This window comes from Stylophora pistillata, chromosome 13 (genome assembly GCF_964205215.1).
Source record: "Stylophora pistillata chromosome 13, jaStyPist1.2, whole genome shotgun sequence".
In the NCBI taxonomy this organism is placed as follows: Eukaryota; Metazoa; Cnidaria; class Anthozoa; order Scleractinia; family Pocilloporidae; genus Stylophora; species Stylophora pistillata.
In genome coordinates, this window is record NC_142531.1 from 21,004,667 (window position 1) to 21,126,562 (window position 121,896).

The window sequence follows — 121,896 nt, forward strand, 5'->3', positions numbered from 1 at the left end:
AGAAGTCAGGTTTGAAAACAAGGAATTTAGTTACGACGGCTGTGATGAAGGCTGTTGAGTTTCTAATATTTGTTAAGAAAGTTTCAGATGCAACATATATCCACGTCTTTCGCATCTCGTAGAAAACGTCAAGCATGACTTCGCGTTTACTTTACATCAAGTAATATAAGTATTAAGGTGGACTTTTCCTTATTATGTCGCTGTTACGCCAGTCGCAAAGTTCTAAATGTTGGCTCGCTGACCCAAGCCTGAGGTGTGGGGTCCTTTGTACCCTGGGATAGACTTTTCTTTTTGGATCTTGACAGAGAACCTGGAAAAAGCTTGACCTGTCCAAGACAGACGGATGACCAAAATGTTGCCCTAACAAGAACCAAGAACAACCTGCCTCTGCCTACTTTATAGAATTTCGTGTGTGTCTCCCTCTGTCCACTTGGGAATTCAATGGTTCGCTCGCCGTCCACATTAACTTTCTGTATAGTGCCGACACTAAATACTCATTCCTCGGCTCCATTTGGGTACAGATACTTTATGGTTTGGTCAGGGAAGATGATCTCTTTGGTCCCATCAAGATAATGTTTCTCGATTTGTTTGCTAGGAAGACAAAAGCGAAAGTGATTCTGAATCAGAAATAGTGAACAATTGAATAGAGTATAAAACGATACACAACAAGATCTTTGCAATAGCGCTGAATATTTTCTGGCAAATAAAGTATAGAACCTTTTCCTTCCATGTTAGCTCATGTTATTAGAGAATACCTGTTCAGGACACTCGTCAAGCCACCTACACTGTTATCAACAAAAAATCCGTTAGACTTTGAGTAGTCCTTTCTTTAAAACCAGTGATGTTAGCGCGTCGCGCGGAACTGTAAGGACATTAAAGTTTTTTGACTGATTTTTTATTAGACTTGTGCGACGGATTTTGTCGAAAGGAGGAGGGACTACTCTTATTTTATGGTGAAATGATCAGAAAAATGGAAACCTGAAACAGATCGTCCCCGAAGAGCAGGAGATGAAAACATTGTCATTTGGACTTGTTTTCAGCCCAGATATGGAAGATCTAAGTAGACTAATTTTCATTTGACCGCCCCCCGGTTAGCTCAATTTGTAAGAGCGCCGGATGGTGTTGTGCGGAAGGTCGAGGGTTCGAGCCTCGGCCGGACCAATATTCATGGTCTTAAAATAACTGAGGCGAATTCGCTACCTTTCTATAATATTAAGAAATAGATAGATATTCTAGTATTCTTGGATAAGGACGAATAAACCGTAGGCCCCGTCTCCTGCAGGGTTAGGGGTAGGAGACGTTTATTTCCCATGCACGAGATTACTGTGTGGCGGGTGTCCTCCCCTAAGGTGGGATGGGTGGGTGTTGTCTTACGTTTCATACATGAGCCTCTGGCTCGGGCAATTGTGTAACCATGCCTCACGTAAAGACAATAAACTTGATTGAATTGAAGGTTGAATCTAAGATTGGACAGGTCTTTTTCTTTTTAACACCCTCTATGACTGGTCCAGAAAACCGGTACCACTCTTGGCCTTTCAACCATTCAGATGTTAAAACCAGTGGTGACTTGGCCGCTCGCGTTTTCCCGCGCTTGAGGCGGAGCCACGGTTCCACCCTTGGCCTCGCAACCAATCAAATGCAAGGTTAAAATCAATGGTGACTTGGCTGCTCACACTTTCCCGCGCTTTTGGCTTTAAAAAACTTCAGAGGGGAAATATGTTAACTGCATTCGGCAAACCTGGGAAACTGCAAAACCTCTAGCCCGTCTAGATAAGTGGTATGCGTTGTTTGAATGTCAGAATAATAGTACATCCGATAAAAGAAATAGAAAATGAAAGGTAAAGAAATTTTCATCATGAGTAATCAAAATTAACATCAAGAAGCTTTCTCATCCTCGTCAAACCCACCATATGGTTACATTTTTGTTGAGAGCTGGAGCTCACCGGAGAGAAAAATCGAGCGTTCCTTTGCTCTTGAGAAAGTTTAAGGACTGGTGCAACGCGAGCCAGCGAGAAGTCTGGCACTAACAACTAATGCTCGACCTCCCCAAGCAGAGCAGAGAAGCATTTTGTTTGCGCATGCGCGAGTGGAATTGGCTTGTCGCTTTCGGCGCCTTTTGTAAAGTTTTCAATGCGTTTCTGCGAGGTTTCAACTGGACGATCGACACCTTTTTGTAATACTTTTTAAAGATGGATGAAGGAGTATGACAAGTTCACCAACATTTCTAACTCTGTGTGGATACTCATGATGTTTGCGCTCTCTTCGATTAAGGCTATTTTAATAATCAAAGTGCGAACAAAACGCGAAGAAAGCCCGAAAACTTGAAGTTTGAGATTTGATTTACGTAACATCAAAATGTGCTCATGAGACAACAAACCTTGAAGGTTAGTAGTAAGATGTTGATGTTTTATTTTTGTCAATCACAAAGTTGTATGTGAAGACGATAGTGTATTTGATCTGAGGAAACTGAGATGGAAATTTAGATTTTGATCTTATTTTACTTAAAGTTCGAAGTAAAATTGCGTTAAGTTTAGGGTGGCCCCCAAGCATCAAATCACTTTAAATAACATCGTCTTTTCGTACTCTTTACAGTCATATAGGACACAAGGCTTTAAAAAATTTCCCAGCTTCAGGATTAAGTTGCTCTTACTACAACCCTCGGCGAATTATTTTTCGGGAGGTTTTGGTAGATTTTCCAAGTCGTGACCCAAAACCGCCTCTGGCCTTAATCAACTACGGTTTGGGCTTACTTTTTTACTGTGTTCATGTGGTAATTTTTATTATTGCCTTTTCGAGCTTCATGTGCTAACTAGACGAAAAACTTCGGTAAAACTTATTAATTGGCCCCCAAATCCCTCACTACTGCCAGTTAATTGTTTATCTATCTAACTTTCAGTCTAACTAGTCCATTTACCTTAAAAAAAAGCGTGGGCTTTGTCTCATGAGTAAAACTGGTGCCGTTTTCTTCATGTTCATGTGTTATTCGAAACGAATGGCGTCAGCTGTATTCTGTCCTGTTCATTTCAGTAGAATACTTTGCCTTGCCAAATAAATTTTGAGTCGAAGTGCGCTATGAATTTCAAACCAGTATAGTTATATTCCACTTTGCTGTATGTGTCATGATCTTGAATTTCTTATTTCTTGAGATTAATGAAGGGAATTAGTTGTCATGTTCTCTTCTGTTTAGGGTTACCGTAATGTGAAGTGAACCAATAATTGGTACAGTTGAAATGGTAAATTGGCCACCGTAACGGTGGCCAATTTACCATTTCAACTTTTTTGATATATTCAAATTATTTCGTTACCCCCACCGACGCAGCCCCAAACGTATTCTTTAGAAACTATCAGCCTTTATTCAATAATTGGTACTATAGACAGAATGGATGGCTGTGACATTTACTGTGGCTACCTGTTATCCAAGAGATTTTCATTATTCTCAGAGGCTTACTTCTTGTTTAGATTATTCTTATTCAAGTATTGTAAATTTTGCAACAATAGAACCATGCGCCCGATAGTAAATAAGCAATTACGTTTTAAAGCTTTGTTGATTACATAGTTGATTACATCCTCGCTCACATCCTTGATTACATCTGGGATTACCAAGTGAGAACGGTAGAGGTCATGTCAGTTGTTGGCGTCACTTAAAATAAAAGTTAGCGTGGAACCAAAAGATTGTCTCGTACTTGACGTCCGTAAAAACTCGCTTGAAGAAGTCGCCTGTACTAGCCAGGGAATCGTGACGAGTTCCCGTTCTCGCTGCCGAGCCGCTCCACAAAGCTAGTTCTTTTGTGCCGTTCCCGAAAGTTAAATTTCGGGGCGCGAAAACCTATCGTCACAGGAAAGAATTCGTCACTTTGTCCGAAAAACAGGGTGGATTGCCACATGATCTCAGTGTCATGAGAAGACAGACGGGGCTTGCACTGAAAGGCCTGGTTCAGACGCCGAACTTTTCATGAGCCGAACTCAATTCGAATTTGGACTGACCCAATTTAACAAAAGTACGCCTATTCATTCAGACGTCGTGTGTTTTTGGCCGTTCCAAATACAACTCCAGTAAAACCAGTCAACCTGCTTGCAAAATACATTATAACAATTTGGGATCAGCACATGAAAAATACGGTGTCTGAATTAAAGCCGTTCCAAAGGCGTTCCAAAGGCGAAATTCTCGGCCAAGCCAGGCGGGAAGAACGGGTGAGCCGTTCCAAATTGAAATAACCGTTTCAAATTGATTCAGACGCCGATCTTTTTCATGTACTCAATTCAAGGAATTAGGTTCATGAAAAGATCGACGTCTGAACCGAGCCTAAGTATCTCGGAGAGCTCCATATAATTCCTTATAATAAAATTATAAGGAATTGTATAAAGCTCTTTGGGATACTTGCAGTGCAAGCCCTGTATGTACATGTCTTCTCATGGAGTTGCGTCAGAGAGTGCTTGCTGTGCATGCAATGCATATGCGTTATGAAACTTGCGTGAGGTCAAGATGGCTGGATACTGGCTGAGTTTTCTTTTTGCGTTTTTATAAACTACGCTTAAGAATATGTCGAGGTCCATAAAAACGTAAAAAAAAGAACGAGGCTAATATGTGTCCAGCCATCTTAACAAAACAAGCTTGGTCAATAAAGAATTCATTATATGGTTGGGTTTCAGGTGACGTCACAAGCTTTGCTGAAGTTAGTGTCCGCCATGTTGGTGTCCCTCGGATGTCAAATTTATGAATAATTAGTCGATTTCTGTAGTGAAGCCCTCTCTCTTATCGCCGTATTATTTCGCCAACTACATGAATATCCAGGAAGAAAAAAGCGATAAAAGTATCTGGTAATGCCGAAAGCTTAGAGAGTTGGAAGGAAAGATGTTTGCAAAAGATCTCGGTCATTGGGGTTGACCCTGCAAGCACACCAGCCGAGAAGTTCAGTCCAAAATGCTTGCCTCCAGTGGAAGCGTCGGACTTGCTGAGTTACCTCGTTCTTGAGACTAGCTTCTACACCAAGAAGCAGTTCAAGGCGTTCAAGAGTCTAGAGGCGTTTAATCAAATGGTGTCGGGATTTGTAACCTCAGTTGTAGGCAAAGTAATCGCCGGCAAGTATGCCGTGAGAGCACGAGTTTGGCATTCACAGCATATGAATGATCCTTTAGTGAACATTTGGGTCATTTCCGAAAACGATGGGACTATTTTGTCAGCCCATTGCTTGGGATGCAAAGCTGGACTGGCTGAGTCATGCTCACATATCGCGAGTGTTTTATTTATGTTAGAGGCAACTACTAGAATTCATGGCAAGGTCGCTGGGTGTCACGAAAACTCAGACACCGAAAACTCAGGGCCCTCGAAGTGTTCTCCAAGCTTCCGAAGTGCTCCATAATTCGATAGTGCATAGCATAAAGCATGAACCAATTTTTTTATAATATAACCGGTGGAATAATGCAACAAATCCGACGCGAAAGATGAACAACAATATCAAGAGTGATTCTTCAGTGAGGCGAATCGTGACGGCGCTGATGCCGGGTCTTCTTTCGCGTTGTTTTTCTCTTTCTGCCTCATTTAAGAACTCTAGCCCAAGGGTCGCAAAATTGTCTTCGTTTTGGGACTGGTGGGCCGAGTCTCTGTTTGTATCCATTATTATCGCGAAATATTTAAGAATTTTAACAGAGCGACAACAAGGATCTGTGCGACGAAGTACAAAAAGGTAAACAAACGTCCCTTTCGGCTCGTCAAAATCACGCCACATTTTAATACTTTGGTGTTGGAGCGAGCGCATTTGATCCCGTTAATAACTGTGAATGAAAAGTTCAAAATTAACGGGAAAAATGGAGGAAATCTAAGCTAAATGAAGTCTTGTGTCACTCTAAAATGTTTTAATACTCAACCATCGGACGATTTTGCGAAACGTGCAACTTGCGGCCTTGCTTTTGCTGCTTCAGTTGGATGAAGACCCAAAAGGTCAAAATACACGAGGGATTACCAGGAGTGATCATGAGTCGAGTTTATCTCTTGAATTTTCGAGGAGTCTGAGTTTTCGGGGTGTGAGTTTTCGTGACACCCCAAGCTTACTTGCACTCAGGTAAAATGCTCATGGATTTTGCCGACATAGGTCAGTGAAGTGCCGTATGCAAGGGCTAAAGACATCGATTTCTCATCGGCTAAGAAGCTCAAAGAAAAGCTCGACCAAAAAATCGAGGATCTGCAACAGCCGCAAGCCTCGAACAATACAACAACTTCTAGTTCCTCCTGTTCTTCCCCTTGATTTGTGATGATCTTAGGTATAGCGCATTAGATCATATATATATAATGAATTTTGCGCTATAGAAATAATAAATTATTAAATTATTATACGAAAAACTCCTTAGTCTTTATGCTTTCCACTTTTGCTCGAACAGCCAACAATAATGCATAAAACCATCCCTTCTTTCTCACATGAACTCTTCGTTAGATACGGTTTGTTTACGCTCGAGGGACACCAAGATGGCGGATAGTAACCGTTGCTAAGGTATTGGTCACGTGGGTGAAACCCAAGGATTGCAGAAAGAGTTCGATAAATATATCTTATTAACCAAGCGCGAGGGCCGTACTCGGAGAATATCGGCTCGAGGTCTCGACAGTACGGACCGAGCGCAGCGAGGTCCGTACAAAAAAGACCGAGGGGCGATATTCTTCCAGTACGGTCCCGAGCAAGCTTGGTTAATAAGAGATTTATTATACGACTGAAGTTCAAAGGGACACAAGTGCGGTATCATTCGGGACCTTTCGGGACAGTACCCGGTCCAATACTGAGAGAATATTGACCGGCAATAGAACATTTTGATTGGTTGATTTTAGTTATTGGCCCTCTGACTGCCCGAGTCGTGTAATAAAATAGGAATCAAGAATACCTTGTTTATTACGAGAGCCGGGAAAGAGAGCCAACTGGTAGCACCACAAACCAACGAGAGTCGTTTATGTTTTCATTTATTTTACAATCTTCTGCCACTTTTTGCAAGTCCGTAGCCGACTCTATCCAAAAACTACGAGCTTTGTTGGTCCGATCCACACAATTTTAATCATGCGCGGGATACATGCAATCACGAAAATCGCCAAATTAATGACCTACACAATTAATTATTAATAAAGTATGTAATTTACTTTTGATTGTTTACACTGATCGCCCTAAGGTTGGTCTTTATTATCGAACAAATGCTTCTCCGTATTTGTTTGCTGAGAAGACAAAAGTGAAACTGAACGTAGCGGAAATTGCGACCAAGAAAGGAATCTGTGTTGCCCCCCCACACTTAACGCCTGTTACATATATCGAGGAGGGCACGCTCATGCAAGGTAAATTCGCAAGGAAAATTTGTAGAGGAATCTTGTGAAGCCAGCCCACGCTTGCTTGAGATTTTCGACATGATTAAAAAAAAAAAACTTTGATTCGCTTCGCCCTCAGATTGGTCTGCAACAATTCGATCACCTCAAGTCACTCGACCAGTCAGATGCAAAGCTAAAACCAAAAATGACATCAGATTTTTAGTAGCAACCTTTGAACAGTATATGTTCACCAGCCAGAAGGTAATATAACGTCATGAGAACGAAGCGTGATCAAAACGATGAATTTTAGTACACTGTGAGAGCTCATGGACTTCTGCGAATTTCAGTTGACATCCTGCTTGCGAGTATTGTGTCACGCTCCTCAGGCATGGTCACACAAGACAACTGACATTTCCATGAAGAGAACAATGATATTCACTGGGAAGATTTTTGAATCTTTCAAAAAAATTGAGGCAATTACCGTTAACGGATAATTTTTATTCAGACAGAGCGACTACAGTGACTCCAGTTCGTTGTAGGGGGCGCAAAATGACTCTACAGGAACGTGAATTAGTAATATATCCTAGATTATGCAAAGGCGGCCCAAGGTTTTTGTGTGTGATTTGGGGGTCTAAAGTTAAGGTCATGGTATTAACAAGAATACACAGTATATCAACACTGAATTTTAATCGTAAGCACGTGCCGTAAAAAAAGAATAGAAAAATGCTAAGTCGATGTTATAGGGTGCACAAGCTCGCAAAATTTGTCCACGTAAAACACAGATAAATTGTTGGAATTGCTTGACATTCTAAACAAACACCTAATATTCTTAAGAAGTTTGAGAGAACCTTTCAATAAGAACTCGGTGAAAACTTCCGACTTCCGGGCGTTTAGTCTATTTGAGACCGGTACCCGGCTGCCGGGCATTTAGCCATAGCCTAAGTCCAGAACCTCCATCAAGACCTTGACCCAACGACGGAACTGGTCTACATCATGCATATGATATTTATTCTGTAATACATGGCTATTTTAAGAAGCAAACAGCAAACAAAAATTGAATTGTATATGTGCACGATCCTTCGCAGTGAAGCACTATTTAAGCAATAGTGAAAATCAGACCTGAAAAAAATTCAGGCCTGTACGGGATTCGAACCACTGACCTCTGCGATACTAGTGCAGCGCTCTACCAGGTCTGATTTTCACTATTGCTTAAATAGTGCTTTACTGCGAAGGATCGTGCACATATACGTTTCATAACCGCAGTTCATATATATGTATTTCATATGTTTGTTGTTTGATTTATCATCTACGGGTTTATGTCGAATTAATTTGATGGCCTGCTCCCAGTTGGCTTGTTAGCTCAATTGGTAGAGTGCTGCACTAGTATCGCAGAGGTCAGTGGTTCGAATCCCATACAGGCCTGAATTTTTTTCAGGTCTGATTTTCACTATTGCTTAAATAGTGCTTTACTGCGAAGGATCGTGCACATATACGTTTCATAACTGCAGTTCATACATATGTATTTCATATGTTTGTTGTTTAAAAATTGAATTAAATGGCTGGCTGTGGGAAGCACCGCCTCAACAACTGTTTCATGTAGGTATTCTGCGTATTCTTCGCTGAGTGAGACCTGTTAGTGACAGTTATACTAAGCACCTCAAATTCTACAGTTAGTAAGTAATGGCTTGATTTCTCTGTACCCCCTTGGGCCATCTAACTTATAAGCACGAGTTTCTTCCAAATAATTCATGTACAAAAGGGAGGCAGGCCGCAGTTGTTGTTGGCATCAGTCCATCATCTCATGTATGGCTATCTGAGAGTAAATATCCGTGTTATCTGACACAAAGGCAAATGCTGCAGGAATGTTAGCTGAAACGAAGACCATCGAAACGAATCGAAAAGTAGGAAAGAAACTTTCTTAGGAGTAAAGCTGCGCAGGCTGTAGCCTTTGTTCATTTTGACTTCTGTGTGTTTTTACTATAAATTTCTTAATAAGTTAACTATAGATATTTTATCTACTACTGTATTTAGTTTGTATATTCTCCCCTAATTGGTGTCCCCAAATTAGTAAGGGATTCGTTCCCTGGCTAGACGGTTCTTTTGACACTTTAATAAAGTTTCTACTTCTACTACTACTACTAAAAGCCTCAAAACATTTATTCTTATCAACACTCCAATACATAGCTTTATTGAATAGCAAATCTGAACTATTTGAATCTGTACTGAGTGCGTGAAGCTACAGAAGCACTATTTAACAACTGTTCTGTTCACGTCAGTATCGCACAAATCATTCAAACAAATTCAAACCTAAGATTGGCGTCTGTTTAAACAGTGCATTAACCGATAACCTGAAAGCTATATGGAAAGACAATGCCGTGTTCCGTTCCCGTTACAAATAAGCTGTCTGGCAAGAACAAACGACGTATTTCTTACTCCTAGGGGAGACTGGTTTGAAGTGCAAGCCGTCTCAGAATCCTATCCTCATGCCCACTCCGTTGAGCAGGCCATAGGAACATTAGCAACGATAGTAGGTGGTAAAGCGAAAATTATCTTGTACTCGTTTGATTTCGTTATTCTTTCTTGAACTGCAAAAGAAATTCGCACGTTGGGCGTTCACTAATGGTCACGCATTGATAAAATTTCGTAAAAACATTGCTAAAGTATGCATACCCCTCCTTCTGAAGAGGTACCTTGGCGACGACCTACTTAGTCCCAGGGGAGACTGGTTTGAGTAGGCTGATTTACCCCACAAAATGGCCTTAGAATCTATCTGAAAATTCCCTCCAAAAGAACAGATTACTTTCTTAAATTCTGTAGAAAGTCACGAGAACTCCACATGTTGATTCTCTTGGATTAGTTAGAGCAATTAGCTATTTTAAACCACACATCCAGGGACAACCCCCAATAGACTCGCCTTGGGTGATCGTGCGTCACACAACAATCGACGTGATCTCAAAACCGGAAGTTGACCAGCTCAATTTCTTGGAAATCAAGCCCTTACAATATTAGCTAATCGCATTTGACCTATTCTCCTGACAAACACCAAACGTGTTACGTCGCTTTGTAAAGAAATCTTTTTAGTATCTTCGGTCTTGTCATTTCTACAAGGAAAGGAGCATTTCACAAAGAAAAACCCCCAAACTTAACTGTTCACGAATCCAAATCCAATATTGCACACTCCGTCGTCGACGAAACGTTTTTCAAGGTAAGCTCTGCAATGATTTATAAGACTCGTGTTCCATTTGTAATAGGGCTATCTTTTTTACTTTATAACAAAAGCTTACTACATGGTAAAAAAAAAAGATTAGCCTGTACAAACCCTTTGGTCTAGCTTGGTCTCATAGAGGTCTTTCAGCATGTCGGCGGTAAACAACACGCGTACGTCAACCACCATCTCAGACAAAGAAAACAAGTTTCGACTATGTTATCAAATGAATCTACGGCACTGTTTCTTGCTTTCGTCTGTTTATTATAATAATGTAAGGCCAGAACCGAGAAATTGTTGTGAAGTAATTCGAAACCTTTCTTCTTTCTGATTTTGGATAAAAATTACTGGCAACGCGATAAAAACTGCTCCCAATGTCGAAATGGAAAGAGAAATCAGTTCTCACATACACCTGCTTCCGGCAGATGTTGTGAACCGCTCTATGCTCGTTTAAGGATGTAGAGATTGGCGGGTATTTTCAGTCGGAGAAAAATTTACGGCGAAGCATCAAAATACGAATTCTTTAGCACATCATATTAGACTTCTTTTAAGAAAAATATAGGTTGAAAGTCAACTACGTAATTGAATATTTACAAGGACACCAGTGGAAAATGAAAATAAACTGAAATCCATATCGCTTTGAAAAATTGGAATAAATTATCGTCTACACTGCTTTTTATTTGGTCTACACAAATTCACGGGTAAATTACATGCCGCTAGTTCACGTTCGTCGTGACTTGAGTTTTAAATATGAGATTGTCCAAATTGCATTTGCTTGTTCCATAGAAAATCACGAGTGTACCTGGTGCCCTATCGTGTTTTTCGTGGCAAACGCTTTGGGTGGCAACAGGCGAATATGTTTATTTATTCATTTCTCTTTTCAAATCGCCCTTGCATTTTAGAGATTTCCCGTTTTAAGGATTCTCGCTTTTAAAGATTCCACATTTTAAAGATTTCTCATTCCCCATTCCCCAATCTCTATTCCCTATTCTTCCCGTTCTCTATTTTAAAGATAGCCCTCGCCTTGCCAAGTATACTGGCTACACATTTCAAAAGAGATGTTTCGTGTCATTCGTTCGTTCGAAAGAAGTATCGTTAGTTTGGTCTGGTGTCTGCATCCAGTGTCATCTGTCTATTTATAGTAATTTCCAATTATATCGAAAACATTTGTTTCGCCTTTCTTCGCTCTGTCTCCAGTCCATTCATTATTTTGTTACTTTGAGCTCTCCTTGTCTCTTGGAGGTATTTTCCTTTCTTTTAAATGGCCGTCGTTATAACTTTATTTTTGTTTCTACGACACTCGATCTTCAAAGAGGGTCGCAATGGGGTTAACTGTCAACCGTCAAATGGCCAAAATATTATCCGTCAACCGTCAAGAACGCAATATTTTTACCGCCAGTCGTCAAATAAGCAAGCCAATGTTAGCCGTCAAATGCCTCAGATATCCTTGATTAAGAACCAAACGATTACTTTAATTTGGGTCAAGTTCCTTTGTTTAGGAATAAGTTTTGATATGTCGCAAAAAATATATTTAAGTAACTCCTTTCACTTCTAATCGCGAGTAAAACTGTTTAGCGACAGAACTGACTTCCGGTGTGGAAACACTTCCGGTGTCGTAAAACGTTAGTTATTTATTTATAAAATGTGTTAGTATAAGTTCAGAGCTGAGCAAAGACTTTCCAGCAATCTGATTGGTCGAGCGGTTCCTTATATGACGCTATATAAACCGCTCCACGCGGTTTATATAAAATGTTAAAATAAACTGTTAATAAATGTTACTAAAATGTTATGATTTTAGAAATTTCTCTGTTGTTCAGCTCTGAAATTACACTAAAACAATTATTCGCCTCAGGTTCGGTAAATATTGTCGAATAATCCCCTCGATTATTCACCTCGCCTTCAGCGAATAATTGTTAATTATGAATTAACAGTTCTTTACAAACGCGTAATTATGAAAAATTACAGCCAATTAGTTCACTTTTAAGAACGAAGTTCCAAAACATTAACCGTCAACCGCCAAATGACCTAAATTTAACCGTCAACAGTCAAAAGGGCTTACTTTAACCGTCAACCGTCAACGTGACCTCCCCCCCCATCTTTTTTATTGGGACCCTCCGAAAAGCTCTCTATGACCAATTACCTGTTTGACTCCCAGCAGTGATTAACTGTAACTTCTCCCTATACATTATCAGTAAACAGGTAGTGAGAATACTCAAACTTATCAGGTGGTAGGTGTTACCTTGATTGAACATCAAATTCTCGTTACTATTTTACAAGGAAATGTGTAGCAGCTAGAGGGGAGAATTAACAGTAGTCAGATCTTGGAGAGTTTGAGGGTTAAGTCTTCCTTTCTAGGCCTCTAAAGACTAATCAACGAATGATCAAGAGATGTGTTCACTAGTTGAACATTTTTATTATTAACTCGACCTAAGTGCGAATAACAAATTTCAGTTCAGCACAAAATGACCGATCTCGAACGAACTAGTCTTGAACGACCTCGAATAAATTCGACCATGACTTCGAAGAAACCTGAACGACTTACACTAAAAACAAAAAAACAATTTACAATTATTTTGTAGACGAAACGAAAACAAACCTTCAAATTATCCTAAGACGTTACGCAATAACCAAAACCTACAATACGACGAAGAAGATTACGTAACGTTAAATGAGCACGATTCATAAATTAAATGTTCTATCGTGCAATATGTTTTAGAGTTCCAGAGAAATTAATTAACCGATTCTCAGCTTTCCTTTTCAGAATGGCCGAAGGAGGTAACGAACGCTATCTCACCTCTGATTCTGACTCTGATTTTTCCATACTTGACTCAGAAAATAGCGAAGATGAAGACGACGATGGTGAGGAACTTTGTAAGAAAACTTAATTTAGGTCAAAGTGCTGAAAAATTTGTAAAAATTATTGGTTGTAGAGTCTGGTACCGTTCATACCCCTGAAAACCGTTATCAAAATTATTATTTTTTCAGTCACAAAACACAGATAATATTTTAAGTCTGTATCATTAGGAGTGAAGTAAATCCGTAAATTGTACCAAATAGAAATATTTGCAGTTCGAAGAAGGCGGCCATTTTGAAATATGATGATACACGATCCGACATCGTGAAGTATTTGGAAAGAGCCCGCAGTTTTTCCGAGAATTTCCAATCCGTGGTGTAGCCGAGATTAGGGTGGTTTAATTCCAATGGAAACAGCAATAGGTACTCAATGACTCGAACAGTTATTACTTTTTCTTCTTCTTTTGATAGCGGATCGAGAAGACGCCGAGATTCAACTCGAAGGTGAAGACGAAGAGAGTGATGAAGAGGACGAGGAACTGAAAAATGAAGAAGCTTCATTATTAAATGAGAGTTAGTGCTACCTCGTTATTAAACTGGGTCCCAAGGGCCATAAAAATCAGAGACAAAAATGCAGAACTAAAATGTGGGGCTTGCCTGAGTTTTTTTAAATTGAGCCGTAACGCCATATAACTCTCTATGGCCCTAGACTGGCAGAATTGCTTCTTACACATTATAGGACTAGGTACAAAATAAGCGGAGAATATTAACGAGTTTCAGCATTAGAGGCATACGTAGCTAACATTTTTCAAAGTGGAAAGAGAATCACACCGTATCACATCCAGGGTACCTGTCTGATTGTTCTGCGGGCACTCATACCGTTTTCTAATAAAAGTGACATTTAAGACTTTCATACTAAAAAAAACTCACCGAGGGGAGTGGAGTCACCGACAGCCCCCTTCCCCTCCAGCTATTCAGCTACTCCCGCTAACAATACAGGCTCTGCAACATCTTTGATGAATTTAGTCAATATAGGAAAGGTCACTGAATAGATTTTTATTGGTATATTTGCAGCCCTAGAACAGCCAACGGCGGAAGAAAACAACAAAGATCAAAATGATCCCAAACCGCGAGTTAACGTGAACAGGATTATTGACCTTGTCAGTAATTATTTTTACGGTCACAGAGTTAGGCCACAGTAAGTATGGGACAGGTAGTTCCTTAATTTTTGTCTCAACAATTTTTGTTGATTAACTCTAACCTAGGCGTCACAGCTTGCGAGTGATACTTGACCGAATCAGTGACTTTCCTTGAACATATTCGACATTATTATAATGAGGTAGAAATGAAAGATTTTTTCAAAACGTATTTGGTGCTTGAGACGAGGAACCTTAAATTTACGTGTATAGATCATGTGCTCTGTCATATTAAGATTGATAATTTGCCACTTCTATGTGAAGCGAGGGCAAGGAGTCAAAGAGATAAGATATTTTGTTCGTCAAAAAATATGAACGTCATTTTTCCGGAAACGAAAGTCTGAATCACAGTTGTTCTTTTTTTATATTTTCCTCACTTAACAGATACATCAACATCCTGACAGATTTTGTTGATGCAGAGATTTTTCTTATTGATGGGGACTCTTTGCTGTTGGAGCTTCTTTGCGAGAATAGTTTAGACTGGCAACATGGCGGACAGTTTCTCCATCTCACCTATCTCCTGGAACGCTTTCTTCAGTACTTTACCGATAAAGGTCAGCGCAGATTAATAGTACATTAATAAAAACAGTTACAACTTGAGCCACGGTACGTTAAGCAACCTCGTCCTTAGGGCCTTTTTCCTTACTTGGGGGTGGGAAAAATTTAGCGCAAAAGGTCCTGGGAACGAGGTTGAATGATAAGCTGAATCCAAGACGAATTTTGATTGGTCCTCAATTATTATCTAGTAAATAACAGACACGTAGATGACGTCACCATCAACAACATTTTGCTGTTTTCTCGTATAAAACAAATAGATGCTACTTTACCATTGGTCTGTATAGTTAACGATCACAGGAGACGTCATAATGTGGTAAGAACATCAGAGACTCATCAAGCTGCGCCTTAAGTGCCACTTTTTTGTTATAACCACATTTTGATTTCATCTGTGATCTATTACCAAACAGACCCACAACAACACGGAATTTAATTATGAATAGCATAATAGATAAACATCAACGAAATGTTAACCACTCGTCAACGCGACATAAAGAGAGATGGTACCCAGGTTGTAATTGGATGAGTGTAAAAGGTCTCTGAAATGGTAAAAGTGAGCCAATGACAATGTCTCCAAGTATACTATCGGAAGTATGACATGCACCAGGGATATTTGGATGCATGAACGTTATCTAAATTCAGCAGCCATGGGAAAGAGACTAAAAAGCATAAAGTGAAGCTGCAATGCAGGTTTCTCTTCTGTTATTTGTCACACATACTGTGAAGGACCACCGCAAAAAGTTGATTTTATTTGAGTTCGTTTCGAGATACCTGTAAAATTACTAATCCAGTAATACAATCGTTCTCAGGCTCTCTCTACTAATTTGTATTGAAATCACCTAACCACCCGTTTCTTGCACACCTAGGTGGTGTTTTCCGTATTATCTTTTTCCAAGATTTGGAGATCATTTGGAGAAGTCGACCATCCATGTTGCTGGCACGACAAGCTCTAATTCTTCATATTCAAAACAATACACGCTTCACTGTTGTCACATCAATAGCAAATTTTTGGCAAGAGGGCTGGTTAAACTACATTGATAACACTACGCCCGCATTTCTGATGCTAACTGACGCAGAAAACATTCCGTGGAAAGAGACCAGAGAGACCAAAAAGCTGGACGTGGCAGTAGAGTATTTCTTCCGCTGCCTTCTGTTACATTCTCTTGGACAAAGATTGAATTGTGTTTTCATGTCAGGCATTGAGATGACTGCGACAAAAGTTATGGGATACTTCGTCGAGTCTACGTCAATACATAGGCCATACGTCATGCAGGTAATTGTCCACACATTCTTTCTATAAATTATTACGTGAGTATCATCAGCCATATCTGGAGAAAAACTGGAATAAAATGTCGCTGAAGTCCTTCTTCTGCCCCCGGTTCTTAAAAAAAAAATAGAAATATAAGATTATAATTCTACAAGGAAGCTGAAAGATGAGTAAATTTCATGGTTTGAAATATGTCACAACGTTAAATTCGCCTACGTTAAATTCGCCTACGTTAAATTCGCCTAGTTAAATTCGCCTACGTTAAATTCGCCTACGTTAAATTCGCCTACGTCAAATTCGCCTACGTTAAATTCGGCTGCGTTAAATTCGCCTACGTTAAATTCGCCTACGTTAAATTCGCCTACGTTAAATAAACCGCCTCCCGGTTAGCTCAATGGATAGAGCGCTGGACTGATGTGCGGGAAGTCGAGGGTTCGAGCCCCGGCCGGACCAACACTCAAGGTTTTAAAATAATTGAGAAGAATATGCTGCCTTTCTATAGCATCAAGAAATGGTTTAGATATTCTAGTCTTCTCGGATAGGGACGAATAAATGGAGGTCCCGTCTCCTGCAGGGCTAGGGGTAAGAGACGTTCATTTCCCACGCACGAGATTACTGTGTGATGGATGTCCTCCCCTGGAGTGGGATGGGTGGGTTGTTGTCTTGCGTTTCATTCATGAGCCTCTGGCTCGGGCAATATGGGTAACCATGCCCCACATAAAGACATTAAGCTATGATTACTATTTACTGATTACTATTATAAATTCATAAAAACGCATGAATGTCACCGAACTGAAAATCACCCTCAGGTGCATATGTTTTTGTTTTCAGCTAGGAGGGCCATTGTTTGAAACATGGCAAATTTTGATGACACATTGCAATCGTCAGTTCACTCAGGAAAATCTCAGTTGTCCGGTATCGTTTCAAGAGAGTCAGGTATGTGTGATTGTAAAGAGAACTTTATTTGAAGTTTGGCCCGATGTGATCTGTTCTGTGAAACATTTCGATTGATTGGTGCATTACAGATTGATGTTAAATCAGAAATTAGGGCCGCTCTTCAATCTCCACCACAAGGCGGCTGCCGAGAGCTTGCCACAGTCCTTACTTGTGCGCAAGTCCTCCGTAAACTCCTTAACGACGACAACACTTGTGAGGTTGGTACCCTTCTTCTCACTAAAAACGTAAAAAATTTCCAAGTAATGTGGAAAGAGTAACCGAGTTGGTGAAGTGTTTTTCTATTTACACTAACATACAGGAAACTGTAAAGATTGCCCAAGACAGAGTAAAACTTTTCCTCCTTCATGTTGCACTCCTAAGGAAACTTCCCTTGAAATACAGAGCACATAGTATAAAAAGCACCTTGCTAAATGAATTCTGCGAGGAGAATGATGGCAAAGTTTTCCCCTTCGACGAGGTTAGTAAAAATTTACCTTTTACAAGTACGAATTGTTAGTCGTTGCGTACTTTTAAACTGGTCTAACAGTTTGAATAAGCAGTTCTAGCCCTTGTTATATCAGAAATTCGTCCATGACTGACCAGAATAGACATTGAATTTTGCAAAATATATTGAGGAAGTTATTTCACCCTACAGTATTAATATAAATCCAAGAAACCCTCTACCAACTTATTCTTTCCGCTATAAAGAATGTAAAGTACACCAGAACTGAACCTTGGGCGAAGGGCTTTCAAAACGGTTTACTCCGAAAGACTCAAAGAAGGAAACCCCACAAAGTAAATTCCTTTCGCCTGCTATTTTTATTGCAACTTTTGAAACCCCCTTCATGAATGAAAACAGAACAGCTTTACGGGCCCGTTAAGTTACCGGGCCCTACGAGTAACGGGCCCCTGCTGGTAACGTAACGGGTCAGATGCTATATTCTAAAAAACAAACAGACTCTAAAGAATAGAGAACTATCTAGGCTCTGGTTACCTGGCCAGTCCACTTTCTTGCTTCAGCTGATAGTTTCATTGTCAATTTTCCAAACGGTTAAACACCTCATCTTGAAAGAAAGCAAAACAGCTTTACGGGCCTGTCAAGTTACCAGAACCTTCGAGAAACGGTCCTGGGGCTTTTAGGGTGGGCATAATGTGTGAGAATTCTTAAAAGCAATTCGTTCCTATGATACGCCTCAGATTCACACAGGTTTATGGCAGATTTTAAAGCTGATGCAACTCGCTTTGGAAGACGCACACCGAGACGAGAGTGTGGAAATTCCATTGGATATGTCCTCAGTAGCAGACTTAGTGGACGGACGCTTGGTTCATGTTCTCTCCTTTCGTCTTGCGAAACAAAGGTCCAAAGAATCCGACGGTTTGTAGAAAACGTTTACTCAACTATTTAGACTAAGAAAAGTAAAAAAAAGGGCTTATGGAAACCCTGAATCTTTTTATTTCTTTTCCCTTTTTATGTATTTGTTTTCATTCTGTTTATTTTTTTCTTTTTTGCTTTATTGTTAGTTGTATATATATGATCTGTATATCTGAAAATTAATTAAAATAAGTAACTGCCAATTCAAAGTACTTCTTGCTCGTTCAATGTCTGGCACCACCTGTTTACTGTTTCAGATGGTTTATAAAAGGAGGAATCGTTTGCACCTTTTAACTGCGTTAAAAGCCATGTATTACGGACTAATTTAAACTCCTATTTCAAAGAAGACAAACACTTTGTTACGTCTGGTTAAGCCTCCAGTTAATACCAGGTGACAAAGCTATCTTGGAGTCAAGGGGTGTGGCTAAACAGTTAACTCCACTCAAGAATTTATTAGAGAATCCCTGCAGGATATAACAGTGTATTTACTAAGTGTTTTGCAAAATTTTCGGTCTTTGCATATGTATGAATTTTTCTTTGTTTTGTTAATATTTCCCCAAATGTTTTAGAACTAGGTCTGCCCGAGGATGTGATAGGAGAAGCAGAGTGTGCGTGGAGGAAAGTTGTTTCGCTTGCAAATGGATCACGTCATTCAAATTTGCTCGAATCTCAGTTTTTCCCTATGTTTGACGGGATTGCTACTGGCCTTCACCACGTAGAAGGTTAGTGACAATCTGTCAAAATATGCCACGGCAGCACTGCAACCACATACAAATGTTTTTTTATTTTTTTTAATTCAGTTACCTTTAGACGACATTGCTAAAATCTTTGCCAATTTATTTTGTTGATATACTTTTTCGGCAACAGGAAACTAATTGTAAAAAATAAGAATGGAGGAATATAATTAAGCTCATCATGAGTTTATTCGGCTGTTAACATAATTTTTAGGCAACAGGAAAGCTCACAGTATAGCAAGTGAAAAGCGGTTGAAAATAATTGAGCTTATCATGAATTCATTCGGCTGAAGGACGGGTATTGGAATTCGTTAATTAAATCTTTGCTTGGTTTATTAGAAACTACCTCGATCGGCAGCCATGTTAGCCGTTAAATCTCAACCTTGTTTGTTTCAGAGGGCAATTCAGACCATGATGCTTGCTTACAGCTCAGGAAGCTCCTTGAAGTGGACAGTGTTCTTGTAAATGAGTATGCTGGGGATATCAGATCAAGAATTAACGCTATGGCTGGGTAAAATGTGCAGCGACGTTAAGATCTTTCAAAATAGCATATTTGCTGTAATGTAACGAAAAATACTCTCTACATGGTGGTTTGTTTATTTTTCTTATCTTAGAGATGAAGCTGTAAATGAAATATTCAACAGCGGAAAGGAATTTGACGAACGCTACCACTGGCATGCTCTTAAGCCACTTACCGATGATTTTGAAAGGACGAAACAACAGTTTAAAGGTAAAACATGGAATCTATCATGATTATAGTTTCATGAATAGATTGGTTAATAAACCTATAGCTAAATGCCTCTACACCCTACTTTACTCAGACAAGCCTCCGACCGATCCAAGAGAGAGAAAACGGTATTATAAAGAAAAGATGAAGCATGTTCGCTATCATAGACTTTATGGCAACTCACTCGTTGGTGGTGTCGATAATGCAAAAATTATTACCGTCACCGAAGATGGATCAAGGAAAAAAAAAGGAAAAAACAAGGATTTAAAGATGGTACGTTAGAATGAGTCCACTGCTAATGACAACAACAACAAAAACAACAACAACAACAACAACAACAACAATCTTTTGTTGCACTTTTCTGATGAATGATGCACAATTTTTTCTCGGCCCGCGGGTGGCCAATGCTAATCTACTACACTTTTCTCCCAACATGTGGTAGATAAACAGAATGCTAATAAGATATATTTTTTAGGGGAAAAGGAAGAAACAGATCATTGAAGAAAATGAACGAAGGATTGAAGGTTTGTCTTTAACTCACCGAAGCTATGTTCCTAAGTAGAGGTTAATGTTCGTAAAAAGAATTTTTTATTCTACGTTGGGGCCTCCTCCTCACTCGAAAATGACGTAAACGAAAACTTTTCTCAGAATAGCAAAGATTCTGGTGAAGCTCTCCGTCCTCTTCCATTGTTTCGAAGCTGTTCCGAAACAAAAGACGAGAAATTTCGAGTACTCTGCTATAAGTTGCTTTGAATTTCCACAGGGCAGTTGAAAGAGAAAGATGAAAAAAAGTGGCAACATTTTCAAAAAGAGATTGTTAGGAATCTGAAGAAAGAGAACCACGACACTGTTCTTCAGTCGGTGGATAAGTACCTCGCAGATTGCAAATATCCACACCTTCGTCTTCATGCACTGATGGAAAAAGCAAAGACTTGCATGGCAGCCTGGCAACATACAAGTAAGTAAAAAACAAGAGGGACAAGTAGAGTTCTTTCATTATTGATTGCCATTCCTCTCCGAAACATGTCACGTAGTTAAGGGATGACTAAACAAGTTTAAAAAAGAGACTTGCATTTAAAATTGGAATTACTACAGAAATTCTCAAAGTTTATGATGACGGCGTATTTTTGTTAAGGAACTCTTGATCCTGAATCTAATGACATGAAATATCCTGTCCTTCTGATGGAAAGTGTTCAGAAAATAGCATATGGCTACCAAGACCTTCTCACCGTTGAGGACAAAAAGACACTATCTGGATTTATGCAGAAGCTAGGATTTAGTGATATCGCATCCATGTTCTACGATCGAGCTGAAGGACGTGAGAGCAAGGTCAGATGAATGGTTGGGGAACTTGGTTCCTCCTGTTGTCCCCATTCGCTGTGCATTCTACAATATTTTAATATTAACAAATAGTCTCTCTTAGGCAAAGCAGTCAGTGAGAAAGGAGGAATACTATTTTTCCCATTCTTGATTCTGACTGATCCAGACTAATTACGTGGTATGCTTTCCTCCTTTCTGATTTGCTGCTCCGTCCAAAGAGACTATTGTTACTTATTAGCCAGGAGAAACTTTCATCTAATTGTGACAGCTATGAAATGATCAAGAGCCATCCGTTTCGCGAATTTTCTTGACTTAAGATAGAAATTCGTGAAAGTGTTTGACTTGAGGTGCAGTTTTCTACTATTTAACGCACTAGACCTACTTCTACATGATACAAAAGGCCATCGTTTGTCTCAGACCGTAAATTTGCTTCCAAGAAAGTTTCGTTTCATAAAAAATGGAAGCGTAGGTGAATAAATATCAATGTTTCGATATCTACAGCATCACAGTGCGGTGCAGTAGATTTTTTATGAACTCTCTTCCTATGAGGTATTCTTAGTTAATTTGTAACACTTTGCGGGGGACTCTGGGGAACTTTGGGCCTAAGGTGTATCGTCCTATACTCGTCTTTTAACTTAACGTTGCTTTGGCTTGCATACGACTTCGTATTTCAGACTAAAGGGCTATGTGTTCACACCTCAAGCGTAAGATTCCAACTCGAGCACATGGGCCATTTGCTGAAAAGGTACGAAAGAACTGACTCCGACCCCAGGGTGGACCATTTTATTCCAGATACATGGCAGGTATTTTGACATTTCATTGTACACGAATATGTACATAGAACTATGCGAAGTCAGAGGCGGAAGAGAGAAGGGGATGAAAACCTATCATAAAAGACAATTAAAAACTAATTAGTTGAAAAATCGATGTTCTTGTTCCGAGATACAGGAACCATATTTTCCTGATCAAGCACCCCCTTCGATTACCTCAAACTTAGATAGGTGAACCCAACGCTAACATAAGACAGGGATAGGAAAAAGATCGTCAGTTCCGAGCTCAAAAATCCCCCTCCAAACTAGATACGGGTAACCCTCATAGCACTGTGCATAATAGTGCCCCCCCCCTCCCCCACGATAAAGAGTTTACCCATTTGGAATAAGCCTTATGATGTAGCTCCCTCTTTATTCTGCCAATGCGTTTGTTCTAAATGCTCCTTAGCGTGAACTTCTTAACGCCGTGGATAAAAACGAGTCAGCAATAGTAGTGGCGCCCACCTCGTCAGGAAAGACTTACGCCTCATACTACTGCATGGAGAAAGTGTTGAGGCAAGACAACGATGGTGTTGTGGTCTATGTGTCCCCAACGAAGGTAACGGTACCAGCTAAGCCTGTGTTAGTTTTCAGGACCTCCATAATGAATTCGGCCTGGTTCGATGACCTCGTCTAATTAGATTGTCCTCACCGGTAGCCTAGGCCATCATAAATTTGCAAATAAGTTCATATTACACGATGGGCGAAATTTTAGGAATGGTATAGGAATAAAAAATTGTATTTTAAACTAAAATTCGGACGTTGGAGTTTTCCTTCCTCTGTATCTTGCGGCTATTACTGGGCTGATTTAGACCCTTCGGGAAAGGAGGTCAAAGCAGTGGAATTAAATTTTGGCTAAACGTCCCTAACCTGGAGTAAGTCCTAGAAAAGTCTGATGTTAATCAGTTTTCTTTTGTTAATATCTGCAGTTGATGCTTTAATTGCTCTTTCAGGCCTTGGTGAATCAAGTTGTTGCTACAGTTTACGCTCGCTTTCACCGTAAACAACTTCCAGAGGGAAGAGCAGTGTATGGTGTTTTCACCAGGGATTATCGATTCAATACGTTGAACTCTCAGGTAAGCTGAGTAATTTGGTATATATGTTTTTCTGAGGCACTTTGATTGCGTTTAAGTCCTAACTCAGAATTATTTGTTTCTCTTTTTCCCGACAGATTCTTGTTACAGTTCCTCAGTGTTTGGAGATACTTTTTCTCTCGCCCCGTCGACAGGATTGGACAAAGAACGTTAGATACGTGATCTTCGACGAGGTTAAGTGAAGAGATTGCTCGAAGCTGTTTTCAAAAGTGAATCATAAAATGGCGAGCGGAAAAATATAAGAGTGCGAAACCCAAACATTTTGAGTATTTTTTTTCGTCGCTAAAGTACTCATACTTTGTTTAATCACTTTCACCAGAGTGGGGTGAGGGTCGCACAACAGAGCGAGGCTCCAAACTAAGTGCGCCCAATATCCCACCCATCACACCCCAGGGGAGGACATCCATCACACAGTAATCTCGTGTGTGGGAAATTAACGTCTCCTACCCCAACCCTGCAGGAGACGGGACCTCCATTTATTCGTCCCTGACCGAGAAGACTAGAATATCTAACCATTTCTTGGCGTTATAGAAAGGTAGCAAATTCTTCTTAATTATTTTAAGACCCTAAGTGTTGGTCCGGCCGGGGCTCGAACCCTCGACCTCCCGCACAACAGTCCAGCGCTCTATCCATTGAGCTAACCGGGAGGCGGTTAGCTCAATGAATTCTTCCAATGGAATTCTTTCAAGGAATTCTTCCAATATTTTAATACACACTTAGTATTTTATCTTTTCTTCATAATGACATCGAGCAAACGGTGAAACGTCGTCGTTTTCACAACATTTTAAGACATTTTAAACATTTCGAACCTAGATGGTTTAAAACTTTTCACTCTTTTCGCAGTGCTTAATTGCCAGTGAAATCTAGTCATCTTTAGCATGAAACTGAAATCTTGAGTTGAGTATGCTTCTTGTTTCATAATAGAATTTCTCCTTTATCTTGTAATTGCAGGTTCACTGTCTTGGTCAAGAGATTGGTGCTGAAGTTTGGGAGCATCTCCTTTTACTTATTCGTTGTCCCTTCCTGGCACTCTCAGCAACCATTGGAAATCCAGATGATCTCATGCAGTAAGAAATGATTGTGCAATTAAGCGTTTACTGAGTCCTGTGGGATTTTCTCTGCGTGCCAAGTTAGGTTCAAGATGTGACATATTCACTCTTAACTGGTTTTTAAATCAAATCATGCAAACAATCCTGATTTTTGTTTTATTACAGGTGGTTACAAGCTGCCCAAGACTTTCGTGAACAGCAAGACAAGCGAGAAAGTGTCAAGCTCAGGACGTCTTATAAAATAAGGCTGGGTAAAGTGATAAAAAAAAAAAGAACCAGTTCAGATGTGTTGGCTTTTCATGAGCTTAAACAAATATTATTAATTAAGTAATTGAAAAAATCGGCCTCTTAGTCAGTTGAATGAGGCAATTTCAAATTGCAACAGCTTAGTTGTTTATTCGTCCTGGTTTGAAGCCAGACGCCGAACTTTTTTTTTGTAGCAGAACCACATGCATGAATTGTGCTGACGTATATTGTCAAATCGTGGATACATCCGGCCAGAACTGAGTGGGAACTCGGACTTATCCTTAGAAGAATTTGGTTCTTATTAAATAGCAATTTCTCGTATCACAAATTATATTTCATCATTTGATTTTGTTTTTCAATATCCATGTACGCTCTAAGGAAAATCTCTTGTTATTTTCAATCGGTCGGCTCTTACTCCTAATTAAGGTTAATGTCTCTATCAACAGGCCCACTTTTATTGATTTGGCTCAATACAAAATTTGATTTGGGATCGCTCATGAGAAGTTTATTGTCTGAAAACGGACGTTAATGTTATTACCTTCTCTTTTCTACAACCGACCATTACCTGTCAACACATTTTCGCTCTCCCTTTTTAAGAATTTCTGGTTTCTCACTGATCACACCTGTTCTCAGACCTGGTGTCATTATTTATGACTGACAGGTGGCCATATTTGCAAACTTAGAACCTCTTTTTTGCTGCTTATTACGGGACTGCTATTTACTAGGGGGGAGGGCTGGTGCAAATGGGGGAAGAATCATAATATTTCATGTAAACAAGAAATTGAAGCTTAGGGTGGGGAGGGTCATAAATCATTTGGATCCCACGAGAGGGGTGGATTATAGTCTTTTTCTGAAAAAAAAATCTGGGAAGGGTATAAAAAAAACTACACCTGTTAAAAAAGTAGCGGGAAACAATACCCACTCTTACAAATGACAGGTTCGTTAGTAATATTCAAATTATTTGACATTTCCTCAAGTTACTTGTCCTGAGAGGTACTCAGATCTAGAAAAGAGCATATACCTTCCAAGTCCCAGTAATGGTGGATTTTCAAGTGAGTCAGGAGAATATGAAGGTACTTACGATCTCAAGGGCATGGAAGAGTTTGTCAGACTTCACCCATGTGCACAGCTCGGATTCAAACAGGTGTGGAAATAACAGCAACAGCATCATTCCGTGATAGGGCAGAAAGAACACTATATATTTTTAAGCGTGGATTTATTGAAGTATTTATAGCCTTTTTCGTGATTTTGAACATTCAACAATATAGTTAGTCTTCATACGAGCAATATGCCGCGAGGTTAAGTTAAATGGAGACTGGGACTAATGACGTCATCCTTGGAATTCGACTGTGTCGCGTATCGTATCTTAGTAGACGTTTTGTTGTATAGTATCGCTAAGTGTTTTTACGAGTTGTGCCATATTTTCACTCGCCCTACGGGCTCGTCAAAATGCAAACGACGAGTAAAAATACTCAGCGATACTACACTACAAAACGTCTAATAAGAGATTTATTATTCAATGCGCCAAATTGTTATTTTATTGCAGGCGAATTCCGAGGATATTTCTGGAGTACAAATATTGAGTGATATTTGTACTCGTCTATGGCGTTATTTGTATTCTATGGAGTGTAGTTGGATAATAATACATAGTATCGTAACGGAGGAAAAATTTTGACGAACACAAAGTTGATTCCTAGCAAAAAACGAATTGTCGCAGATGGATTAAATGTGATCGAAAGAAGTTAAAGGGTCTATCGCCATATGAGTTATTATCAAAGATGACCGAAATGAGTAAACTAGGCAAATACCAGATCGTCCATTTGTCCCGAGGTTGGTATCTGTGTAGGTTTATCAACCAGTTGCTCGTTTTTCCAAAACTAGCTGCGAGAAAATTCTTTGCCTGGTGATATGGTTCTCACTCCACAAGAAACTCTGCAGCTGTTTGACGTCATGGTTCAGCAGTGGCCTGAAAAGGAATCATTACAGGTCAGGAGATAACTCAATTATGCAATAGACCGCACACTTCCCATAGATTTTACCGGCGAAATAACCCACGCAGGATGTTTGGAGAAAACGAGAAAAGTTTGTATTCAAATCACGAGCTAGAGGCGAGTGATTTACAAACTTTTCGACCCCTTTCAACCCTTTTTCCATTGCTTTTTCAAATAACATAAAACAAGAGATTCTTTTTCGCACTAAACATGATCCTATTTTTTTCTATTTTCTTTGGGTTAAGCGGTGCAATAAACTATAGGTTCTTTTACCAATCAGGGCTCTCTTAGTATCAGTCATTATGATTAATTTTTTTAAAAGGAAGTAAATCACATTCTCGAAAAAAGGGACCTACGCTGTATCTCATTCTGCACAGCATTAAACATGTACCAAGAGCCCAATCATCCACTTCCTTATTCAATGTGGACGAGTAATTTGACTTCAGATGGTACATGAATACCATTCAAGACAGTATTCTCATCCAGTCAAGTGATCAAAAGATCACCTTTAACAACAAGCTTGATAAAATAGCAGAGGTATCATTAAAAATAGTAACAATTGCTATGGAAAAGAATGAAACTGCAATTTGTCCACCTCCAATGCCACTAACTTTGCTTTATATTCCTGCCTTTGGGCACTGATGAAGATTGTATTTCTCCGGGAAACAAAATTCTCTCTCGATGAAAGAAACAACATTGAAAAGTGTTCTTTACACCATGAACTTTTAACCCAAACTATAGTGATACTCCAAAAGGGTTATTCATTGTGTCATTGATTTAAATTTTTCATGCAGAAACTTGTTCCAGAGAAATATTTTTTGAGAACTGAGTTTATCCAAAAGGACCATGTTCGGCGATACGAGGGTGAGGTAAAGGTAGAGTTCAAGTCCTGGGCGGATGAAGGGCAGGTGGAAAAGGTAAGGAAGTATTATGAAGATTTCTGTATGACCATGCATTTAAATGCAGCCTGCGTTTGTTTCTTAGGATTGGCAGACAGTTTCAGATAAAGACTGCCATTTCTTTTATCGACGTTCCCTAGGCTCTTTTCCAGTTTAAAGGCATTTGAAGAATCTAATTTAGAATTTCCGAATCGTAAAATAACAAACGCTTATGATCATAGGAATCGCTTTGCTCTGCCATTTACTAGATTTCAAGTTTTACTACCGATTAGACAGAGAAAAAGCGATAGAGAGGGGGGGGGGGAGAGAGAGGCAGACAGGGACAGAAATTTATTAAAATCTTGAAATGAGATAATATACAGCTATTTTCAAGCATGCATTTTTTCCGATTTTCAAATGGAATATTCTGAACAAAGTAGACGTTGTTTGAGTTTTTAAACCTTTTTTTTACCCTAGTATAAACATCGCTTCGCAAGCAAAGTGACAAAATCTAAAGAGTGTTACGAAAGAGCTTATGCTAAAATATATGTGGAAAGATGATTGGATTGTAGTCTTTCTTAGTGTCAAAAAGGTTGTAATTTTAGGGTCATATGTCTTCCTCTAGGTGAAATCCGTCATTCGGTCGTTAAACAACGAGTGCATACAAAAGCAGTTCTCAACCGAGGAGGAATGGAACAAGCAGGAAATGCCTTCATCTGGTACAGATTTCATTCGGAATAATTTTACAAAGCTCGTTGATCAGCTGAGAGCTCAAAATAAGTTGCCAGCCCTGGTTTTCAGGTACGAACATGATTTCTGCTTGCATGCAGTTATAAAAATACCAGGGGCGAGGGACGATGAAAATAAAAGAAAAAGAAGGGAGGGGGAAGACCGAAATATTGTATAACCTCAATCGGTAGCAACAACTCGTTAACAGTCAACCTGTGGTGGTTCATAACCAAAAAAAAAAAGACATAAAACTAAACATTGCTGAAGAAAGGAGGAGGCCAAGTCCCTCACATCTCTCGATATGCCCAGAGTGGGGCTCATTGCATTTCAAGCTAAGTGCATAGTCCACCTCAAACATGCCAAAGTATCCTCTATGTACTTTGTTGGCACAAGCAAACAGTGATCACTGATAGTAATCAGTGACAGTGATTAGTGTGTCTGCAATCAATTTGTGCCATGCATAAATATGCAGTTGTATAGACGATCTTACGTTATTTTGCTGAGCACGATGGTGTTGATTTAAAACTGCAACACGAGAACTAATGTTTTCAACCGCTGTCAGTCTTTGTGAGTGCGATCGATAAAATCCACACCGAATGGCCACCCATGCTAATTTTCAGGAGGGGAGTAGCGCTCCCCCTAGCCCTTGCCCCAATTACACCACCCATGAAACTTGTTGTACCATAAATCGCTAAAAAAATTTAAGTTCTACCGGACACTCACGTCTTCTTTAATAGTTTTGATCGTCAGCTGTGCGAAGTTCTGGCGGAAGATCTCACTGTTGAACTTGAAGAACGAGAATTAGATCTGAAAGCACGAGCTGGCTTGAGAAGAGCAAAATGTTTGGAAAAGAAGCAAGCTAAAGCTGAAAAGAGAGCTAAAAGGGGAAGAGATTCAGCTGAGAAGCGCAAAGGAAAAAGGTGGAGTATTCACTAACCATTACTTTAGCTTTATTTGATTACAGTTGAAATGCCTTTCATAACATAAACCTAACAGTCTAAAATCTTGGCTTTGCATTTACATCCTGATGTCATAGCTATACATTTTTTTAGTTTTTATTTTCACTTGAAAATCCAATTTTCCCTCTGTGGATTCAGTGGCCATACAGAGGAGCAAGATGAGACGGACTTTTCAGTGTTGAACAGACCTCCACGAGATCTCCACGAGACCGAGCTGGCCGATAAACATGGAATTATTCACGAGGTAACCAAGGGGGTTTGTCATCGATTACAGACGTTCACTTAGAGAGAAATTTTCAATTGAGTATTAACATAATCCGGAGACTGCATTAGTTTGCTTTACTTCTCTGTGCGACTGGTCCCGAAAACGTTGACCTCTCTCTCAACCAATCAGATGCAAAGGTAAAACCAATTGCCACTTGTTCCATTACGTTTTCACTCACTTCTGGTTGTGAGCTTGTTTTTTCTCTTTTTGGGGGTTCTCTCTGTTTCTTTTTGACATCTTCCTTCGCTCAGATTGGCTGTTGTGTTTATCTTGGTTTCGGATTTACCACACTAAATCCACATGTGCTCCATAAAGCTTCCTGCGAGAAGCGAAATTAAGCTTACTTCACCTAAGTCTTTGAGAGGCCTTCCTCTATTTGGGGATAATTATTCAGTTGCCATGAAGTAACTAGATTTGATCAGTGATTTTTGTTCCGTAGGATTTGAACAAAATCATGAGTCGCATTCAAAAGCACGCAGAGAAGAGTCAAGGGGAAGCTGACAAGAAAAACAGCAAAAGGTATCTTGTTTGAGTCTCAATTTTTAGTCTGAAAGACATTACTGTGTTTTTTTTCTCCGGTGTTTTCATTGTGATGAAGCAGTCTAAATTTCCGAATAGATTGATGAATGAAGGAGAAGATGAAAATGAAAAGAATCTGGATAACCCTTTACCTGAATGTACACTCGGCTTTACACACGGAATTGGAAATGAGGTATGTTTGGTATCAAAAGGGAGCTTATTGTTAAAGAAGGATTTGTTTAAATACCACTCATTTCCCCGCCCTTTTGTGGTTTTGCCGCTGAAGACCGCGGGCCTCGGTACTCTTTTCTAACTGCAGCAGCCATCTTGGGTTTGTTATGTTTTGAACTCGAGATAAATTATCCTCTCAGACGACTTATTCCTGTTTATTCAACTGTTCTGGTATCGAGAACACTTATGTTGGCAATTAATTGCTTTTATCTTTCTTTAACCTTTTATTTGTAATTCTATTTATTTATTTATTTACTTCTTTTAATTCTATCATTAGGAACTCAACAAGATAATGAGTCGTATATGGTTTATGCACAGCAGAGATCCATTCAAACGCGGCTTGAAACGAGGAATCAGCTACCATCATGCTGGATTAAACAACAAAATGCGAAGCGTCGTGGAAATGCTCTTTAGGGAGAGGTATCTTCAGGTAAGCTTTCTTTAATGGGACAAAAACTGACTTAAAAAGGTATTATAACTAAGTTCCCAAACGATAAGGAGGAGATCTGCTAGTCAAATTCGTCGAATTTCCTCCATTTAAAATAAAAGCAATCGTGTGAGTTTTATGAGTAAACAAAAACTTGAGGCCCTAAACTCAAGCGATGACGTTCCCTTTTACTTGCAAGATACCTTGACGTTGACGTAATAAGGATCTACTGTCCATATTTAGGTTGTCACGGCAACAGGAACCCTGGCTCTTGGTATTCATATGCCTTGTAAGACAGTAGTATTTGCTGGAGACTCTCCATTCCTTAACTCGCTACAGTACAGACAGGTATTTGGACAATATTAAAGATTATTCAGTGGTACTACAGTGGTATCCATCTTATCCAGGCGTCCACTTATCACAAATAAAGGAGAGTGGGTGTATTTGACGTTAGATACTTTACAGACTAGTTAGCTTTTTAGCAATGAGACATGCCTAACATAGAACTAGTTAATCACGAACATTATGGATCTTATCTAAATATTTCTTGTCAAAGGTACTTAAAAGTTTCCAGGTTAAATATTGATGGATGGGTCGACTCAACGGTATACAGCTGTTGTTTGTATTTTTCGTTAAAAAATAAATGAATAAATAAATAAGGCGTTATTTTGATTCAAAGTGGAGAGAAAATTGTAGTTGCTACTGCATCTCCCTCAGATGTCTGGAAGAGCGGGTCGAAGAGGCTTTGATCCCGTGGGAAATGTTGTGTTTTTCGGACTCCCTTACCGTAAAGTCCAACGCCTCATCACCGCAAACGTTCCAAACCTTGTGGGAAACTTTCCCATCAATGTATCACTGGTACTGCGCCTGCTCCTAATGACATCAAAAGGAGACGATCCACAAGATGCGTTAACTAAGGTTGGTGCGACTTTAAGATGAATTTAGTTACGTGGAAACTTCTCCTTTTAGAACCTAATTTTCTCCATTTTTCTAAACTTTTTTACAACATGGTCGTTATTCTTGATTTGCGCTTTCCTCCCCAAGGGGTAAAAATGATTCTTCATTGAGGAGTTGTACTCAAATGTAACAGTTCTTAATTTAATGTAGCATAGAAAATATCTGTCTGTTTAACCGTGGACCTTGGTTATTTCATATGTACTATTGTTCATAGGCCAAATCGAATGATGATAATAGTTCTCAGAACGAATTTCGCAAGTCTCAATAAATTACAACTTTAGAAATAGTCGATTCAAACCATCTGGAAATATACAGACCAAATAAATAAAGAGCAGTGATTAAGAAGCCTAACTGGCTGGAGGCAGACCAGTTGGCTATATACAAAGAGCGGCCGAGAAGTTGAACTCGGGGCGACCGGGAACATATCCAGTGAGGAGCAAGGTGACTCTAGGGTGAAGGACTTGAACCCAGGACCAAGGACCAATCCAAAGTTTCCACGTCCCCTAATAAATGACTAATTGGTATGACAAACTCCACACCTGTCCAATTTTCACTACAAGTGTTGAAAAATAAGATTTTTGTATTGAAGTTGGCTCTGTTGTCCCCAGGCTCTGACCCTGCTGTCTCACCCTTTCATCTGCCGAAAACACCCTGAGATGGAAAGCCAAATCAAGAAACATTTCCTATTCAGTGTTGAACTTCTTACCAGATTGGTGAGTAGAAATTGTGCGTACAAAATATTAATTATAATTGTACCTAAAGTAACGTACAGTGAAACATAATATGTGTAAGCAACGTTTTCATGGGAACTGTATGTAACTTTTCCGACATCAGAACCATTATCACTTGATCAGCAGGGATTTGCTAAAGCAAAGGCATAGAAAAAACCAGGAAAGATTTATTACTCGACGTTTCGGGGTCATCATGACTCCATTATCAAGAGACTAGTTTAAAAACATGCAAATAAGGAAAGGTACAAGAATAGCATAAATTAGACTGAACGGCTTAAACAAACACCTTGGCGCGGATGGAATCCGTTTGCACGTTCAGTGTTGGCTTACGCATGCGAATATACAACATTTCATTAACAAGGCAATCAAATTTGCCGTTACATTTCGTGATGACGTTGAATTGCCGTTCAGTCTAATTTATGCTATTCTTGTACCTTTCCTTATTTGCATGTTTTTAAACTAGTCTCTTGATAATGGAGTCATGATGACCCCGAAACGTCGAGTAATAAATCTTTCCTGGTTTTTTCTAGAACCATTATCTGTATCTAAAATGAACTTTAAATCATTTCGCCGAGTATTGAATACAGTTAATACAACACTCTCATAGAAAATTTACCCATGCCATGAAAGCAATGGTCGTTCCTCAGGATGCAATGTTGTGTTAGTTCTTAGCAGGGATAAACAGTTATTGCAACGAGTCACTACATAAACAAAGAAGAACTGAACAAAACGCAATTTAAAGGTGCAATGTGACGAAGATACCAGTCATTCAACAGCAGACAAAGTCATATAGGAGACCTTGCATAAACAGATGACTGGGCTTCTTGAATCTCTACTTTTTCTTGTCCTTATCCTGCCAGGGTCTTGTAAAAGTAGAAAACGGAGCTCCGCAAGAGATGGCAGGATTAGCGGCCCATCTTCACTACCATGAACCTTCCAACTATATTCTGGTCAGTTTTCTAAGACGTGGTCTCTTTCACAAGTTTTGTGAGCCAGGGACAAATGGTAAGGACGCCATTCTAAACCGATAAAACATAATCTTAGCGATTTTCATACTCGTAGAATGTTTCGCTTACAGATCGATTGAAAAGAGAAAGACAAATGCAAAGCGGTTAATTATAAATTCAATCTACTCGATCAGCCGATTTGAGGTTACTTTGGCTAGTTGAGAGACTAATTGCAAACAGCTGATCTGTTCTTGTTGACAATGTATAGAACTCAATCTTGATGTAACGATCTAATCTTGTAACGTGCATTAGATTTTATGGTATTTTCTTCTCCCTCTAACAGATGAATTTTCTCAGGATGTAATGAGAAAGATGGTGCTTGTTATAAGCCACTTGATTGGAAGAAGATTTGTCCACCCCTCTCTGAAGCGAAGAATTTCAAAGTGCTCTGCTTCAAAAGTACGTCTGCATTAGTCCTCTAAGACGTTTTTCTTTTCGTGATATCAAACTTTAGTTAGGGTACATCTTGAAACGTGCTGCAAGAGAGAAAGATGTTCTGCGTTTTGTCAGAGGCGTGGGACAAAGAAAAAACGTTGAGTTCACGCCTACCACGAGATTTTTCAACGATAAGGCCATTTATTAGGTTTAAACCTGACAAGTGCCCTACATACTGCGAATTAACAAGAATTATCCGAAGCACAGTGTGTTTAGGTAAACTTAGAAAGATGTTGAATACGGAGCTGGGCTGTGAGAAATCTTTGCATCTTAGACATAGAAATGTCTCTGAATCTATTGTCCATCTTTGTTCACATTTCAATTTTTTGTCAGAATTAATTAATGTGCCAATGAACCGCATCTTATTTCTGATTTAGCTTCATGAGTTGGCCTTGAAATAGGCCATTTCGTAATTTAACAAGTCTCTGTCGGTAACATCACGGAATTAACTCTGGATCTGTTGGTATTAAAAAAAAAAAAGGCTCAGCAGCTAATGTTTCAGTGTTTTGTGATCATATTTTTTTGTGGCCCATATCTATTGCAGGTGATATTGGAGCCTCTTCCAAAGGATTTTGCTGAAGCTCTGAGCGACTACAATCGTCAGGTCACAAATATTTTCAGCCAGTACCTCGCAACAGTTGCTAAGGACCTTGAAAAGGAAAGCGGGGAGGAAATCAAACTTCCCTTGTCGGGTATAGGTAATTAAACTGACAACAAAGCTTTTATTGACCATTTTTGGAGAAAACAATAAAAATCAACTTAGATCCCATGCATGTTGTGAGTTGTTGTAATGCGTGAGAGGTATTTTATTATTTAAATGGATGAAACAGTCGCATCGGATAGTGAATGAATCTGCACTCTTTCACCGGCGTTTCAAGTAAAAGTTTTATTTGATGAATCACAGTAAACTATAACTGTTGCAGAATTTCCAGGAAAAGTGAGCATTGCTGAAGAAGACCTTGACAAGTACCATGCATTGAAAATTCTCGCAAACACCTCTATTCCGTACTCGGCCTGTTCTTCCTTCGCCGCACTGTCAGGAAATACAGACGAACAGCTACATTCTTCCAAATCTGCATCAGCTGAAACCCAGGAGTCAGAAGACGACGAGGAAGAACCAATAGAACATTTACTCAAGGTGAATATAACAACAACAAGTGTATCCATAACGCAGCTTTCAACTGAGTGCCGAAAAACCTAAACCAAATTTATCACTACGAGCAACAGAAAACAGGTTTACACTGTCACGGGCCAATGAGAACTCAAAGTGAAAACAAGCAAACTGCTTGAAGCGCGGGAAAACGCGAGTGACCAAGACGCGAATTGTTTTAAGTATTACATCTGATTGGTTGAAGGAATGGCGCGAGTTTTTTGTACCAATCACAGAGCAAAGCTAAGTAAAACCAACACATTACTGAATTTCTTTTGACAAAATTGAAAATTGCTCTACGATGAACTTTAGGTGACAAACAATTGGTTAACATTACTATGTGGGTCAGTATAACTATTTGTGTCTGGGAATTTGTAACGAAATAGGTCCACGCCATGTTGAGTAGGTGCAACAGTAGGCTTGATGGCTGTTTACGTTTTTGTAGGAAAGAACAGTTTTCTTTTCTGGTCGTAATTATCTACAACAATTGGCTGAGGTATTCGAAGCTTGCATTTTGTGGGCAAAGCAGTCACCAGGTTCGGCGGTAATTTTCTCTTCCAGATTGTTCGTCAAGATGTCTACACAGACGTGAATGTCGTGCCTACTCTTTCAGTCAGGGGTTCTCGACGCTTGAATGCGTATGCATTGGACTTTTTCAAACATGGATCCTCTAAAGTTATTGAGAGAGACAATGGGTTAGTATTATTGGAATGACAAAAAGTGTTCCCAATGGCTTGCATGTAGTCCTTAATTGCAATAATGCATGCGGATCAACGTTAAAATCGTTTCAAAGAGAATGACTCAGTCTAGTAAAAAAGACAAAGTTTAATACCCAGTCTCGACAAGGTAGATTATTACTTATATCTCATTCTTAATTAATTAATTTGTTGTATTTCCCTAATAGAACTGAAAATGTAACGAAAAAAGTATGTTCTGTTATATTTAGCCTCCGTTTTCCGTAAAAGCGCTAAGCTTTCTGCTGAAAGTTCTTATCAATATTGACTTTTCTCGTTTTAGTATCAAATCTGGCGAGGTTTTCACTGCTCTGAAGGATTTTTATCTGACCATTAAATCAATCAGGTAAGCCATGTTTATAAACAGCGATTGAGAAAAATGAAAGTTATAAAGTGCGCTGGCAGACTACTTTTCAGCCTTAAAAAAAAACACTTTTCGCATTCATTCACAGCACACAACTACTTTTAGTCGAAATGCTTATCATACTGGTGCCATTGTTGCTTTTTGTTTATTCAGTAATTGCACATGAAATAATATATTAATGAATTATGAAGTCAGAGTTGTCACACGATCACTGTGCTCGAGCTGCCTTATCAAAGCCGAAACAGGTTCGGCCGTTTTTGAATTTTCAGGCGAGAGACTAAAGCGAAGCGAAAGCGAGGTGGGAGTCTTGCGTGTGTGGTAAAGCTCCAAAAAAAGACTTCTCCACTCGCCTTTTTCTCCTTGCGCCACTTGTGGTTATTCCTTCGCGCGAGTCACGTCCCTTGCACTTCCCTCCACCAAAGTAGTTATGCCTGTTCTAAAAGCTTGGTTATCAATTATTTTTACGAATAATTACGGTTTTTTTATTGAATTTTTTGTGATGTCCTGTGATAGCGTCCTTGAAAAACGGAAAAGCGATTATTAGATGTTAAGAGATCAGACACAACGCACTCATTTCGTTTTGGTTTTTAATGTTGTTGTCGAACTTGTTTCCACGAATTTGGCCCTTAGTTTGTGTCAGTGCCCCGGCAACTTGTCAGGGAAATAACTTATAACTTTTTTTTTTTTTTCTGTACCCCACAGCACTTCATTGGAAGAGATGGGTCCTGAAAGCGACAATGTAGTACGGGCGTTTAAACAACTGGCCCGGGAGTACGGAGAAAAATTCAATAAACGGTTCAATTCGGACATATGAGACAGTTTGGACGGAAGACCTAGGTAGTCTATGGGTTTCTGCACTTAATTCATGTTGCAGAGGCCTCTGCCCACTCCGGCCAACTCTGTCATGCTGAACGAGCGTAGACAGTCTCTAAATTTGACTCTTAACCCTTTCAATCTCTTATAATTAAAGCGATAAGCACTTCATTTCTCCCGACAGAATCACCCCAGAATCAAACAGCAAGGTCATGAGGATAAAAGGAACTATCAGGCACGTGAACTCACGATGCTCACGACTGTTCCACAAATCCTCTTTAGGAGATGTATAGAGTACAGTATGGAGAGCTTGCATACTAATGTTAGGGTTTTAATGGATAATGAGATGATTGTTCAAGTTGTTAGTAACACATTTTCCACAGGATGCAGAAGCATTATGAATTATTTAAAATAAGGCATCGATCGATTCGAAGTTGCAACATGCCCCCCCGGGCATTTGAACTTTTAGAATGTTGGGTAGTTCACATCCCCTCCCAGCCAAAATTGCGTTCAAATGCCCCAATTAATTCCTTACCCAACTCGGGCAAGGTTCAAATTCCCCATTCCCGTCCGGGCATGGACGACAGTCCAGGTAGCCCGTGGGGGAAAAGGGATGTTGAAGCTTCGAATTGATCGGCAGATAAATTTGGCGTGAAACCTTGGCCCACCATTTAAAACTAATTTAACAAATATTGACAACAAATTTTCAACAATGTTCAAAACTAATGGATGGCAATAAACTCTGTTACCTGGAATTTTTTTCATCGCCCGCTTAGTTTTGATTTTCGTGCCCCTTGCTTCAGCATCGGCAAGTATTGCGTCGAGGTTGTCTTCTTTCAACCTTGCGAACTGAGATCTAGATTTCTTTTTCTGAAGATTCCCCCCCCCCCCCCATTTTTCTTCCGCCTCGACAACTCTTCTTCAAAACTTTTCTCTCAGTATACTGATCTTAAAATTCCGAAATTTATCACTGTCTATATTTCAGAAATTTACCGTTGTGAGGATTGCTGAACGTTGTGTTACATTACATCATTTTATCCTCTATAACCATATTGACAAATAGTTCTCGACCAATGAACGCGCGAGAATTTCTACAATCATGGTAAAAAAAACAGTTTAAATTCTAATTAAAATTGCGAGTTAAACATCTGAATGATAACATTGGGTATTGTCAATCTTACTTGCATACTTCGTTGCTGTGTTGAGTAGTCGTAAAATGTTAATCACCGGAAATAAGAAAAGTCACTTCATAACTGGTATGTTCATGTCCTTTTTGTTTCCTTTCCTTGTTTTGTGGTAACACATAGAGAATAAGGAGTGAAAAAGACGCAGGAAAGACTTGTTTACTCGCAAAAGCAGATAATTTACAATACTAACTACAAGCTTTTCCTTTGTCTTCTTGTCAAGATTCTGTAACAAAATAATTATGTATCACTTTTACAAGCACCCAGTTGTGTGCTAACGAGCCCGTTTTGTTCAAAAGGGGTTGGGTACTAAAATAAGTTAGAAATTGTCATTTATCGATGTAAAGCCTCCAAAGATAATTTTCCTACATGCGCTTGATTAATCTCTCCAACGTCACAGCATCTGTTATCTATCCTGGTGGGAAGAATCGACGAGGACACGTACCTCCCGATCTTTTGACCTACATCCGTCCCGAAGAATAACGGGTCTCTGTGCGACCATCGGGATACACCGTCTTGACTGTCCCGTCGGGATATTCTCTTTTCTATACAAAAGTCGAAGAAAAAAAGTCAGTTATCGATGCCGTGCTTACAGAAATTGGAAGTTCTCATACAAGGACAACTTAAGGATGTAAAAAAAAAACGATTTAGTGACTGTAGCTTGCTGCTAAAGGAGAAGTGTAACGAGTTTGCATAGAAGTCAGGTTTGAAAACAAGGAATTTAGTTACGACGGCTGTGATGGAGGCTGCTGAGCTTCAAAAATTTGTTAAGAAAGTTTCAGATGCAACATATATCCACGTCTTTCGCATCTCGTAGAAAACGTCAAGCATGACTACGCGTTTACATCACGTAATATAGGTATTAAGGTCGACTTTTCCTTGATATGTCACTGTTACGCCAGTCGCAAAGTTCTAAATGTTGGCTCGCTGACCCAAGCCTGAGGTGTGGGGTCCTTTTCCCACGAAGGGAAGAAGATCTCATTTCTCAGTCCCCTTCTCTACTCAGCAATAGAAAAAGGGGCGTTGATTAGCTGTCAGAAAAACTGGCGAAGCACTGAGGAGTACCCTGTGATAGACTTTTCTTTTCGGATCTTGACTCAAAACCTGGAAAAAGTTTGACCTGTCCAAGACAGACGGATGACCAAAACGTTGCCCTAACAAGAACTAACAACAACCTGCCTCTGCTTACTTTATAGAATTTCGTTTGTGTCTCCCCATGTCCACTTGGGAATTCAATGGTTCGCTCGCCATCCACCTTAACTTTCTGTATAGTGCCGTCACTAAATGCACATTTCTCGGCTCCATTTGGGTACAGATACTTAATGGTTTGGTCAGGGAAGATGATCTCTTTGGTCCCATCAAGATAATGTTTCTCGATTTGTTTGCTAGGAAGACAAAAGCAAAAGTGATTCTGAATCAGAGATAGTGAACAATTGAATAGAGTATAAAACGATACACAACAAGCTCTTTGCAATAGCGCTGAATATTTTCTGGCAAATAAAGTATAGAACCTTTTCCTTCCATGTTAGCTCATGTTATTAGAGAAGACCTGTTCAGGACACTCGTCAAGCCATCTACACTGTTATCAACAAGAAATCCGTTAGTGTATTTGCGGTGGAATTTACAGTTAAAAGAACAAATTGGTAAAGTTAGACTTTGAGTAGTCCTTTCTTTAAAACCAGTGATGTTAGCGCGTCGCGCGGAACTGTAAGGGAAGTAACATCAGTTTTTTGACTGATTTTTTATTAGACTTGTGCGACGGATTTTGTCGAAAGGAGGAGGGACTACTTTTAGTTTAAGGTGAAATGATCAGAAAAATGGAAACCTGAAACAGATCGTCCCCGAAGAGCAGGAGGTGAAAACATTGTCATTTGGACTTGTTTTCAGCCCAGATATGGAAGATCTAAGTAGACTAATTTTCATTTGACCGCCCCCCGGTTAGCTCAATTTGTAAGAGCGCCGGGTGGTGTTGTGCGCGACGTCGAGGATTCGAGCCCCGGCCGGACCAATACTCATGGTCTTAAAATAACTGAGAAGAATTTGCTACCTTTCTATAATATTAAGAAATAGATAGATATTCTAGTATTCTTGGATAAGGACGAATAAACCGTCTCCTGCAGGGCCCGTCTCCTGCAGGGTTAGGGGTAGGAGACTTTTATTTCCCATGCACGAGATTACTGTGTAATGGATGTCCTCCCCTAAGGTGGGATGGGTGGTTGTTGTCTTACTTTTCATACATGAGCCTCTGGCTCGGGCAATTGGGTAACCATGCCTCACGTAAAGACAATAAACTTGATTGAATTGAAAGTTGATTGAATTGAAGGTGGTCTAAGATTGGACAGGTCTTTTTCTTTTTAACACCCTCTATGACTGTTCCAGAAAACCGATTTTTGGCTTTTCAACCAATCAGATGTTAAAACTAGTGGTGACTTGGCCGCTCGCGTTTTCTCGCGCTTGAGGCGGTACCACGGTACCACCCTTGGCCTTTCAACCAATCAAATGCAAAGTTAAAATCAATGGTGACTTTGCTGCTAATATTTTCCGCGCTTTAGGCTTTAAAAAACTTCAGAGGGGAAACATGTTAACTGCATTCGGCAAACTGGGAAACTGCAAAACCTCTAGCCCATCTGGATAAGTGGTATGTGTTGTTTGAACGTCATGAACGGTATGTGTTGTTTGAACGTCATGAACGGTATGTGTTGTTTGAACGTACATCCGATAAATGAAATAAAAAATGAAAGGTAAAGAAATTTCCATTATGAGTAATCAAAATTAACATCAAGAAGCTTTCTCATCCTCGTCAAACCCACCATATGGTTACATTTTTGTTGAGAGCTGGAGCTCACCGGAGAGAAACATCTAACGTTCCTTTGCCCGTGAGAAAGTTTGAGGACTGGTGCAACTCGAGCCAACGAGAAGTCTGGCACTAACAACTAATGCTCGACCTCCTCAAGCAAAGCAGAGAGGCATTTTGTTTGCGCATGCGCGAGTGGAATTGGCTCGTCGCTTTCGGCGCCTTTTGTAAAGTTTTCGATGCGTTTCTGCGAGGTTTCAACTGGACGATCGATACCTTTTTGTATTACTTTTTAAAGATAGATGAAGGAGCGAGTATGACAAGTTCACCAACATTTCTCACTCTGTGGATACTCATGGTGTTTGCTGGCTCTTCGGTTGAGGACATTTCAATGATCAAAATGCCAACAAAACGCGAAAAAAAGCCCGAGAACTTGAAGTTTGAGATTTGATTTACTGAACATCAAAATGTGCACACGAGACAACAAACCTTGAAGGTTAGTAGTAAGATGCTGATGTTTTATTTTTGTCAATCACAAAGTTGTATGTGAAGACGATAGTGTATTTGATCTGAGGAACGATGGAAATTTTGATTTTGATTTTATTTTACTTCAACTTCGAAGTAAAATTGCGTTAAGTTTAGGGTGGCCCCCAAGCATCACGTCACTTTAAATAACATCGTCTTTTCGTTCTCTTTACAGTCATATAGGACACAAGGGTTTAAAAAATGTCCCAGCTTCAGGATTAAGTTGCTCTTACTACAACCCTCGCCGAATTATTTTTCGGGAGGTTTTGGTGGATTTTCCAAGTCATGACCCAAAACACTCTCTGGCCTCAATCAGCTACGGTTTTGGCTTATTTTTTTACTGTGTTTATGTGGTAATTTTTATTATTGCCTTTTCGAGCTTCATGTGTTAACTAGAGGAAAAACTTCGGTAAAACTTATCAGTGAGCCCCCAAATCCCATACTATTACCAGTTAATTAATTGTCTATCTAGCTTTCAGTCTAACTAGTCCATTTACCTAAAAAAAAATGCGTGGGCTTTGTCTCATGAGTAAAACTGGAGCCGTTTTCTTCATGTTCATGTGTTATTCGAAACGAATGGCGACAGCTGTATTCTGTCCTGTTCATTTCAGTAGAATGCTTTGCCTTGCCAAATAAATTTTGAGTCGAAGTGCACTATGAACTTCAAACCAGTGTAGTAATATTTCACTTTGCTGTATGCGTCATGATCTTGAAGTTCTTATTTCTTGAGATTAATGATGGAAATTAATTGTTATGTTCTCTTCTGTTTAGGGTTACCGTGATGTGAAGTGACCCAATAATTGGTATTATTACACGACTCGGGTAGTCAGAGGGCCAATAACTAAAATCAACCAATCAAAATGCTCTATTGCCGGTCCAATATTCTCTAAGTATTGGACCGTGCACTTTCCCGAATGGTCCCGAATCATGATACCGTGTCCCTTTGAACTTCAGTTGTATAATAAATCTCTTATTAACCAAGTTTGCTCGGGATCGTATTAGAAGAATATCGGTCCTCAGTCTTTTTTTTGCGCTCGGTCCGTACTGTCAAGACCTCGGGCCAATATTCTCCCAGTACGGCCCTCGCGCTTGGTTAATAAGATATATCTATAGACAGAATGGATGGCTGAGACATTTACTGTGGCTAGCTGTTATTCAAGAGTTTGCCATTATTCCCAGAGGCTTACATCTTGTTTAGATTATCAGTCTTTTGTTCTCTGTAGACAACTTGCCAAGACTAATATGTTATATGGGAGTTATGTCTACTCTATTTGTAACAGTAAAATTGCTAATATGACGTTTTCAGAAGTTTTGTCCGGATTTCATTGAAAATAAATGTGAGGAATGATCAGTTATATTCCTCAAGAGTGTTTAAGCTTCCAGGATGAGAGCTAATAAATTTCTTGAGTGATTCATACATGATTTGTCTCCTGTAAAATTGACACGGCCAAACCCCCTGGCAAATGTCTATAATTTCTTTAAATAGCGGTCAGATTGGTGCCTATTACCACTTAATGTGCAATATCAAAGTCTCCTTTTGACTTCAGTCTTATTTCTCTAAGCTCTAATATGTGTAAATCATCCATTTTCAGAAAGAGGTCAACAAAACTCTCCTCATTGTTTTAACCTGACTTCATTCAGTCTTGTTCCCAGGGAAATAACTTGGTTTTTGTCCTCACTGATACTATCAGCTGTATAGGTTCTCATCAAATTGTCAGACAACTCTTGCAATTGAACAGGTCAAAAAGTAAGGTTGCAAAGACAGTAAGAAGGATAAATAAGTCAAATATAATTTTTATTGGGAAAATAGTTGATTTATTTAACTATTATTATTACAACTGGAAGCTCAAGATGTCATTTGATTTTATGCACATTTAGGCAACAGACTGGTCTTTCTTTTTTTGCACACACGTCTCCAGTTATAATATAATTCTCATCTGTTGAGGGTTAGGGGTAGTTTGACCAAAATAAAGTGATCAGATTTTGGTAAAAATTTTCAGGTTATAAACCACATGTGATGATATCTTCGAGACTGATGAAATTTTTGAGACTGATAATTGAAAAGAACTTTTTTTTCTCTGATAAAATCCATAATTATTCTACCATTTCCCCCAAGTTATGATGACCATATCTCTAGTGCTAACATTATCCTACTTTTCTTAACTCCGCTGGCTGTGATTCGTGAAAAAACCTTTTCAAACAAAACCTGAACTTCTGTGAACTTTTACTTTTTGCTTAAATTGCAAATACATTGCACTGAAAGTTGAAACTCTAAAAACACTCAAAAGATAGTAAGCACTACAAATGTACTCAATTTTTTTGAGAAAGCAATGACACGATTAAATTACTATCCAACACGTCTGTGCTCTTCGACAGGCCTCCTGTATCATTCACAAAAAAGATCATCTACATCGATCGCACCAAAATTATTAAAGAGGACTCGAATTGAACTCGATTGTACACCCTTTTGCTTTTGCAAAATCAATCGATTGTGACTTCCTTTCGCACACCACACAAGGCTAGGACGCTTCCATCTAAGTTACAGAGGGAAAAATGACGAGAAAAGTTGTCTCAAGAGCTCGTTCCACTATTGTTTTCCGACCCTGTCCTCCTTCACTTCTTTCGCGGGAAACCCAAACCGTCGCTTAGCAGCGGTTATTTGCTTCAAACAAAAATTTATTGAACGTGCGCAGACAAATTGCCTCTCTCCTGCCCAAGAACACAACATCCGGCCAGATCTCGAGCCCAGACCTCTATAACCGGAGTCTAGAGCACTGACCATTAAGTAACTGAGTTTCCCACAACCACATGTGCGGACACCACATTTAATTAGCTGACCTTAAAATTGAGATGAACCACGCTTATACAAACAGAAGTAATATATTACGATTCAAAGTTAGGAGTACAAATGTTGTAAGTACTGTTAGGGTCTCAGTATATTGTGTTGTGAATTACACAGTGCTGATATTTCATCGGAAAAAAAGCAAGACCAACAAGAAAAAAAGATTAAAAGGGAAAGATAAATTTTTTCAGAGTAATTTCAGTCCAACTTCCATTATCCGGACCTCGATTATCCAGGTTTCTTGGTTATCCAGACTTTTTCTCTGGTCCCAGTTTCGTCATGAATATTTATTAGTCATGATCAACATCCATGGCCGTTTTCTTTTTAAAACTACAGCGTTGAAAAGTGAAGTAAAGACGAGTTTGCTTCGCTCTCAAAAGGCAAAAGCAACACTCATACGCATCGTAACTAATGAAAATCATTTGAATGAGGTCTGATTGGCTCAGAGTTGCTTTCTTGCTAAGTGATATTTAACGCTCTCTTGGCTCGTTCGGCGTGGTGTGCAATATAAACAAGCTACACAGCGTCACGAATCTTTACTCACGATTATCATGTCCTTGAAGCGTATGGGAGCCGTTTTTTCCATAAAAGATAAACAGTATATAATTTTGCAATAAGAGAAATGAGGAAAAAGAACCACTTTGTCGCTTTCTTGGTTTAATCATTTTTGGTCCTCATTAGAATTCATATTCTCGATTATCCAAAACCGTCGATTATCCGGACTATTTCGTTTAGACCCAACGAGTCCGGATAATTAAGGTTTGACTGCATTTGAAATATTACGTTATATCTTCATGTTTAGTCTACCAGTAGCTCGATAGAAGGCCGAAACATTATGTTTCAGCCGACGATCATTTTTTAAAAGAAATAGACCGCATCTTCATTCTACATTCCTGTAAATAAGCTACCGAGCAAACTAAGTTGAAAACCATTTGCATCCTTTAAAACCACTTCAGAAAAAAAAAAAAAGATTCCTATCAATTTTCTTACAAAGGTTCTCAACACGGTAATCTGCACTAGAGTCCTCACTGAAATGGCTGTCATTTTCGCTATTACTGAAGTCATCCACAGGAACATCGGAGTTCGAATCGGTTGTTGGATAATCAGCTTCGCCTCCCTCGGCCATCCTGCATAGAAAGCAAATGTTAAGGTTATTCCACTCAACATTTTGGAACTCAGCAAATGTCAGAAGGGTACGTTTTACTTGCCTTTCTTTCTCTGAAAAGCAAACTTTGAAGCCTCGGGGCGAGGGACCGGATACTTGGGTAAATGTTTTCTGGGTAAATGTTTTCTGGGTATTTGTTTTCTGGGTATGTGCTTGCCCGTAGGTTGCTTCCGTTGCTGAGGAAGTTTTCTATAAAGTGATTATTAAAACACCATCTCCCGCAATGATTCATTTCTTAAAAGATACTCGAGTTCTGCTTGCATGAGCAGTAATATAACTGTTTTGAAAATACAGACCCATCATAGCCAGCCCAGTTGTGAAACTCAGCAACCCCCGTCCAGTGGCACATCCCTGTTGGTTTATATTAGCCTCCCCACCAAGGCCAGGGCCTAAAAGCTCACACAAAAGCCACACATCGACCTTACGTCTTCAATTTACGACTGTCGTGTTACATTGAAATGAATACCCTAAGTCTTGGCCCGCAATCGATAACACACATGAAACTGCCTTGTCTGTCATGATTTGCGTGAGGTTTTTTGAGTATCGAAAGGCAAAAAGTATCAGTGTTTTCTTGGACGGAGGTTGTCGGTAAAACGAGCAACGGCGTAACGAGCAACGGCGTAATGAGCAACGGCGTAACGAGCAACGGCGTAACGAGTAACGGCGTAACGAGTAACTGCGTAACGAGTAACGGCGTAAGAGAAACCGCGTAACAGGATTTTTTTTGTTATTATTTTGTTATTTTTTGTTATTTTGTTATTATTCTTTTTAAATTTATCACTATTTTTTTTAAATGAGAAAAATTATTATTCGTGAATGGCGGGGTTTTTCAGTTTCCTTTCTTGCTCCTCAATCTTTTCAGTCACAATTTGTTTAGCGTAGTCGTAGGGTTCAGTAATTGAGTAGTTTTTCGAGTGGAACTTTGTATAATTAAGTTAACGTGAGTCTAGGCTCGCAACAAGATTAATGCGGACTGAAATGGATCCAATTGCAATTTATTAGTTAGTTAATCAAAGGACACGTCCACCATTTTTTTTTTTCAAAAGCAAGAAGTTAAAATAAATATGCGTTTGCACTGCTAAGTTTGCAGCCTTTAGATAACGTATAGACCATTTTAGGATGTTAAATGAAAACGTGTATTTAGTTTAAAAAAGTTTAATAAAGAAGATTTTGTTGCCTTTTTTTATCAAAGTTTTAATGGATGTGCAAGCTCTGGTTGGTTCTTTAGAAGAGAATTTCCATCAAGGTTCAATTTGTTACCTCCTCCATGACCGACCTCATGGAAGCCTGAGAATGTGCGCCTGCACTCTCCAGTGTCTCCGGAAATGCGGTAACTTTGGCCAAAGGGCGGGAAAAACCCCGCCAAACAGGAATGATTATATTCACATTTAATAAAAAAGAATGAAATTTAAAAAAATAATAAAACAAAAAAAAAAATTACAAAAAGAAAAATAACAATAAAAAAACGCCATTACGCGGTTTCTCGTTACGCCGTTACTCGTTACGCCGTTACGCGTTTTACTAACACCCTTGGAAAAATTCGAAATATTTTGATTTACCCAACTGTTTGCTTCGAGCAAAGATGAAAATTCCTGACAGACTCTAAAGAAAACCGCCGCTTTTATTGTAGGTGGCAAGTCATAATAATTATAATGTATAATAACGAGTGTTTTCCAACCATACATTACCGACAGTTTTTTCGCTTCCTGTTCACAGAAAGTGACAATGAGACGGACAGGTGGATTTCATGTGACTCTTTCAGAATCTGTTTATGTCGATATCGTTTCTGTTTTCCATCCAATTTGAAAATATCTAAGACGAGCCAAGTATGATGAGCTATCTTTCTGCTACGTCTTTGTTAACCCTGGTTCACATATGATCGCAGACGATCGCAGGCAATCGCACTCGATCGCCAGCGATCGTCTGCGATTATATGTGAACAGCTCTGCGATCGAGTACGATTGCGGTCGCAGGCGATCGCAGGAATGGAACCATGTTCTATTCGTGCGATCGGTTGCGATCGTCTGCGATCGTGTGAGATCATATGTGAACAAAGTTCTGCGACATGCAATTCGAATGTGTCCAATAATGCTATGCGAGCGGCATGATACCATGACAACCAGTTGTCTACCAACTTTTAAAAAGGCGTGTGTTTTGACAATATGGAAGGTGAAATTGACACGAAACAGTTTATTGACCTGAAGAAATTAGAAAATACGACTGTTTCTTCAATCGCTTTAGCAAAGAATTCTCTCCTTCTTAAGACTTTCTGCACTAAGAAGCGACGTGTCTTCTTTGATCTTGCAGCGATTCTCCGTTTAAGTAAAGACAACAGAAGCAGATTGTTAACACCGCTTCTGTTAGCGCTATGTTTCTGTTAGCGCTTCTGTTAGCGCAATTGTTGTTAGCGCTATGTTGCGCTAACTCGCCGAAAACGCTTCAAAATGGCCTGAGACGCTCGGAATCAACAGAGAAAACAACAAGGCAATAAGGTGAGCCCATTTTATTTCAAAACAAGACATTTTTTTCTCTCTTTTAAGGCAAACCGATAACATCCCATACAAACCTTTATAAATATAAAACGTCACGCAACACGGTAAGAGTCACGTCCGCTTTTCTCGTAGTGAGCTTGGGCTGCCTGTGCTCTGATAATACGGGAAAGATTGGTGTGGCAGCCGAGGAAACTGGGCTGACTATTGATCAAGTAAAGGTAAGATATTTATTAGTTGGACTGAAACACTACCATGTTTGATGTATGCGGAATACCCCGCCACTTATTTACATCTCGTTGAATAATAATAGCGATCATTGTGGTAACTGCTGCTTTCTTCAAAGCGCACCGACATATGTAAATGATGTAGTGGTATATTGTCCTTCAGAATTATACTTCCCTTACTCTATGTACTGCACCAACTTATCTTTTCAAGGATTGAATCTTAAACAAAATTTTGCCCGTCATACACCAAGGTCAAGGAAGTTCACTGTACGATTGTACTATTCATAATGAGGCGTTGTGGTAATTGTTTGCCTCGTTAATTAAAGGAAGCTCCCATGTTTTCTTTTAAATAATTGTTTTGTACCGTTTTATGCTCGAAAATACGCTTGCAGTCTGCAGTATAATCAATGATCAAGAATATACCGGTAAAAGAAGATAGGCGTTTACTCATTCGTTATTATAAATTATAAAGAATAATTATTTTGTGTTACCCTATTGAGAGCTAACGTAAGCAATCTTAGTGAAACGTAGGCCAAACGTTGCCCTGTTGGCCAACAGAAGAGCTAGTTAGGCTAACCTGAGTGCTCTGAGGCTAACCGGAGCACAAGTTTGGCTAATTGGAGCTGACAAGTAGGCTAACCTAAAAGTGTTAATAGTAGGTAACCTGTTAGCTAACGATCGAATCCTGGCTCGAAGTTTAGGTCACATCCTCAATCTATCCTCAATCTAGAGTGGTTGAATGTTACATTTATCATCCATTCGACATCCATGTACATGCCAAGAAGATCTACCTTTATGAATTTGTTGCCAGCCAATGATTCTGTTCTGGATCGAATACAATCTATTGATCAAGTAAAGTATACAAGCTCAGAGTTTCTGCGTGCAGCTTGCATGGGTATTAATAGGGTCAGGTCCTGCCAGGGGGTTCCCTGTGTTGCTTGTCTGAATTTAAAAGGTACGGTGTCATTATTTTGTCTATATTTCTCCACCTTGTTGTTGTTGTCGGAATTTTGGTGAACAAGATCTTAATTTTTTCAGACTTTCATATATTATGCTATCACTACTTTTTTGGCCATGCATGTCCCTTGTAGGAATTCACCCTGGCTGGGCCTCTATAGGGCCAGCAAGGGAAAGAGGGCGAAAAGGGAAGGGTTGCTATTGTAGCTTAAGGCATTTTGAAATACTTTATTTTAATGTGATACATTTATATAGAAATGGATTGGAAATGCTAGACAAAAGGAAAAGATAAGTTCTGGAGTACAAGCAGCTCCAAAGCCAATTAAGATTCCAACGGGTTCACGTGGCTCACACTCCTACAACATGTTCTGTTCAGAGTATTTCAAGTCAGGTGAGAGGCCTGATAATGTTTTCAAACACTAAGAACAAATTATTTACATGCATTGTAACTATTATAGACCATTGCTAAAATAATTATAGGGTTACATTAGAGGCATTACAATCCTAGGGGATGGGTTTGCAAATCCCCCCCCCCCTCCCCCATTTAAAAGAATTTTTCAGCATTTGTCAGGCAAAATGCTTAGAATTCAGGCAACATTAGAATCAATTTTAAGGCAGTTCTGCATCAGTTTAATGCTAACACATTAGGAAATTGTGTAATTTTTTCAGGCATGGAGGTCACAGTCCCCCCCTCCAAGTCCAAGGGTGCCTGTACGTCTATGGGTATCATTAATAAACCTCTACCAGTGAATTATTTCTAAGAAATGAATATTGTAGCTTTCTCTCCTAACTTTGTCTGCTGGATGTTAGTTTTATTTTGGTGCCAGAATACCAGATTTAAATCAATAATGGACTGTGGTTTTGTTAAATGTTTCTAAACCCCAGGAGGGGTACTTGCAAGGGTGAGGGTCCGACAGAGCTCTATATTGTAACCCAAAAGGGTTTTCATCCTCAGCTTCTTTTAACCTTTGACAACATAATAGAGTGGTTGATTAATTTATTTTCAATTTTAGTTAGATCTTTGATTGCTGAGGAAACTGAAAATCATGCAGTGACACTATAATAATCAAACTAATTCAATTGATATTCTGTGGAAATGAAAACTTTAATTTTTTTTTTTGCTAGATGAGTGCAAGAAATTGTCTTTGCCTCAAAAGAACAAAGAAGCTGCCAAGAAGTGGCATGACATGACATCTGCAGAAAAAGATGAGTTCAAAGGAAAAGCAGAAAGTTTAAAGGCCCCAGATGTTTCAGAGCTTAGTGAGGCTCAAAAATCTAAGTTGATATCGGCTAACAGGAAAAATCTTCTAAATGAGGTAAAGATTTCAATCACTTTAAGAAATAATCTCTAAGTCAAATTCCAATTAGGCAGCATAAACCATGAAAATTCAGAATAATTTAAAACTTTATTAAAAGTGGATGAATAATTTCTAATTGTTGTTAGTATAATTTCAGAGCTGAGCAAAGAGTTTCCAACAATCTGATTGGTCGAGCGGTTCCTTATATGACGCTATATAAACTGCTCTGCATGGTTTATATAAAATGTTAAAATAAAATGTTAGTAAATGTTACTAAAATGTTATGATTTTAGAAATTTCTCTGTTGTTCAGCTCTGAAATTATACTAAAACAATTATTCACCTCAGGTTCGGTGAATATTGTGGAATAATCCCCTCTACTTCGTCTCGGGAATTATTTGATGATATTCACCTCTCCTTCGGCGAATAATTGTTAATTATACTCTGTGGTAATTAATGGAACATGCAGATGTTTGTGTCCTTTTGAGTAATTATCCTCGTGCCACATTTTACTTTTTCATCTACTTCAACAGATCATGTTTCTGGAAGACTTAGGCTGTGAATCTTCTCTGATTTTTCAAGACACTTCAGGCCAAGTGTACAACTTTGGATCAAGTGCAGGGTACTCTTTTTTATGCCTGAATCCTGACATCAACATCAAATTCCGAGACCACTTTGGTATTATATTATTACTTTGAATTAGTAATATTATAAACATCTTTGAAAGTGTTCTGTTGATTTTTTAGCATGCAACTGTATTTAGCAGAAGCTTATATCAGTAGCTTATACTATTCAGTGTGTCATCCAATTGACAAGATTATTCATGATTGTAAATAAGGTGAATATGTTATCAAAATAGACCAGAAACTACATAGTACCTCTCTCTTTATTTATTTAGCTTGCACCAATGAGAGGTTCACATACAAAGATGTACAACAGCTATTCAATTCCAAATACAGTAAGTTTAAAAATATACATATTATTTACTTTATAGTACAGATATTAACATGTAATTGTTGTCATCATCATCATCATCATCATCATTGTCATCATTATTATTATTAGCTGATTGGTTGTGAATGGCTTATTCGATATATACCTTAATAGCAGCATGGGCTGAATTGCTAAGGTTTACAATGTTATTAAGGTTGAGATCAGACGTCATCAGGCGCCTCTGCCAGCCACTTCAGTCCATGTAACGACCTCACCTTTCCCCCCACACATCCCACCCCAGTGGAGGACATCCATCACACAGTAATCTCGTGTGTGGGAAATTCACATTTCCTACCTCTAACCCTGCAGGAGACGGGGCCTACAGTTTATTCGTCCTTATCCAAGAAGACTAGAATATCTATCCATTTCTTGATATTATCGAAAGGTAGAAAATTCTCCTCAGGTATTTTAAGGCCATGAGTATTGATCCGACTGGGCCTTGAGCCCGCACAACACAATCTGGCGCTCTAAGCAATTGAACTAACTAGGAGGCGGTAACAACAAAGATGATGATGATGTCTATAACAAAATCCTCAAACCTGATTGATTCTGAACAGCGATTATTTGATCCTTAATCTGAATACTGTAATAAGCAAACTGTCCAATTTGGCCTGTGTGATAATCATTACAGCTGCTGGTAATTGGACAGGTCAAATCTGACAGTAATATGCAGCCAATGAAAATCCAGTGGAAAATGGCACTAGCCAATGAAATTGAATTACTTATTCCTACCTTGTGTCTCACATTTTAGCAAAGAAAGTGTATGATGGGACATGTGGAAATGGTCAATATGACTTACTGTCATACATTTCAGGGGTACTCAGGCTCGTTACTTCCCCAATTACTTCCTACATTTTACTCCACTCAGTGCTATTATCATTACCAATCAATGTTTCTCTTTCTTTTGCACTGTAGGTGAAGCAATAAAGAAACCAGGCAGCAGGGTGCCATATCTACGTGGGGGTTTTACAGTAGAAAATCTCCCAGATGGCATTTTCTTTAAGAAACCCTTCCATTATGGCACTAAGCAACTCCAGGCCATAATGGAGAAAAAAAGCGAAATTAAATTTGTGATTACCGATAATTTAGATATCAACTTGCAAAGCAACAGGAATGTTATTCCCTCTCTAACTCAGCCTGAAACAGTTGTCACTCTTCTGTCCAGGATAGTGGACAGACAATGTGCAGAAAGGGTAGTTAGACTGTCTGAGAAGATTAAAGAACAAGATGTGGAGGTTGTGGAGGTTGTGGAGTTCAGACTTGACCAGGAAGAGAGACTAAGATTAAATGAATATAGTTTTTATTTTGAAGATGATGCATGGCTTGCTGTCGGTGCTAATATTCAACACTCCACAGAAGCACAAGGGCTTATTGTCCCAGTGTTTACTGAGTCAGAAGATGAGAAATTCTGGCTTTTCTACAGTATCCAGAATCCATCAAAACTAGTTAAAGCATCATTTACTTTCAAGCTAAAAGGGTATTGGCTTGACTTACAAGGCCAATCCAACTACAAATTACTCAACAATCATCAGGATTGTGTTACTATTGCCAACTTGATCAAAAATGGACCCTATGGGCCATTATATTTTTTGCAGAGGATAGAAATTTCAGATGACCAGTATTTTAATATACCTGAAGTATTTAACAATGCAATATATGCTGCCTTAAGAAGTAGCACTATTATTTGAAATTTAACAATATTTATGTACTTTAATTCAGTGTGGGCACAAGACTATAAAGGCATAAAATCATAAGTCACATGAAGAACATTGAGAAGTTTTTAGTGCCACATATGAGCACATCTTTGAATGGCTATTTAGACAAAACTTCAAGATCCATGAAACAAAAAAGGAACATTCCATCCAACAATGTAAAATATCAAAACTCAAAGCTCATGAATTCATTTTCCACTCAAATCACTGAAATCATTATCAATAACCATCATATAATTTTATAGACTATGCTACTAATGACTTCCCCCAAATTATTTGTAACTACTGCTGTATATGTAGACAGAAAACAGGAACTCAAACTGGTAGCATTTTTTTTTGTTTTTCAAACATAAACTTTAATTTAACATCCTTTTTCGAAGAACCTGTCAGAAAGCCAATTTTCAATGATAGCCAGCTGACAAACAGAGAATCCTAATCGTGGTTCTTAAATTGTTACTATTATCAAACTATAGATAATGATTAGCCTAGAAGTTTTTTGCTCATTTGTTGATCATTTTCAGTGGTCAACCCAAGTGGTATGTGACTCTATAAATAAATAGAAAATGTGGTATAAAGTACTTTTAATTTATTACCTATATGTTGTATATTATAACAATACGTTACATGCATTTCATACTTTGTAACAAAGTCCACTTGTACAAAAAAAAAAAAGTTAACATAAAATTAAAACTCAGCATCGTTTGTGTACTAGTGACAAGTACTTTTCAGAATCTTTGCAGATATTGTGTACTTTTGGTAGGTGGTAATCGAAGTGTCGTCCAACCCAGGTACATCCCCATAGTGGACAACATCTCATGCGCCTCGTGGTTTTGCTGAAAATATAGGGAAAATGCAATGTGTCAAAATGAGCATGAATTGAAAAAGGTTAAGAATGCTGTTTACAGTAGAGAAAACACTAATCTATGTAACTACAATGAACACAATCCTCTTGAAAGCAGAACTCAGAACAATAAGAAATTTAATAAATTACCTATTTTCCTGATTTCCTTTGCCCTTTTCCTGATTCTTTTCCCTATTTAGCCCCTCAACTTCACTCTTACTCAGCTTATGTGCATGCTTCAAATGGTTTGAAAGATTATTGTATTCCTTCTGGCAAATCTGGAAATAAAATTATAGCAAAATAGATATGTGAATATTTCATTTTGAATCATCGTGACTGCTTAGCTTTTAATTGCAAAATGACAGGTAGCTGAGATCATCATTAGATCCAGATAGGCCAAGCATCAACATATCACCTGCAAATATCTCTCTGCAAAGAGTGATCTATTCGTATGTAACATTGTTTTGTGCAAATAAAATTCCAGATTCCCATACACTGCTGTGCAAATAAAATAATAATCCAGCAATGTTGCAGATTGTTTCCCAAAGTATTTTCTTATGATAGGAAGGGATGGGCCCAAATCAACATCTTAAAGGTATAATTCTAGATGTCATTCTCACACCACTGTACAGACTCCACCACCTCTGTGGTTTAAATCCTTTTGAGTACCAAGATGAGTGTCTTGTTTACAGTTATACATCATAGTGCTACATATGTACCTTTTAACATAAAGCCCAAGGAGAAGGGGGTTGCTAGGCTAGCCATGGAAATTTGACTGTGAGGGCAGTCCCCAAGGTAGGTGTTTTGATTTTCTGTCATTCATGTCCCTTGGGTGCATGATGAATTTTGGCAATCGTTATAAACGACCACACTCACTTGCCCTAAGGTAGGGATTTAGACACTTTTTTCACCAATTTCGGTGTCCTGACAGGGGTGGCAAATATGACAATTTTTGGACAGAAAATATCAAAATCCCCAAACCTTGCTTGACCCCTCCTCCTGACCTCGTCTCGTCCGTTACATTGAAAACTACAAGTCATACTCACACTGCAGGGGTATTTATAAATTTTTTTCCTCAGTCGTTTCCTCCGCTGTGGCAACTTTGACAGGTTATGATCATTCAAGTGACTTAAAATGCTTTCGGCCTCGTTGGACATCTTCATCTTTATCAATTCCATAATTGACATTCCTGTACGAATGGAGGTTGTCGACTCCACGTTTCGGATCTCATGGAAATGGCAAACAAGATTTTCCATTAAACCGAGAAAGTGGCTTCTTTGCGTTAATCCAATATCCTTTGCCACTTTCTTTTCTAGGCGAAATTGAACAACAAGATCAATAGGGTCGTATCCATTTTCGAAATGGAAATACATTTCAATTGAAGGGTGCAAAGAGCAGCGTAAGTTCGTGACCTCCCTCCCTGTGGCTTGTCTGGGGGTCTGCTTCCCAGTCATTGAGGTTAGAGGTAGACAGCTGTAACATTACTCAGCCTTCGATCCGAGTCTTTCAGTTCAAAGATGTAGTTTGAAGATATGCCACGCACAACACGTTTTCTCTCTCTTTTTTTTTTTTTTTTTTTTTTTTTTTTTTCAGCAGCAATCGATTGAAAAAAGAAAAATGAATCGCGGTGTGCCAGTGCGTCACCGTTCCGTCTCTTTTTCCTCGCCTTCCCCTTCTCCCTCCTCCCACGCCTCACACCTTAACTCCCCCCCCCCTTCCCAACTTTACCTAGATGAAATGATTCTTCCACGTTTGTTACTTTGATTGCCGGAAAAACATGGCTTCTCGATGTAGTGGAGAAGTATCACATTGTCATGGTCATCATGGCGCAAGGACACCAGCGCACGTGCTAATCTCGTTAAAAGAATTTAGAAAAACTTCACATGGTTAGCCAACCCACAGTAAATAGCTGTTATGATATCTTCTTGCAGAAACATGAATTCACCGTCAAAAATAATCTTTAAACACATACGTCCGTACACACAATTGTGAACACTGGAGAGGAATACGGTAGTTATATGCTATAACGAAATCATGTGCTAAACCCGACTACTGGACTATCTAAGAAAGGACAAAAAAAAAACCTTTAGAACAATTTTATGAAGAAATCAGTCGATAAAAACTATTACTGAACATTACCTTCGCCAGGAAAATGATATTTTAAGAAATAGTCTAGTATCATGGAGGTTGGAGGACGATCGACGTCGTGTGTGACTTGTGGTTGATTTGCTACTTGTTGTACAATAACACGACAACATAACGAATAAGGCGAAGATCCAGAGTTAGCAATTGATCGCGTTAAACCTCTGCGCAATTTGCAGAACACTTTTACAGAGTAGCGCTGACTGCCTGTTTACCATTTTAACAACATAATCCGTTAAGTCGCCTGAAATAATTACAACTTATAACTTTTCCTCAGTAATTCCGGCACGTGCTAATTTCGTTACGGGTGTGTCAATTTCGTTATGGCCTCACAAAGGACATATACTAATATATTCTACTTGATATCATACATAACAGAACTTGGAAATTATGTGGCACATATTGACTATTTCATGGATGTCACCCAGATATGTTTTGCCTAAACACTGTATAGCAAGGTTACATAATGAGATCCATTGCCATCTAAGAATGATAGGAGGTGCATGGGTATATCTACATACATACATACACTTTATTTGGTATAGCAGTTGAATTAAGGCAGCTAAAAATAGCTGATGTGGACCAGCTGTTATCGAAACAATTTACATTAACAATATAAAAATTAATAAATAGATAAAACCGCATGAATTCTATGGATAAGATCAACGATACAAATGAAACGTATGATGCACGTATTCTATCTCGATACAAATGAAGTTTGAAATTAAAAACTAAAAAGTTTTGTTGGACGGGTGATGGTTACGTAAACTATGCAACGCTCAAAATGCGTCATTTCAGTTCAGTAAGGATGGTCTGAATTGACAATGTACTAAAGGACGACGACCGAGTTCAGTATTTGGCTCATCAACTAGGGTATTCAAACCTAAGTTATATAAAGCGATAATTAAAATACAGAGTTTATGTAGATATTCGAGGCACCCACCCCACACTTGCTAATCTCTGTCTATCTATCATTCCCTTTGGTACAGATCGACAAAGATGACTAATGTTTCTGTTCGACAATGGTGGACCTCTCAAAATTGCATGACAACGGTGACTCATGGTCCGACATCTTTTCCACGCCTACAATTGTACCTCCAGTGAACTCCAATCCATACAAACATGATTTTCAATCATATCAGAGCCTAACAGAGTCTGTATGGGAGTCTAATAAAACGGGGTTTTGACTAGGTGGCTACGTAGAGCTGTCCACTTACGAGTGTCCGTTAGTTAAGGGAGCTTCGGCACCGATTAGCGTATGAAATATGCCCTCTACACATGTTATGTATAGTCCTAATAACGTAAAACTGCAACGAATCACCACCAAGATGAAATTTGCCAACGGTGAGAATTTATTAAAACATATTGGATGATTAGCTAGTCATTACAATCCTACACGATGTATAGCCGCCCAGTTGGCCCAATGGATAGAGCGCATGACTGTTGTGCGGGAGGTCGAGGGTTCGAGCCCCGGCCGGGCCAACATGCAAGGTCTTCAAATAATTGAGAAGAATTTGCTACCTTTCTATAAATTCAAGGAATGGTTAGATATTCTAGTCTTCTCGGATAGGGACGAATAAATGGAGGTCCCGTCTCCTGCAGGGTTGGGGGTAGGAGACGTTAATTTCCCACGCACGAGATTACTGTGTCAGTGGATGTCCTCCCCTGGGGTGGGATGGGTGGGTTTACTGGGCCCGCAGTAATTGGCGCAAGCTGTTGTGATGTCCCAGGCGGTTGGCGAAGCTAATAAAATAAATTGATATTTATTGGGTTTTCCGAGAAGTTTACCCACTATTAGCGCTCGCACATAAACAAAACAACGGCTGTTTCTGTATGGTTTTGGCAAGCACCAGAGACAAAATGAGCTTTATTCATCATCCGATAATTCGCTGTCTGATGATGAATAAACTATCTGATGATAGTTCTAACACAAAGGCCTCATCGTCCACATCTTCCTCCATCATCAATTCGTTTGATTTCTCGTCATCTGGAAGATAGTCGATACCACTCAAATGAGCATAGGTTCTTGCTTCCTCAGCATGATCAATACGTTGAGGGGAATCCAAGATACCACCCCACAAAAGCAGCAGCGAGGAAATGTGATTACAGTGAATCATCTGTTTTTTTTTTTAAGGCAAGCTATCATTCCTGTATGAAGAGGGTCATCAGTGAGAGGCAGAAGCGCTTCCACTGATTCGTCTATAAGCCTGATTTCGTTTTGGAAAAAAGAGACGAGGCGATTCATTTCCTCTTTTAACAGCTCAAGCTCTTCCTGACACCTGTTGTGTAAGCAGAAAAGGTCAATTATCTGCCTCCTAACAAGAGCAGGAACGGTGTCCCCTTCCTCTTGGACTTCAGAGTAAATGCTGCTCCTTGGATCTTTAGCATCGTCATAAAGAATTTGGGGTACATCATTTAGAAGATACCCATTTACTTCAGACAAAGTTTTGTGGATGGACTTCACGACTTTGTCGATCTGCTTTGCGAGCTTTATGGCAATTGCTTGGCCATCTGAAAATTAAAAAGTTCACAATAACTAAAGACGCAATGCAGTGGCAGTTTTATGGATAAGACGGAAAAATGTAAATGTGTAAGACTTGGAAACTGGGAAAAGTTAGCCCTCATACCCCTTCTCAAATAATCGCAGTACAATGCCTAGCCTCGCAGTTAAATACAACTGGCATACGCAATAACATAACGACGGAATTACTGCAGACCATGATCACCAAAATACACATGCTACTGAATATTTTACATAGCAATTTCTTCAGTTTATTACCAGCATATTTTCGCTTCAATTCCACCAAGAAACATCTTTCGGATGCCATACAATGTAACTTCAACAAGAGTTCGCTCTTTCTCTTCTCGTAGAGGCGTGACTTTACGGTTACAAACACACGGGACAAATCGGACCATCTTTCTTTGATGTGATGCTTCTTTTCCATGGCTACTATGGCCTTCTCGTTCCTATGTACATGATAAATGCAAGTTAGAGAGAATTATTATCTGTCTTTAATTTGGCACCCCTAATTCCCTCTCTGCAGAACCTGATTATTGCAGTCGTTGCTGCAAGGAAGAAATTTGCATCTTTATGACTTACCGCTTGATTTTCTTTTCAACATCTTTTACCTTCCCTTCATCTTCATCTTGTACATAGTTCAATTCATTTCTGAAAAAAAAAAAATTAAGTGGGTGGAGATAAGTACAAGATATGTTCAGTTTAAAACTGAGTAATTATATCAGCTAAGGTGGAAAGAAAGGGAAGTACGAATACATTTGTTATATTATTGTGAAAACGGGTTTTTGCCTTCACAACTAAACGGACGGATGGGGGACAACTCGATAAACTTCTTCTGGGAAAAGGTTTTTCCTGGGGGCACTCGCTGGCTGCAGGAAGGCCGAGATCTACTTACGGCTGTTGACTATCCTCGCAGCAATGACTAACAACAACAAAGTTGGCTCCAAAGTAGATTTATTAAGTACCACTGAGCTGACTAGTTTTTTACCTGACTTGACCAGACTGGGTTTGACTGAAGAAAGCTATACAAAACATCTCTATTCAAGCCGAAGTCACAAAGGATTATAGCTAATGCCATGAATCAACTAAAAGATTAGTTTCACGTAGTCTACCACAACGATTGGTTAGGTAGGAATTGCGCCTTTTACAACATTAATCACTTTCGAAAAGCTCAGGTACTCGCTATAATGTAACTCATGAATTTGGTAGGTGGTACTTCCACACTATTTACCTGAGTTTTTTAGACATAAGGAGCAAGCTGACATATGATTCGTCCCACTGCAGTGTTAATCCTGTGACAGATTAATAATGTATTAGTGAATACAAAAAAAACTGTTTTCCCTACTGATTTGTAATAAATGCTGAGGAATAAAACTACCGTGTTCTTTTGGTTTCAGCGCTTCCACTTCTTCCTTTTGCCACTCTTGTATCACATCATCATCACAACCTAGTACAGGTAAAATATTACAAATTGTATTGCAATAATCGGCCAGAAACGCATGCATGTAAGTCATTGTGCTGTTTTTCAATGCAATGAGTAAAAAAAAAAAGTTTAAAATGTATACCTGGAAGTTTTTCAGTGAGTTCCTCAAGCTTTGCACTTACATCATGTAGAAGAGTTTCTGCCCTAGCAAACTTTGCTTTTAGAGTAACACCTGTGAACATTGAAAGGAATCAGTTTAATGTGTGCTTATGAAAGTTAATCAACCACGACTTACATCTTAACACACTTCCTTATTGAAAACATGAAGAATTGCAACTTATACGACAGAAAACACAGGGTAGATAAAGCTGTCCAGCTAAAGGTCTGGTCAATAGTTGATATATCTTCTACTTTTCAGCAAAACCTACAGAAACGTGAAAGTTATGTGTTCAATAAAATTAACCATACCAAATTTGTGATACAAATGTTGGGCATAGTGAAGAGGCCCATCAGTCAAAACATCTGTCCTCTTGTGAGCACTCATTTCTTTAGTGACAGAGGAAAACCTGCGCAGAAAGGACCATAACCTTTCCACCCCTTCACCATCTGTCAATCCAGTTCCCTTGATCCTTCTTGGACTGTATTGGATCTACAGACAATCACATTGAAGATAAACCTAAGAATCAATATGGCATGGACCTTGCATGAGATAGTCCGCCAATACATGTACTAGCCTGCAGTGCAGGCAGATTTTAGCAGTGTGAATGATATTTCCAAATCGAGTCTTCAAAGCACCATCTTGAATTAGGAAAACAGTGGAGAGTTAGAGCAAAAATATGTTTACCAAGCCAGTAGGCGTGAGACCTCCTCCCGCATTGCATACTCGCCCCAACTTTCCAGTAAAACAAACACTCAAAAGATAACAACCACTAAAACCACCTACACTGCATGCTATATACTCAAAAATTATAATTTTCAATTTAGGTAAAATAAACCTCGAGTAAAGGTTCACTGGCCGGTGTTTCCAAAGCTGATAGGTTTATGTAGGGTGGCCACTCTTTTAAAAGGAACATGTACATGTGCTTAAATATTTTACCTCGCTTGCTAAGCTGACCCTTGGAGATCATTTGCTTTTGATTTTGGAAACTGCTGTCAGATTTCTGATCCCACACTGCTCACCCATTGGTAAGCATGGGATGTTTATTATAATTACAACTGTATTTAACCAATGTCGTGGTATTGCCACACATTTCTTCACATTGTCACCAGGCTATTTACTGTCAAACTGATATATAATTACTAACCTGGCATGATGCCTTGTGCCCATAGCAATGGAATATGGGTATGGCAACATCAACACCTTCCAAGAGGCTTTCCTGAGATGAACACTGTAATGATTAATGTGTAATAGTTAACCATGATTGTGTAACTTCCGTTGGGTTATGAGATGCAAATAGCTCAGCAGATCAGTTTTCTTAATCGAGCGACGAGATAACACGTGGGAATATAGTAGCGTTGATTACTCGAAAGAAACCTAAAGAAAAGAGTTAAGATTGGAGAAAGAGGTATGATTTGTAGTTGTAATTTGTATTAATCTATTTAGTTATAGTATTTCTCTTATATTATTGCTCGTGATTAGTGTTATTTTGTGAATTTCTAGTACCGTGATACGCCCCCTTTTGCGTTGCTATTGCACAATCGATGTTCTGTGCGAATTATAGTAATAGGTTTTTGTTGTAATTATCCTTTCAGTTTTTACGTAATCAAGTAAATCAAGAAATTAAAGAGCTTTGATCGATACGAGTGGCTTACTTGGTTTCAGTATAAAGTCCTATCTAAATATCGCGTTCGGAGCAATGATGGAATGTCTCTAGATCCCTCCGTCCGCTACAAACACTAACAAACATAATCATGTAAATGAAAATTGTGTAAGAAGTAACAAACTATTCTGAAGTTAAGATGTGATCCTCACAGATATTCATGCAATTTAAATGTAAGCAATAATGGGAATTTAACCAAACACAACGAGGAAACGAATCTGGCCCCATTGGGATTTCAGCCCATCACATTGTCATTACAATGCTCTATCCACTGAGCTATGAACTGCCATCTGTTGGGAGCCAGCCAGTACCCACGAGAAGAAGTGATGAAACAGGCAATGGACTAACGTGAGCTGCAAAAATGAAGTTTTATTTGATTGAGCCAACTGCTCAAAATTCATTTCATAACTCTGTCGATTACATCTTCATTTAATTCGCACAGTTCACATAATTCCAGACTGTTCCAATAAATATATCTTATTAACCAAGCGCGAGGGCCGTATTGGGAGAATATCAGCCTGAGGTCTTGACGGTACAGACCGAGCGCAGTGAGGCCTGTACAAAAAAGAACGAGGGCCGATATTCTTTCAGTACGGTCCCGAGCAAGCTTGGTTAATAAGAGATTTATTATACGACTGAAGTTCAAAGGGACGCAAGTGCCTGGTCCAATACTGAGAGAATATTGACCGGCAATAGACTTCCCGAGTCGTGTAATAAATTATTTTATTTCATCCCAAATTTAATAGAAAATACTTTGGACAGTTCTACAAAATTAAATACCACTTTAGAAATACCATTTGGCCTCCTGCACAGTCATGTTCAAAAAATTTACTTACCTTCAAATGGTGTGCTAATAGACAAGCGATGTCATACATGATTACTCTGCTTCTGGTGCTCTCATTAAGACTTCTAAGTCTCTTAAGCTCATAAACAGAGTATGATATTCTGTAGAGAGAAAAGATTATTGAAAAGGTGAATCAATAACCAATTTTTTCTTTTAAATCTTTTTACATAAAATCTAAGACAAATTTTTTATTTTTCCTATAATATGACATTCAAATTTAAAACAAAGTTATACAATGATGATGCTATTAGTGTAAAAAATCATAGGATGCTCCTGTATATACAAGTGTGCTAATTGTCAGCTTGACAAATTCATAATAATCATGGCTCTATCATGTAATTCTAAGAGACAATACATGTAGGATTGAGCACAACATTAGGTAAAATGTATTTACATAATTATACTCCATACCTTTCACCATGCTTTATGTTAAGGAATCCTTCAGGAAAGTCATGTCTGCATACTCGCCCAAAGACACCTTTCTCGTCAAAGAGTTTGTTTTTGCCTTTTGATCTTAAATCTGAAAGAACCTCTCCAGCATGGAAATTACTGCAGTTCTGTGATAAACAAGGGACAAAAACAGAAAATCTTGAATTCAAAGGGCCAAAAGGAAAATCATACAGTTCTCAAATTAACATCTGAGCATTGCATCACCTTATATACAGACCTGTTCTATGTCTGCTCCAGCTTTGCCATAACTGTTGACAAAATTGTCAACATCATCCTGGTCTGCAAATAGGAGTGTTCCATGTTTGGGTGTTCCTAAATCATGCCCTTTGTCCTTTTTTCTACACAATCCAAAGCACCCATCCATGCTTTCAATGAGTACACCATCATCCTATTCAAAAGAGAGGGGAAAAGAGAAAAATAGATATAAAACAGAACAGCAACAACAACTTAAAATGAATACTGCAGAACTACAGCACTAGTCTAAAGATGAGTGCGTTTTGTGTGCCCCAAAATGAATGCCATAATAATATTCCTCAAGTGCAAGCTACTCTTCAGAACAAATTACAATGTATAGTTACCCTTGGACATATAGGACACCAAGCTCCATTGTACAAATTTGCATTGTAGTTTGTACAATGCTTGTACTGATGCATGAAATACATTCACGTGAAAACAACAAAATGTCAATTAGGACTAATTCTTTTCTTACAGCAAGTCAGTAGATGTACATGTACAGCAAGAAATATGTCTTGTAAATTAATGTAAATGGAATATTCACCTTAAAACAAACAGTCAATGTATCTTTGAATCATATGAACACAAAAGCGACAAAAGCAAAGCATGAGTTTGACAGCTATATATTTAAGCTGGGCAACTAGATAATAAATAAAGAAATAAAATAATTATATAAAGAAGCACTTGTAAATCATATTGTGACTGCCTTTACTATTACTATTACTACTACTACTACTACTACTACTACTAATAATAATAATAATATTAATTAATAATAATAACAATAATATAACAAGAACAACAACAATAATAATAGTAGTAATAATTTTATTACTTCTAATATCAATAACACCTTAGTAGACCTTGTACGTCCACAAATTAGCAGCTTTGATACTCTCAACCTATAACCACACATACCTGAATTCTTCAAAGCATTCTGAATTAAGGATACTGTAAATTGAGCTCACCTAAAAAAAACATACCGTCCAACCAAAATCAATCAATTAAAAAAAGTCTGGTCATATGTCTGAAAAAGACTCTTTGCAAGCGAACCTACATGTGTTGGTTGTAGCTGAGGATTGAGTTCTGTGATCACTTCTGTGATGTTTAGCAGGGACACTTGACAATGAAGAAAGACCTTCTCCACAAACTCCATGAGTTTGAAGCTGAAACCTGTGGTGGGATTTGCTGGTGACCCTGGCCAGAACTGACATTTCAAGAGTGTGACAGCATGCGGCTCACAATCACACACTTGTACATATTTGAGGTGATGATTTCCTGACATTCAGTAAAAAAATAAATGAACAACTTATGAAGTTAAGTAAACAAAACAAACAAACAAAGAAAAAACATTACATACAGCTTTACATACCTCTTACTTTGTTGAGGGCCATGTAGACACCTTAACCAACCGCGAGGGCCATACTAGGAGAATATTGGCCCGAGGTCTTGAAAGTACAAACCAAGTGCAGTGAGGTCTGTACATAAAAGTCCAAGGGCCAATATTCTCCCAGCACGACAGAAAAGGCTCTTACAGATAGATGCAAGCCAAGTTTATTGTTTTTCTTTGGACTTAATGGCAAGCCATATCATTACAAAACTTAATTGCATGTGGAATCATTCAGGACATTACCCGGTCCAATACTTAGAAATTATTGGACAGACAATTATGGGCCCTGACATATTGAGAGAATTTAAATATCGTATCATTATCATCAACGTTCTTGATTTTAGGCAAGCGGCAGGAAAATGTGACAAAGGAGCAGATAAAATTGAAAAAGAACGCTTCGTTTTAAAACCATTTGTCGTGATATTGCGTTACACGGTCACGCCACTGGGCCGATGAACAGTTTATATTTAGAACACTTAGGAGACAACGACAACACACGTGGCGGCAGTCGAGTTCGCACAATAAACAACACTTTTGAGTTCACAGAATCGTGACATGGTGTCGGAGCGGGATCTGTTCACCCCTAAAGATGACAGAAGCAGCTGAAGCATCCATAGTTGTGCCACCAACGCCGACTCAAGTTTTTATTCCCCCGTCAAATTTGCCCCCGCCGAAAGCGCTTAATTTTGACGACAATTTAGCCACCGCATGGAAATCGTGGAAAGTAGCGTGGCAGCGCTACGAAATCGCTACTGGTGTATATAAACAAGAGGGCATAGTTCGTGTGTCGACATTACTAAGCATTATAGGCGAGGATGGCGTCAGAGCCCACGATACCTTTATTTGGAACGAAGACGAAAACGCAGACGACATTTCACAAGTCCTGAAGAAGTTCGACGAATTCTGCATTCCTAGGACACAGGTCATATATGAACGCTATAGGTTCAACAATCGAAACCAGGAACCAGGCGAAAACATCTCGACGTATCTTACGGAGCTTCGAACGATCGCAAAAAACTGTGCACACGATACAATCACACCAGATGAAATTTTGCGTGACCGCCTCGTGCTAGGCATACGGGATGATCGCGTCCGCGAGAGACTTCTCCGTTTGAATGATTTATCTCTCCTACAAGCAGTTGACATTATAAAGTCGTCAGAACAGACCCAACAGCAAGTAAAGCTAATGGCTGGAGGAGACACTGCAGTTCATGCGTTACGGAAGGCGGGATCGGCAGAAAAACCTGAAGAAGAACGACAACTCAAGTCACAAGCATTTAGAAGACCGTCTAAAGAATGTGGAAATTGCGGAATGGTGCATGGACGTCATGGTCCCGCGTATGGAAGAACATGTTTTAACTGTGGGAGTATGAATCATTTTGCGAATAAATGTCGCGCTAATCCCCGAGGAGTGAAAAGTAGAGTTTCGGCGGTCCACGAAGCCGTCGACGTGGGAAACGACCCCTACTACATTGGTGCTACTACTAGTAAGAGCAAAGGCCAGGAAAAATTGGCAGTGGTCAAACTCCACATTTATGGGCCAGATCCCAAGACAGAAGTCCAGTTTCAAATAGATACTGGGTCGCAGTGCGACATTCTCCCGGCCCAATTATACAAGCAAATCACTGGGGACACCCTCCTTCATCGCCTCAAACCATGCCAAAAGGAAATAGTCTCGTACACAGGGGATCGCCGCAAAATTGCTGGTAAAGCTACCCTGCCTGTGTGGTCCCGTGGACAGCGGAGGTCAATGGAGTTTAACATCTTAGACGAAGACTATCAACCGATTTTATCATTGAACACCAGCCTCAATCTTGGCTTTGTGAGTTTGCATAATTGTGACGTCCTAGCATTACACGTCAAGTGTCCCAAAGCCTCCTTGCTCGAAGAGTATGAGGACGTATTCGACGGATTAGGGGCCCTACCGGGAGCATACAAAATAGCCATAGACGAACAGGCGCAACCAGTTGTCCACGCACCGAGGCGAGTGCCAGTAGCCTTGCGTCCACGCATCAAAAACAAGCTGGACGAACTTGTTGATCGTAAAGTTATTATTCCAGTAACAGAACCGACGCAGTGGGTATCCAGCATGTTGGCCATAGTGAAGCCAAACAAAGTACGCATCTGTATTGACCCGAGAGATTTAAATCGTGCCATTCGGCGAGAGCATTACCAGTTGCCGACTATCGATGAAGTGGCCTCCCGTTTAACAGGTGCCAAGAAATTTACTCTTTGTGACGCCAAGGATGGCTTCCACCAAATCCTCTTAGACGATGCTTCTAGTTTCCTGACAACGTTCAATACGCCTTTTGGGCGTTATAGATGGGCCCGCATGCCTTTTGGTATCTCAAGTGCGCCTGAAGTTTGGCAGCGACGCATGCATGAATTCGTAGAAAATTTAGAAGGAGTTGAAGTTATCGCTGACGACTTCCTCATCGCTGGATTTGGCGAAACTGACGCAGAGGTCAACTCGAGCCTTGGAAAGAACGAACGTGCTTTTTTCAAGAAATGCCGGGAGTGGAACCTCAAGCTCAACAAACTCAAGCTGAAAAGATCTCAAACCGAAGTGCGTTTCATGGGCCACCTCTTGACTCCTGATGGTCTAAAGGCAGACCCAGCCAAAGTTGAAGCTATTTTGGATATGCCACCGCCGACTGATGTGAAAGGCCTGAAGAGGTTTTTGGGGATGGTCAATTATCTGGCCAAATTCTTGCCACTCCTGTCCGACATGACAGAACCTTTGCGAAGGCTTGAGGACAAGGACGTCGAGTGGTGTTGGCTTGCACAGCATGAGAAAGCATTTACCACAGTCAAAGAATACTTGGCCAAGGCCCCGGTACTGAAATACTATGATGTTACTGAAGAAGTGACAATCCAATGCGATGCCAGCATAACGGGTCTAGGTGCAGTACTGATGCAAAAGGGTCAGCCCGTTGCCTTTGCCTCGCGAGCTCTGACCGACACCGAAACGCGTTACGCTCAAATCGAGAAAGAGCTCCTCGCCATAGTGTGGTCAACCGACAAGTTCAATCAATACATACTGGGACGCGAAGTTGTACACATCGAGTCTGACCACGAACCACTAAGGGCAGTTTTTACCAAGCCAATACACAACTCACCAAAGAGACTCCAGAGAATGCTGATGGCCCTTCAGAATTACTCCCTGGATGTGCAGTATAAAAAAGGGGAACTTATGTGGGTATCAGATGCACTGAGTCGAGCATACCGCAACACCACCGAAGCCTCCAAGCACGATACAAGTCTGATCTGTACACTTGCCGAGATAGATCATTCAGAAAACCTCTCGATTGCACCATACAGGCTCGCTGAATTCAGAAACGAGATTGCCAGGGACCCAGTGATGCAAAAGCTAATCGGAGCAATCAAGGGTGAATGGCCAGTGTCAAGGAAGTTCTGTACCCCTGAGCTGACGCCTTACTATGACAAACGAAGTGAGCTTATAGAAGACAAGGGACTAGTATTCCTGGGGGGAGCGATTGCTGGTACCCCCTTCCCTGAGAAAAGAAATGTTAAAGCAAATTCACCGATCACAAATTGGAATCGAAGGGTGTTTACGCCGCGCTAGGGAGGTCCTCTATTGGCCCCTCATGAATTCGGAAGTAAAGGACTTTGTTTCCAAATGCTCAATCTGCCAGTCGTACCAGCCAGATCAGTGCCGCGAGGAATTGCAACCGTATCCGATCCCGTCGCGTCCCTGGTCGATGCTAGGTGCCGATTTTTTTGACCTTGGGCAACAACATTTCTTTGTCCTAGTCGACTACTGGAGTGGGTTCTTTGAAGTCCAGGAGGTTAAGGTGGCCACATCTGCTAGCGTGATAGCTGCGTGTAAAGTACAATTCGCCCGCCATGGGATACCAGACGTGCTTATTACCGACAACGGACCTCAGTTTACGTCATCGGTGTTCAGTGCATTCGTGAGAGAATGGCAGTTTGAACATAGAACTTGGAGCCCCCGTTACCCCCAGTCAAATGGCCGCGCCGAGAATGCCGTGAAGACCTGCAAGAACTTGATGACGAAAGCGAAAGCGGATGGGCAAGACCCGCTGTTAGCCCTTCTTGATTGGCGCAACACCCCAACAGAGGGTCTAGGAACATCACCCGTACAAAGACTGATGGGACACCGCACACGCACTTTCTTACCAACCCATGAAACGCTCCTGCGGCAGCCATCACACCAGGAAACAGCCACCAAATTGGCTGAGCGCAAGAAAAGACAAGCTCAACAATACAACAAAAAGTTTCGCCCTTTAGAGGCACTAAAGTGTGGACAGGCCATCAGGATGCGGCTTCCCGGAAGGGAGGAATGGAGTCTGGGGACCTGCATGAAAGCCTTGGGGAACAGGTCTTATGAAGTTGAAGTTTGCGGCAGGCGATACCGACGCAACCGTCGGCAACTGCGCCTGACCCCGGAAACAGCACCACCTATGAGTCTGGTAGAACTAACTCCGCCCGAGTCTACCCTCAAACCGGCGCCAAATCTGACAGAGCAAGGACCTCCTCCACCGGAGTTCCATGGCGAGACCAAAACAGAGAGAATGCCACCTGAAAATGAAATGGGAACTGAGCTTGAGCCACAAAGGATTGAAACTCGTCGATCAGAACGCAGACGTCGACCGCCTTTGTGGCATCAGGATTACCATATGAACTGAACATTGAATGATTGAGCCGCTAAATAGTTGTTGGGTTCTGTTTCTATCTTTTTATGATTTCAATGAAGAACAATGTTTTATCGATTTTATGTGATTTGAACAGTGATCGAAACCGAACATTAAGTATTAATTAACTTTTGAAGGTAAACTTTGTAAAAAGGGGAAGATGTCGTGATATTGCGTTACACGGTCACGCCACTGGGCCGATGAACAGTTTATATTTAGAACACTTAGGAGACAACGACAACACACGTGGCGGCAGTCGAGTTCGCACAATAAACAACACTTTTGAGTTCACAGAATCGTGACACCATTCTAGTATTTTCTAACCACTATAAATGAAATGAGCTGACCTGAGGCATCCAGAAGTCTGAACAGCTTTACTGTTGCGGTTCTGCACGTATGGCCATAGCTAACAGTTGCCTCATCTGCATACAAAGGAGAAAATACCCCATCCTAATAAAATAAAGAGAGTAAGAAGTAGATAAAAGTACAGTTTAACCAGATATGTTACACTAAAAGTAGCTAGAAGACAACCGGCCCCAAAATATTCATAAACACCTTCCATTGCTCAAGTACATGAAACTTGTTTCGATTGACATGTAGAGCTCGTGCACATTCAACACAGAAGTACTGGCGAGGGCCACAGTATTCACATCGTGTTGTAGCGATGCTCTTTTGACAGTTCACACAGTTAATCTTGTCTGGAAGATGCTGTTCTTCGATGTACGAGTTCAGCAACTTTTCCCGTACCTTTTCCCAGTTAGCAGAGATACTCAAAACACGATTTTGCTGTTGAGTTGAGAGTTCCTGCTTGTCAAGATCGTCAAGAGGGACATCTTGTTCTACTAGATGTCCTGACTATTTTCCTCCGTACTCTTATGAGGCTGCTTACCAAGATCCACTCTCAGCGGAATCGATACAGTGGTTTTCTTTCCATCGCGCCCAATATTCTTCACATCAAGGCAGACGGGCTTTAACCGACGCATTTCGCAGCGATCACCTTGGCTTGTTCACCGATGAGTGAGGGATTTGATTGGTCGAAATGTTTATGCATATTTAATAAGCTACTGGGAAGACTTAGATGATCATTTGACACGGCTTGAACCCACTGATCTAAATTTAGATTAGGTGGGTGTTAGCCGTTTAGATTGTGTAAGTAGGGTGGCAAGGCGGCCCAAGCGTTCTGTGTGAGATTTTGCGGTCTAAAGGTTGTTGTATCAACAGGAATACATAATATATTAAGTTTTAATTTTAAGCGTAGACGTGTGCCGTAAGAAAAGAAAAAATTTATAAGCGTGAACAACCGATAAATATCGTAAAAGTGCACAAGCTCGCAGAACTTGTCCACTAAAAAAACAAATTTACTGTTGGAATTGCTTGATATTCTAGACGAACATCTGGTATTCTTAAGGACTTTGAAAGAACTTTTCAAAAGAAATACGGTGAAAACGTCCGCCTTCCGGGCATTTGGTCTATTCGAGACGGTGCCCGGCTACCGGGCATTGAGCCACAGCGTACGTCCGGTACCTTCTTCAGGACCTTAACCCAACGATGGAACTGGTCTACATTATCATGATATTTACGCTGCGATACATGGCTATTTTAAGAAGTAAATATTGCACAAAATTGCACTCAGTGGCTAGCTACAAGAACCACTGCCTCGACAACTGTTTCATGTAGGTATTCTGCGTATTCCTCGCTGAGTGAGACTTGTCAGTGGCAGTCATATGACTGACCTTAAGGTTTAGAGCCAGGGGCTCGATTTTATCTAACTTAATAAATACAAATTCTTGCCAAGGAATTAATGGAATAGGAAGCAGGCCGCAGTTGTTGGTGCTGTCTATAATCTCATTATTATTTACGAGCAAATAACCGTGTTATCTGATGTAAAGGCATGCAAATGCTGCAGGGATGAGACCAATGTAAGAAAAGAAACGAAACGTGCACAAGAAAACTTCATCGGAATAAAACCTCAAAATAGTTATACTGTAAAAGAAAACCTGTTCGCCCGCTAATTTTCTAATAGACGACGTCTTTCCCGGGGATGTACGTAAAAGGTAATGTTAGTTAGCAGAGGACTAAATCGCTGAAGGATCCAGAATATGCAACATTATCTTACTACAACGACCTACAGATTCACACCTACAGATTCACAAGCATATCATAAACTAAGCCTGATTTTCTAAGAAAGTAACGCTGTAATTTCCTCGTGTAGATTTTACCATGTTTTCATCCCGAGGGTCTCCTTTCTACGTCTTCTTGAGAACGGAGTGTGAAGCCGACTTAAATAATTTGCGGTTTTCGCCCTGCAGAATGCTATTTCTCCCCGTAGAAATGACGAGACCGGAGATATTGTGAAGAATTCTTAGGAGGGCGGTGTCCGTCCGAATGAGGATAGGTAATAATATGATTTCGAGCGAAATTTTGTGTTATTAAGCACGAGTCAAATTTTCAAAGACGACAAAAATGCATAGGCAAATGACTTGTTGTAATTGTTTGACACTCTAATGCGGGGTTCAACAAACGCAACGGAGTGTTTGAGTCCCTGAATGCTGAAAATGTCAAGAGTTGCTATCACACCGTGCCTACTAATGCGAAGCTCCAGTTTTGTCGTTAGGAACGTAAGGAAGGTATTATTTCAAGAGGGCACTGGCGTCGAGGACGTAAGATTTTCGAAAATCAAACGAAGGTGCGTTATGCTTGGAATTTGAATTTTGTACAAAATACTTCCAAAACTAAAAGACCGTCAGGGAGATCTTCTATTCAAGGAGCCAATAAGGTTACTAACATTTTGGTGAATTGGTCTTTTAAGGGCTGTTGCTAGCTTTACAAATTTGATGCGTTAATTATGGTTAAAAACTTCCCTTATTTCTAGGAAATGGTATTCATTCAGATGGTTATATCTTTATTCAAATGGAAAGGGCACCCGGAGATATGGCAATATGCACTAGCTATAAATAGCCCACTGCATGTTTATCAAAGCTCAGGTATTTTTTTGAAGCGCAAGTTAAAGTGGCTTTGATAATCATCCTTGTGAATATGATTGTTCCTTTCTCTTTGGATCAACAGATTCTCCTTATAGGCAAATATGTTCATGATTTATGTTCACGTTGTGCAATGGGTGATTATAAAGATTTGCATAGTAATGAACAGTCACACTCTCAACCTTAAAAAAGATCTGAACTAGTTTTAAATAAGAACAGATTTACACCGCTTAAGTGGCTGCACTTTTGCATCTTGAGAATTTCTTGGGCAGATTTAGGGCAATTTAACTCGGTTTCAGTTGATCTGCTTTGCCCTCCAAGATACGTCTGCGTGACGCCAACCAAACAAATTCGCTCCGGACAACACAATCACCCCGAAACCGTGCATGACAAGCGATGATATTACTTTACCCTAGTGCCCCTTCTTTCAGGGTCATGTACAATGAAATGGAATTAATAGCCGCTAATTCCAAGAATCAGATTTTACATATGTTCAAGACCCACTTTTGACCAGTATGCTTTGCGTGCGGCGTTGACCATCGGTGGCTATTAACACGATGTTGATTATTCCATAAGCTTTGGTCGCCCGTAAGAATCTTGTTCCATCGCCCTTTTCATCTGTATTTCTCTGCGTTTAGTCGTTGCTTCAAGAAGTTTATTTCATAGGGAAAAATTTGGTAAGGTTTTTGAGTTTTTTTAATCGTTTTTGTCGCGTCTTTTGACGGTCGCTCTTATGATCTTGCTTTCTCGTAAGTGTGTAGTATTCAAAGGTTCCTACTGAAAATTTGATGTTTTGTAGCACAGTGAAAGAGTGAAAAAAGAAGATCATTCTTTGAAAGTCACAAGGCTTTAAACGACCACTACGTCTCGACGGCTTTGTAAGGTAAGCTTTGTGTACCTAGAGTAAATTGTCCTGGGTTTGTCCGCTCCCTTCCCGATTCAGTGGGTATTTGGTGTTCTTAATTCTGCCGTTTTGGCTATTTTTGACGGGTCAGTTTTTCTGTTTTTGAGCCAATAATCTTGTGTGTTTTTCGGTTATGGTGGCCGTGCGGTTTGCGGATTTCCCGTTTTTCAGCATTTGGTTTTCGGTTTTCATTAAAATACTGACGCGTTTTCGGTTTTGGTATCAGATGTGGTCTTCGGTTTTTCCTATTTGGATTTCGGTTTCTCTTCGAAAAAGATACCGAGATTTCGTGACAGTGCGTTTTCTTTTATGTCTTTCCTGGTCAAGGACTGATCGCAAAGCAAAATGCCCCCACGAAATCGCCCTTCTTTGCTGTTTGCTTGCCATGCAAAACCTGATTGTGGCTAGTCAACAATTACTTTTGGTTCTGTTGGGAAGGATTCGGCTTTTACCAATCATGGAGACTTTAAATCAGTTGCTCAACAAACGTCGACGCCGCCTTCGACCTGTAGAATCCTGGTATGAAATCGTAACTTCCATGAAGCCTTTTTCCGTTGACATTTGAGAATGGGGAGATCGAGAGAGTCATTCGACAACTTACTAACGCGACGTTCAATTACGAAATATGATGACCAGTTGAAGGGTATCTGTCAAGGGACAATAGATTTTCTCGCCCGACAAAAAATTGTAGACCTTCAAAAGTAGTTGATGGCATCTTTGAAGTTTGGTGGCTCTTGTGAAAATTTTGGTGGGTCAAAAAAATCGTTCGCACCGAAAATCATTTCGCGTTGACACATTTTTTTGCAAAACAAACAAAATTTCGCGTAGTGCGAACAGGCTTTTAGGCACAATTTGGCGATCCCAAACACGTGGAAACAGGGCGGAAATTACTCTTGATTCACTTGACTCGCTTGTCAAAAATGCTTCGCTAGAAAAGCCGTCATAGTTCCAATTTTTTGTATAACTTGCCATGGTATAAACACCATGATTTCAAGAGAAGTAAAGAAGTTATGGCTCTCCCGTGCTTCGTAGAACGGTAAGCGAAAAATAACGATAATTTTGAGCATGTGCCTTTGTTTAGAATTTCGTAAAGTTTACTTTGGGGAAATAAATGTGGGATTTTTAAGAATTTGTCGAAAATCGTCGACGAAAATACCTAAAATCACGCCATGTTGCGTATGCATGACCATTCACAAGAGCAAAATCGTTTTTCTTTTAGAAATTATGGCAACTCAAAAAGCGTACAGAACAATGCAAATATACTGACCCCAGCTTGGATATGATATTCTCGAATTTTCAAAGTGCTTCATTTTACCGTTTGGTTAATTTCATTCGTGAGGTTCGCTATGAACAGAGAAGCACGCCGCTGCAGCCAAGATCAAAACCGGCTTAGTTTTCAACGAATTCTTCGTAGCTCACTTTTCACATTTGTATTCTTTATACAGTTAATACAAATTTTTCTGAACATTCTGAAGGAAACCTTAAAAGGGCTGACAATAAAGCCAACTAGTTCAAGCATGTATTCAAATGCAGTTTACCGTGACCCGTTTTGAGACTATATGCAAATTACGTCTTGCATGAAAAGCAACACAAAATTTGCATATCTGGCTGAGGTATTCTCAGTGGCCAAGATTGGTTCTTTTATGCCATATGTCTCTTTCCTTTTGTTTGTGACGATTGTTGTTCAGAAGTTTTCAATCAAATCAGTCCAAACGTAACGAGCCTCACGCCGTTAGCAACCGAAAAAAGTCTAGGTATCCAGCAGAGAATCCGTACTTTTAGTCCGCATTCTCTGCTGGATACCAGTGGCTTGCTTGGGTAAAATTTTTGATCGTATTTCGCTCCTAATCTGATAGAGGCGTCAACTTTTACACAATCATGTCATCATCCTATGGCGTGAAAAGGTAATTAAAGAAGCCGTATCCAAAAAAAGTGTACATGGCCGGCGCTTAAAAATAGTGACAAGATAAAGCGCTCGCCCGGAGTGTGTTGCGGCAGTTACAGTCACGTCGAAGAAACATTTCTTAGTCAATGCTTGCGGATTTAGTTAACTTTATTAATACTGACATAGGCTGCGACGCTTATTTACTACGACATTTAACTGGCGGCCTGAGTGTTTTGTTTTCTAATCAATTTTACCAGATTTTTGTTTTCGGATCGGAAACAAAGTAAATTCCAGAACCGACGACTTTTTTTCCGCTGTGTTCGGAATCTTTGACAGCTGACGCTTGGTGCTGTAATTTTTGAGCATCCGGTTACCAGTTATTGGGAATAAACTCGGCGTATTACAACCTATAATTTCTTTTGCTGTTTAACGCAGAGTCCACAATACATGGCGGCTTTTTCTCACTGATATTTTATGTCGCATTTATAGTTTACACCTGTTCCAGTTTTTTTAAACGATATTCATGCAGTACACATAAGATTCTTTGTCACTGGCCTTCATATGACCTATATTGGTGCCGGAATCCTCTAGATAGTTGCGAGAGAGTACAGACATTATAGGTACGATGTGATTAACGCACTGGTGTTGAAAATCTCTTTGCGCTACCTCCTCCGCTACGATGATTAAAATCGTGAATAAACAGAGACCGGGGGTAATAATAATTGTTTTCAAATCAAGATAGATGTTGAACAAGCTGACAAAGCTTTTAAACAGACAAAGACCAACTTTCGTTTAATGACACGTTACGAACAAGTTTAAACTCCCTTGAACTTTAACAGGGTTCGTACTGTCTTGCAAGTCTGTTAATTTCAGGGCAAGTCCCCCAATGAATTTAACCAATCCTTAGAAAGTCCTTGAATTTTTATATTCTAAAAGCTTCTTGAGAGGGGTGGGACGTTGACTTTTTCCGAAAAACCAACTTTAAATACTGAGTCAAGCGCTGTGCGCTAGAGTGGTTTGGAAATTAACTTAGAGCGCGGTAGATCCAGTAATGCGTTATTGACTAAGCAGGAAAACTCAAACCTGAGCCAAGCGATAAGAGCCAAGCGAGAGCTTGCCTGCAGGTTACACAAAGACAAAATGGCTGCAACGCTGGCCACCGCAGAAAACGAAAAATAAGCAAGGGTTAATAGCCAATCAGCTCACAGAATTCGCTGCATCTTGCACCGCTTGCGAAGCCAGCCATATAAAAAGGAAAGATAATACATCGGCGTAATATAACTCTTAAAGCAAGAATCTCTCCCAACATATTCATCTAAGGTAGTAAAAGTTTAAAATGTTATGAAAGCTGAAAAAGAAAGGGTTCCGGTGTCGCGCTTATTCAGAGTTACAAGTTTGAATGGCCAAGGGGTGGGCACTTATTCAAGGAAATACAGTATATCGATCACTTGAGGCTGTGCGCGTTACTTCGTGTTGTTTCATACTTTATATTATCTCATATTACCCAGTTTGTCAGGAAATCAATCGTCGTCGTGTGTTTACGCCCTACAAAAACGTCGCATCAGAGTTTCACGATCTAGCTTCGCAAAGAAATGTACCAGCAGTGTTTTGCCTTGTGTTATTTATTGAGTTTTTTTGGCAGCATTTTTTGTTTTGATGTTCTCTTCCCGTCGCGGTTTGCAGGGCGACTTTTAACAGTAAATGAAGCTGTTTTTCAAATTTTTGTCTCAAACGGCTATTTATTCTTGTCGCTCTGCTGTAGATATAGGTGAAGAGCTCAAATAACAGAAAAGTTTGCGTCACAAGAATTTCTTCACATTATATATGCCAGAAAACCTCAGGCATTACTCTGAATGCAAGAACTTCAGCCTGGGTGAACCAGAAAGGATAGACACTACTTCCCTATATTAACCATCAATGAAAAGCTAAGTAAGTCAAATATCTCAGAGGCGCTCAGGCATTAAACTGAATGCCAGGACTTCAGCCTGGGTGAACCAGTAAGGCCGATAGACAACACTTCCCTAGATTAACCTGTGAATGTCAAAGAAAATAAGAATGTTAGGTATCCCAGAAGCACTAAGGGATTACTGTGAATAGCAGAACTTCCGTTCAGCCTGGGTGAACCAGAAAAGATAAACAACACTTCCCCGTATTGACCATGAATGAAAAACTTAAAGTATGTTGTATATCCCAGAAGCGCTCAGGCATTACACTGAATGCCAGGACTTCAGCCTGGGTGAACCAGAAAGGATAGACAATACTTCCCTATATTAACCATCAATGAAAAGCTAAGTAAGTCAAATATCTCAGAGGCGCTCAGGCATTAAACTGAATGCCAGGACTTCAGCCTGGGTGAACCAGTAAGGCCGATAGACAACACTTCCCTTGATTAACCTGTGAATGTCAAAGAAAATAAGAATGTTAGGTATCCCAGAGGCACTAAGGGATTACTGTGAATAGCAGAACTTCCATTCAGCCTGGGTGAACCAGAAAAGATAAACAACACTTCCCCGTATTGACCATGAATGAAAAAACTTAAAGTATGTTGTATATCCCAGAAGCGCTCAGGCATTACACTGAATGCCAGGACTTCAGCCTGGGTGAACCAGAAAGGATACACAACACTTCTCTATATTGACCATGAATGAAAAGCTAAGTATGTTGTATATCCCAGAAGCGCTCAGGCATTACACTGAAGGCCAGGACTTCAATATGGGTGGACCAGAAAGGATAGACAACACTTCCCTATATTGACAATGAATGAAAACTTAAGTATGTTATATATCCCAGAAGCGCTCAGGCATTACTCTGAATGCCAGGACTTCAGCCTGGGTGAACCAGAAAGGATAGACAACACTTCCCTATATTGACCATGAATAAAAAGCTCAGTATGTTGTATATCCCAGAAGTGCTCAGGCATTACACTGAATGCCAGGACTTCAGCCTGGGTGAACCAGAAAGGATAGACAACACTTCCCTATATTGACCATGAATGAAAAGCTATGTGAAACTTTGTTATATATCCCAGAAGTGCTCTGGTATTACTCTGAATGCCTGGACTTCAGCCTGTGTGAACCAGAAAGGATACACAACACTTCGCTATATTGACCATGAATGAAAAGCTATGTAAGTTATATATCCCAGAAGCGCTCAGGCATTACACTGAATGCCAGGACTTCAGCCTGGGTGGACCAGAAAGGATACACAACACGTCCCTATATTGACCATGAATGAAAAGCTATGTATGTTGTATATCCCAGAAGCACTCAGGCATTACACTGAATGCCAGGACTTCAGCCTGGGTGGACCAGAAAGGATAGACAACACTTCCCTATATTGACCATGAATGAAAAGCTATGTAAGTTAGATATCCCAGAAGCGCTCAGGCATTACACTGAATGCCAGGACTTCAGCCTGGGTGGACCAGAAAGGATACACAACACTTCCCTATATTGACCATGAATGAAAAGCTAAGTATGTTGTATATCCCAGAAGCACTCAGGCATTTTTCTGAATGCCAGGACTTCAGCCTGGGTAAACCAGAAAGGATAGACAACACTTCCCTATATTGATCATGAATAAAAAGTTCAGTATGTTTTATATCCCAGAAGTGCTCAGGCATTACTCTGAATGCCAGGACTTCAGCCTGGGGGAACTAGAAAGGATAGACAACACTTCCCTATATTGACAATGAATGAAAAGCTAAGTATGTTGTATATCCCAGAAGCGCTCAGGCATTACACTGAATGCCAGGACTTCAGCCAGGGTGAACCAGAAAGGATAGACAACACTTCCCTATATTGACCATGAATGAAAAGCTAAGTATGTTGTATATCCCAGAAGCGCTCAGGCATTACACTGAATGCCAGGACTTCAGCCTGGGTGAACCAGAAAGGATAGACAACACTTCCCTATATTGACCACGAATGAAAAGCTAAGTATGTTATATATCCCAGAAGTGCTCAGGCATTACACTGAATGCCAGGACTTCAGCCTGGGTGAACCAGAAAGGATAGACAACACTTCCCTATATTGACCATGAATGAAAAGCTATGTATGTTATATATCCCAGAAGCGCTCAGGCATTACACTGAATGCGAGGACTTCAGCCTGGGTGAACCAGAAAGGATAGACAACACTTCCCAATATTGACCATGAATGAAAAGCTAAGTATGTTATAAATCCCAGAAGTGCTCTGGTATTACTCTGAATGCCTGGACTACTTCAGCCTGTGTGAACCAGAAAGGATAGACAACATGCACTTCCCTATATTGACCATGAATGAAAAGCTAGGTATGTTATATATCCCAGAATTGCTCAGGCATTACTCTGAATGAAGGACTTCAGCCTGGGTGAACCAGAAAGGAAAGACATAATTTCCCTCTATTAACAGTGAATGAAAAACTAAGTTTGCTATATCCCAGAAGCTCTCAGGCATTACGCCAAAGGCCATATAAATCTTAGAAATATGACAAATAAATATATATCTCAGAAGTGACCAGGCAACACTAAACAAAATAATATTGTTACAGGATAAGACTTCAAGAAAATAGAATTTTTAAATGATACAATGTTGACTATGCCTTACTTCAATGGGTGCACAGAATTTAAAAATTAAAATGTCATACACTGCAGGCAGAGCACATAAATTAACATCACATGGCTCCTCTTCAAGGAGAAAGAGCAAGTCATCTCTTAACCCCTTCCATCTGAAACAGACAGAAAAAAAAACAGTGAATAAAGTTTCCACCTCTATAATCCAAGCTTACCATATTTTTGCTGGTAACTGGGTAAAAGTGAAGAACAGCTCCCCTAAAAGTCTGTTGGCCAACCCTCGGCCAACTGTCGGCCGGCAGTATGCCAACTGTCCATCAAACTAAGTATCCCAAGTGAGATTTAAAGACATGTATTCCAATAGAAAGTGAAATACCATACTGCAAGCTGGAACTTTTTATGCAAGTCAATGCAGAAATGCAGAGTTGTACCTACCCCCCAATATTTGCTTTGCTCTTTAGGAAACACTCAGCAAAGGCTTCCCCAAAAGGAACATCAGGAGAGGCACATTCCTACAAATAAATTGCATGTATCACTCAATAATGAATTAACTGAGCTAAAGTCATATAATGTTCACTACTAATGGTAGATATATAATCACTGTTCACCACAGATAAAATATTATCACTTTTATGGACACCTTTCGTCTGCCTTTCTGTAAAGTCAAGAAAGCCAAGAAAGCTCTCACTAATTGATTATAAATAAATTGCATAACAAATACCAGTAGGCTGAATATGTTTTGTGTTATTGTATAATTCCACTATGATGCATGTCATTTAGCATTGCAGGTATAACCTACCTTAATAACTTTGCAGAATACACAGCACTCTGTGTCCAATCCTTGCTTGCAAAGTTCATTGATGTATTTTTTGGCATCACCAGCTCTTTGCTTGAGCAGCATTATCAGTGTTTTGTAATCAAGAGTAACTGTCATGAAAAAAGACAAGAAGATAACAAGAAGTTGAAGTTAAAATAGCTACACCAAAGATCTCAAATGTTATACTTTCCCAGATATTTTCTAACACTGCCAAGCATAAAATGGATTCAATAATTACTATCACGTAGCTAGACATGTAACATAAAAACATTGCAAAAATAAAAAATAATAAGATAAAAAAAAATATAAAGAGTCAAGATTGGCACACACAAATAACCTGGAAATTTAACTTTAAAGCATCTTCCATTAACCACTATTCCAGTTTTCTCAATGGCATCCCTCTGGCGATTTAAATCTTTTATCGTAGAAAAATAGAAATGAAATAAATTATAATACTGTCAAGACCCTATCAAGGAAACAAACCCGAAATTTCTCCTAAAGTAGCCATAAAAAGTGATCATAGCTAGAAGACTTAGAGGCTCAGCGTAAAATCAAACTCAGCCAATTATGTGATTTTCCTGCCAAGCAGAGATGAGTTCTGATACACCGTGAAACCAGCATTCACAACAAAACATAAGACAGCAAACTCACTTTTTCTAATCTTAATAAAAATATAAACGTTATGACTTACCCCGGTTCGTCTTAGCTTGAAAATGCTAAGTAACGTTTGCCAAGCTTTTCTTGATCCAGGATCAAGAATTTATTTTATCGATCAACCAAAGATATCTCACCACTTCTCCTTCTTCGAATTTCTGCCGGAAGATGGTAGAAACAACTCCAACTAGAGAGGCGATGGCCACTTTGTTGTTCTGAACATATCGGTCATCCAAGCTTCCGCCATTTTTTAAAGCTGGACCGTACAAAACGCTTGGAAAATGTGCCACCAACAGGCTACTTCAAAAAACTTGCTGACTCTTATGCCACATTTCTTGAAATTTAAGATAAACCATTCCCTTGACTCATCTGGAGGAGAATGAAGCAATTCAACCCTTCGAAGTTTGAAGGGATCCATAACTGCACTCGACCGCGGGAAACTAAACATTCCCGCTTTTGCTTACGCATATTAATATGAAATCCAATCTCCAAATGTCAATAGGCCGATCCAGCCCCTAATAAACAAAAGGCTTCATTGTACCCAGCAGGAACAGAGATTGTACAAATTCAAGCAACAACTCAGATTACTGCGAGCAATTATCGAAAAAGGCTGGCAAGGCGATGATGGAAACTTATCCGGTTTATGACGTCACTCCATAGCAACCAGCCTTTTCGAATATTTGAACTTCCGTTTACCTGGGCTCGTGATGCAGCAAAGAGGTCTCGATGGTTTTCCATTGACAGAACTACCTCACATAATTTGCAAAGCGCGATAATATAATATGATAAATTTGCGAACATGGACTGGCGACAATACTCCCGAAAGAGCAAAAACTTCCATCATTTTTCCAAGAGCAGGAACACGCAAAGTATTGTCTTCCTTAAATTTAGAATTTTTATTTAGGTCGCAAAAAAAAACATGCACTAATGAGGTCAATTTAATTACATAAAATTGAGGTGTTCGATTCTTTAAAAGTAAGTAACAAGAAAGATAAATTCTTGGTAAAATAGTTTATTAGCGACCTAAAGAGAAATCTGCTCCCCCAAAGTAACACATTATAGAGAGAGATCGCATACTTCATTCTTTCGTTGTGTTTCGCCTACCGTTTTAGGCAACACGGGAGAGCCATAAGCTTTTTACTTCTCTTGAATACTGGAATTCATCTAATCTTTATGAAATCACGGTGAAATCACGGTGGCAATGACAAGTTGTACAATAACTTGGAACTGTGATAGCTATTTCTAGCGCAGTTTTTTGGATACGCAAGTCGAGTGAATCATGACCTATTTTAAACCTGTTCGGTGTCGCCAAATCGATCCCGGGACTGAAAATGAAACGTTTTCGTTTTTTCGGAAGCAAATAATTTTTTTCAGGAAAAAACTGCACAGTAATTGTATACTTTCTAAAGGCTACTTGTATGCATAAGAACAGCGAATTTTTGTTTTGTAATTTTGCCGCGCAATGTTTGATTTTTGCACTGATTTGCTCTCAAGACTCAAATAGCCTTTCGGTGGGATTACTTTTGAAATATTATGGAATTTGTCGCCAAGATTGATCGTACGTTGGTTTTATAGGACGCCATAGCTCTTTTATGTCACACATTCAGTAGACTGCAGCTGGCTTGTTGGGAAAGCCATTTCATGCGTGATCGTGTGTGACACAATGATCGACGTGATCTTGAAACGGGAAATCAACCAGCGCCACTACGTTATTTATATTGTAGCCTGCGATTTTTAGCGCTGCGTTCGCGCGTCGGTACTCTGTCTGTTCCATGTGTTCGCAACCGATTCAAGTTGTCGTAATTAAACCTTTGAGTTTACGCAGCGATTCCTTCTTTATTGGCGCAGCGTAATTTCTTAGAAATCGAGTCCTTCCAATACTGGTTAATCGCATTTGACCCTTTATCCTGACGAATAGCATTCGTGTCATGTCGCCTTCCAAAGAAATCTCCATACTATCTTCCGTCTTGTCATTTTTACCGGTAAAATAGCATTTTACAGAGTGAAACTCCCAAACTTAACAGGTTTTTTTTTATCAGTGAGTTCAACCTTTACCCAACTACGGAACTGGCCGGGTCTACATTCTTAAATTTTAGAGCCAGTTGCTCGATTTTATCTGACTTTATGAGTACGAGTTCTTTCCAAGGAATTACGAATAGGAAGCAGGTCGCAGTTGTTGGTGCTGTCTATAATCTCATTGCTATTTGAAAACAAATAACCGTGTTATCTGATATAAAGGCATGCAAATGCTTCAAGGATGCGAGCTGAAACAACGACCAACAAAAGAATTACTGTAAGAAAAGAAACGAAACGTGGAAAATAATAATAATAATAATAATAATAATAATAATTTATATTTATATTCTATTTATATAGCGCTCATATCCTAAGCTCTTGGCGCTTTGCAACACTGTGCGGGGGAATTTACCAGACTGCTAAGCAGTTTACAATCGATTAAAGGTAAATCTAACGATGCCCCCTCCCCCCAATTTCCAGTAAACACATCACAGTAACTAATTAATAGATGCAGGAGACGGGACCTACGGTTTATTCGTCCCTATACGCGAAGACTAGAATGTCTATCAATTTCTTGATGTTATAGAAAGGTAGCACATTCTCCTCAGTTATTTTAAGACCCTGAGTGTTGGTCCGGCGGGGGTTTGAACCATTAACCTCCCGCACAACAGTCCGACAGTCAAGCAATTGAGCTAACCGGGAGGCGGACAGGAAACCTTGATCGGAATAAAACCTCAAAATAGCTATACTACATGAGAAAACTTGTTTGCACGCTAATTTTCTTATAGACGACGTCTTTTCTGGGGATGTAAAAGCTAATGTTAGCTAACAGAGGACTAAATCGCTGAAAGATCCAGAATATGCAACATTACTTAACCACAACGACCTAGAGATTGAGACCTACAGATTCACAAGCATATCATAAACTGGGCCGGATTTTCTAGGAAAGTAATGCTGTAATTTACTCGTGTATATTTTCCCATGTTTTTATTCCGAGGGTCTCTTTTCTACGTTTCGTTGAGGACGGAGTGTGAAGCTGACTTAGATAATTTTCCTGTAACTAGCCATTGAGTGCAATTTTTGCTTACTGTTCACTTCTTAAAATAGCCATATACCGCAGCATAAATATCATGATAATGTAGACCAGTTCCGTCGTTGGGTTAAGGTCTTGGAGAAGGTACCGGACGTACGCTATGGCTAAATGCCCGGAAGCTGGGCACCGTCTTAAATAGACTAAATGCCCGGAAGTCGGGCGTTTTCATCGAATTTCTTTTTAAAGGTTCTTTCAAAGTTGTTAAGAATATCAGATGTTCGTTTAGAATGTCAAGCAATTCCAACAATATATCTGTTTTTTTTTAGTGGACGAGTTCTGCCAGCTTGTGCACTTTACAATATTTATCGGTTGTCGACGCTTATAAATTTTTTATTTTTTTACGGCACACGTCTACGCCTAAAATTCAAACTTAATATATTATGTATTCTTGTTGATACAATAACCTTCAGACCCCAAAATCACACACAGAACGCTTGGGCGGCCTTTGCATAATTCACGTTCCTACAGAATCATTTTTCAGCCCCGACGACGAACTGAAGACACTTTAGTTGCTCAGTCTAAATCAAAAATATCCGTAAACGATAATTGCCTCAAATTGTCTAGTTAAAGATTGAAAAATCTTCCCCATGAATATCATCGTTCCCTTCTTGGAAATGCCAGAAGTCGTGTGTAACCATGCATGGAGAGCGTGGCGCAATACTCGCAAACAGGAAGTCGACTGAATCTCGCAGAAATCCTTGAATTTTACAATATCATACATTAATTATAAGATTAATCGTCTTAATAGTCCATTTTACAGTTGTGTGCTTGGTTGCCAAGCCTTTGAATGGGAGTGAGGCTAGGGTTGACCTTTTTTATGATACAAACCTTGCTGCCTTTCAAGTGTAAATCACTTTGTTATCATGCTAAGTCAAATACAGGTCTCTATCACAACAAGGTCACCTTCATCCTCACTCTGAATCAAAGGCTTGGCAACTAAGTTCACAACTATAAAATGGCCTATTGAGCTTTATGGTCGTCGTTCTTATAACCTTACTTTCTGGTGCATGAACGTGTAGCATTCAAAGCTTCCTACTAAAAATTGGATGTTTTGTAGCACGGTGACAAGTGAGAAAAAGAACTTATCATTCTTTGAAAGTCGCAGGGCTTTAAACGGCTGCTACGCCTCCGGGCTTCTACGAAACTGCTTCTCAGGTAAACTTTGTATATCTACAGCAAATTGTCTGGTTTTTCTACTCTCTTCCTGATTTCTGTCGGTATTTGGTGTTCCTGAATGAAACCTACGATTGACCGAAGCTTATGGCTGTAAACAATTTCTCGCTCAATTCTTGTATCAAGTCTCTCATAAACTGACTACAACACTCCCGCGGCAGCGACAGCAAAGTCCGCTATGCCATTAAAGAAAGAATTTGTGAGAACTACCCTCGTAAAGCAACCTTTCTCTCAATGAGATAAAAAAGGTTGATGAAAATGCTAAAGCAACGTCACTTCGCCCGATTTAAAATGTAATGTGAATATATTACTGCTATAATATTTCAATCTCAAAATGAAACCCGGTCATGTTTTGTCGTGTTTACATCTGTTCCTTGGTTAAACGAACGGTCGAAGACTCGTTCCTTGTCTTCCATCAAACAAAAGTTTCGCAACACAAAAATTACTAACAGTGTTTAACAAGGACGTCGCAGAAAAATAGCTCATCATACTTGGCTCGTTTTAGATATTAGGGATTCGGCTTCCGGCACACCATGGTAATTTCACATATTGCTCACGCCCCTCGAGTTCCGGTATGTTAACGCACGATTCGACATCCGGTGTGACGATTCGTAGACGAATCACAACGTTTTGGGCCTATTAGACATGTATGGAGGCTTTTCCGAGAAGACTAGAATGTCTATCCATTTCTTGATATAATAGGAAGGTAGCACATTCTCCTCAGTTATTTCAAGACCCTGAGAAAAGCTTGTTACTGATTATGAGCACCAAGTGGAGGCTGAGGGGACTACGCACTTATTTTGAAAACAGATGGGAGTGACTGAAGGTGGAATGTGAAGTTTTGGGCTATCTCGGTGTAAAATAACAACTCTAAAAGAGGCCGGACCCTAACTTTTTCGATTTTCCAGGTGAAGAGAGACTGAGAAAGAAATGGATTGCCTTCTGTCTTCGCTCTGGTAGGGACTTCACGTCCATCAAGAACTTTCGCAAACTTTGCCCCGTTTACTAGGGATAGAATTCTAACGAACAAGATTCAATCAAACTGTTTCATTCCACTCTCGTATTCGCTTATTTACAACGGGTGTGTAAAAAGCTACTCTGCAAAATTTGTAAGAAATCACTCTCTTATATGATATTTTCTACATTGTGATTGGTTGTTGCTAAGTACTGATTTAAAAGGTCATTCAAGGCTGCGTTGATCATGTAAACCGATTAATGTCCTAAAATCACAACAGGCGGTGCTTCTAGTTGTTGACATAATGTTCACACTCATCATCTGACATGTATCACGCACGAATGACAAAGTCTCAGACAGAACTTGCATAAATGCACCGAACATTTCGAGACAAAACAAATCGTGAAGAAACTTTCTGAAATTAAGAAGTTAGCAGGGGACATATTTTAATTTTTTTTTTCTTGTATTTGTATTATTTGTATTTGTATTTAAGGATTTGTACGAAGTACTGGAGAAGAAACAAGTGACATAAGTACCCTACTAGGTTTAAGCTCCAACCCAACTCTGCCCCCTCGCCCCCAATTCCCAGTAAACAGACTAGACCACATCACAGTAATCCCGTGAGTGCGGGTTCTTTAACGTCACCTGCCTAACCGAATAAACTAATTAATAGATGCAGGAGACGGGAATCTACGGTTTATTCGTCCTTATCCGAGAAGACCAGAATGTCTATTCCTTTCTTGATATCATTAAAAAGGTAGCACAACATTCGTTATTTTTTACGGATCGATAATTCGGTATTTGAGCCAAAGATCTTCTCTTTTTCGGTTATGGTGTTCATTGCGCTTTGCTTATTTTCCATTTTTCAGCATTTGGTTTTAGGTTTTAATGAAAATACTAACGAGTTTTAGGCTTGAGCTCGATATACTCTTCGGTTTTTTCCTATTTTAGTTTCGGTTTCTCTTCGATCTGAGCATTAATTATGCGCCTCCAGTAGCCCTGACTTGGATAGCCGCGAAACCTCTGTATGCTCCACTTGTCACCACTGTATCGGATTTATTAGGGTTTTAATAAATGTATTAGAGTTTTTCTGCCTTTAAAAACAAACACAACCCACAATTCCTCTATTCGCTCCGACAAAGGGCTAACGCTCGAAACGTCAGCTTTTGTAATCGTTACGGTGGCCAATTTACCTTTTCAACTTTGCTGATATATCCAAATTATTTTAAATAACTGGGAAGTGAAAATTTATCGCTTTTGACGGTTTTGCGGATGGTTTTCGCTTTTAATCGATTTTTTGCGGTTTTGCAGTTTAGGGTAAATTTTTTTCCCACAGTTTTGCGGTTTCTAATAAAGCCCAATGCCCCTCTCCTACAGGGGCCTCAAATGTAGACCCACATAGCCTTTCGGTGGGGTTACCTTTGAAATACTATGGAATTTGTCGTTAAGACTGATCTTACGTTGGTTTTAGAAGACGCCATAGCTCTTTTATACCACACATCCAGTAGACTGGCTTGTTGGGAAAACCATTTCATGTGTGATCGTGCGTACGTGGCACAATGATCGACGTGATCTTAGAGGCGGAAATTAACCAGCGTAATTTCTTAGAAATCAAGCTCTTACAATATTGGTCACTCGCATTTGACCCTTTATCCCGACGGATAGCGTTCGTGCCATGTCGCCCTCTAAAGAAATCTTCATACCGCATACCTGCCAACTCTCCCGGGTTTTGTGGGAGTCTCCAAGTTCGTACAGGTAATCGCATGGGGCCGATTAAAATTAAGGATTAATATCACTCGTGTTTTCAGAAGTTACTGAAAACACAAGTGATATTAATCCTTAATTTTACGAGGACCCATTGCGATTACTTGTTAATGAAATTGAGGGGAAAATCACTGAATTTCTGAATGCGCTCTTCAGTAATCATTCACAAGAAGCCATTTAATGTTGGCGAAGAATCAATCACCACAAACGCGCAAATGAGCTGAATGAAATTTCATTTTTACACAAACATACCAGGACATTGAAAACCAGGCCTGCTAACAAACTTTCAACTTTGAAAATATATAGTTAATACTTTTTTAAACAAGGTTGAAACGTTCAAGACGCTTTCAGATCACTCTGAATCTGATTCTTCGTTACGCTTGTATCCTCCCCTTACATCACTTGTGCTCTTCTGAACGGCATCATTCCCGGCGATGTTCAAGGTGACGGTGCAGGGACTGAGATTGTAAACATGGCCAGGAGCACACAAAGATGCAGTGGAATTTGCAGGATATAGTTGACTTAAAGCGCCTCTGGAAGGAAGAGGATTACTTTTGTCAATGGCTCGTGAAATGATCTGCTGCTCTTGTTCGTCTCCTGAGTCGTAATCGTCAAGCCCGTTGGCAGATGCGTGGACTGTGATATTCTTTATTTCACACTTTGGGATACCAGAACTTTTCAGCTTCTTTACCACGGTTTTTCGTGCACTGAGGTTGGTCAAATTCTTCTCGGGACACAGATCCTTCAGCAGTGAGCTCTTTTTCATGTTTTTCAGGATTGTGTTTGTGGTGCTTTTTCCATTGGAGTTTTCTTGTACTAAACGCTTGAAACCGGCTTGTTAATGACTGTGAGGTAAAACGGACCGTTTTTCTTCATTTCGCTTGGTCGCTTCCCTAGGTATCGTTTGAACAAAATGACGGACACCTTTCCCCATTTCCCGTAGCAAACATTTTGGGGGTGACTAGTCTGGTTTTCACGCTAAGTCCTCCATGTCTCGTCTTAGTTGGACCTTCGTCAAAAGTTAGAAATTCGTTTCCGTCGTCATCGCGTTGTGAAGTGAAATCTTCAACTTTCATTTGGTGGTGTCCTTGTCGCCCTCGTAGGCTAAAGTGCTAAGTGAGCAGCCACCACATAGTGTTAAGTAGAGCTCGTGGAGTTCCTCCTCCAAGCTGGCCGTTCTGCCAGAGGACTTCTACCTCTTCTTTGTCAAACTCCTGGATCGGTTTGGTCGCTTTCCTTTGCCCTGCTCTCGTAATTTCCTGGTCTTCCCTTCTAGGACTTTTCTGGAGTTAAGAAACTCCCTATCTCGGATGATGGACTTTGGATAGGCTTTTGATTTTAGATATCTCTCCAGTGATGCCTGCATTACTTTCAGGCAGTTGGGCTCATATTCATCCCAGTTTACTTTTCGTAACTCGGCATAAAACTGCGTCAGTGTTCGGTCGAGGACATCGTTCTCATACTCTTCTAAATTTGCTTTGAAGTCTCTTTCATTCGCCCACTTTTTAAAAACATTCTTCCAGTACTCCGTGCTTTCCTCATGTTTTCGTTTTCACTCTTGTCTTTTAATTCTTCGATATATTCCTCGTCAACTATCTCGAAACGAAACGCCATTGTTACAGAAAATCTTAGCAACAACTTTTCGATAGCGCAAGCTGTTCCTAGGCAACCTGAGCACCAATCATGAGCTAGTAATTTAGTCCTCTTCTCAAGCAGTATTAAGAAAAAATACCCTCTTCATAGACCAATCAGCATTCAGTAATTTTGCCCTCTATTTTATTATTCATTAATTCACCCGGTCTCCCAATTAGAGCACCAAATCTCCTGGGAAATGCCTACCGTGGCCTTTTTTCAACTTTTTTTCAATAATTTATTTGTTTTCGAGATGTCAAAAAGGATTTGGTGCTCTTATTTAAGCTGTTCTGAATTGGAAAAAGTAAAAAAGAGCAATCAAATTTATAGTCATTTAACAAGTATCGTTATTGGTCAGAAGTCAACTAATCAAATTGCACAATACATGATAGAAATTTGGCGCGGTTCAGGTTGTCGCGCGCGGTTTACATCGGTCGAATTGAGAAGTCTCCAGATTTTTTTACTCTGAAGGTTGGCAGGTATGCTACCGGGAAAATAGCATTTCACAGACTGAAACTCCCAAACTTAACAAGTTTTTTACTAGCGAATTCAACGCTCCTTCGTCGACGAAACGTCTTTTAAGGTAAGTTCTGCGATAATTTGTAAAAGTTGCCGGCTTTTAGTCTCTTCCACTCGTGTTCCATCTGTTTCAGTGCTATCTCTTTTTATTATCGAACAAATGCTTCTCCGTATTTGTTTGCTGAGAAGACAAAAGTGAAACTGAACGTAGCGGAAATTGCGACCAAGAAAGGAATCTGTCGTGCCCCCCCACACTTAACGCCTGTCACATATATCGAGGAGGGCACGCTCATGCAAGGTAAATTCGCAAGGAAAATTTGTAGAGGAATCTTGTGAAGCCAGCCCACGCTTGCTTGAGATTTTCGACATGATTAAAAAAAAAACTTTGATTCGCTTCGCCCTCAGATTGGTCTGCAACAATTCTACCACCTCAAGTCACTCAACCAGTCAGATGCAAAGCTAAAACCAAAAATGACATAAGATTTTTATTAGCAACCTTTGGATAGTATATGTTCACCAGAAAGTAATATAACGTCATGAGAACGAAGCATGATCAAAACGATTAATTTTAGTACACTGTGAGAGCTCACGGATTTCTGTGAATTTCAGTCGACATCCTGCTTGCGAGTATTGTGTCACGCTCTTCAGGCATGGTCACACAAGACAACAGACATTTCCATGAAGAGAACAATGATATTCACTCGGAAGATTTTTGAATCTTTGAAAACAATTGAGGCAATTACCATTAACGGATATTTTTTATTCAGACAGAGCGACTACAGTGACTCCATTTCGTCATAGGGGGCCGCAAAATGACTCTACAGGAACGTGAATTAGTAATATATCCTAGATTATGCAAAGGCGGCCCAAGCATTTTGTGTGTGATTTGGAGGTCTAAAGTTAAGGTCATGGTATTAAAAAGAATACACAGTATATCAACACTGAATTTTAATCGTAAAAATGTGCCGTAAAAAAAGAATAGAAAAATTCTAAGTCGATTTTATAGGGTGCACAAGCTCGCAAAATTTGTCCACGTAAAACACAAATAAATTGTTGGAATTGCTTGACATTCTAAACAAACACCTAATATTCTTAAGAAGTTTGAGAGAACCTTTCAATAAGAACTCGGTGAAAACTTCCGACTTCCGGGCGTTTAGTCTATTTGAGACCGGTACCCGGCTGCCGGGCATTTAGTCATAGCCTAAGTCCAGAACCTCCATCAAGACCTTGACCCAACGACGGAACTGGTCTACATCATGCATATGATATTTATTCTGTAATACATGGCTATTTTAAGAAGCAAACAGCAAACAAAAATTGAATTAAATGGCTGGCTGTGAGAAGCACCGCCTCAACAACTGTTTCATGTAGGTATTCTGCGTATTCTTCGCTGAGTGAGACCTGTTAGTGACAGTTATACTAAGCACCTCAAATTCTACAGTTAGTAAGTAATGGCTTGATTTCTCTGTACCCCCCTTGGGCCATCTAACTTATAAGCACGAGTTTCTTCCAAATAATTCATGTACAAAAGAGAGGCAGGCCGCAGTTGTTGTTGGCATCCATCATCTCATGTATGGCTATGTGAGAGTAAATATCCGTGTTATCTGACACAAAGGCAAATGCTGCAGGAATGTTAGCTGAAACGAAGACCATCGAAACGAATCGAAAAGTAGGAAAGAAACTTTCTTAGGAGTAAAAACCTCAAAACATTTATTCTTATCCTCACTCCAATACATAGCTTTATTGAATAGCAAATTTGAACTATTTGAATCTGTACTGAGTGCGTGAAGCTTCAGAAGCACTATTTAATCAACTGTTCCGTTCACGTCAGTATCGCACAAATCATTCAAACAAATTCAAACCTAAGATTGGCGTCTGTTTAAACAGTGCATTCGCCAATAACCTGAAAGCTATATGGAAAGACAATGCCGTGTTCCGTTCCCGTTGCAAATAAGCTGTCTGGCAAGAACAAACGACGTATTTCTTACTCCTAGGGGAGACTGGTTTGAGGTGCAAGCCGTCTCAGAATCCTATCCTCATGCCCACTCCGTTGAGTAGGCCATAGGAACATTAGCAACGATAATAGGTGGCAATGCGAAAATTATCTTGTACTCGTTTAATTTCGTTATTCTTTCTTGAACTGCAAAAGAAATTCACACGCAGGGCGTTCACTAATGGTCACGCATTGATAAAATTTCGTAAAAACATTGCTAAAGTATGCATACCCCTCCTTCTGAAGAGATACCTTGGCGACGACCTACTTAGTGCCAGGGGAGACTGGTTTGAGTAGGCTGATTTACCCCACAAAATGGCCTTAGAATCTATCTGAAAATTCCCTCCAAAAGAACATATTACTTTCTTAAATTCTGTAGAAAGTCACGAGAACTCCACATGTTGATTCTCTTGGATTAGTCAGAGCAATTAGCTATTTTAAGCCACACATCCAGGGACAACCCCCTATAGACTCGCCTTGCGTGATCGTGCGTCACACAACAATCGACGTGATCTCAAAACCGGAAGTTGACCAGCTCAATTTCTTAGAAATCAAGCCCTTACAATATTAGCTAATCGCATTTGACCTATTCTCCTGACAAACACCAAACGTGTTACGTCGCTTTGTAAAGAAATCTTTAAAGTATCTTCGGTCTTGTCATTTCTACAAGGAAAGGAGCATTTCACAAAGAAAAACCCCCAAACTTAACTGTTCACGAATCCAAATCCAATATTGCACAATCCGTCGTCGACGAAACGTTTTTCAAGGTAAGCTCTGCAATGATTTATAAGACTCGTGTTCCATTTGTTATAGGGCTATCTTTTTTGACTTTAAAACAAAAGCTTACTACATGGTAAAAAAAAGATTAGCCTGTACAAACCCTTTGGTCTAGCTTGGTCTCATAGAGGTCTTTCAGCATGTCGGCGATAAACAACACGCGTACGTCAGCCACCATCTCAGACAAATAAAACAAGTTTCGACTATGTTATCAAATGAATCTACGGCACTGTTTCTTGCTTTCGTCTGTTTATTATAATAATGTAAGGCCAGAAGCGAGAAATTGTTGTGAAGTAATTCGAAACCTTTCTTCTTTCTGATTTTGGATAAAAATTACTGGCAACGCGATAAAAACTGCTCCCAATGTCGAAATGGAAAGAGAAATCAGTTCTCACATACAAGTGCTTTCGGCAGATGTCGTGAACCGCTCCATGCTCGTTTAATGATATAGAGATTGGCGGGTATTTTCAGTCGGAGAAAAATTTACGGCGAAACATCAAAATACGAATTCTTTAGCACATCATATTAGACTTCTTTTAAGAAAAATATAGGTTGAAAGTCAACTACTTAATTGAATATTTATAAGGACACCAGTGGAAAATGAAAATAAACTGAAATCCATATCGCTTTGAAAAATTGGAATAAATTATCGTCTACACTGCTTTTTATTTGGTCTACACAAATTCACGGGTAAATTACATGCCGCTAGTTCACGTTCGTCGTGACTTGAGTTTTAAATATGAGATTGTCCAAATTGCATTTCCTTGTTCCATAGAAAATCACGAGTGTACCTGGTGCCCTATCGTGTTTTTCGTGGCAAACGCTTTGGGTGGCAACAGGCGAATATGTTTGTTTATTCATTTCTCTTTTCAAATCGCCCTTGCATTTTAGAGATTTCCCGTTTTAAGGATTCTCCCTTTTAAAGATTCCACATTTTAAAGATTTTCTCATTCCCCATTCCCCAATCTCTATTCCCTATTCTTCCCGTTCTCTATTTTAAAGATAGCCCTCGCCTTGCCAAGTATACTGGCTACACATTTTAAAAAGAGATGTTTCGTGTAATTCGTTCGTTCGAAAAAAGTATCGTTAGTTTGGTCTGGTGTCTGCATCCAGTGTCATCTGTCTATTTAGAGTAATTTCCAATTATATCGAAAGCATTTGTTTCGCCTTTCTTCGCTCTGTCTCCAGTCCATTCATTATTTTGTTACTTTGAGCTCTCCTTGCCTCTTGGAGGTATTTTCCTTTCTTTTAAATGGCCGTCGTTATAACTTTATTTTTTTTTCTACGACACTCGATCTTCAAAGAGGGTCGCAATGGGGTTAACTGTCAACCGTCAAATGGCCAAAATATTATCCGTCAACCGTCAAGAACGCAATATTCTTACCGCCAGTCGTCAAATAAGCCAGCCAATGTTAGCCGTCAAATGTCTCAGATATCCTTGATTAAGAAGCAAACGATTACTTTAATTTGGGTCAAGTTCCGTTGTTTAGGAATAAGTTTTGATATGTCGCAAAAAATATATTTAAGTAAGTCCTTTCACTTCTAATCGCGAGTAAAACTGTTTAGCGACAGAACTGACTTCCGGTGTGGAAACACTTCCGGTGTCGGAAAACGTTAGTTATTTATTTATAAAATGTGTTAGTATAAGTTCAGAGCTGAGCAAAGACTTTCCAGCAATCTGATTGGTCGAGCGGTTCCTTATATGACGCTATATAAACGCTCCACGCGGTTTATATAAAATGTTAAAAATAAACTGTTAATAAATGTTACTAAAATGTTATGATTTTAGAAATTTCTCTGTTGTTCAACTCTGAAATTATACTAAAACAATTATTCGCCTCAGGTTCGGTGAATATTGTCGAATAATCCCCTCGAATATTCACCTCGCCTTCAGCGAATAATTGTTAATTATGAATTAACAGTTCTTTACAAACGCGTAATTATGAAAAATTACAGCCAAACTCGCGCGATTAGTTCACTTTTAAGAACGAAGTTCCAAAACATTAACCGTCAACCGTCAAATGACCTAAATCTAACCGTCAACAGTCAAAAGGGCTTACTATAACCGTCAACCGTCAACGTGACCTCCCCCCCATCTTTTTTATTGGGACCCTCCGGAAAGCTCTCTATGACCAATTACCTCTTTGACTCCCAGCAGTGATAAACTGTAACTTCTCCCTATAATATCCATACATTATCAGTAAACAGGTAGTGAGAATACTCAAACTTATCAGGTGGTAGGTGTTACCTTGATTGAACATCAAATTCTCGTTACTATTTTACAAGGAAATGTGTAGCAGCTAGAGGGGAGAATTAACAGTCAGATCTTGGAGAGTTTGAGGGTTAAGGCTTCCTTTCTAGGCCTTTAAAGACTAATCAACGAATGATCAAGAGATATGTGTTCACTAGTTGAACATTTTATTATTAACTCGACCTAAGTACGAATAACAAATTTCAGTTGAGCACAAAATGACCGATCTCGAACGAACTAATCTTGAACGAACTCGAATAAATTCGACCATGACTTCGAATAAACCTGAACGACTTACACTAAAAACAAAAAAAAATTTACAATTATTTTGCAGACGAAACGAAAACAAACCTTCAAATTATCCTAAGACGTTACGCAATAACCAAAACCTACAATACGACGAAGAAGATTACGTAACGTTAAATGAGCACGATTCATAAAGTAAATGTTCTATCGTGCAATATGTTTTAGAGTTCCTGAGAAATTAATTAACCGATTCTCAGCTTTCCTTTTCAGAATGGCCGAAGGAGATAACGAACGCTATCTCACCTCTGATTCTGACTCTGATTTTTCCATACTTGACTCAGAAAATAGCGAAGACGAAGACGACGATGGTGAGGAACTTTGTAAGAAAACTTAATTTAGGTCAAAGTGCTGAAAGATATGTAAATATTATTGGTTTTAGAGTCTGGTACCGTTCATGCCCCTGAAAACCGTTATAAAAATTATGATTTTTTCAGTCACAAAACACAGAGAATATTTTAAGTCTGCATCATTAGGAGTGAAGTAAATCCGTAAATTGTACCAAATAGAAATATTTGCAGTTCGAAGAAGGCGGCCATTTTGAAATATGATGATACTCGATCCGACATCGTGAAGTATTTGGAAAGAGCCCGCCGTTTTTTCGAGAATTTACGATCCGTGGTGAAGCCGAAATTTTGGGTGGTTTAATTCGAATGGAAACAGCAATAGGTACTCAATGGCTCGAACAATTATTACTTTTTCTTCTTCTTTTGATAGTGGATCGAGAAGACGCAGAGATTCAACTCGGAGGTGAAGACAAGGAGAGTGATGAAGAGGACGAGGAACTGAAAAATGAAGAAGCTTCATTTTTGAATGAGAGTTAGTGCTACCTCGTTATTGAACTGGGTCCTAAGGGCCATAAATATCAGAGACAAAAATGCAGAACTAAAATGTGGGGCTAGCCTGAGTTTTTTAAAATTGAGCCGTGACGCCATATAACTCTCTATGGCCCTAGACTGGCAGAATTGCTTCTTACACATTATAGGACTAGGTACAAAATAAGCGGAGAATATTAATGAGTTTCAGCATTAGAGGCGTACGTAGCTAACGTTTTTCAAAGTGGAAAGAGAATCACCGTGTCACACCCAGGGTGCCTGTCTGGCTGTTCTGCGGGCACTCATACCGTGTTCTAATAAAAGTGACATTTAAGACTTTCATACTAAAAAAAAACTCACCGAGGGGAGTGGAGTCACCGACAGCCCCCTTCCCCTCCAGCTAGTCAGCTACTCCCGCTAACAATACAAGCTCTGCAACATCTTGAATTTAGTCAATATAGGAAAGGTCACTGAATAGATTTTTATTGGTATAGTTGCAGCCCTAGAACTGTCAACGTGGGAAGAAAACAACGAAGATCAAAATAATCCTAAACCGCGACTTAAAGTGAAAAGGATTATTGACCGTGTCAGTAATAAATTTTACGGTCACAGAGTTAGGCCACAGTAAGTATGGCACAGGTAGTTCCTTAATTTTTTTCTCAACAATTTTTGTTGATTAACTCTAACCTAGGCGTCACAGCCTGCGAGTGATACTTGACCGAATCAGTGACTTTCCTTGAACATTTTCGACTTTATTATAATGACGTAGAAATTAAATGAAAGATTTTTTCAAAAATTATTTGGTGCTTGAGAAAAAGAACCTTAAATTTTCGTGTATAGATCATGTGCTCTGTCATATTAAGATTGATAATTTGCCACTTCTATGTGAAGCGAGGGTAAGGAGTCAAAGAGATAAGATATTTTGTTCGTCAAAAAATATGAACATCATTTTTCAGGAAACGAAAGTCTGAATCACAGTTTTTTAAAAATATTTTCCTCACTTAACAGATACATCAACATCCTGACAGATTTTGTTGATGCAGAGATTTTTCTTATTGATGGGGACTCTTTGCTGTTGGAGCTTCTTTGCGAGAATAGTTTAGACTGGCAACATGGCGGACAGTTTCTCCATCTCACCTATCTCCTGGAACGCTTTCTTCAGTACTTTACCGATAAAGGTCAGCGCAGATTAATAGTACATTAATAGAAACAGTTACAACTTGAGCCACGGTACGTTATATGATAAGGTTCCTCGTCCTTAGGGCCTTTTTCCTTAATTGGGGGTGGGAAAAATTTGACGGAAAAGGTCTGGGAACGAGATTGAATGATAAGCTGAATCCAAGACGAAGTTTGATTGGTCCTCAATTATTATCTAGTAAATAACAGACACGTGGGTGACGTCACCATCAACAACATTTTGCTGTTTTCTCGTATAAAACAAATAGATGCTACTTTACCATTGGTCTGTATAGTTAACGATCACAGGAGACGTCATAATGTGGTAAGAACATCAGACACTCACCAAGCTGCGCCTTAAGTGCCACTTTTTTGTTATAACCACATTTTGATTTCATCTGTGATTTATCACCAAACAGACCCACAACAACACGGAATCTAATTGTGAATAGCATAATAGATAAATATCAACGAAATGATAACCACTCGTCAACGCAACGTAAAGAGAGATGGTACCCAGGTTGTAGTTGGATGAGTGTAAAAGGTCTCTGAAATGGTAAAAGTGAGCCAATGACAATGTCTCCAAGTATACTATCGGAAGTATGACATGCACCAGGGATATTTGGATGCATGAACGTTACCTAAATTCAGCAGCCATGGGAAAGAGACTACAACGCATAAAGTGAAGCTGCAATGCAGGTTTCTCTTCTGTTATTTGTCTCACTTACTGTGAAGGACCAATGCAAAAAAGTTGATTTTATTTGAGTTCGTTTCGAGATACCTGTAAAATTACTAATCCAGCAAATACAATCGTGCTCAGGCTGTCTCTACTAATTTGTATTGAAATCACCTAACCACCCGTTTCTTGCACACCTAGGTGGTGTTTTCCGTATCATCTTCTTGCAAGATTTGGAGATCATTTGGAAAAGTCGACCGTCCATGTTACTGGCACGACAAGCTCTAATTCTTCACCTTCAAAACAATACACGCTTCACTGTTGTCACATCAATAGCAAATTTTTGGCAAGAGGGCTGGTTAGACTACATTGATAACAGTACGCCCGCATTTCTGATGCTAACTGACGCAGAAAACATTCCGTGGAAAGAGACCAGAGAGACCAAAAAGCTGGACGTGGCAGTGGAGTATTTCTTCCGCTGCCTTCTGTTACATTCTCTTGGACAAAGACTGAATTGTGTTTTCATGTCAGGCATTGAGATGACTGCGACAAAAGTTATGGGATACTTCGTCGAGTCCACGTCAATACATAGGACATACGTCATGAAGGTAATCGTATACACATGCTTTCTATAAAGTATTACGTGAGTATCATCGACCATACCTGGAGAAAAACTGGAATAAAACGTCACTGAAGTCCGTCTTCTACCCCCGGTTCTTTGAAAAAAAAAATAGGAAAATTATAAGATTATAATTCTACAAGAAAGCTGAAAGATGAGTCAATTTCATGGTTTGAAATATGTCACAACGTTAAATTCGCCTACGTTAAATTCGACTACGTTAAATAAACCGCCTCCCGGTTAGCTCAATGGATAGAGCGCTGGACTGATGTGCGGGAAGTCGAGGGTTCGAGCCCTGGCCGGACCAACACTCAAGGTCGTAAAGTAATTGAGAAGAATATGCTGCCTTTCTGTAACATCAAGAAATGGTTTAGATATTCTAGTCTTCTCGGATAAGGACGAATAAATGGAGGTCCCGTCTCCTGCAGGGTTAGGGGTAGGAGACGTTAATATCCCACGCACGAGATTACTGTGTGATGGATGTCCTGCCCTGGGGTGGGATGGGTGGGTTGTTGTCTTGCGTTTCATTCATGAGCCTCTGCCTCGGGAAGGATGGGTAACCATGCCCCACGTAAAGACATTAAACTATGATTACTATCATAAATTCATAAAAACGCATGAATATCACCCAACTGAAAATCACCCTCAGGTGCATATCTTTTTGTTTTCAGCATGGAGGGCCAATGTTTGAAACATGGCAAATTTTGATGACATATTGCAATCGTCAATTCACTCAGGAAAATCTCAGTTTTCCGGTATCGTTTCAAGAGAATCAGGTATGTGTGATTGAAAAGAGAACTTCATTTGAAGTTTGGCTCGATGTGATCTGTTCTGTGAAACATTTCGATTGATTGGTGCATTACAGATTGATGTTAAATCAGAAATTAGGGCCGCTCTTCAATCTCCACCACAAGGCGGCTGCCGAGAGCTTGCCACAGTCCTTACTTGTGCGCAAGTCCTCCGTAAACTCCTTAACGACGATAACACTTGTGAGGTTGGTACCCTTCTTCTCGCTAAAAACGTCAAAAATTTCCAAGCAATGTGGAAAGAGTAGCCGAAATGGTGAAGTGTTTTTCTATTTACACTAACATACAGGAAACTCTAAAGATTGCCCAAGACAGGGTAAAACTTTTCCTCCTTCATGCTGCACTGCTAAAGAAACTTTCACTGAAATACAGAGCACATAGTATAAAAAGGACCTTGCTAAATGAATTCTGCGAGGAGAACGATGGCAAAGTTTTTCCCTTCGACGAGGTTAGTAATAATTGAAAAGTAAGAATACTTTTATAAGTACGAATTGTTAGTCATTGCATACTTTTAAACTGGTTTTACAGTTTGAATAAGAAGTTCTAGCCCTTGTTAGATCAGAAATTCGTCCATGACTGACCGGAATAGACATTGAATTTTCCAGAAATCTATTGGGGAACTTATTACACCCTGCACTATTAATATAAATCCAATGAAGCCCTCTACCAACTTGTTATTTCCTATAAAGAAAATAAAGTACACTAGAACTGAGCATTGGGCGAAGGGCTTTCGAAACTGTTAACTCCAAAAGACTCAAGAAAGGAATCGCATATAGTAAACTCCTTTCACCTGCTGTTTTAATTGTAACTTTTGAAACCCCCTTCATGAATGAAAACAGAACAGCTTTGCGGGCCCGTTAAGTTACCGGGCCCCACGAGAACCGGGCTCCTGCTGGTAACATAACGGGTCAGATGCTATAGTCTAAAAACAAGCAAACTCTAAAGGATAAAGAACTATTTAGGTTCTGGTTACCTAGCTAGTCAACTTTCTTGCTTCAGTTGATATTTTAATTGTCAATTTTCAAAACTTTTAAACACCTCATCTTGAAAGAAAACAGAACAGTTTTACGGGCCCGTCAAGTTACCAGAACCTTCGAGAAACGGTCCTGGGGCTTTTAGGGCGGGCATATCGTGTGAGAATTCTTAATAGCAATTCTTTCCCATCATACGCCTCAGATTCATACAGGTTTATGGCAGATTCTAAAGCTGATGCAACTCGCTTTGGAAGACGCACGCCGAGACGAGAGTGTTAAGATTTCATTGGACATGTCTTCAGTAGCAGACTTAGTGGACGGACGCTTGGTTCATGTTTTCTTCTTTTGTCTTGCGAAACAAACGTCCAAACAATCCGAAGGTTTGTGGAAAAGGTTTACTCAAATATTTAGACTAAGAAAAGTCAAAACAAGGGCTTATGGAAACCCTGAATCTTTTTATTTGTTTTTCCCTTTTCTGTATTTGTTTTCAGTCTTGCTTCTTTGCTTTATTGTTAGCTATATATGTATGATCAGTATATCTGAAAGTTAATTAAAATAAGTAACTGCTACTTCAAAGTACTTCTTGCTCATTCAGTGTCTAGCACCACCTCATTACTGTAAGTTTCAGATGGTTAATAAAAAGGCGGAATCGTTTGCACCTTTTAACTGCGTGAAAAGCCATGTATTACGGACTAATTTAAACTCCTATTTCAAAGAAGACAAACACTTTGTTACGACTGGTTAAGCCTCCAGGTAAAACTAGGTGGCAAACATAACTTGGACTCACAGGATGTGGCTAAACAGTGTATTTACGAAGTGTTTGCAAAATTTTCGGTCTTTGCATATGTATGAATTTTTTTTTGGTTTGTTAATATTTCCCCAAATGTTTTAGAACTAGGTCTGCCCGAGGATGTGATAGGAGAGGCAGAGTGTGCGTGGAGGAAAGTTGTTACGCTTGCAAATGGAACACGTCATTCAAATTTGCTCGAATCTCAGTTTTTCCCTATGTTTGACGGGATTGCTACTGGCCTTCACCACGTAGAAGGTTGGTGACAATCTATCAAAATATGCTACGGCAGCTTTTTGTGCATTCTAATCATTGCAATCACGTACAAATATTTTGTTTTTTAATTCAGTTACCTTTAGACGACATTGCTAAAATCTTTGCCAATTTATTTTGTTGATATACTTTTTCGGCAACAGGAAAGCTAATTGTAAAAAATAAAAATGGAGGAATAGAATTAAGCTCATCATGAGTTTATTCGGCTGTTAACATACTTTTTATGCAACAGGAAAGCTCACAGTATAACAAGTGAAAAACGGTTGAATATAATTGAGCTTATCATGAGCTCATTCGGTTGAAAGACGGGTATTGGAATTCGTTAATTAAACCTTTGCTTGGTTTATTAGAAACTGCCTCGACAAGCGGTCTTGTTAGCCGTTAAATTTCAACCTTGTTTGTTTCAGAGGGCAATTCAGACGACGATGCTTGCTTACATCTCAGGAAGCTCCTTGAAGTGGACAGTGCTCTTGTAAATGAGTATGCTGGGGAAATCAGATCAAGAATGAACGCCTTGGCTGGGTAAAATGTGCAGCAACGTTAAGATCTTTCAAAATAGCATATTTGCTGTAATGTATCCAAAAATACTCTCTACATGGTGGTTTGTTTATTTTTCTTATCTCAGAGATGAGGCTGAAAATGAAGTATTCAACAGTGGTAAGGAATTTGACGAACGCTACTACTGGCATACTCTTAAGCCACTAACCGATGATTTTGAAAGGACGAAACGACAGTTTAAAGGTAAAAAATGGAATCTATCATGATTATAGTTTCATGAATAGATTGGTTGATATACCCATAGCTAAATGCCTCCACACCTTTCTTTACTCAGACAAGCCTCCGACCGATCCAAGAGAGAGAAAATGGTATTTTAAAAACAAGATGAAGTATGTTCGCTATCATAGACTTTATGGCAACTCACTCGTTGGTGGCGTCGATAATGCAAAAATTATTACCGTCACCGAAGATGGATCAAGGAAAAAAAAAGGAAAACACAAGGATTTAAAGATGGTACGTTAGAATGAGTCCACTGCTAACGACAACAATAACAACAACAAGAATCATTTGTTGTACTTTTCTTTTTGAATGATGCACAATTATTTCGCGGCCCGCGGGTGGCCAATACTAGTCTGCTACACTTCTCTCTCAACATGTGGTACATAAACAGAATGCTAATAAGATATATTTTTAGGGGAAAAAGAAGAAACAGATCATTGAAGAAAATGAACGAAGGATTCAAGGTTTGTCTTTCACTCACCGAACCTATGTTCCCAAGTAGAGGTTAATGTTCGTAAAAAGAATTTTTCATTCTACGTTGGGGCCTTCTTCTTGCTCGAACATGACGTAAACAAAAACTTTTCTCAGAGTAGCAAAGATTCTGGTTAAGCGCCCCGTCCTCTTCTGTCGTTTCGAAGCTGTTCCGAAACAAAAGACGAGAAATGTCGAGTACTCTGCTATAAGTTAGTTTGAATTTCCACAGGGCAGTTGAAAGAGAAAGATGAAGAAAAGTGGCAACATTTTCAAAAAGAGATTGCTAGCAATCTGAAGAAAGACAACCACGACACTGTTCTTCAGTTGGTCGATAAGTACCTCGCAGATTGCAAATCTCCAGACCTCCGTCTTCATGCACTGATGGAAAAAGCAAAGACTTACATGGCAGCCTGGCAACAAACAAGTGCGTAAAAAAAAGGGACAAGTAGAGTGTTTTCATTATTGATTGGTATTCCTCTCCGAATCATGTAACGTAGTTAAGGGATGACTAAACAAGTTAAAAATAGAGACTTGCTTTTAAAATTGGGATTACTACAAAAATTCTCAAAGTTTACGATGACGGCATATTTTTGTTAAGGAACTCTTGATCCTGAATCTAATGACCTGAAATATCCTGTCCTTCTGATGGAAAGTGTTCAGGAAATGGCAAATGGCTACAAAGACCTTCTCACCGTTGAATACAAAAAGAAACTGTCTGGATTTATGCAGAAGCTAGGATTTAGTGATATCGCATCCATGTTCTACGATCGAGCTGAAGAACGTGAGAGAAAGGTTAGACGAATAGTTGGGGAACTTGGTTCCTCTTGTTGTCGCTATTCGCTGTACATTCTACAATATTTTAATATTATCAAAACAGTCTCTCCTAGACAAAGTAGTAAATGGGAGAGGAAGAAAACTCTTCTTCCCATTTTTGATTCTGATTGATCCAGACCAATTAAGTGGTATGTTTCCCTCCTTTCTCATTGGCTGCTCATTCCAAAAGAGACCATTTTTACTTAATAGCCATGAAAAATTTTGATCTAATTGTAGCAGCTATGAACAATCAAGGGCCATCCTTTTCGGGAATGTTCTTGACTTAAAATAGAAATTCATAGAAGTGGATGACTTGAGGTGCACTGTTCTACTAGTTAACGCTCTAGACCTACTGCTACATGATGCAGAGGGTTATCGTTTGTCTCTCTAAAGCTGCTTCTAAGAAAGTTTCTTTTCATTAAAATGGAGGCGTACGTGAATAAATATGAATGTTTCGATACCTACAGCATCACAGTGCAGTGCAGTAGAGTTTGTTATCAACTCTCTTCCTATGGGGTATTCTGAGTTAATTTGTAACACTTTGCGGGGGACTTTGGGCCTACGGTTTATCGTCCTATACTCGTCTTTTAACTGTTTAATTTCTTATTTCAGACTAAAGAGCTATCTGCCCATACCTCAAGCGTAAGATTCCAACTTGAGCACATGGGCCATTTGCTGAAAAGAGCCGAAAGAACTGACCCCGACCCCAGGGTCGACCATTTTATTCCAGATACATGGCAGGTATTTTGACATTTCATTGTACACGAATATGTACATAGAGTTATGCGAAGTGGTGATCAGAGGAGAAAAAGAGAAGGGAATCAAAACCTACTATAAGATGCAAATTAAAACTAATTAGTTGAAAAATCGATGGTTTTGTTCCGAGATACGGGAACTATGTTTTCTTTATCAAACACCCTTCGATTATTTAAACTTAATTAGGTCAACCCAACGCTAACATGAGACAGGGGTAGGAAAAGGATCTTCAGTTCCGGGCTCAAAAATCCCTCCAAACTAGCTACGGGGGACCCAACAAGGGAGGTGTGGAGGTTTCAGAACTTTAACCTTCATAGCACTATGCATCATAGTGCCCCCAGGGTAAGGAGTTTACCCATTTGGAAGAAGCCATATGTTGTAGTTCCCTCTTTAATCTGCCCATGCATTTGTTCTAAATGCTCCTTAGCGTGAACTTCTTGACGCTGTGGATAAAAACGAGTCAGCAATAGTAGTGGCACCCACCTCGTCAGGAAAGACTTACGCCTCATACTACTGCATGGAGAAAGTATTGAGACAAGACAACGATGGTGTTGTGGTCTATGTTTCCCCAACGAAGGTAACGATACCAGCTAAACCTGTACGTGTGAGTTTTCAAGGCCTCCAAAATTAATTCGGCCTGATTCGATGACCCCATCTCGTCTAATTGGACTGTCTTCACCGGTAGCCCAGGCCATCGTAAAAATGCAAATAAGTTCATTTTACACAATGGATGAAATTTTAGGAATGGTATTGGTTTTGTTTGTTTTTTGTTTTTTTGTTTTTTTTGTTTTTTTTGTTACTTCGCATCTTACGGCTTTTTACAAGGCTTCTTTAGAACCTTCGGGAAAGGAGGTCAAAGCAGATGAATTAAATTTAGGCTAAACGTCCCTAACCTGGAGTAAGTCGTGGAAAAATCTGATGTCAGTTACAGTGACTGATATCATCAGTTAATCAGTTTTCTTTCGTGAATATCGGAAGTTGATGCTTTAATTTCTCTTTTAGGCTTTGGTGAATCAAGTTGTTGCTACAGTTTACGCTCGCTTTCATCGTAAACAGCTTCCAGAGGGTAGAGCAGTGTATGGTGTTTTCACAAGGGATTATCGATTCAATACGTTGAATTCTCAGGTAAGCTGAGTAACTCAGTATATATGTTTTCTTGAGGCACGTTGATTGCGTTCAAGTTCTATTTCAGAATTACTTGTTTCTTTCTTTTTTCCCGACAGATCCTTGTTACAGTTCCTCAGTGTTTGGAGATACTTTTTCTCTCGCCCCGTCGACAGGATTGGACAAAGAACGTTAGATACGTAATCTTCGATGAGGTGAAGTGAAAAAATTGCTCGAAGCTGTTTTTATAAGTGAAGTCATAAAATGGCGAGTGGAAAAAGATAAGAGTGCGAAACCCAAACATTTTGAGTATTTTTTACTTTGCTATAGTACTCATACCTCCAAGGAATTCTTCAAATACTTAAATGCCCACTTAGTATTTTAACTTGACTTGATAATGACATCAAAAAAACGTCGAAACGTCGTCGTTTTACACAACATTTTAAACACGAAGGCGCGCTATAAAAGGAGCCTTAGGTCCCACTGGACCATTTGTCAATGAACCGTCGTGTGATGTAGAACTCTTAGATTCAAGTCAGCTTGAGCTACAGCTACTCCAAAGCAGTCAAAAGCGGGCGCATTCTTCAAAATTGTTTTATGTCTTCATCACAATACAAGAATTTTTGAGATTTGTATTTCCTTTCTCCAATGGAAACTGTCTTTATTTGTGGCGGTAAATTTGAGATCGAAGTAGGTGGTTCGCACGTTACCTCATGCCACCATGCTGGTGGAAGTTAACAACAGCTATCTCATTAGCTCCTTTTGTTCGTCTTCCAGCATTTAAATTTGACCCGCACACGTCAAAGGTGAGTGACAAATGAGCCAAGGTCTTCCCAGGGAAGACTTCCTTATATAGCGCGCCTTCGTGTTTAAGACATTTTAAGACATGGTTTAAAACATGGTTTAAAACTTTTTACTTTTTTCGCAGTGCTTAATCGCCATTGAAATCTAGTCATCTTTTGCATGAAGCTGAAATCTTGAGTTGAGTACACTTCTCGCTTCATAATAAAATTTCACCTTTATCTTGTAATCGCAGGTTCATTGTCTTGGTCAAGAGATCGGTGCTGAAGTCTGGGAGCATCTCCTTTTACTTATTCGTTGTCCCTTCCTGGCACTCTCTGCAACCATTGGAAATCCAGATGATCTCATGCAGTAAGAAATTATTGTGCAATTAAACGTTGACTGATTCCTGCAAGATTTTTTCTGCGTGCCAAATTGGGTTCAAGATGTCACGTGTTCACTCTTAACTGGTTTTTAACTCAATTCATGTAAACAATCCTGAATTTTTTTTATTACAGGTGGTTACAAGCTTCCCAAGACTTTCGTGAACAGCAAGACAAGCTAGAAAATGTCAAGCTGAGGACGTCGTACAAAATAAGGCTGGGTAAAGTGATAAAAAAAAAGAACCAGTTCAAATGTGTCGGCTTTTCATGAGTTTAAACAAATATCATTAATTAAGTAATTGAGAAAATCGGCCTCTTCATCAGTTGAGTAAGATAATTTCATTTTGCAACAGCTTAGTCGGTTAGTCGTCCTGGTTTGAAGTCAGAAGCCGAACTTTTTTGTAGCAGAACCATATCCATGAATTGTGCTGATGTATATTGTCAAATCGTGAATATATCTGGCCAGAACTGAGTGGGAACTCGGACTTATCCTTGCTAAAGCAGAATTTGGCTCTTAATAACAAAACTCGAATCACACAATGTTTATTTCATCATTTGAATTTTATTTAATATCTTTTTACGCTTTAAGGAAATTTCTTGTTATTTTCAATCGGTCGGCTCTAATTCTTAATTAAGTCCACTTTTATTAATTTGGCTCAATACAAATTTAAAAAAGTAGAGGGAAAAATACCAAAACCCTATCCACTCTTACAAACGACAGGTCCGTTAGTAATAATCAAATTTTTTGACATTTCCTCAAGTTACTTGTCCTGAGAGGTACTCAGATCTAGAAAAGAGTATATACCTTCCAAGTCCCAGTAATGGCGGATTTTCAAGTAAGTCACAAGAATATGAAGGTACTTACGAACTCAAGGGCACGGAAGAGTTTGTCAGACTTCACCCATGTGCACAGCTCGGATTCAAACAGGTATGGAAATAATAGTAACAGCATCATTCCGTGATAGGGCAGAAAGAACTCTAAAAATGGCTGAGCATAGAGTTATCAAAGTATTTATTGCCTTTTTTTCTGATTTTTAACATTCAACAATATAGTTAGTCTTCATACTAGCAATATGCCGCGAGGTTAAGTTAAATTGAGACTGGGGCTAGTGACATCATTGTTGGAGTTGGGCTGTGCCACGTATTACTGAGTATCGCAACTTAAGAACAATTTTCACGAACACAAAGTTGGGTCATAGCTAAAAACGAATAGTCTCGGACAGGTGATCGAAGGAGGTTAAAGGCTTTATTGCCGCATGATTTATCCTTTAATTTCGAAGATGACCGAAAATAAGTAAACTAGGCCAAGACCAGATCATACTTTTGTCCTGAGGCTGATATCTATGTGGGTTTATTAACCAATTGCTTTCTCAAACAAGTTGCGAGAAAATTCTTTGCCTGGTGATATGGTTCTCACTCCACAAGAAACTTTGCGGCTGTATGACGTCATGGTTCAGCATTGGCCTGAAAAGGAATCATTACAGGTTAGGAGATAACTCAGCTATGCAATAGACAGCACCCTCTATCGGTTTACCGGAAAATAACTCACGCGGGATGTTTGGAGAACACGGGAAAAGTTTGTAAACTTAAAACATTTACAAACGTTTTGGCCTTTTTCAACCCTTCTTAAAATAAACTTAAAATAAGATGGTAATTTTTCGACATTCTTTTGGTGTAGCGGTGCAATAAACGATGGGTTTTTGACCGATCGGGCGCTCGTAGTTTCTCATTTATTTTATAGAAGGAAGTAATTCATATTTTCGGATAAGTAAACCAACGCTTTATCTCATTCTGTACAGCATTAGACATTATGTAACAAGTGTAGGTTCCAAACGGACATTTCATGATTATAACATGACACAACTCTTAGTTGTTACCAGGCCGAGCGAGTGATCTTGTTCGGCCAGGTGTATGATGATTTTGTTCTGAAGATTGTGAATGAGAATCGTTTTTCATCCTATGGATTTCGACGATCATTTTTCAGTTAATTTGCGAAGGAACCCTCAGATTGTTTGTAAGTGTTCGATATTTCGGTTTATTTGGGCTTTGTATACTTTCATTTTGCCTTTATTTTGCTTCGCGTTTGCAAGTTTCGATTGTGTAATTCTACTTTCAGAAAAATATTTGTATGCCATTTATTTGATGAACCTGGATTAAAAGACTCTAAAATTAACCGATCGATTCAGCGGCTACACCAAGTGCTCAATCATTCACTTCCTTATCCAATGTGGACGTACATGAATACCATTCAAGACGGTAATTTATCTAGTCAAGCGATCAAAGGACCGCCTGTAGCAACGAGCTTGATAAAATAGCAATGACATCATTAATAATAGTCGCAATTGCTATGGAAAAGAGTGAAACTTCACTTATTCCATTTCCAATGTCCTTAACTTCGCTTCATCATACGTGCCTTTGAGCACTGATAAAGATTATCCGGGAAACAAACGACTCCCTCGATGAAAGAAACAAAATAGAAAAATGTTATTTACGCCATGAACTTTCAGTTAACCCAAACCACAGTGATACTCCAAAAGGGTTAGTCATTGTGTCATTAGTTTAAATTTTTCACGCAGAAACTTTTTCCAGAGAAATATTTTTTGGAAACTGAGTTTATTCAGAAAGACCATGTTCGGCAATACGAGAGTGAGGTAAAAGCAGAATTCAAGTCCTGGGCGGATGAAGGGCAGGTGGAAAAGGTAACAAAAAAGGAAGTGATGTCCATAATGTTCGCTTAATAAAAGATATTACATATACAGGGCTAAAAGATTAAGAAAAATTATTAAAATGTTTAAACCAAACGTTTTCGGCTGTTTGCCTTCATCAGGGTTGATCATCACCCTGATGATGGCAAACAGCCGAAAACGTTTAGTTTAAATATTTAAATAATTTCTCTTAATCTTCTAGCTTTGTATATATAATAAAAAAGGAAGTGTTGTGAATATTTGCGTACGACCGTGCGTTTAAATGCAGCCTGCGTTTGTTTCTTGGGATTGGCAAACTGTTTCAGATTAAGACTGCCATTTCTTTTATCGACATTCCCAAGGCTCTTGTCTAGTTTGAAGGCATTTGAAGAATTCAATTTAGAATTTCTGACAATATTGTAAAATAACAAACGCTTATGATCATAGGAATCACTTTACTCTGCTATTTACCAGATTTCAAGTTTTATTACTGATTAGATAGAGAAAAAGCGATTGAAGGAGAGAGAAAGGGGGGAGGGAGGGAGGCAGACAGGAAGGGAAATTTATAGAAATGTAGACAATATAGTAAAGTGTTACTGAGTTTCAAGCATGCAGTTTTGCGATTTTGAAATGGAATATTCTGAATTAAGTAGATGTTGTTTGAGTTTTTAAACCATTTTTCTGCTCTGGTACAAACATCGCTTCCTAAGCAAAGTGACAAAGCCTAAAGAATGTTGCGAAACAGCTGATGCTAAACTAAACGTGGAAAGATGATTAGATTCTAGTCTTTCTGAATATCACAAAGGTTGTAGGTTTAGAGTGATATGTCCTCCTCCAGGTGAAATCCGTTATTCGGTCGTTAAACGACGAGTACATTCAAAAGGGGTTGTCAACTGAGGAGGAATGGAACAAGCTGAAAAAGCCTTCATCTGGTACAGATTTCATCCGGTATAATTTCACAAAGCTCGTTGACCAGCTGAGAGCTCAAAATAAGTTGCCAGCCCTGGTTTTCAGGTACGAACATGTTTACTGCGTGCATGCAGTTTAAAGAGCGGGGGCGAGGGACGATGAAAGTAAAAGAAAGGAAATATTGCATAACCTTACTTTGCAGCAACAACTCGCTAACAGTCACTCTGAGGTGGTTCTTTACAAAAAAATAATTTAAAAATTACTGAAGAAAGGAGAAGGTCAAGCCCCTCCCACCTCAATCCAGCAAGGGTAGGGCTCATCGTACTTCAATTCACGTGTATTGTCTACCTCAAACTTGCCAAAGTGTCCTCTGTATAGTTTGTTGGCACAAGCAAATCTCTTAGCTATTCTGAAAGTGACCAGTGTTTCTGTCATCGATTTATGCCATGCATAAAAATATGCAGTTGAGAATAAAATCTTACGACATTTCGCTCAGCGCGATCTTGATGAATTGATTTATAGATGGAACACGAGAACGAATGTTTTTAACCGCTGTCAGTGTTTGCAAGTGCAATCGATAAAATCCATACCGAATCGCCGCCCAAACTAATTTCCGTTGGGGAGGGGAGTAGTGCTCCCCCTGGCTCCTGGCCTCTGCCCTTATTGTCCCACCCATGAAACTGATTATACGTTACCATAAATCAAGAGAAAAAAATAATTCCAGCCGCATGCCCATAACAAGATACTCACGTCTTCTTTAAACAGTTTTGATCGTCAGCTCTGCGAAGTTCTGGCGGAAGATCTCACGGTTCAACTTGAACAACGAGAAATAGATCTGAAAGCACGACTTGGCATGAGAAATGCAAAATTTTTGGAAAGGAAGCAAGTTAAAGCTGAAAAGATAGCGAAAAGGAACAGAGATAAAGCTGAGAAGCGCAAAGGAAAAAGGTGGAGTTTTCGTAAACCATTATTTTAGCTTTATTAGATTACTGTTGAAATGCCTTTCATGACATAAACCTAACAATCTAGAATCTCGACATTGCATTTATATCCTGGTGTGGTATCTGTTGACTTCGCCCCACAGTCATTTCGCCCTTAGTCATTCGCCCTAACCAAAAGTCAGTTCGCTCCAAACAAAAGTTACTTCGCTCCATGTTACAAGTCAAGTGTATATTGCTTACAAGATTGTATTTGCATAGCCGATGCTATAGTCGTCCCATTTATAAATGTGATCTTGACGCCATGCCGATGTTGTTGATGCGCTCGTTGATCGATGGTCGATTGAATTTCAAAAACTGTAACCCTGTAGAGTATGAACTGCATGTAAAAAAAGTTTTGTTAAGCATGACTGGGGGCGAAATGAACATGGGGCGAAATGACCGTAATTCCCAGCTGTCATAGCTATAAATTTTTTTAGTTTTAATTTTCTGCCTGGAAATCCGATTTTCTCTCTGCGGATTCAGTGGCCATACAGAAGAGCAAGATGAGATGGAAGGAGAAGATCAAGGTGGAGAGGATTTAGACAAGCCTTTACCTGAATGTACACTTGCCTTTACCCACGGAATTGGAAATGAGGTATGTTAGGTATCAAACGGGAGCTTATGTTGGTAATTTACTAGCTTTCTCTTTCTTTGATCATCTATTTTTAATTCGATTTATTTATCTATTTTATTTTTTATTTTTATCATCTAGGATTTCAACAAGATAATGAGTCGCATATGGAATGAGCGCAGCAGGGACCCTTTCAAACGCGGCTTGAAGCGAGGAATTAGCTACCATCATGCTGGACTAAACAACAAAATGCGATCCGTCGTGGAAATGCTATTTAGGGAGAGGTATCTTCAGGTAAGCTTTCTTTATAGGGACGAAAACCGACTTTCAAAGGCAATATAACTTCCAAACGGTTTATGAGGAGATCTACTGGGTTGTGTCAAAATTCAAAAATTCGTCCAAATGCTGGCGATTTCACAAGATCTCTTTCCTCCATTAAAAAAATAAACGCAGTTGTGTGATTTTTATGATTAAACAAATACTTTAGGTCCTAAAATCAAGCGATGATGTTTCCTTGACGTTGACGTAAAAAGGTTCTACTGTCCATATTTAGGTTGTCACGGCAACAGGAACCCTGGCCCTTGGTATTCATATGCCTTGTAAGACAGTTGTGTTTGCTGGAGACTCTCCATTCCTTACCTCGCTACAGTACAGACAGGTACTTGGACAATTTCGAATTTCATTGAAAGTGGATAAGATCAGTGGTACCACAGTGGTATCCATCTTAATCAGGCGTCAACTTATCATAAATAAAAAGAGGGTGGGTTATTTGACGCTAGATACTTTACAGACTAGTTGAATGTTTAGTAATGAAACGTGCTAACATTAAACAAGATAATCACGAAGATCATGGATCTTATCGAAATATTTCTTGTCAAAGGTACTTAAAAGTTTCCAGAAATATTGATGGATGAGTCGATTTAACACGGTATACAGCTGTTGATTGTATTTTTCTTTAAAAAAAGGCATTGTTTTGATTCAAAGTAAAGAGAGAATTGTGGTTGCTACTATGTCTCTTTTAGATGTCTGGAAGGGCGGGTCGAAGAGGCTTTGATCCCGTGGGAAATGTTGTGTTTTTCGGAATCCCTTATCGTAAAGTCCAACGCCTAATCACCGCAAACATCCCAAAGCTTGTGGGAAACTTTCCCATCAATGTATCACTGGTACTGCGCCTGCTCCTTATGACGTCAAAAGGAGACGATCCACAAGATGCGTTAACTAAGGTTGGTACGTCTTCAAGATGACCTGAATTACATGGAAACTTCTCATTCTAGACCCTGATCCTCTCCAATTTTTTTTTTTTTCACTTTTTAACATAATGATTGTTATTCTTGATTTGCGGTTTCTCTAGAAATAAGAATTATTCTCCATTGAGGAGATGTATTCAAACCTAATAGTTCTAAATTTAATGTAGCACAGAAAATATCTGTGCGTTTAACAATGGATCTTGGTTATTTCATCTGTACTATTGTTTCAGGGCCAAATCGAATGATGATAACAGTTCTCAGGACGAATTTCGCAAGTCTCCATACGTTTACAAATTTATTTAGAAATAATTAATTCAAACCATCTGGAAACATAGATAATAAGTAAATGTATTGCAGTGTTTAAGAACCCTAACTGGCTGGAGGCAGACAAGTTGGCAATACACAAAGAGCAGCCAAGGAGTTGAACTCCGGGTAGCCGAGAGCAAATCCAAATCCACTCGGCTTTTCTGTCTCAACTCCATTCTTGGGACAAGGGAGATCAAGGACGCCATTTAGTGCCTCAGAATCTCAATCCAAAATTTCCACGGTCCTTAATAAATGACTGATTGGTATGACGAACTCCACACCAGTCCAATTTTCACTACAAGTGCTGAAAAATAAGATTTTTGTACTGAAGTTCGCACTATTGTTCCCAGGCTCTGACCCTGCTGTCTCACCCTTTCATCTGCCGAAAACACCCTGAGATGGAAAGTCAAATCAAGAAACATTTCCTGTTCAGTGTTGAACTTCTTACCAGATTGGTGAGTAGAAACTTTGCATAAAAATATTCAATTGTACCTAAAGTGACCTAGATAGTTACAGTGAAACATAAAGGTCGGCACACACGAGGGGACTAGTCCCTGCGACTAGTCCCAGCGACCAGTTTCATGGGACTAGTCCCTTCGTGTGAACTACACATTTCTGTGTAGTTCACACGAAGTGTGACTGGTTGTGACTGGCTGTGACTGGTTGCACGAATTCAAACTGGTTTGAATTCGTGCGACCAGTCACAGGGACTGGTCGCATGAAACAAATGTTTGTCCCTTCGTGTGAACTGTTTGTGCGACCAGTCCCTGCGACTAAACGGTAAATAAGCCAATCACGGGTCAGTATGATGCGTGACTTCCGGTATTTGTAAACATTGCAGTTTCTATGAATTTTCCTTGAATTCTAGATTTCTACAACTGAAGAATAAAAAACTATTTCTGGTTTTATAAACATATACAGAGCCGTTTTGATGTAATTTTTACCCTATTTGACTCTATGTCTGTTAAAAATAAAAAAAAAACAAAAACGGAACACGTAAAAGCATGAATAATCCGACTGAATAAGTGTAGTTCATTTGCGTTGATGTTTAATAGTGCTACAATGAAAAGTTACCAAATTTTCATTGTTTTCGTGTAACGCCCCAGACTAAGAAATATCTTTTGCCTCTTAATTTTCCTGTGTTCTTGTGCAATTGAGTGCCCTCGTGTGAACGCCTTAAGGGACTAATCCCTGCTACCGGTCCCCTCGTGTAAACCCTTCAAAGACTTGTCGCCGGGATTAGTCGCACGGACTAGTCGCAGGGACTAGTCCCCTCGTGTGTGCCGACCTTAAGATGTGTAAGCAACGCTTTAATGGGCACTGTATCTGTATGTAACTTTTCTAACATCAGAAATATTATGAGATACAATGGATATATGAAGACCATATATTTTGAACTGCGGTATTAGATACGTATGATGCACGATCCCTCGCAGTAGATAGCGCTATTTAAGCAATAGCGAAAATCAGACCTGAAAAAAATCAGGCCTGTACGGGACTCGAACCACTGACCTCTGCGATACTAGTGCAGCGCTCTACCAATTGAGCTAACAAGCCTACTGGGAGCAGGCCGTTAAGTTGATTCGTAATAAACCCGTGAAAGTGATAAATGAGATACAATGATTCGAGATACAATGGTTCGAGTCCCGTACAGGCCTGATTTTTTTTTTTTTTTCAGGTCTGATTTTCGCTATTGCTTAAATAGCGCTATCTACTGCGAGGATCGTGCATCATACGTATCTAATACCGCAGTTCAAAATATATGGTCTTCATATATTCATTGTATCTCAATTATCACTTTCACGGGTTTATTACGAATCAACTTAACGGCCTGCTCCCAGTTGGCTTGTTAGCTCAATTGGTAGAGCGCTGCACTAGTATCGCTGAGGTCAGTGGTTCGAGTCCCGTACAGGCCTGATTTTTTTTTCAGGTCTGATTTTCGCTATTGCTTAAATAGCGCTATCTACTGCGAGGATCGTGCATCATACGTATCTAATACCGCAGTGCAAAATATATGGTCTTCATATATTCATTGTATCTCATTTATCACTTTCACGGGTTTCTTACGAATCAACTAAACGGCCTGCTCCCAGTTGGCTTGTTAGCTCAATTGGTAGAGCGCTGCACTAGTACCGCAGAGGTCAGTGGTTCGAGTCCCGTACAGGCCTGATTTTTTTCAGGTCTGATTTTCGCTATTGCTTAAATAGCGCTATCTACTGCGAGGATCGTGCATCATACGTATCTAATACCGCAGTTCAAAATATATGGTCCCATATATTCATTGTATCTCATTTATCACTTTCACGGGTTTATTACGAATCAACTTAACGGCCTGCTCCCAGTTGGCTTGTTAGCTCAATTGGTAGAGCGCTGCACTAGTACCGCAGAGGTCAGTGGTTCGAGTCCCGTACAGGCCTGATTTTTTTCAGGTCTGATTTTCGCTATTGCTTAAATAGCGCTATCTACTGCGAGGATCGTGCATCATACGTATCTAATACCGCAGTGCAAAATATATGGTCTTGATATATTCATTGTATCTCATTTATTACTTTCACGGGTTTATTACGAATCAACTTAACGGCCTGCTCCCAGTTGGCTTGTTAGCTCAATTGGTAGAGCGCTGCACTAGTATCGCAGAGGTCAGTGGTTCGAGTCCCGTACAGGCCTGTTTTTTTTTCAGGTCTGATTTTTGCTATTGCTTAAATAGCGCTATCTACTGCGAGGATCGTGCATCATACGTATCAGAAATATTATCTTTATCTCAATTTAACTCTAAATTATTTCGCCGAGTATTGAATCCAGGTAATACAACGCTCTCATAGAAAATTTACCTATGCTATGAAGGCAGTGTTCGTTCCTCAGGATGCACGGTTGTGTTAGTCCTTAGTAGGGATAAATAGTTATTGCAACGAGTCACTACATAAATCAAACAAAACGTAATTTAAAAGTGCAATGTGACGACGATACCAGTCATTCAACAGTAGGCAAACTCACACAGGGAAACTTGCGTGAACCCGCCTTTAGATGAACTGGGCTTCTCGAATCTATTTTTCTTGTCCTTATCCTGACAGGGTCTTGTAAAAAAAGAAAACGGAGCTCCACAAGAGATGGCAGGATTAGCGACCCATCTTCACTACCATGAACCTTCCAACTATATTCTGGTCAGTTTTCTACGACGTGGTCTCTTTCACAAGCTTTGTAAGCCTGGGAAAAATGGTAAGGACGCCATTCCAAGCCAGAAAACATAATATTAGCGATTTTCATACTCAAATAATGTTTCGCTTACAGATCGATGAAGAAGAGAAAGACAAATATAAAGTAGTTAATTATATATTCAATCTACTTGACCAGAATTTGTGGTTACGTTGGTTGGTCGAGAGACCAATTGCAAGCAGCTGATCTTTTCTTGACAATGTATTGAGCTCGATCGTGATATCACGATCTAATCTTGTAACGTGTATCAGATTTATAGTATTTTTTGTTCCCCTTTAACAGGTGAATTTTCTCAAGAAGTCATGAGGACGATAGTGCTTGTTATAAGCCACTTGATCGGAAGAAAAGTTGTTCACCGCTCTCTGATGCGAAGAATTTCAAAGTGCTCTGCTTCAAAAGTAGGCTTACATTTGTCCAATGAGATTTTTTTCTTATCGTGCTCTCAAACTTTAGTCAGGGTGCATCTCGAAACATACTGCAATAAAGAAGGAGGTCCGTTTTTTCAGGAGCGTGAGACAAAGAAAAAAACGTTTGAGCCCGCGTTCACTTTGAAATGCTCTACGGTTAAGGTTATTTACTAGGTTGAAATCTAACAAGTGTCGTACATACTGCGAATTGATAATAATAATAATAATAAAGGTCTTTATTGAGAATTATTGTGCGAACAGACGTGTAACAATTAACATGAATAGAATGAATAAGGAAAAAGAAAACGTATGATAAGAATGATAAGAATTAACAATGATTGTCCGAAGCACTGTGCGTGCTTTTAGGTAAACTAAGAAAGATGGCGAATACGAAGCTTGGTTGTTAGAAATCTATGCGTCTTGGATCTGGAAATGTCTCCAAATCTATTGTCCATCTTTGTTCACATTTCCATTTTTGTCAGAATTAATTAACGTGCCAATTAACCTCATTTTATTTCTGATTTGGCTTCATACGTTGGCCATGAGATAAACCATTTCGTAACTTAACAATTCCTTGTCGGTAACATCATGGAAACAAATCTGGATCTATTGGCATTTAAAAGAAAGCTCGGTAGTTAATTTTTCAGTGTTTTGTGATCATATTTTTTGTGGCCCATAACTTTTGCAGGTAATATTGGAGCCTCTTCCGACGGACTTTTCTGAAGCTCTGGGCGACTACAATCGTCAGGTTACAAATATTTTCAGCCAATACCTCGCCTCAGTTGCTAAGGACCTTGAAAAGGAATGCGGGGAGGATATTAAACTCCCCTTATCGGGCATAGGTAACAAAAGTGATAACAAAGCTTTTATTTAACAATTTTTTAGAGAAAACAATAAAAATCAACTTAGATCCCATGGATGTTGTGAATTGTTGTAAAGCATGACAGGTATTTTCTTATTTCAATGATGGCCGAAACAATTGCATCGCACAGTGAATGAATCTTCACTCTTTCACTGGCGTTTTAAGAAACAGTTTTATTGATGAATCACCGTAAACTATACCTGTTGCAGAATTTCCAGCAAAAGCAAGCATTGCTGAAGACCTTAACAAGTACCATGCATTGAAAAGTCTCGCAAACACTTCTATTCCGTACTCGGCCTGTTCTTCCTTCGCTGCACTGTCAGGAAATACGGACTTACAGCTACATTCCATTAACCCTGCATCAGCTGAAGCCCGGGAGTCAGAAGACGACGAGGAAGAGCAAATAGATCTTTTACTCAAGGTGAATATAACAACCACAAGTTTATCCATAAAGCATCTTTCAACGAAAAACCTAAACCAAATTAATCACTGCGACCGACAGAAAATAGGTTTACACTATCATGGGTCAATGAGAACTCATAGTGAAGACAAGCAAACTGCTTGAAGCCCAGGAAAACGTAAGTGACCATGACGCGATGTGCTTTTGGTTTTGCATTTGATTGGTTGATGGAATGGCGCAAGTTCTGTAGACCAATCGTAGAGCAAAGTTAAGTAAAACTAACGCAATCTCGGATTGCTTTCGACACAATTGAAAATTGCTCTACCATGAACTTTTGGTGACAAACAAGTGGTTGCCATTCCTATTTAGATCAGTATAGCTATTTGTGTCAGTGTTGATGGTTGTTTGCGCGTTTGAAGGAAAAACATATTTCTTTACCGGTCGCAATGATCTACAACAATTGTCTGAGGTATTTGAAGCTTGCAGTTTGTGGGCGAAGCAGTCACCAAGATCGGTGGTTATTTTGTCTTTCAGATTGTTCGTCAAGATGTCTACACAGACTTGAATGTCGTGCCTACTCTTTCAGTCAGAGGTTCTCAACAGTTAAATGCGTATGCATTGGACTTTTTCAAACATGGGTCGTCTAAAGTTGTTGAGCGGGAAAATGGGTTAGTATCATATATCAGAACGACAAACAGTGCTCCCAATGGCTTTCATGTAGTCCTCAATTGCAATAATGCATGCGGATCAACATTAAAATCGTTTCAAAGAGAACGAGTCAGTGTAATAAAAAAAAAAGTCAACGTTTAATACCCAGTCTCGACAAGGTAGATTATTACTTATATCTCATTCCTACTTAATTAATTTGTTGTAATTACCTAATAGAACTGAAAATGTAACGGAAAAAGTATGTTCTGTTATATTTAGCCTCCGTTTTCTATAAAAGCGCTAGGCTTTCTGCTGAAACTTCTCAATTTTGATTTTGCTCGTTGTTTTAGTATCAAATCTGGCGAAGTTTTCACTACTCTGAAGGATTTTTATCTGACCATTAAATCAATCAGGTAAGCCCTGTTTATAAAAATCGATTGAGAATTGCTTTAAGACAATGAAAGTTATTTAGTGCGCTAGCAGACTGCTTTCCAGCCTTAAAAAAATAAAACAGTTTTCGCATTCAGTCACATCACACAACCACTTAGAGTGGAAATGCTTATCATACTGGTACCATTGTTGCTTTTTGTTCACTCAGTGATTGCACATGAATTAATATAGGGGATTATGGAGTCAGAGTTGTCGCACGATTACTGCGCTCGTGCTGCCCTATCAAAGCTGAAACAGGTTCTTTTTTTTGAGTTTTCAGGCAAGAGACCAACGCGAAGCGAGCGCGAGGCGAGAGTCTTGCGTGTGTGGTAAAGCTCGAAAAAAACCACGCTTCTCCACTCGCACTTGGCTCCGTGCGCCACACGTGGTCATTCCTTCGCGCATGTCACGTCCCTTGCACTTCCGCCCATACTGAAAAACACAGTCATTATGCCTGTTCTACAAGCTTGGTTATCAATTATTTCTACGAATAATTACGGTTTTTTTATTGGATTTTTTTGTGATGTCATGAGTAGCGTCTTTGAAAAACGGAAAAGCTATTATTAAATGTTAAGAAATTAGACACAACACACTCATTTCGTTTTGGTTTTTAATGTTCTTGTCGATCTTGTTTCCACGAATTTGGCCCTCAGTTTGTGTCAGTGCCCCGGCAACATGTCGGGGAAATAACTTATATTCTTTCTGTACTCCACAGCACTTCATTGGAAGAGATGGGTCCTGAAAACGACAATGTAGTACGGGCGTTTAAACAACTGGCCCGAGAGTACGGAGAAAAATTCAATAAACGGTTCAAGTCAGACGTATGACACAGTAAACATCTTGGAATCGTTTTTCTTGAGGGAGTTTGGAAGAGGTTCACTTGACCTTTGTTATGCTCTTTTTTACCATAGTTTGGAAGGAAGATCTGGGTAGTCTAATGGTTTCTGCACTTAATTTATGTTTCAGAGGCCTCGGCCTATACCGACGAACTGTGTCATGCTGAACGAACGTAGACAGTCTCTAAATTTGACTCTTAAAGTGATATGCATTAAATTTCCCCCTATAGAATCTTCCCTGAATTAAACATCAAGGTCATGTGGATAAAAGAAACTACAGTGAACTCACGATACTCACGACTGTTCCACAAATCCTCTTTAGGAGATGTATAGAGTATCGCATGGAGAGCTTGCATACTAAAAACCAACATTCCAAATTCCAATTCGATCTGGAACAGTGGACAAGAATAGCCACCCAGTGGATGTCCATTGTTAAATCATTTATTTATTCATTTATTTATTTATTTACTAATGTTAGGGTGTTAATGCATAATAAGATGGCTTTTCAAGTTGTTAGTAACACATTTTCCACAGGATGCAGAAGCAGTATAAATTATTTAAATAAGGCGTCGATTAATTCGAAACCTCAACATCCCCCCCCCCCCGTGCATTTGAACTTTTAGAATGTTGGGTAGTTCACATCTCCCTCCCCCCCCTCAGCCAAAATTGCGTTCAAATGCCCCACTTAACGATTCTTAGCATAATCAACGAATGTTGTAGAATTTAGCAAAGTCACGTATTAGTTCTTGGTGCTGTTGGGTTTTTTGCTGATAAGAATCATTGCACGATGTGAAAATTTTCTTTCTGCCCATGAAGCGGACCCTTTACCTTAAAACTCCTCCATATAAACACGAGTATGGCGCTGGAAAGACTTGACACTTCTGGTTCAAATTCCCCACCTTACTCAGGCAAGGCTCAAATTTCCCGTCCCAGTCCCAGTCCGGGCACGGACGACAGTCCGGGTAGCTCGTAGGGGGAAAGGAATGTTGAAGGTTCGAATTCATCGGCGGATAAATTTGGCGGGAAACCTTGGCCCACTATTTAAAAGTAATGAAATAACAGGATAACGTATCGCTTGGCTGTTTGTTTGCTGTATTTAACAAATATTGACGACAATTTTCAACAATGTTCAAAACTAATGGATGGCAATAAACTCTGTTACCTTGAATTTTTTCATCGCCCTCTTAGTTTTGATTTTTGTGCCCTTTGCTTCGGCATTGGCAAAAATTGTTTCGAGGTTGCTTTCTTTCAACCTTGCGAACTGAGATCCAGATTTCTTTTCTGAAGACTTTTCCCTATCTGTTTCTTCCGCCTCGACAAGTTCTTCGAAAAATCTCTCCCAGTATGCTGATCTTAAAATTCAGAAATTCGTTATTGTCTATATTTCAGAAATTTGCCGTTGTGATGATTGCTGAGCGTTGCGTTTTATTACGTCATTTTATCCTCTATAACCCTATTGACAAATAGTTCTCAACCAATGAGCGCGCGAGAATTTCTACATTCAAAGTAAAAGAACTGTTTCAATTGTAATTGAAACTGCGAATTAAACATCTGAGTGATAAAATTGGGTATTATCAATCTTAGTCGCATACCGCGTCGCTGTCTTCAGAAGTCTTAAAATATTATCA

General features: G+C 39.4%; 6 protein-coding genes, 1 long non-coding RNA gene and 3 pseudogenes across 23 annotated transcripts; 4 read left to right on the forward strand and 6 right to left on the reverse strand.

The window, feature by feature from the left end:
- The first annotated feature begins 10,290 nt into the window (after positions 1–10,290).
- On the forward strand, positions 10,291–37,533 carry LOC111340471 (putative ATP-dependent RNA helicase DDX60). Of its 4 annotated transcripts, none has more exons than XM_088742354.1 (42): positions 10,291–10,481; positions 13,230–13,352; positions 13,746–13,847; positions 14,349–14,472; positions 14,855–15,024; positions 15,892–16,298; positions 17,124–17,228; positions 17,318–17,446; positions 17,548–17,706; positions 18,426–18,603; positions 19,170–19,322; positions 19,731–19,845; positions 19,949–20,064; positions 20,156–20,334; positions 20,537–20,585; positions 20,825–21,019; positions 21,197–21,390; positions 22,056–22,184; positions 22,600–22,749; positions 23,144–23,266; positions 23,362–23,457; positions 24,236–24,351; positions 24,499–24,584; positions 25,557–25,723; positions 26,461–26,565; positions 27,365–27,487; positions 28,074–28,249; positions 28,915–29,097; positions 29,275–29,380; positions 29,841–29,920; positions 30,020–30,113; positions 30,429–30,581; positions 30,822–30,926; positions 31,296–31,496; positions 32,144–32,248; positions 33,127–33,271; positions 33,557–33,672; positions 34,253–34,406; positions 34,632–34,846; positions 35,420–35,553; positions 35,876–35,938; positions 36,659–37,533. In XM_088742354.1, the coding sequence occupies exons 2-42, from the start codon at positions 13,244–13,246 to the stop codon at positions 36,768–36,770; spliced, it is 5,721 nt and encodes a 1,906-aa protein (XP_088598480.1). In that variant the 5' UTR covers positions 10,291–10,481; positions 13,230–13,243; the 3' UTR covers positions 36,771–37,533. The 4 variants fall into 4 exon arrangements, with proteins under 4 accessions (XP_088598480.1, XP_088598483.1, XP_088598479.1 ...); XM_088742357.1 differs by having other exon boundaries at positions 13,230–13,340; XM_088742353.1 differs by having other exon boundaries at positions 13,243–13,352.
- Positions 37,534–37,731: 198 nt separating this feature from the next.
- LOC111340474 (uncharacterized) lies at positions 37,732–47,353 on the reverse strand. Its single transcript, XM_022947324.2, has 4 exons — positions 46,968–47,353; positions 45,105–45,241; positions 39,143–39,338; positions 37,732–38,498 (listed from the first exon to the last, which is right to left on the reverse strand). The coding sequence occupies exons 2-4, from the start codon at positions 45,238–45,240 to the stop codon at positions 38,360–38,362; spliced, it is 471 nt and encodes a 156-aa protein (XP_022803059.2). The 5' UTR covers position 45,241; positions 46,968–47,353; the 3' UTR covers positions 37,732–38,359.
- Positions 47,354–47,567: 214 nt separating this feature from the next.
- LOC148718120 (uncharacterized) lies at positions 47,568–53,649 on the forward strand. Of its 2 annotated transcripts, XM_088742358.1 has the most exons (7): positions 47,568–47,771; positions 47,904–47,989; positions 49,208–49,343; positions 50,078–50,268; positions 50,783–50,927; positions 51,148–51,207; positions 52,158–53,649. In XM_088742358.1, the coding sequence occupies exons 3-7, from the start codon at positions 49,316–49,318 to the stop codon at positions 52,928–52,930; spliced, it is 1,197 nt and encodes a 398-aa protein (XP_088598484.1). In that variant the 5' UTR covers positions 47,568–47,771; positions 47,904–47,989; positions 49,208–49,315; the 3' UTR covers positions 52,931–53,649. The 2 variants fall into 2 exon arrangements, with proteins under 2 accessions (XP_088598484.1, XP_088598485.1); XM_088742359.1 differs by lacking the exons at positions 47,568–47,771; positions 47,904–47,989 and having other exon boundaries at positions 48,041–49,343.
- On the reverse strand, positions 53,646–56,186 carry LOC148718121 (uncharacterized). Its single transcript, XM_088742452.1, has 3 exons — positions 54,842–56,186; positions 53,946–54,073; positions 53,646–53,787 (listed from the first exon to the last, which is right to left on the reverse strand). Exons 1-3 carry the CDS (start codon positions 55,247–55,249, stop codon positions 53,646–53,648), a joined length of 678 nt encoding a protein of 225 aa, XP_088598578.1. The 5' UTR covers positions 55,250–56,186.
- A 1,498-nt stretch (positions 56,187–57,684) lies between these two features.
- On the reverse strand, positions 57,685–70,432 carry LOC111320900 (uncharacterized; annotated as a pseudogene). The gene is made up of 16 exons (XR_015994408.1): positions 69,848–70,432; positions 69,640–69,742; positions 64,284–64,504; positions 64,145–64,194; positions 63,571–63,652; positions 63,210–63,380; positions 62,954–63,099; positions 62,535–62,643; positions 61,183–61,266; positions 60,347–60,527; positions 60,021–60,110; positions 59,834–59,902; positions 59,687–59,747; positions 59,038–59,106; positions 58,717–58,904; positions 57,685–58,448 (listed from the first exon to the last, which is right to left on the reverse strand). The product of XR_015994408.1 is annotated as an uncharacterized LOC111320900 (transcript).
- On the forward strand, positions 61,275–61,678 carry LOC148718122 (uncharacterized). Its single transcript, XR_015994409.1, has 2 exons — positions 61,275–61,443; positions 61,631–61,678. It is a non-coding gene; the product is annotated as an uncharacterized LOC148718122 (long non-coding RNA).
- A 2,360-nt stretch (positions 70,433–72,792) lies between the features above and the next one.
- LOC111329334 (putative ATP-dependent RNA helicase DDX60) lies at positions 72,793–121,436 on the forward strand. Of its 12 annotated transcripts, none has more exons than XM_088742282.1 (42): positions 72,793–72,950; positions 73,073–73,156; positions 83,464–83,547; positions 95,777–95,886; positions 96,281–96,382; positions 96,873–97,002; positions 97,387–97,556; positions 98,432–98,838; positions 99,521–99,625; positions 99,715–99,843; positions 99,945–100,103; positions 100,832–101,009; positions 101,522–101,674; positions 102,097–102,211; positions 102,315–102,430; positions 102,522–102,700; positions 102,882–102,930; positions 103,170–103,364; positions 103,539–103,732; positions 104,366–104,494; positions 104,937–105,086; positions 105,512–105,634; positions 105,733–105,828; positions 106,650–106,765; positions 106,912–106,997; positions 107,538–107,704; positions 108,156–108,260; positions 109,353–109,475; positions 110,299–110,474; positions 111,135–111,317; positions 111,833–111,944; positions 112,062–112,214; positions 112,474–112,578; positions 112,943–113,143; positions 113,824–113,928; positions 116,545–116,689; positions 116,969–117,084; positions 117,782–117,935; positions 118,165–118,376; positions 118,890–119,023; positions 119,354–119,416; positions 120,148–121,436. In XM_088742282.1, the coding sequence occupies exons 4-42, from the start codon at positions 95,778–95,780 to the stop codon at positions 120,257–120,259; spliced, it is 5,556 nt and encodes a 1,851-aa protein (XP_088598408.1). In that variant the 5' UTR covers positions 72,793–72,950; positions 73,073–73,156; positions 83,464–83,547; position 95,777; the 3' UTR covers positions 120,260–121,436. The 12 variants fall into 12 exon arrangements, with proteins under 12 accessions (XP_088598408.1, XP_088598415.1, XP_088598407.1 ...); XM_088742289.1 differs by having other exon boundaries at positions 95,777–95,874; XM_088742281.1 differs by lacking the exon at positions 83,464–83,547 and having other exon boundaries at positions 95,764–95,886.
- On the reverse strand, positions 76,669–81,705 carry LOC111329337 (uncharacterized). Its single transcript, XM_088742292.1, has 5 exons — positions 81,125–81,705; positions 80,416–80,543; positions 80,052–80,128; positions 79,651–79,771; positions 76,669–77,456 (listed from the first exon to the last, which is right to left on the reverse strand). The coding sequence occupies exons 2-5, from the start codon at positions 80,515–80,517 to the stop codon at positions 77,406–77,408; spliced, it is 351 nt and encodes a 116-aa protein (XP_088598418.1). The 5' UTR covers positions 80,518–80,543; positions 81,125–81,705; the 3' UTR covers positions 76,669–77,405.
- Positions 88,441–89,221, reverse strand: LOC111329336 (uncharacterized; annotated as a pseudogene).
- Positions 89,162–89,887, reverse strand: LOC148718123 (uncharacterized; annotated as a pseudogene).
- Positions 121,437–121,896: the final 460 nt, after the last annotated feature.

What these genes read in the sequence shown, in the direction of transcription:
- LOC111329334 (XM_088742282.1), top strand. Translation starts at nt 95,778, where the DNA reads ATGGCCGAAGGAGATAACGAACGCTATCTCACCTCTGATTCTGACTCT. An exon ending in CCCACGGAATTGGAAATGAG is followed by an intron (nt 111,945 to 112,061) that starts GTATGTTAGGTA and finishes TTTATCATCTAG; the next exon opens with GATTTCAACAAGATAATGAG. An exon ending in CTGACCATTAAATCAATCAG is followed by an intron (nt 119,417 to 120,147) that starts GTAAGCCCTGTT and finishes TGTACTCCACAG; the next exon opens with CACTTCATTGGAAGAGATGG.
- LOC148718121 (XM_088742452.1), bottom strand. Translation starts at nt 55,249, where the DNA reads ATGACTGGGAAGCAGACCCCCAGACAAGCCACAGGGAGGGAGGTCACG. An exon ending in TTTATAAATACCCCTGCAGT is followed by an intron (nt 54,074 to 54,841) that starts GTGAGTATGACT and finishes TTTTATTTCCAG; the next exon opens with ATTTGCCAGAAGGAATACAA. An exon ending in AAAGGAAATCAGGAAAATAG is followed by an intron (nt 53,788 to 53,945) that starts GTAATTTATTAA and finishes CTATATTTTCAG; the next exon opens with CAAAACCACGAGGCGCATGA.
- LOC111340474 (XM_022947324.2), bottom strand. Translation starts at nt 45,240, where the DNA reads ATGGCCGAGGGAGGCGAAGCTGATTATCCAACAACCGATTCGAACTCC. An exon ending in TTACCGTGTTGAGAACCTTT is followed by an intron (nt 39,339 to 45,104) that starts GTAAGAAAATTG and finishes TTGTCTTCCTAG; the next exon opens with CAAACAAATCGAGAAACATT. An exon ending in CACAAACGAAATTCTATAAA is followed by an intron (nt 38,499 to 39,142) that starts GTAAGCAGAGGC and finishes ACTTTTGTATAG; the next exon opens with AAAAGAGAATATCCCGACGG.
- LOC111329337 (XM_088742292.1), bottom strand. Translation starts at nt 80,517, where the DNA reads ATGCTGCTCAAGCAAAGAGCTGGTGATGCCAAAAAATACATCAATGAA. An exon ending in AGCAAAGCAAATATTGGGGG is followed by an intron (nt 79,772 to 80,051) that starts GTAGGTACAACT and finishes TGTCTGTTTCAG; the next exon opens with ATGGAAGGGGTTAAGAGATG. An exon ending in AATTCTGTGCACCCATTGAA is followed by an intron (nt 77,457 to 79,650) that starts GTAAGGCATAGT and finishes TGACATTCACAG; the next exon opens with GTTAATCAAGGGAAGTGTTG.
- LOC111340471 (XM_088742354.1), top strand. Translation starts at nt 13,244, where the DNA reads ATGGCCGAAGGAGGTAACGAACGCTATCTCACCTCTGATTCTGACTCT. An exon ending in CACAGCTCGGATTCAAACAG is followed by an intron (nt 25,724 to 26,460) that starts GTGTGGAAATAA and finishes TTCCAAAACTAG; the next exon opens with CTGCGAGAAAATTCTTTGCC. An exon ending in CACAAGATGCGTTAACTAAG is followed by an intron (nt 31,497 to 32,143) that starts GTTGGTGCGACT and finishes TGTTGTCCCCAG; the next exon opens with GCTCTGACCCTGCTGTCTCA.
- LOC148718120 (XM_088742358.1), top strand. Translation starts at nt 49,316, where the DNA reads ATGTTCTGTTCAGAGTATTTCAAGTCAG. An exon ending in GGAAAAATCTTCTAAATGAG is followed by an intron (nt 50,269 to 50,782) that starts GTAAAGATTTCA and finishes CTACTTCAACAG; the next exon opens with ATCATGTTTCTGGAAGACTT. An exon ending in CAAATTCCGAGACCACTTTG is followed by an intron (nt 50,928 to 51,147) that starts GTATTATATTAT and finishes TTATTTATTTAG; the next exon opens with CTTGCACCAATGAGAGGTTC.